The following is a 144,179-nucleotide window of genomic DNA, read 5'->3' on the forward strand; positions in this document are numbered from 1 at the left end:
TTTTACTCACAGCCACATTTCTCAAAAGAATTATTAGCTTTCACTATCTTCAGTCCCTCATTTCACATTCTTTCTTCAGCCTGCTGCTTCTATCCCAACTACTGAAATTATTCTCACTAAAGTTTACATTGTTTTCCTAATCACTTGAGACTATCTCATCTTTGAAATCCTCTATTTGCTTGGGTTTCTTGACTCTCTTCGAGTTTTTGTCTTATATATCTGAGTATTCCTTGTTTAGATCTCTATGTATCTCTTAAATATTAGTTGTTCCCAGAGCTCCATCCATGCCTGCTCTCCTTTGTACACTCCTCCTTTCTAAAACAGCCTCTCTATTGCCATTATTTCTCTCAATATACAATGACTGCTCAGTTGATACACATCAACCCCACAGCACTCTTCCAAGTTTCAAACAAGATTTTTCCTTTGCCCCACAAATATCTCCACTTCAATGTGCTGCAGATACATCAATATCAACCTACTATTTCTCCATTTATTTATGTAGTATGTTATACCACACAAGCAAGAAACAGGTGAGGCTGCTAGACTAAACATCACAGGACTTAAAGCTGTCTTTTCCATTTCTATGGCTACTTATTCAGACATTTCTCATATGAATTATTATAATTACCATCTAGATTGCATAGCAAATACCCTTTAAATCTTTATATTTTATACCCATACCTCTTTTCCTTCTGATTATTCAAAATACATGATACACAATAAAACTTCTTTTAAATCTAAAAAACAAACAAATCTGAAAACAAATACTGATACCACCTAATATAAAATCTAAGAAGACAGTATCTCCTTTTAACTGAGAATGAATTTCAGTACTGCTCTTATTGGCTAATAAAAAAAATCACATTTATGCGTTCACTTCAGCCGCACATATACAAAAATCGGAACGATAGAGAGATTGGTAAGGCCCTTCGGCAAGAATGACATACAAAGTCATGAAACATTCCATTTTTTTATTTAAAACACACACACACATTTATGTTTGTGACAGGAGTCTCCTTATGTTATTCTAGTCTAAAAAGAAACCATTTCAGAAAATTTTATTAGAATATCATTTTAGAAATGACTAGAACATTAGTATAGTTTTTTAAAAAAACCAAACTCAAATATGTCATAATATTGCTCCAACTAACCAAACTGGAATCCTAACAATAAAAAAAAAAGCATTTCCAGAATAATGGTGAAAGCTATGATAAGTGAGTAGATGGTTTATGCAGGACATCTCCCATTTTCTCCTTCACAGCCATTGTCCATTCTTCTCTCTGTTCCTTGAGAGACTGTTTGGCCAAAAGGAAGGAAAGAGAAAAGAAGTTGAACTACTTCTCCAATCCCTCTAATGTGATGGTTAATTTTATGTGTCAACTTTTCTGGGCCACAGTGCTCAGGTATGTGATTAAACATTATTCTGGATATTTCTGTGAGATGATTTTTAATTTTTGTACAGATATTATTTAGTTATTTGAAAGAGAGAGTACATGCACATGAGTGGAGGGGAGAGGGGCAGAGGGAGAGGGAGAAGCAGATTCACCACTGAGCAGGGAGCCTGATGGGGGGGCTTGATCCCAGCACCCTGGAATCGTGACCTGAGCCAAAGGCAGATGCTTAACCAACTGAGCCACCCAGGCACCCTGAGATAATTTTTACATGAGATTAACATTTAAATTGGTGGACTTCAAGTAAAACAGACTGTTCTCCATAATGTCAATAACTGAAGGCCTGAGTAGAGCAAAACACTGCCCTCCCCCCAAATAAAAGGTAGTTTTGCCAGCGGACAGCCTTCAGACTTGAAATGCAGCAGAGGCTTTATCTGGGTCTCCAGCCTGCAGACCCATCCTGCAGAATTTGGACTTGCTGGTCTCCATAATCACATGAACTGATCCCTTAAAATAAACCTCTTTCTGTATATATTTATATACAGCAAGAAAAAGAAATATGTTTGTGTATGTATACACCCTTCTCTAGCACTGTGTCTGAAAGTAGCTGAAGCCCTGGTTAAATGATCCCTTTTCCACGTGTCCAGCTCTCACTAGGTCTCACTATTGTCTCCTTTGTTCCTTGGCCATAAGTGTGGTAAAATTTCCCCTGTTACTGGTATCTGATATCTTACCATCCTTTATTTCTTAGCACTGCCCACACTTCTGAAAGCAGTCCTTTCATTAAGGCAGTGGTTGTCAACTCAGGCTGCATCTTAAAATCAGCTTTGGGAAGCTCTGAAAAATCCCAATGGCCAGGCCACAAACCAGACCAACTAAAACAGAACCTCTAAGGACAGGATACAGGCATCAGTATTTTTTAAAGCTCCCCAAGTGTTTCCAATGTACAGCCAAGGTTAAGAACTATTGCATCAATGTCTCTTTATCTGAATCATTTGAGTTGAATTTGGTTTCCAGTCACAACCCCAACCAATATGCTGTCATCATCTAATATCCCCTTCAATGAATTCCTCTCAAAGCTTAAAGGAAAAAAAAATACATTTCTTGAAATCCTAAGAGCATTTATTACCTGTATTTTTCATAATTATTTCCTATGCTGCCAAGGGTTATTTCACTTTTAAGAGTATTTTATTTCTCTCCAGATGTGCGGGTTCTTTCATTTGTGTCTACTCAAAAACTTGTCTCCCAGCTACCATTCTCAGCCTTTTCTTAAACCCCTTCCCCCAACTTCTGGCAGAAAAATCTTTCCAAAATGTGTCTGATCATGTTGCCTCATGATGCAAATTTAAAATTCTATCAATAAAAGTCCATGGACTATATAAGTTGAAACGTCTTGGTTAGACATCAAAACCTGTTTACACCCATCACAATCTGGCATTCTTTTTTTTTTTTAAGTTTTTATTTAAATTCTAGTTAGTTAACATATACTGTAATATTGGCTTCAGGAGTAAAATTTAGTGATTCATCACTTACATATAACACCCAGTGCTCCTCACAAGTGCCCTCCTTAATACCCATCGCCCATTTATAAGCTGGTATTCTTAATTCTCAACAACCTCGCCGCACTCTCTGCCCCACCATCCTACATTTTACCAAACTATCGCTTGCATCTTTGACTCCCCTTGTCCCTTTACGTCTCCTTTTCATATTAACTGAGATCATTTCTCCTGTCTGAAACATCCTTCTATTCTTCATCAGCCTGACCTTTCAGTCCCTCAGCACTCAACTTGGATGTTACCTTCTCAATGAAGACATCTCCAGTCCCTCTATAATGCTCAATAATGAGTAGCTATCATTAACTCTCTTGAAATGAGTAGCTATTATTATTATTAGCTCTCTTGAGGGCTTGAAGAGATTTCCCAAAAGAAAGGAACTGTATACTGGGACTAAAAAAAAGAATGAAGGGGCAAGTGACAGGGAGATGGGGAAGAAAGGTTCAGATGGCTTACACAAAACCCAAAGATGAGACAGCATCCATAGTACACATGTGATGAACTGCAAATATGTCTGTGTGGATAAACAAAGGAGACTGATGAATGATAAATCTTGTAAGGTGGTTTTGTTTTCATCTTAACAGCAATGAAATATGTAACTTTATAAACATCCTTCACAGAGTCACAGAGATTAAATTAGAGGAGAGAAATATTAGAGACGGAGAGACCACGAAGACACTGTAACAGAAGCCCAGAAGCACCTCACTTGAGCTAGTCAGTGGCAGTGAAAAAGAAAGCACATGCTTTCTAGATTAACTTTATTTTTAATTATCTTTTTTTTAATTATGATATGTTAGTCACCATACAGTACATCATTAGTTTTTGATGTAGTGTTCCATGATTCATTGTTTGCGTATCACCCAAGGCTCCATGCACTACGTGCCCTCCTTAACACCCATAATTGGTCTAGCCCATCCCCCACCCTCCTCCTCTCTAAAACCCTCAGTTTGTTTCCCAGAGTCCATAGTCTCTCGTGGTTCATTTCCCCCTCTGTTTACCCCCCCTTCATTTTTCCCTTCCTTCTGCTACCTGTCTCCCTGTTATTCCTTATGTTCCACCAATGAGTGAAACCATACGATAATTGTCTTTCTCTGCTTGACTTATTTCACTTAGCATAATCTCCTCCAGTCCCATCCATGTTGATGCAAATGTTGGGTGATCATTCTTTCTGATGGCTGAGTAATATTCCATTGTATATATGGACCACATCTTCTTTATCCATAAAGAACTTCTCAAACTCAATACCCAAGAAACAAATAATCAAATTTAAAAATGGGCAGAAGATATGAATAGACACTTTTCCAATGAAGACATACAAATGGCTAACGGACACATGAAAAAGTGTTCAACATCATAAGCCATCAGGGAAATCCGAATCAAAACCACATTGAGATACCACCTTACACCAGTTAGAATGGCAAAAATTGACAAGGCAAGAAACAACAAATGTTGGAGAGGATGTGGAGAAAGGGGAACCCTCTTACAGTGTTGGTGGGAATGCAAGTTGCTACAGCCACTTTGGAAAATGGTGGGAGCTCCCTCAAAAAGTTAAAAATAGAGCTACCCTATGACCCAGCAATTACACTACTGGGCATTTACCCCAAAGATACAGACGTAGTGAAGAGAAGGGCCATATGCACCCCAAGGTTCATAGCAGCATTGTCCACAATAGCCAAACTGTGGAAGGAGCCAAGATGCCCATCAACAGATGAACGGATATGTATAATTTTCTATATTGCCTATTTTCTATATTATCTTTATGTATAAAAATTGTGTCTGCTACAAGGATCTGTTAAAATTCAGAGTAGAATCCAACACTTCTCACATTCTTTTGATTGATTTAAATATTATATGAAAATGCACATTCCTTTAAAAATTATTCAAATATCTTCAATGACATATACATAAACAAGTAAAATACAATTGGCTATGGCATTGAAAGTCAATCATTCCTTTCTTTCTTCCAAAAATCACCCTTTGCAACAGCTTTTTCTCATTCCACTATTTTTTTCCTTTCCATTTGATCACCTTGTTGGTCATTTGAATATCTCTGTCTTTACAGGTATATATGTAAGTCTTAAAAAAGTCTTTTGTCAGTGTATAAAAGACTTTTCATGAATACAGCAAAGAATAAACATTATTAAAGTGTTGGTAACTAGGAACAATGGAGGGATGTCCATTACTAGCTCTGCTTGTTGTCATGTAGGAGAGTATAATTTCACCAATATCGTAACTTGGAGTTAGAACTCCATTAGAGAACTTTGCTTTCTATATGGAAAATATATTTACTAAAAAAATTAAGAACTTCGTATTTCTATTTAAAAATAATTTGAGTAAGGATATTACATCAGAGAGTGTCATACATACAGTAACATAAACCATAATACCTTATGTATTGATTGGTAAAATGTCACGTGATCATGTATAAAGCAACTGTCACTAGAGATTCTCACACAGAGACCTAAATGACTCTCATCTAAACCATTCGATGCTCCAAATTCTCCCTGTAATAGTTATTATTATCCTATTAGGGCCTACTTTTTTACTTTTCTGCTATCTACAAAAACTCACGAGCATTCTGTGAGTCTACTAACTTCAGTAGTTCATGAGAAAAATAATGTTCTTCATAGGACAGCTTTATTCCATCTTCTGTTGCCTCTACTTTGTTCCTATTCTCATCCCTCCTATCTCTTAATTCTGCCCTCTACTCTATTGTATAGAATCTTATCTTTACATCACACATGATTTATGAACCCCTCTTGATATTAAGGCCAGTACCACACCTGCAAAAACTCACCTCATCTAAGAACTTATAAAGAACTTTCCAAAGCAGTTAAAGCAGCTGAAAGGTGCTCTATCTTATCACGTGTGTAATACATATGAATGCAGAAGACAATCTTACCTAACAGGGTCTGATATTTTACCCATATCATAATCTGTTTAGTATTTGCCATTATCCGTCATTTTCTATTACTACCTATCACTCATCTTAGATTTTAACACATTACCATCTTCCATCAAGAAATGGATGACATTAAGAAGAAAAACACTTTCTCCCTTTCCAAGGAAGAAAAGGGGGATAAAATAGGGAACTTGGGGTGAAAAAAACCCACCTATATGCCAGGTGACATCTGAGGCATTTTACAAATATTACCACATTCAACAAACTTTTTAATTGATTCTTCATGATAAATAAGTAAAGAAGTTATTATAATTCCTCTTTTTCCAGATGAGAATCCTGAAGCTGAAAGAGACCAAATAACTTTCTGAAGGTCTCAATAGCTATTAAGTAGGATAGTTGAAGTCCACATTTATTCTGCTAAAATGCTTTGTTAAAGATTAGAATAAATGTGTAAGTTTTCTTTAACATCCTTTTTGTTATAGCTACGACATCACTCTTCAACTTAAATCTTATCCTATTGACCAAAATTGACCAAAGATTAAGCAAAGAGGATGTGCCTTAGTAAGAATTTAGGTTCATTACAACCCCATGGAAGAGAATTTCAGAAACACAGGCTTAGGATATCACCTGTTTCTACTAGAGATAGTTACAGGAGAAAGAGTTAAATTTTTACCTACTAATCCATCATTCCTTCATTGCTTTATCTGAATAACATTGTTACCTGATATCAAAGTCAAGATGAAATTCAAAACTAAACTTGGATCCTGTACTCTAACAAATGTCTGAGACCTTAACATATTTACCCAGACTTTTACCACTCATAGTCATGCCCCAGACAGAGGAAATGACTCATCTGTTTTAAAAACTGGAAGTGTTAAAGTTAACATAAAGTATTCCAAGACAAATTTTTTAAATATATGTTATAGGAAGTAAGCATTTGTGTTTTTATAAGTCTAATCATTTGCAGGCCTTTAATTCTTGGGTACTTATGTAAAAATCAGTAAAAGGAAGCCTATAATGGAAAAATAGATTGTCAGGAGAAATTAAACTATTGGGTTTAATTATACCTGTAAGTTACATAGGAAATTTTAAAACTGTACTTATTTAAAAATGTGCATGTATTACTGTATCTCCAAATATAACAAAATTTTCCAAAAATGTTGAAAAATCATGAGAAACCATGAAGTATTTTATATGATTACAAATAATGTCCAATGAATTGAAAATCTGATGGTGCTAATTTTTCACTTAAATACTTAAGTCTATCCTAACACTCAATTGGAAAGAGTCTATTGATTTAAAGGCAGACTACCCTCACCATGGGCATTCAGTAGGGACAAGCCATCAAGGATGTGTACTATGTACCTAGTACATAGTATATATTTTTGATATGATAAAACACAGCATCTCAGAAGATAAAGAGAATAGCTTCAGATGCATGCCTCAAAGAGAAACTCAAAAGGAAAAGAAATCCATTTCAAAAGGAAGAAAAAAAAGCTTGAGGTCTTGCTCCAAAAGAGAGATTTTGCCCTAAACTACTCCAAAAAAGGAAAATAGTACATGTGTGATATCCAAAGATGAAGAAAACTTTGGCATTCTAGACCTTGGATACCTTAATGCACGACACAGCTGTATCACAGAGTCCCAATTCTAAGCCCCCACGCAAGAGGGAGGGATCATCCTGTGAGGGAGATGGTACATATATAAGACAACCTTTTACTGGGAGAGTGCTGATGCCAGAATCTAAGACAAGCTTGGATGGATATAGTATTCCAGAGGTGCTCAGAGGTGAAAACAGTAAAATAAAGACCAAAGAAAATCTTGATGTTAAGGCCAAGACCAAAGTATAGCAGGAACCAAAAGATATAACCTCGAGTTAATGCCTGGCAGAAGAAAAAGTAATCTGAGCACATTGTAGGTGAAACAAAGCAGTGAGAAGGCAGGCTTTACAAATACAGCTGTTTTTAAGGCTCATTTTTATTGGCTGTATACTAGAGAATGTGAAGGTGTGTTGGATATGACCTTAAAGTAATGGGATACTGGAAGAGAACAGGTCTAAATAAACTTTGTTGGACATTCAGTAATAATAGGCGAGGCACTTACTCTCAGTTTTTATTTTCCTTTGCTTTGCTCTGGCTATTTTCCTGCAACTCCTATTTCCATTAACAACACCACCACTCCCCTCTTGAGTAACCCAAAAGCAAGGGATTCATCTTGATTCTTCCTACTGCTGCTATGTTTAATATTTGTCTCTACATAGACTTAGCATTCTTGGGGCATCTGGGTGGCTCAGTTAGTTAAGAATCTGACTCTTGGTTTCGGCTCAGGTCATATTCTCAGGGTCATGAGATCCAGCTCTGTGGCAGGCTCCATGCTCAGCACAGTGTGCTCGAGATTTTCTCTCTCTCCCTCCCCTTCTACCCCCCCCCACTAATGCTCTATCTCTCAAATCAATTAAATCTTTAAAATAAATAAATAGCATTCTTTTAACTTAAATGTGTTTAAAAGGAAATCACATCATTCATTAAAAACTGCTAGTTACTAAAAGCTACTAAAACCACCAGATACTAAAAAAGAAATATATTTTTGAAAATTAAATGAAAATCCTAAAATGTCATTGAATTTTAGCATAAATCTACTCCTTCTTTGTTAAAAGGACTTCTGTGTTAAAATTTAACACACAGATTAGTATCACCCTAAGACATTCTCCTTAAAGTTAATTAGAGGGATTAAAAAATAATTGAAAAGAAAGTTATTTTTTCATTGTGTGGTGATTTAATTATGATTTAATGCTGCATCCTTGTACAAACAAAGGGTCACCCCACACTTTGGGAAGCACTGGACTATGGAATAAAATCCAAACTCAATAGCCTGGTATGACGTCATTCCTGAATACCTTTCAACCTCACTTTCTGGCACCACACAAGCCACATACTCTCACTATATTTGGCTCCATGAATTTCCCCATTGTGTCTTCTGGGAATACTCTTATGCCTCCTTCAAGAGTTTCAGATGTCAAGTCTTGAGAGACGTCCCAGGCACATTTCTCCTTAGCATTGACAAGGATTCTTCCTTGACCAAACTCTAGTCAGGTTCCTCTGAGTCCTCTTCTTAACTATGTTTCACCCAATAAAGACTTAAGTAAGTACAATACAGTTTCTAACAGCTCAAGGCTGCATCCCAGGATGACCCCAGCCCCCTTAGAGTACCTGTCTAAGAAAACTCATAGCAGCCAAAATAACTCACTGTTTGTTCCAGCCAACACGTGAAGATAGGGTGCCTGTCTCCTAGTCTCTTTGGGAGAGTAGGAGCCTAACTTTGATAAGCGCCAGTTAGCAAACTCAGATGGATTTCACATGTACCAAATGCTTCCTTCCCACTCTTTGTAATTTCCTTTTTACTTCCCTGAAAATTTCTAGTGAGCCCTTGCTGGCTCCTTTCCCTACTGCCTCATTCCCCCCCTTTTTAAAAATTTTTTTAAATTTTTTTAAATTTTTAAAAGATTTTTATTTATTTATTTGACAGAGATAGAGACAGCCAGCGAGAGAGGGAACACAAGCAGGGGGAGTGGGAGAGGAAGAAGCAGGCTCCTAGCGGAGGAGTCTGATGTGGGGCTCGATCCCATAACACCGGGATCACGCCCTGAGCCGAAGGCAGACGCTTAACCGCTATGCCACCCAGGCGCCCCCTAATTCCCCCTTTAAAACACCCCATCACCCGAGTAGAAATTGGAGTTGAGTTCAACACACACTGGACTCTTTTCCCGACTGCAACAGTTATAACTGATTAAAAATCTGTCTTCACCCCTTTAACTAGTGTCTGCCTTTGTTTATCTTCGACAGCACTCCATCTCTGCTTCTGCTTCTGATTCTCTATGTTCTAAATACAGAACCATCCCTCTTACCTTCCATGTTAGGCTTGTTTTTGTACTCCAAGTGCCCAAATCAGTACTGTACAGCGTCTCCTGTATTCAACATAGCAAACTTTTTTTACACAAGGTTAATAAAATAAAATGATTAAACAATGTTTTGTCTGATTGCTGCACTGGTATTACATATGAAATAACTAAACAATACCTTGTCACATAGATACCCAACCACCACTGTGGTGGTATTTTTGTGAGAGCAATCTTTAAATTTAAATAACTGTGTACACAGAAAAAGGGAACCAAGTTATCTGACTAGTGTGAACAGCGCCACGTGGAGAAGATCTAACATTTTGCTTTAGTTTTTGTCTCAACTTATAAACCCTAAGAGGGACATCAACATTGCACATTTTACAGTTTAAAAATAATTTAAAAATCTTTATTAGTTTATTTTCCTTCTTTCTTAGCTTTGTCAGTATCATTTTTGATTCCATTGTTTCCTTTAACCTCACATCTTCCTCTTTTGGATGTCTACTTCCTTTTAAAGTAACAATTGCCTATTACTTCTCATATCTTTTGTTTTAGAGTAGTAATAGCACTTCTATAACTACAGCATGGGGAATTTACATGCAGGCTGTAGGAGACACTGGGTTTTTACTTCAAAATTAGTTTTGTTATCTGCTTCTTAAAGGTGAAAATGCTACTTTCCATAGAAGCCTATTTTATTCCATAAAATTAAATGAACCAGAACCCCAAAGTGCAACGAGACACACACAGCATGGCCACATTATTTCAGACGGCTGAGGGTTGCCAGTCCATTGATCTGAGACTTCATGAACCACAATGCAGCTCAAACTGATTCCCTGCAGTAGCTTTGAGCTTCTGCCAAACAGCCGCTGCAGAATTCCGAAAATCACAAGGTAAGGAGATGGCATCCAGGCACTTTTTTTAAATACTGTTAACTCTTTTACTGAAGTTCATTTTGTTACTGTATTAAAGGGGTTTGGGGTCACATCAGACATTTTTCTTGCTTAAAGGTAACATGCAGTATTTGCTGGGATAACATATTACTGAAAACATAAAACTAAATGAGGGGCCTGTGTGAGCATCCTTCTTTTGCTGATGAATTACAAATGCCTCTTCCTTCATACAGTTGTACTGACATTAAACAGTAAGTGTAGAATTCCTATTGTGGGTTGATTTTTGGCATATCAAGTTTCTTTTTTGTTTTCAATTGCTACCTGTATCAGCATCAGCCAGTTGCCTAAAACCATTCAGTCAATTCTCTACCCAGGCTTGGAGTCAATTCTAATGCAGCCAAGCAACATATTAAGAGCTCTATCCACAATCATTAACTGGAACCTGAATTTAACCATGCATTCCTGGGCCCAGAATCCAGAAAGGAGTGTTCTATGCATTCACATACCCAGCAAACTGCAGCCACTCTCCCCCCCAACAATTCTGTTGCCCAGTCTTCACTGCTGGATGCCTGTCCTTAAAGACATCCTCCACTCCTGGGGTTGTAACTGGTGTCCTAAGCTAAACAACCACTGGTTTAACAGGGGCCCTTCCCCCTGACTAGAATCTGGGCCGGCCCCTCACACCCTGTTCCCAGAACAGGCTGGAGCTCTGCTTCCAACTGAATGAGGTCTTTCCTTCCCTTACCTGGAGCAAAAACAGTAGCACTGCCAGGAATTCCTATTGCCATATCCTCCCCTAACCCTATTCCAACCCCTTGTAAATCACTCCTGGCTCAGGGGCGCCCACCCCTTACTTTCAGATACTGTAACTGGAAATACTGGTAACTCACTCACTTTAGAAGCTTGATCCCAGCTCCCTTTTTCTTTCTTCCTTCTCTTGCCTTGACCTGAGGCCCAGCACACCACACAGTAGGTGTAGTATATGGGATAAGACAATGTCAGTGTATAAACAGCACTCATTGCATAAAGGAAATATTGAAGGCATCTTTTTTATTCAATGCAAATAACCACCAGAATTAATCTTTTTGGTGGTTTCTCTTTTTTAATGAAATGTAAACCTTTACATTTTTCCTAATGAGAAAACAGTATAGTTTCCTTATGTTTTATTGTTCCAACATCTGATAAACCACATGATCAAGTTGTTAGTTTTGAATGTCGTAATATGTTAGGTGTTAGAGAGCCCAGACAGTACTTGCATTAAGTAGTTAACTTCGTATTATGAGCTTGATTTTTTTCTATGAAGCTTTCTGTACTATCTATATTTTGTACTACCCGGTTTCCATGGCAACATGTTTGTTCCCATGGAGAAACAAAAGCGAACACCTTAACAGAGTTGAACTTGAAGATATAAAATCTCAGTCTATGGATAGTTTGCTCTGAGGCTATTCAAGAATAAAAACAAAAAGAAAGAAAAGCAGAAAATATATCTAGGTTTCAAATTCCAGCTCAAAACTAAGAAACTACGTCTTCTGATTTCTTTTGACCTGCCAAGTAACAAATCATTCTTGGTGTGTCCTTAATAGCAACTTTAAACTGACTGCTTTTCCCCAAAAGCAATTTTTACAACTGTCTACTTAGACAAAGAGCCTTTTAAATGGTGATTTGATGGTTTGTTTTATTTTTAGCAATTTGATCCTCATAGTTGCAATTAACATTTGCATATTTCAAGAATATTTGAATTTTCATGAAACTGCCTAACTTTGGCCAACCTGATTTGAAAAACAAAACACTATACATTAAAGCAATGAGAACGTGAGCAAATGAGCATATGGTTACTTTTTAATGAAAACAAATTATTTTTAAGTCCAAAATTTTCCTAGCCTACCTATCATTCAGTTCAGTATGTATCATTTGAATAAAGCCTGCAAACTGCAAATGGATGGAAATTTGGCTGCTTTGGTTGAATATAAAGGGAAGTTGGTAGGCTTAGTTAGGTTCATACTACTATGCCAAATTCCTGACACTATTACAACAGGACTTTGAATGATACCAGTAAAATAATTCACACCCATTTGCAAGCTCCATTCAAGTGGCATAAACTCTACTTGTAAAAGACAAAGAAAAATCACTTGGCTCCAGTGGCTCTTTGCTCTGAGACCTACCTACCTCCTGCCCGCCTAACCCCCTTAATAATCTAGACACTGCTTCCTTCCCATTTGTATCCTACTTCGTTTGCTGTCCTCCAGACCTTTGTGTGCTTTTTTTTTTTTTCTAATTTTTAAGCATTGACCTCCTTTTTCCCATCCTATTCTGCTATTTCTACTCTACAGTGTCATTACTTTTTTTCTGGCTTCACTCTTGTTTCTTAGTCCCCCCCCCTTCAATATTGAGTTTTTTTGGTATTATGCTTATTTTTAGTCTTCTTCCGTGCCTTTAGTTCATTTTTTGTTCTTGCTACCTTTTCTTACTCTCTCTGTACTCCCTCTTCTAGAAGTTTGTGTATTTTGCTCTTTTTAAATTTTACGTATTGTTCCTTGATGAATTCTTTTCTCTCTCTTTCCAAGTATTATTTTTTTCCTGGTTGTTTTAATCCCAGTTCCACTGACTTAATGCAAAACATTACAATTGAAGCAATTTAAAGTATTTCTTTAATAAATAAAAGTGAGAAGAAAAATTAGCCCTAGAAAATAGCATCATAAACAGATTGCTTTTTTTTCTCTCTCTTTGTCCTCTCCTTAAGTTCACAGTGAATAGAATCAATGAGATTTGTCATCTGCTATGTTTGTCTAGATCTGGCGTTATTCACTCTAATCACGTAGTGAGGAGCGGGACTCTGAAACCAGCGAGTCCAGCACACTGAGTTGTTGCCACTTAAGATAATAACTTTTGTACATTATGTGGTCGACTGACAAGGTGAAGAATAAAGATGTGGCTCAGGATTAACTGTACGTTTTGAAGCAATAGTTACAAGAAACAAGACACAAAGATTTTTTTCTCTTATTTTTGTATGGTGCTGGGGGTAAAGGCATTTGGGCACTTCCGTCACTTTATATTGTTTATTCCATATAGCAGATAGAATAATAAAAAATTTTTTTAAAGATTTTATTTATTTATTCGACAGAGATAGAGACAGCCAGCGAGAGAGGCAACACAAGCAGGGGGAGTGGGAGAGGAAGAAGCAGGCTCATAGCGGAGGAGCCTGATGTGGGGCTCGATCCCATAATGCTGGGATCACACCCTGAGCCGAAGGCAGACGCTTAACCGCTGTGCCACCCAGGCGCCCCAGAATAATAAAAATTTCTTGAATACCGACCTGTCTTTTGCTCCCCTATCATCAAAAGGGCATATACTTTGAGTTACTTTTTTATTTATTTTGGGAATTGGATGTTTCTCTTTCTTTTAGAGGCTCTCACCTAATTTTCAAAAGTATGCAAGAGTGGATTGCACGTAAAAAGAAATGGTCCATTCAGGTTTAAATGCATTGCTTTGAACTAAGGAGATATGTATCTTAATATGTAAATTATTTATGACAACATAGTTATATAAATTGTATGAGATATACACACATAATTAAATCTACCAGCATAGTGGCAGATTCTTTATTTATGCTTTCACATACTTGTAATTAAAACTTAATGAGGATTGCATTTTCTAAACACCTAAAAAGTCACATTCATCCACTGATAATTTTCAGTCTTTTAAATCCATAAGAATATATCGATGCTCCATAATGCCTACTGGTTTTATAGTCCTCAACGTTTTGGTGATTCATTTTTACTCACCATAGTTAGGACATCTGCCTTTTCTGTTTTCCTCTGTTTTTACTACTATTGCATTTACCAGTTTCTATATTGCTTAAAGACACCTTGCTTCAAGGTTCTGAAAAAAAGATCATGACTTGGAAACTAAATCACTATTACAGAAAATTTTTAGTACAGAGGAATTTTCCGTATCTTCTTTTCTTTCTATGGATATAATTATAGCACCAGCACATAGTCATGCATACTGAGCACTGCACAATGCTAGAGGGCCATTCTTGACCTACGTGTGGGGTCCTGTATACAGATGGATTCATTCTGCAATTCTCACTGAAATCATGTCATGCTTTTATCTGTCAGATGAGCAAAATTTTCTATGTTGATCATGCTGGATTATGTTGGATTTTACTCTCTGAAATTCCTGAAATGTACATGTACAGACCATCCACTTCTCTTTCATGTTACAGAGAAGGAAGATGCTTTCAGAGAAGAGATGTATCCTCACTATAATTTTATCACCATATATATCATCAGAGTCAGGTTAGAGCCAGATCTCCTAATTCCTATCCTCAGGAATATCATTTTGAAGATATTCATGGTGACAAGGAAAATATTATATTTCTACCATATAAATCCCATAGGTACAACTTTCTAGGCTTTTAGCCTAACTTTACTCCTAGACAATTTTACATTGTAAAGTAAGGGGTGAAATAATTTCTAGGTAATTCTCCTTGTGCAGCTTGCTACATAATCCAACAACATACTAAATTTCTTTTTTTAAGATTTTTTATTTATTTGACAGAGATAGAGACAGCCAGCTAGAGAGGGAACACAAGCAGGGGGAGTGGGAGAGGGAGAAGCAGGCTCATAGCAGAAGAGCCTGATGTGGGGCTTGATCCCAGAATGCCGGGATCACGCCCTGAGCCGAAGGCAGACGCTTAACCACTGTGCCACCCAGGCGCCCCACTAAATGGTTTTTTGAGAGGGGCTGTCACATCGCCATTGACTAACATAGTGGAAAATATTTGGAAAAGGAACTATTCAATGCTGCTACGTCTATATTATCACAGTACAATTTTGGAATATTGACATTAAGTAACTGAAATAAGGTTTCTTAGGAATTAAAATGTTTACTTTCCCAATAATGCACTGGGAAACCACCAGTTTACTTATCTTCCCTATAGAGCTTTTCTTTATTAATATCAACCCACACTTTTCCTTCTCTTCTTTTTTATTACTCAAAAATAATGTGTGGTTTTTGCTAGAGTACTGTAATTTGTTTCTGTTCTCTTGTTGCATCTCAAAAGTCTGTCAATTCCCTATGTACTAAGTTTGTCTTTTACTTGTTTTCCCTCATCCGTGATCTTGAGTATGCATATAGTTGATGCTAAAGATGCACTATTTCAGTGGATAAGAAGTTGGGATTAATTGGAAGCAAATAATCAAAGTTAGTCTATATTGCCAAAAATGTTGTCAAAAATGTACATCATGAAACTAACTGCTAACAGAATTAATCATTAATAACTTTTAAATGAAAATTTCTACAAAGCAATTTCTTATAGTGATGCTTAAAATTATTTCCTCTAGTAGATTAAGGCATATTGATGAAAAAAGAACAAGCAGGGAGGAAAAACTAGTGCATACTATCATAAAATCATAATGCTTTTGAAAATATTTTTTATTTCCCCCCCTTTTTTTTTCTAGAATTGAAAGAGGTATATGACAGATTTGATCCAACTTTCGTTTGAGAGAGTAATGCACGAGAAAAAGAACACAGTCCTGCAAGAAGCCACAGCTTCTGGCAGATGTTGCAAGAATAAGTTAGATCATTGACCTTTTTTTCTGGGGCATTGTGTCAATTTCGAGTGGAGTTTCCAATTGCACAATGAGCATCTGGACAGTTTTGACATCTTAATTACACTCTCTGAGTTCTTAAAATGCTACCATTTTGTTTTAAAGATGATTTCTTTCAAAATTGGAACAGTTATTTAACAGTTATTTAACAGTTTTCAAGAGTAATCCCATGACTGAATGCTGGTAAAATTATCTTCCCAGATCTGGTTTCCCTACTAATATTCATAATCAGAATACCCGTTGTTTAATCAAAATTAAGATTTGATTAATGATATTAACATTCAAATCCATTTCTTTGCAGGCCTAATTTTGTTTCTTGTATTTGCTTTGCACTGAATTACTGTGGTTTAAATAGCTTGTTTAACATGACCACTTTCAAACAAGATCATAAATTCTCATAAAAGCAGACTAAGGAATTCATAATCATAGCTCTTGGCCGCCACCTAAAGGTTTCTTTCTTGTTTTATTTTACATAAGACCTACTGTGCATGCCTTTTATAATAAAATTATTGCCTGTATCATCACATGTTTCTACTAAGTATAAGGTTAAGAGATTTATTTCAGTATGGTTTTTCATTTTTGTGTATTTGCATTAGCAGCCTATATAATTATATCCACTTCTCAATCTATTTGATACACAAAAGTAAAACTAGGTCCCCTAAATGGTCTGAAAATTTTCCACTCCTTCAAAAAATATTTTTATTTCTGTTTTTATAATATACTACCCCCATTCCTAAGCCCATCTTGGAAATAGAAAAATACTTCTCTGGTTTCAAGAAGCATGCACCAGTCACCAATGCAAAAAACTGGCTTTTTGTCTTAATCTGTATTAAAATTATCATTAATTGGATGCCAAGGAGTAAATCTGGAAGCCTGAACAAAGAGAAATGTTTCTCATATCCAACTTTTCAAGGTAAATTCAATTAAAATCGTGTTTATTGAATCATTACTGAATGTAAGGTATAGGCTAAACTCTTCAAACTCCATAGAGAACATTAATAATAGGTGTAATCTCTTGACTATGCTTGAGAGTAAGTGGGATATCAGAATTAATAATTCCCTGCTGCCTCTCTCCATAGCCATAGTCTCACTTCTTTTATTCTCCTCTGAAGAAACACTTGCTTGAATCAGGGCAAATATCTCCAACACCCTACTTGGGTTCTGACAAAGTCATGTTTGGAGAATGGAATCAATGCAATCTATAATACCATACTGAAAAGTTATTTATAAACTCTACAAACTTCTTATTTCATAATCCATACTGATAGAGCATCTATGAATCACCCCCGTTTTTCTTAAATATGTAGAAAAGTTTTATTAACATGAACACTTGCCATTACAGATTCTGTGTATTTAGTTTTTTATTTACTTATAGACCACTATACATTTATTTATTAATTCAAAAATATTTATTAGAAACCTACTATGTGCCAGGCACTCAGCATTGTCAGTGTTCAATAAAACAGATTGGTCTTTCTCTTCATGGGGCTTGTGAGGGAAACAAAATAAATAAACAAACAAACAAACAAAATACATTTGATAGGAATTACAAAAGAACTTAACACACTGTACTGTAATGGAGAGTAATATTGAGGAGAGACAGACCTACATTAGGAAGGGTAATCAAGAAAGATCTCCTGGAGGAGACAAAATTCAAACTCACACCTGAAGAACAAGGAGCCAGCTCTGCCAAGAATATAGAGATGAGGCAGTGGGAATTATCTCTACCAAGGCCAAAACACTTAGTGAGGGCCAAAGGATCTAGGGCAGAGTGAGCAAAGGGGAGTTTCGTGAGATGCCGAGAAATAAAAAGAAACTCAATCATTCGGAGTCTTGAAGGAGAGGATGAGGACTTTGGGTTTTATATGGAATAGAATGGAAAGTCATAGTAACAGATTACAGAAGGAAGTAACTTGATCTGATGGCTCCTTGGAAAAGGGATTGGAGGCAGGCAAGAGAGATGGGAGACAGAAGTCTACTGAAGGAATACAGATGGGAGAGATTATGGTGATATGGACAAGGCTGGTGGCTGTGGAGGCAGAGAAGTGAACGTATCTGAGGGGAATTTGGGAGCCAAATTCAACAGGACTCAGTGGTAGGTTAGATGACCCCCTTGGCTCTACCATTCCTTCCCAGCTTATTAGCATTTGCTGATATGAAGATAACTCTGAAATGCTGATATGGTTTTCTATAATAGATTCAGGTTGCTGTATTAGATTTTATGTCACATTTAAGCCTTTAATTTAGTAAAAAAAATTAAGAAAATATCTTAATAGGATGACTTACTTGCATGTCAATAAGGAAACGTTATCTAGCATCTTCTGCAAACGAGGCAATCAAAAAAAAATTTTATATATAATGGAAGTTTGTCTACTAAAAGCACTAAAGCTTATTTAATGTTAACCACTTAGAAGAAATTTTTTTCTAAAATTGTTAAATATTTTCCTGACCTATTAAACAGAATATATTTAATATTAGTTAAGCTTTTCAGAAACTCAGGCTCATTATGATGAGAAATAATTGCTATACCTCTGTACTATAGTGATACCCCTAAAAATAGTGAGATATGAGTGGTTTTCCCGTACTCAGAAAACTTGAAATAATTAAATTTTGTTGTTGCCTCAGTTGTTCCTAGTTCTCATTGTGCCAGATTGAGGTCATTCACTTCTAAACCATTCTAACATGATGTTTTTCCTTTGCTGTAAAGTAGGAACCCTATCAGACTTTCATGCACATTAATAATGTGTAGACTCCAAGTAAAGTATGAACTTTTGTATTCTATTTTGATTGCAAAGAGGCTTTTTTTTCATGCTGTTTTCTCAAGTATATTTTAGGTCATTGAAGTTGCTTGATCAGCAAAGTTCAAGCCAGGGAAATGTCCCTATACTAGCATTTTATTTCCTGCATTTTTCATGAGGTTCCTTCAAAATGAAATTCCCATTACCATATACATTATCATGTTAAGTTTCTACAAAGAATCATTCCTTATGACACAACTTCAGCTACATCATTACAAATATTGCTTTTTCATTTTATGCCTAAAGTATAGTTTTCAAATGTTATATAAAAGCATATAAAATTTGACCACAAAACTAGACTAAAAAAAAAAACAAACCCAAATTTCTTGACCGTGACTATAATGTAATCTTTTTTTTTTTATTTTGACATTCGTGGAAACTCAAATAAATCAATGTCCACAAGCCCTCAATCAGCAACATTACTTTGAAAGTGTCTTTTGACAAGTAACATATGCATATTACAAACCCAAACACATGTTTGAAGTGCTTCTTCCGGAGACCTACATTCCTCAAAGCTCCGCCTGTATCACTACCTTGTTTCATGGAAGAAACTGTGTAAATGTGTAATGGAAATGTGTAAATGATTAAAGCATCTGTATAAACAAAGAACATTCTTAACACACATAAGAAAAATTTTGAGGACTTCTTGAAAAACCAGACACCAGATGTCTAAAGCTGATCTGCCAAATGAGAATCCTTGAGAGAAAGGTCCAAACACTGGCATTGGAAACAAATATTCCCCAGCTTATTGATATATGTGGTCCTTGGAAAAATCCTTAGATAACGCTGTCATAGACTCCAGATAACCAATCCTAAATGATCTGCCATTTCAAGTTTGTGGCAGCTTGTAGTTTCCAAAGATGACTATAGCAATGCATACCATCTTATGCGCTCTTCCTATAAAGTGACATTGACAACTCTTCACCAAAAAATGGGGCTTATGTTCCTTTTTTTTGAATCCAGGCAGATTTTTGACCACAGTGGAAGAGACGTTATGTGACTTCCAAGAACAATTCATAAAATGCAAAACAGCTTCTGCCTTGTTCTCTTGAGACACTTGTCCTTGGAATCCAGCCACCATGCTATGAGAAAGCCACATGAAAAGGCCACGTGTAGGTCTTTCAGCCATAGCTCCTGCTGAAGCCCCTGTCGACAGCCAGCCATTAACCACCAGACATGTGAGTGAGCTTTCAGATGATTCTAGCCCCCAGCTTCTGGGCCACCCCAGGAGAGCGAAAACTACCTCTCTCACTTAGCCATGGCCAAATTGAAGATTTGTGAATAAAATTAATGTTGTCACTGTTCTAAGTCACTAAATTTTACAGCGGTTTTTTTATGCAGCAGTAGATAACCAGAACAAATTCCAAATAGTTCTGTGGCTTCTTTGGATGAAATGTAAAGCCCTGGATAAATCTTCATGCATTCCAGTTTGCATTTAAAGATTTCTAATTCTATCCAGCCAGATCCACTCCAGACTCACTTGCTAAGTCCTGCTTTAGTTTATTGCCTAGATCTGTGGTTCTCAACGAGAAGTGATTTTGTCCCCTAAAGGACACTTGGCAATGTCTGGAGACATTTGATGGTTGCTGCAACTGGACGAAATGCAACTGGCATCTAGGGGGTAGAAGCTAGGGATGATGGTCAACAGTCTACAATGTACAGCACAGTCCCATCTTCCAACAACAAAGGATTATCAAACCTAAATAGTGTAAAGGTAGAGAAACTCAGACATGATCTGGTCCAGCAATGGGGTACTCCATTCTTACCCATGTTTCTCTTCATCATCATGTAGGTCTAGTGTTCTCAACCAGGAGTTGAGAAAATGGTGTGTGTGTTGGGGATGAGGGGTGGGAGGGAGAGCTTGCAGTAAGTTAGAATATCAGGATTATTTGTGAGGATTTTTCAACCGTATATATAGGTGAGCCTATGATGTTCAACCCTGGCAACAAATTAGAATAATTTGTTAAAAAATTTTTTTGTTTTGAAATACTGATTCAATTTAAATGCCAGCTTAATCTCCAACTCTAGAGATTCTGGTTCAAAAAATACTGGATGCCAATAGTTAAACTCCTGGTTAAAAGCACCTTAGTTGATTATAATGTTCAGCTAAGCAAGAGAACCAGAGACACTGGCCATTTTACCTGGAGATTGTTACTCCTAACTTGGGCAAAAATGTTGATAGTCTAAAGAGTAAAACTGGAAAATCCCAATAGGTAATTCTGTTGGCAACCCTCTGCCCCTTCCTCCACTGAAAACCTTTGGCCTACATGCCTGCCTGCACTCTGCCTGCCAGGTTCTGGCAAGAAAAAAGACCTATGCGGGACTCTCATTTCATTCTTCTGCGCTTATCTGGGATGGAAGCAAACTCTAAGGCTTAGTTAATTCTTGTTAAGTCAGTAAGGAGCACCACTTAGTAAATGCTGAACAGCCAACTCAGGTATAATGGTCTCCGTGTGTTATGCACCTCTCCCCCAATAAAATCAGCTCTACTGGATCTTCCATTAATTGCCTAAATGAATATAAAAACATCAGTCAATATTCTTAGAATTTTACCACTGGAGTGTCCAGCTGATTTGCATAGTTCAAGATGATAACTAAAGTTGTTGATAGGATGTGAACTTGCATTGCCACCTCCCCCCCCCCAAATAAAACAACCAGTTAGGCAAATTGCCATCTGACTCAGATGCTAAGCAGATGAAAGTCTACTTATTAAAAAAAAAAATGACTTGGGTGGAGAAGGGAAAAATGTGAAATAACCTATTATTATAATAATTACCTTGGCAAAAATGTGTTATTTCATCATTACAATATGCTTTTCTGAACATGTTATTATTACATTACATTTGTGGTAAAAAGAAAAAATCAAAACTATGTTTTACTTTTCAAAATTTATTTGTCGAAGGAAAATACCAATTTAATATATTAAATTTCTCAATTATCGCATTGTAACTTTTCTGTTTTTAACTCTTTCCCATTAAAGTCCCAAACCAAAAAGAATCTTTTATGTTGTACATATGATCCCTATCTATAAAAGAGAAAGCTGAATGTCTCTAACAGTTTCAGGTTATACTTATACAGTGTATGTGCCTATATCCGGTAGAAGATGGTCATGAGTTAGAGCAGTTAACTCTTGAGTCAGATTGACTAGGTTTAAATGCTAACTCCACCATTTACAAAGTGATCTTGGGCATATTATTTTATCTCTTGTGATTCAGTTTCCTCTTCTGCAAAATGTAGTAATAATAGTACTGAGGTCATAATTGTCTTTGAAGATTAAAAGATAAAATGAATAGAAAGTGCTTAGCACAGTCCCTGACATATAAGATGTACTTAATGAATGAGAATCAAATTTAACTGTTAAATATCATTAATGCTGGTTTCTGTCACTAATTCATTGAGCAACTCTGATTAAATCACTTTACCCTTTGACTATCCAACTTTTCATTTGTATTATGAAATGCTTAATTCCTAAAACTCAATTCAATAATTATCCATTGTGCCGGGTTCCTTCTACCTTTTTATTTCTTAGAATCTGGCCTCTGAAGCACATCTTTACTTATTTTCCTATATCAGAGTGTCCAATTTACACGAATATAACATATGTTTTAGTCTATTATTTTAACTATTGTACTGTAAAGTCAGTTTCCAAAGCTTTCATTTCTTCTAACATCAAGTTAAGTATACCTTGAAACACAAAGGTATTTGAATTTCCCTGTCAAGTGTTATACGTATTACGTATATACATATTTCCTTTTAGATTGAAATCTGAAATGTCAATTCCTACCCCCAGGAAACTGACAACAGATAAGCTGTCCTATAGACATAGTTTATGTTGTGATACCAAGTAAATGTTTCCATACTGATTTTATAAAAAATAATAATATGGCAGCATATATAAAATTCTTTGAGAAATGTAGAAGTTTCTCTCAGGTTATTCTGACCTTTTTTATCCTCCCCTCATGTCAGCATCTCTAAAGATGTCTCCGACTTGCTCAGGTCGTGCAGTCTGGCTTCTAACGCACCTTCCTTCACAGAGGATGCTTCCCCTAACAACAACAGTGATCTTTTCGGTTCCAATCTAACAGGGCATTTGAAGCCCTTATAAGAATTGACTTTTCTGTAGCATTTGACCTTCTAATCATTCTTTCCTTTTAGATATGTTTCAGCTTTTCTTGTTTTCTATCAGTGAGTCTCCAGTACCCTTGTTGTTTTGCCTTATTGACCATCCTGTCTCAGCCTTCAATTGCTGTTTCACAGATTCCTCTTCTTGGCCATAATCTGCGATTCTTCTATAGATTCCCCAAAGAATACTCATGACTTTATACATCACCTAGCATATTCTTACTCTCAGATCTATAATAACAGTATATACTTCCCTTTCAAGCTTCAGACCTATATTCCCAGCTGTCTTCTGGATATCTCCATCCGAAATTCCTTCAGGCCACTTCTAAATTATCTTCCCCAGGATATCTTAGTTTTCCTCTTATATTCCTTGACTAATCACTAAATATACCCTAAATATCTTTCTTAAAAATCTCCTAAATATAAATATCTCTCAAATCTATCACCTCCTCTCCATCACCAAATACCACTTTCTTGGCCCAGGTCTTTGCACATCTCACTTAATCCTGCTCCAGCCTCACCTCTCACTTCCACTCTCCACACTAACGTCAAAGTGATAGAACCAAAACGCCAAGATAGCCAAATTATCTGCCTGCTTAGAACTTCACAATGACTCCTCCCTATGTGCAGGAGGAAGTTTAAGCTCCTTGGCCAACAGGGTCTTCCGTGGTCTATTTCTACACACCTCTCTAGCCTCATTATTGGCTACTATCTTCCACAGTCAAGCTGGAACCCACTACAAGACTTAATAGCTCTGGGCTCTTGCATATTCTGTTCCATTCATTTCATTACCCCAGTATCCATTCCTCATTCTTCAAAACCCTGCACACGTTTCTCTTATGTAAAGTCTTTCCTGATTCCCAGATGAAGTAAATTTTTCACTTCCCTATACTACCTCACATGTTCCAAACATATCACTAATATTGCTTACATAAACAATATACAATTATATTGTAGTTATTTTTAAAATGACTATCCTCCTCAGTGTACCATGACGTCCTAGGACATAGAGACTCTGTCATTAATTATTGTATCCTAGCATTTAGGAGAAAGATAGGATAGATAGAAAGATAGGAGAGAGATATACACCAAAGCTCTATATATGTTTCTTAAATTAGTAATAGAATAAAGATATAAATTGGTTCAGTAACAATTTACTCAGCATAAAATGTATAAGGATAAAAACCTAAGGTAAGTACTGCATTTAGTTAAAAAAATCTTACTTTTTAAAAAATTTTAGTTTCACTGAGGTATAATTGGCATATAAAATGATAATATACTTAAAGGTACATCATGGTGATTTGATATAGGTATACACTGTGAAAGAATTCCCCCCATTCAGGGGGGAATCACTTCACATATTTATCTTCTTTTATGAGAACATGTTTCTACCCCCATAGCAGTTTTCAACTATACAATACAGTGCTACCAACTATAGTTACCATGTTTCACATTAGATTCTCAGACCTTATTCATCTTCCTAAAACTCTCACTTTTCATTTCAGTCCATAAAACTTCTCACTCATGCCTGGATTTTGCCCTTTTCTTCACCTCACCCACACTCAGGTACCACCTCTAATCCTCCTGATCCTGTTCACGCAGCTGATCCAGGTTCTTCTAGGTCTCAGGATGACTGGCCCTTGACTGAACTTCTCAGTTTATGCTTAAAGGGCTTTAATCACTTACTTACTCTAAGATGTCCTACCAAGAACTTTATCTCTTTAAATCCTGCTTAGTCTTAACAACCTGGTTTCCTGTCAGCAAAAATTATTTTTCACCTTCCTCAAAACATGAATGTACATGTATTCGAATATGCCCTGAATCTTCTGCCTTAGGGTCTAAAACAGGTAAGAGAAAACAGAGACGGAGTAAGGTTTATGGACTGATTTTTCAAGCTCTGTTGTTCTTCTCAAGTAAGGTCATGTGGTAACTATGCCTCCAGTTGTTACTTCTCTCCTTTCTCTAGAGACATATTGTTTGCTATCTGGGTAAAATATTTAAAACGAACCTTTAAGTTCTTTAAACTCTTGTTGTCTTTTAACCTTTCTAATATTCTAAGGAGTGTTGACAAAGAGTTTCTTAAAGGTGCTAGGCCAGTGTCTTATTGAACACTTACGCAAGTAACAAAACCTGAGGTTGCCCAGTTGTACATGTATCTCTGCTTGAGCAGCTCTCTAATACCACCTTCAATAGAGGGCCGTTTTATTATTTAGTCTCAGGACTAAATAGAGGGCCATTTTATTATTTAGTCTCAGGACCTAAAACCATCTGGGAAGTGTCTAGTTTCATAAAAAGAAATCTGTTTTAATGGGAGAAAAGCTTTTTTAATTCCAAACCACTTCCTGCAGGTCAAATCAAATCAGAGGGAAGAGGCATCCTGGGAAGTGGTGAGGGCCAGGACACAGGACAGGTAACAGACAATCACTATTTGGTAAAAGGAATTGTGAAAAGATTGTCAGTAGTTTTACTTATACCACCCCCCAATGTTCAGAATGTAGCTGCCTCATCGACATTCAATGTTCAGTTGATCCTAAGAAAATAAAGAATCGGAGGCCTCCTCTGCCTATGAGCCACTCGTGCAGGGACCACAAACTTAAATGTCTACAGGACGTGGGCATGTAACATATATGAGCAAAACCAGCCTCGTTATATGAAAAGCAGCAGCATGATCGCACTGGAAACTAGTAACTGATGATCAAAAATACAACAGGGAGTGGTGAAGACTGGCAAAATGAAGAGCCTGGGCTCCTTCTTAGGTAGCAGCAGGTATGCAGCTCCGATTCAATGCCTTGCAGAAATGAAGGCCCAGTTGTGTCCAGTAATATGACTGTTCAAAAGAAGCTAAAAGTTGGATTTTATGATATCTCCTGATTTTAAAGCATTTGGCAAAAAAAAAATTTTTTTTTTAAGTTAAACCACTCTATGGGCAGATAGAATGAGGGCCAAACAAAACATGTGTTTATATTTGATTCTGAAATGTGTGTTTCATAGTCGGTCAAGAAGATCCAGGAAATTCAAGCAGTTAGGGGTATATTTGAGAGGGAATGACATTTGCTCACAGCAATAAAAACACTTATTAATTAGGCAAAAATGTGAAATTTAGAGTAAGGGAAAATTTTCATGTTTCTTTTGCTAATCTTGCCAAGGTAGATTATGGATATCTTAATAAAGCCAATCTCCTTTTTCTTGGCTATTTGATCTCCTTTGAAGCTAAATAGGTTGGATATTTTCTATTTCCACATCCAGTTCCCTTCTCTACCCTCTTTGTATCCCAGGAAACTAGCCAGCATAGATTGCCTTGAAGGGTTACTTTATCTCTGGCTTTCATTGGGTTAGACCCATCTTAGGCACTGGCAGGAGTTTGGAGAGTAGGAAGAAATTGATATCAAGATCTTTATTTGCCTTGTTTTTCCCCTTCTGGCTCACCAATGGGTTCCTTTCTTCCCGTCTGGAAGCTTTTTTTATACAGCTCCTCCATACCTTCTGTGTGTGTGTGTTCCTTGAAATACTGCCTCTTCTTGATCCTTCAAGACTAGGGTGCTAAAAGTTCCTACTGCTATAAGCCCCAGAAGACTACACTATCACTTGTTCCCTTCCATAAAATTTACCCTTTAGGCTTCAATTATACAGCTTAACTCTGCTGTCCATTTCCTGCTGGGAGCCTGCCTTAAAATGTTATTTCCAAAGACACAATGATTTCCCATGGCTGGGCTCTTCACTGGGCAAAACTTCTCAACATGTCCTTTTATTCTTGTTTTTCTGGGTCCTTTGGAAAAGCAGAGCTATTTGGCAGGAAGTATCAAGAGCCCTGAGAATATATCTAACCTTTGACCCAGTTACTTCACCTTGAAAATTTTTCCTAAGGAGAAAGCCTTAAATATTTAAGAATTTTAAAAAAGATTTGTGTAAATATGTTTGTTATTAAGAAGGTCAAAAACCATAAACGACCCCCATCCCATCCTAAGGGATGCCGGGTATCTTTTGTTTGCTCCACTAGCTTTCCATTCCACTACACTCTCTGCCTTGAGGGGCCTACCCTCTTGGTTAGGGATAGGCTTCGTGCATGGTATGTCTTAACAGGACATCAGAGAAGGGGGGAAAAGAACGAAGTAGGGCAGTTATTCTTCCTGTCCCTTCTACGCAAATGACTTCAGGCTGGCTGTGACTCTTGAACAAAGGTGACAGAACTTGCCAGGTGATATCCACACACTCAATACCTCTGGGGTTTAGTAATGCACCCTTCTCTTACTCTTTGAAGCCGGAAGATAGTGATGCATCTCTCCAGGGTTTTTTGAACTCAAGAATACAGCATTATCACTGACACTCTACCCCCATGTTTATAAATAGCCTCTTTATTAACAAATTCTCCTCAAATTAGCCAGTTTGAGTAAGCTATCTGTTTCACTGCCAAGAATCTGGTGGAATCAAGGAGCATATTTAAGTAAACTGAATAACAAACTCACTAGGGAATAATATATAACATAGAAAGATGTTCATGAAGAATGCATATTAAAAACAAAAATGGTAGATCCAGTATGAACAAAACTACATAAAAATAAGGCAAATGAAATTCACCATAAAAAAGTAATATAGTCCTCAAATTTTCTATAATAAAAAGATATTACTTTTTTAATGAAAAATTTTTATTTAAAGATTACTTAAAAGTGGAAGATATTGTAGATTATGCCAAGAGAAATTCTGAAAGACTTGGTAAAAACGACATTAAAAATTATTCTTAACAATAAAGTGGGACAAAAGGAAAGGAAAAAGTGGTGGGGGAAACATGGCCAGCTGATGTTAAAGCCTATGAAAAGGCAAGTGAAAGTGCTTATAGAAAATCAGGATTCTGTTCTGTAGAGCATAGGGTAGTCAAGAGAGATGTAATACAAAATGGCACTGGGAATTGTGATTTGGGGCCAGAATATCCAAGGTTTCATAGCTGATGCGAACTAAAGTTCTCTTTCATGGCTTAGAGAAAGCTGGAGAATAGCATAAGATGAACCACAGAAAGATTTAAGAAAAGAATAACAAGTTTAGATTTGTGTTTCAGAAGGAAAGCTCTCGGGCACCTGGGTGGCTCAGCTGGTTAAGTGTCTGCCTTCAGCTCAGGTCATGATCCCAGGACCCTGGGATCGAGTCCTGCATTGGGCTCCCTCTCCTGCTCAACAGAGTGTCTGCTTCTCCCTCTCTCTCTGTTGCTTCCCCTACTTGTGCTCTTTCTCTCTCTCAAATAAATTAAATCTTTACCAAAAAAAAAAAAAACCCCAAAACAAAAAACCTTTGATAATCTTCTCTGCTGCTTTAGCTTGAAAAGGGTTCAAAAGACCAAAAATATCATTGCATTTTTTTGTTGTTATTTTATATCATACTGAAATGTGCATCTTTATAAACAATTTTCTTATATTTCTGAATCTTTAGAGGACTAACTTCCCAGACATGAAATTAGGGTTGCACATTAATCTACTGTACAGAATCTATTAATCCATTGTAGTTTTCTTATTGATTTGTATGAACACAGTCTATGGTATTATTTATACCCTTTTCTGAAGTATGTATAAACACCTAAGTTTTAAAGAAGTCACCATCAGATTTGTTGATTTGTTCTTTTGAAATTGGATAAATAATCTTTACATTTTAGAAAGAAATTTAATGCCAGTATCAGAAAAAAATAGAAAAGATTTGTAGTTTTACACATAAGCCCTTCAATCCATCATGAATGTATTTGGATATACAGTAAGTTTCTAAATTAATATTGTTTTTTTCCAAATAGCTAACAATTATCCCAATACCATTTGTTGAATTATTTATTTCCTCTCCATCAATTTTCAAGGCATAGTTTGTGTTATATTAAATTATTATTGATGTTAGAGTCTATTTCTGACCTGTTCTATTTACCAACTCAGTCATCTTTTGTTATTACATATTATTTCCAAATCAGATTAAATATCTTTGAGAAAAGGACTGGATTTTACTGATGCTTATATTTTCCATAGGCTCTATCACTTTACACATAGCAAATGTTCAATAAATATTTACATATTTGTTAAATGAATGTTGAAATTGAATATCCTGTGCCTAATTTACAAAGAATTTCCTCACTATGCTAAAAGGTCACATTCTTCAAGGTGAAACATGAAGTAATTTTGAAATTGGAGAAGGGGGCTGAGAATGGAAGCATTCCAAGTATAAAAATGCCATGTGAATCTGATTAGAATAATTTAAATTTTGTAGTGACTTCATTCTCCAGAGGCTATGTGATCATGAGAAAATGCTGAGAAGGAAAATTTTAGTGGTGGCTCACTCTGAGTTATTGAAGTTCAGAAAGGCCTTTAGCTGTGTAATGATGTGCAAATCAGTCCACATACCATCCTGGCTCAACAGATGAACTATGTCAATGGTGAAATGTTGTCTTTTTAATATCTGCTGATACCTTTATTTGGGAAAACCAGCTGTGGGTCCTTAACATTGCTATCCATTTAGAGCAATGAGCAATAAAGCAATAACATTTAAAATACACTACATATTCATATAGCCCTCCCAACTGTATATAAGTTTAAACATGTTGGATTTTAAATAAAAGGCAGTTAAGTATATTGTCCCTGTCAAGTACAAATAAGTGAGGTTTTCATACAGTTTTATGTCAAACCGTACACGGAGGACTTCAGGCTGAAAAGATTGCAGAACAATTTTGTTTAAGAAGACATAAAACTAGACCATCATAAAAAACGCTAGGATTACAGGCATCTATATTAAGTCATGCTCACTACATCTACTAATGTGGGTAAAGAACTGTATAGTTACCAGAAAAAGAAAGTTATGTATTCTTCAAAACCAAAGATATTTGATGGTATTTTTATGACAAATTGCAAGTCTTGAAAAAAGTATGTATTTTCAGTGTTGTTTATATTGTGAAATTTAAATAATCTAAATTGCCATCGCAAAAACTGTTTGTAGAATATATGGTGAATTCTAACATGTTTCATACATGATCTCTCCTTTGATTCTCACAATAATCTTATTCGGCAGTTTTGTGTGTGTACGTTCTATAAAATGTACTTTTATTTTTTAAAATATTTATTTATTGGAGAGACAGAAAGAAAAAGAAAGAATGGAGGGAGGGGCAGAGGGAGAAGCAGACTCCCTGTTGAGTGTGGAGCTCGCCGCAGGGCTGGATCGCAGGACCCTCAGATCATGACCTGAGCTGAAATTAAGAATCTGGCACTTAACCAGTTAGGCCCCCCAGGCACCCCTAAACTTTACTTTTTAGAGAAGTTTTAGGTTCATAGCAAAATTGACTGGAAAGTACAGAGGGTTCCCATACTCTCTTAGCACCCTGATACACATAACATTCCCCACTGTCAATATCCCATATCATAGCAGTACACTTGAAACAATGACTGAAGTTATACTGACACATCATTATCACCCAAAGTCCATAGTTTACATTAGGGTTCACTCTTGATATTTTACAGTCTATGTGTTTTGACGAATGTACAATGATGTGTATCCACCATTGTAGTATTATATGGAGTTGGTTAACCGCCCTAAAAATTCGCTGTGCTCCGTCGATTTATCATTTCCTTTCCCCTTACCCTAGCAACCATCTTTTTACTATTTCCACACTTCTGCCTTTCCAGAATGTCATATCGTTGGAATCGTACATCATGTAGACTTTTCACATTGGCTTATTATATTTAGCAATATACATTTAAGGTTCCCTCATATCTTTTCATGGCTTGATAGCTCATTTCTTTTTAGCACTGAATAATATTCCATTGTCTGGATATACCACAGTTTATTTATCCCTTCACCTATGAAAGAACATTTTGATTGCTTGCAAGTGTTGGCAATTACGAATAAAACTGCTGTATACATCCACGTGCAGGTTTTTGCGTAGACATACATTTTCAGCTTTTTTGGGTAAATACCAAGGAGTGCAATTGCTGGATTATATGGTAAGAGTGTGTTTAGTTCTGTAAGAATCCATGAAACTCTCCCAAAGTGGTTGTACCTCTTGCATTCCATGCCAGCAATGAATGAGGGTTCCTACTGCTCCGTATCCTCACCAGTTGTCAGTGTTTGGATTTTGACCATTCCAATAGAAGTATACTTATATCTCATTGTTTTAATTTGCAATTTTGGTAGCTATTTTAATTTTGTTGTGCATAAGTGAATAAACTGAGGCTCAGAGAAGGTAAATAATTTGCCTATGGTTCTACAGCTACTAAGTAATAGATTCAAACAGTTTTTTTTCAGGCTCCAAAGCTCCTGTACTTTTTATTCTGTGGGTTGCCTAATAGCTAGACAAGAATAAAATTCAAATTCACACGTGGAGGACTCTGGAGAGTGGTTTCCAGGCTCATGTATTATTTGTCTTAGTTAGGTTCCTCCAGAAGAAGAGCCTGAGACAAGAAAATGCTAGGGAAGAGTGGGGAAACGAGGGAGGAAAAGGCAGCCAATGAAGAATACATCTGAATAAAGTTATCATCACTGTGGGCAACTGCAGCTTATAGAAAAATAACAGAAAGCTAGGATTAGACTGTGCACATAGAAAATGTTTCATTCAAAAGTACCCATGAAGATAACTAACACTACTAGCCAAAGTATCAGTTAGTAGGCAGGGTAGTTAAGTTAAAACTTCTTTGTGACCCCAAATCCAACTGTAATGCAAAGCAATAGCCAGTGGAAGTCAGGATATCTGAGTGATGAGCATTTGTCACTTTACAGAGCTCCCTTCAACACCCTATGCAATTTTGTGCCATCTCATTGGGAAAGAGTATTATATTTTCCACTGAGGAAGCCAAAGGCAAGAGCTCCTCCTCCTCTCCCTCTACCCCTCAAAAGGCCAGGGGACTCATGTGACTGAAGTTCTGAAAATTCGACATTTCCAGCCAGGATCCTGAATCTTGAGCAAGTGGTACAAACATGAAGGGATGATTTGAAAAGCATTCTTATTTGCTGGGTGCTTACTGCCCCTGCTTATGCCTCCCTTGGTTTTTGAATTTGTTCAATCCTGGTCTCTCAGCCTCCTCTGTGAGCTCCCAATTTCCTTCCAATAATTTCCCTTTTCACTTAGGGCAGTCACAGTCTGACTCTGTTACTTGAAACCAAAAGTCATCACTGATATGAGGTAGTGGACAAGACTCAGAGCTCTAATTTATGTCTACTCAGTAATTCTCTTGAAGAAGTAAGGTCAGTCTTCTCACCAACCTTATTTTTAGTTTCTACTTTCATAAAATAGGATTCATTTAGTAGTGTGCTTTATAGAAATTAGTCTGTGAAATGTTCTCTGGAAAAGGGTTCTTCCTTTGGAGAATCCAGTTGCATGTAGCCTGTATAAGTTTCTAGAAAATCCTCCAGTAAAGGATTTTACTTAACTTTAACCCAGCATTTCCCAAACTTAGTCATGGAAATCTGTTTCTGAAAACATCTCACAGAGTTAATCATTCATAGAATATCTTGGGAAGAGACATTGGCTCCAGCAATTCATTTTTCTTTGACTTTGCATCTGATACTGGAGTTTGTCAATAAGCACCCAAGAGGCCTTTAAGGAGTTTCTGTATTAATCTGTTATGGGAGGGGTTCTTAAACCTCAGTACTTAAGGAACCATTTGAGGATCTTATAGTAATAAATATTTCTGGATACCACACCAGATCTATGAATTCAGAAACTCCTGGAATAGAGCTAAGGAATCACTCAACAGATGATTATATTGTAATCGGTCTTCAGTCCACAGTATGAGGAACACTACCTAATATAATATTTCAGTGAAAACTACCTCCCAGTGGCTTATGTTCTTTATCACTGGAAGAAGCTAGGAGTCATAGTCACAATAATACATCCTACTTACTGGGTCAATCATTATCTCCTTAGAGCTGTAGATGAAACAAGATTATAGATAACTTGTGAACATCTGCATACAGCCTACTGAATATCTGATCCTAACTTCAGAAAGATATAATATTAAAATGTACATATGTTTTTTTTTTTTTAAGATTTTATTTATTTATGTGACAGAGAGACAGCCAGCGAGAGAGGGAACACAGCAGGGGAGTGGGAGAGGAAGAAGCAGGCTCCCAGCAGAGGAGCCCGATGTGGGACTCAATCCCGGAACGCCGGGATCACGCCCTGAGCCGAAGGCAGACGCTTAACGACTGCGCTACCCAGGCGCCCCTAAAATGCACATATGGTTTTAACTGTATCCATGAGGTCAATAATTTGGACAAAATCTAGTTAAAGGCTGAATACACACTGAAAGAAGCAGTCTCTCATATGTCTCTCTCACTGCTGCTATCCATCTATACCCTATTCATTTCTCACCTATAAACTGAGTTAGCAGGAAATCAAGGTTAAGGAGAAATCAAAGGAACAGGGAAGAAACTTAATTCATCTAAATTTTATGACTTATTAACAACTAAAAAAATCTGATGATAGGGAAGATTGGAATGAATAGCTAAAATGTTATTTTTAGACTATTCGTGAATTTCATTTGCTCTCATTACCACAAATGATGAAAAATTAGCTGTCAGACATTTCAAAGCAAGAAAGCAGAACATCATAGAAACAGGAATTAATCAACTAACCATCTTTTGGAACATTTTTTTTCTCTGCTAGAATTCTTCAGGTACTATGATGAAGATAACAATACCATATTTCTTCACGGTATCTTATATATTTTCTTATAGAAAAAAGGATGAGTTGTGGTGACCAATGACACTTACTGAAAAAAGCAAACTTTTGTTCCTGGGCCCTAATTTTATTTACTGAAAGAAAACCCTATGGGTGATTCGCAGGGCTCAGGAGAATTCACTTTTATCTTTACAGCCCAAAATGTACAGATAACTTGTTTGTAAATAACTTGCCAGGATCACAGTCTCAGCTGGGATACTGTCTTAGTTTATTTTGATAACCAGAATTATAACCTCTTTACAACTGGGATAAATGGTGCTGTAATTATTCTTCAACAACTCCATAAAACTGGCATCCTGCTACGCATTTGCATGGGTTTCATATAACAAAACATGGAAGTCTTTCATTTTAAAGGGCTCCAAAATTTCCTGCAACAGATTTACAAACTGTTTTATTCCTCTTATTACACAGTTGTTTTTGCCTAGTATGTAGTATAGAATATATAAACATCTAAAAATACAGGCAGTCCCTGACTAAATGACAGTTTGACTTACCATTTTCTAACTTCACAATGGTGCAAAAGTGGTATGAATTCAGTAGAAACTGCATTCAAATGTTAATCTTTTCCCAGGCTAGTGATGTGTGGTGGGATACCTACGTCTCATGCTGGGCAAAACCAGCTAGCCACTGTTTCCATTCAGCCATGCTACCACAAGGGTACACAGCCAACACACCTACAACCATTCTGTACACATACAAATATTCTGTTTTTCACTTCCAATACAGTAGTCAATAGATTTCATGCAAATAGTCAATACTTCATTATAAAGTAGACTTTGTGTTAGATGATACTGCCCAACTGCAGGCTAATGTGAGTGTTCTGAGTGTGTTTAAGGTAGGCTAGGCCAAGCTACAATGTTCAGTATGTTAGGTGTATCACATGCATTTCCAACTTACAGTATTTTCAACTTATGATGGATTTATAAAGACATAACCCCATCGTAAGTCAAAGAAGATATGTATAGAATTAAAAATTAATGCATACCTAGTCAATGTCACAAAACTACATGCATTATTATTTACATAAATTTACATTTTATTTACTACCAAAATTGCTATTTACACTTCTAACATAGAGAGTTAGATTTTTAAATATGTCGTGAAACTCTGATATGTTAGTCACTTTACAGTGTAGAGTGCACTTATACACACGTCCTTAAAGGGACTATGAATTGACGTTTTTTCTTCATTGTAACACTACACTGTCTCAACAATCGCTGTATTACTTAAGGCTGTAAAATAATCGCTGGAAAATACACATTCTTCACCATTGAAGAGGGACTAATGAGAGCTTGAATATGCTCCTTTTGTGTTCAAATTTAAAGTCTTCATCCCCATCCCAGCCAGTTTCTAGGCCTTCCCTTTTGGACCACCGAAAGCAAAACTGGAGCTGTTTAAACTTGGAACCAAAGAAAGAAATTAAATTAATAAGCTGAGCTAGATTTAATTATCTCTTCAGAGTACACTGCCTATAGTGAATTGTGTTTAAGAATATCAGTCTTTTTGGGTTTGAAACATTTGTTTGGTCTCTCAAAAGGACCTGCTTTGTAGATCTAAGGCACTTGTAATTTTCCAGCTGGGTTCTTGGTTTGCTTAGCTAATTCTGTGGGTCCCAATGTGCAGTCCACACCTGAAAAGGGGGAGTTTTCAATGTTGTAGTTTATTAACCAGGTACTTTCCATTCACTCAGTTAACAATTAGAAAACAGAAAAAAGAGAGAGAGAAAGAGACAGACAAAACCTCCTACTTGTTTTTTTACTCCAAATATGGAGATGGAAACTATTAAACAAATAAGAAGGAGGGGAAACTCCCGCATATTTCACCTTGACCTGGCTGGACTGGTCTGATGCCTGTAAGAGGAGGGTGCCCTATGAAAGACGTGGGGCAGGCAGCTAGTGGAAAAATGAGAGGTCAGACTTTACCACAGGGAACCACTCCTGCCCCTAGAGGAAAAAGAAAACCATCACTGTGTCTCAGATTGCAAACAGTGCCTTGTTTTCAATCCGGGGGACTGGGTTCCCTCCCTCGGCCTAGAGTGGTAGTGACAGGATCCCAGGAGGCGTGCGGCTTCTCCGATAGTTGCCCAGCTTAATACCCGCTCCGTTTTTGAACTTAAATTTCTGAGCTGCAAGCGGGCAGAAACGCCCTCTCTCCTCCTCTCCTTAGCTTCTCTCTCCTGCTTCGCCGCACTTTGTAACTTCTTTGTTCCGTTTATTGGAAAGGTGACGCTTAAGGTCAAAAGACCCACTGTTACTAGCAAAACCCAGAGCCACCACCAGACCTTGGGAAGAACAAGGCTGTCCAGCCCAGGGCTCAGACTCGGAGAGGAGAAGGAGGCGCGAGAAATTTCAGCTAGCAGCTCCGGGTATGGCCTCTGCGGACTGGACCAATTCTCCAAGTGTTGGAGAGATGCCGGACGGTCTTGGGGCGGGGTAAAGGGTGAGCTCCTATATCTACAAGCAAAGTTGGCAGCGCGCACCCGCGGAACAGAGGGTGTTGGGGGCGAGGAGAGGCCCCCATGTTCTACTTTGTATGCTGCGGCTGCCGGGCAGTATCTCGGAACAAAGGAGCGCAGAGTGCCCGGGTGAGAGGCTGGGGTTTGTGCGCAGCTGCCATTACTACTGAGCGAGTCTCCATACCGGCCAGGGGAGCGTAGGGGTGTAGGGATTCGGTGGGGACGGAAAACGGGAATAGGGGGAGCGATTCTTGTTGCGCAGCTACACATCAGGAGCTCTTGTTAACGGTGGGCATGACAACTATCAGAGCCAAGGGGGAGAAAAAGAGCTGGAGTGAGCAAAACAAAGAGCGAGTGTGGGCCGCGGTGACTTCATGCCTCACCAATGTCCCGCCCACGCTGCTCCGAGCTGTTGCTGCTGCTGCTGCTGCCGCCGGAGCCGCCGCTGCGCCTGCAGGCGGCCGGGGCGAGGCGCTGGGTAGCGTGGGGCGGTTTCCTAGCAACTCGCGGCCCCGAGCTCGCCCTGCTATCAGCACTTCGCAAGCCCCCCCACCCGGGGGCCGGAGCAGGACCACGGCTCCCCCGCCCCTAGCCAGCCTCGCTTCCCTCACCTCCTCGCGGGGTGTACCCCAGAGTGCGCCAGCTGCCCGGGTTCTGGACGGCGGGACGCCTTGAGCCGCACACTGGGGCCAGAAGGACGAGGGCACGAAGCTCCCGCCCCGCAAGGCCGGGCTACTGCACCGTTGCGGAACCTCCCCTCCTGTGCTAGCAGCCTTGCGCTCCACTCCCGGCCAAGCGGGGAGCTGCTATGCCTCGCTGTGTGTCCGCGGGCGCCGGCGGGGGCTTCTAGGTGCTGCCGGAGCCGTTTCCCCCAGCTGCTGGCACCCCGCGCTTCCTCCCTCGGCAGCCAGGACATTGCCGCTTTGACTTTGCCCGCTGCTCAGCTGACGAGGCTGCAAAGCTGTAACTAAGTGGAATTGGTCTCCCTGCCCACCTGTGGAAGAAGCTCGAGCTGATTGATGCGCCATCGACTTTTTTCCCCTTCGGCCTCGCTGGCGTCCCCTCCCACAGATGCAGCATCACCCAGTGATAGTACTTTAGGCTGGTTTTTCCCCCAGGCTTCGGGCTTTGTTTGGGTTTGATTCTGTTTGGCTGTTCACTAAGCTGATTTATGCAGCAGAAGCCCCATCGGCTGGAGAGAAACAAAAGCTCTTTTCTTTGTCCCAGAGCGGGCTGCTGAGCCTCCGCTCGCGTCGCCGCCCCGGGCCATTGACCGTCAGAGGAGGTGCTTCTTGCGGAGATCGCACGACCCGCCGAACCAATTGGCAGGGCCTTGGGGGCCCTGAAATGCCAAGCGGTGTCCGGGCCAGCGTACCTGTACCGCTTGCTGCGAGCCGCAGCGTCCGCCTGCTCGGCCTGCGGGAAACGTCCTAGCGACACTTGGCCCGCGGGCCCCGAGGTGCGCCCGGGAGTCGCCAGCGCGCATCCGGATAGCAGCCAGGCGGCGGGCGCGGTGCGGGCTGCTTTGCATTATGTGCCGCTCCGCCCTGGCTTTTTTTACTGCCTCATTTGTCTGCCTGCAAAACTGCCGGCCAGCTCCTGCCCCATTCCTTCGGGCGGCCTGGGTGTTTTTAGTTGTTCTTGGACTGGGCCAGAGTGGTAAGTTGTTTTGTTTTCTTTTGTTTTCTTCTCTTCCCCCAAAGGTCTTGGACTGTGACGAAGAACATCCTGGCCAGGTAAGTGGCCCAATGTCAGCTTCCATCTGCCCTGAGAACTTCAGAAGGTCGGGTGTGTGGCAGCGTCCTCCATTCAGGAGGCCAGAGGGAGGCCAGGTGTCAAGTATTTCCGCCCCGGAATGACAGCAATAACTAATTGTACTAGGAGACTCTGTGTGTTGCTCCGGGGTTTGGGAGGAAGCAGTAATAGAATGGAAGTTTGGAAGAGTGGAAGGTCATATTTACATAAGCAAATTTAGGGGTTCTGCTCCATCCTTAAAGGCATCCTCCTTGAAGGCATCTTTGAGGATGTCCCCCATCTTTCTGCCTGTGGATCCACTGATCACTAGCATTTGATTCAAGGCTCAGGGTACATTGGTAAAAATGGAGTGAGTTTTCTGGTTTTGAGTCCATGAAAGAAGAGGATGGCTGCATTCAAGTTTCTTCTATCATAGTGCTCAGCCCGAATGAATTAAACACACTTGCAAAATATTCTTTAAGCTTTAAAAAAACAAAAAACAAAACAAAACAAAAAACCTAGCTAATTAATCCCTCAGATCAGCCCCTGAGACTGAGACCCTGAGACAGAAACCTAGACCAGGACTGACAGCTTTCAATTCAGGCAAGCCACTTCTATCAGAATTGCCTTGATTTGGAAAGGATACTTCTTTATAATGTATATAGTTCTTATTTTACAAATGAGGAGAGTATCTCCCATCCTAAATCACAAGAAAAGCTCAGGTCAAATAGTGTATGAAAACCTGTGTTGGCACTTCTGAATTACAAGCAAATTTAAGGTGGCTGTACTGGATTGTTAGCAAACAGTAAAACATACAGTAAATAATAGTAGTAATCATCAATTTGGGATGAGTTCTTCTTGGTTCTAAATATAGGCCAAACATTTATTTCTGCTAATGCAATGAGTATTGCCAATTAAAAACAATTTTGCTTTATCTGTGTTTGGTCATCAAGCCCTTAATTTCTTTTAGCACCTTTATCTGACCTCTCCTGTTGAAGTAGAGTTGTAATTGTTTTGTAGACTAAAATTTTCCCTTATGCTTTGAATTGATGTGCCATGTTTCTGCCTGAAGCTAATAAAAGTGATCAAGTCATAATCTTACAGAGTTTAACATGGAAACATCCAGCTAGTTTCACTCATTTGTTGCACATGTAGTAGTCTAATGTTTGTTTCAAAGGGAGATTTACCCATTTATGTGAAATGAGAGCAATTAGAGTAAATTTTTATCTTGTGGTTATTTTTTGGCTTATATGTTTATATCAAAATAAGGGAAATTTGAAGGCAAAGGAAATAGTAACATTCATTATCAATTATCTCTTCAGTGGAACTATCCATTGATTGCAGATTTTCCACTAAGTATAATTCCATCTTGTGTTAATATGTGACAAAGTATTTTTCTACATTTAGTAAACACGCACACATATAACACAAGAGTAAAATGATCAAGACTGTGTCAGCAAAGTATATTTTGTCCCCAGTACATAGACAAAAAAGTGCTACTTGCCTCTAGAATTTACTACTAATAACAGTACTTTAAAAATATTCATCGTGCTTATAAAGATCAGTCAAGTTCTCATGTAATAGCATTGTATTTCCATCCAGTGACTATAAGTCTTTTGAAGCAAATACTATGAATGGGCTCCCTTGCACCTGCAGTTGTGAAAAGAGAATGCTTATCTGAAATCAGAACAAGGCATCCTTTTCCCAGTCGCTGTCAATATACAAAGGTTTCTGATGTATACTGGTTTGCGTTGCAGTTAAAATCATGCAAAAAATTTAAATTATAGCCAGTACAACTCAGAAAATTAGAGATCAGCGTAAACTGTTGTACTTTCATGATATAGCTACAAGTCTCAAATTATATGTCTTCACAGTGCAAATTAGATGCTTAAAGCAGAATAGAAACTTAGGTATCAGTTACAAAAGAAATCTTGTTCCCTTGCTCAGTAGTTTACACCAAGGAAATGTTGAGGGCAATAAAGCCATACACAAGGAACCATAAACTGCACAACATAACTTCGGGTTTAAGTTTTGAAGTAGGACTTATAGGTCCCAAATACAGAGTGGACTTCTAATAATGAATATATGGTGAGCAAGGGGGATGTTGTTAATAAATCTGACCATTTTTCTGATCTAGAAAAATGTTTTTCAACTTTCCCTGGTGGAAATCACCGACAACTAGAGAAACAATAACAGTATAAAATGGTTAATGAGTAACTGGAAAACACTAAAGAATACTTAGTGGTTAATATTTGAAGAGTTAATGTAGCAACACTATTATTTCTACATTTGCTCACTTTGACAGGTTAAAAATCTTTTTTTACCTACATTTTTATATAGCAATTTAAGAGTGACAAATTTCAGAAATTACCATTTATTTTTTAAGATGTGTTAACTATTAGGGCAATGAAATTTCACCTTCAGCGCATAATCAACTATTTATTCTGTTAAGTAACAATCAGCTAGATGAGCATTGTTTTGTAACTGTAATATTATTTTACCTCAGAACATATTTCATATCACAAGTGTTCTTGGATTTCTTTATACTTACCTAAAGTAAGAGGATTTTTAAGAGAATCAAGGCTTCATTTCTAGAAGTCCAGTCTTCCAAAATATTTGTACAATAAGCATCCAAATTAATTCTATATTAAAGCAACTGAGACACTTTCTGATAAAAAAAAAGTTTGTGCTGTATATAAAAAGTCTTTGTGCTGTATATGAAAGCAAAAGAACTGATTATGATTTGGAAAAATTCCCGTGCCCCCAAATAGCTCCTTCATCTGTTAACAAATTATCAGAAATTTTGCCATGTAATGGATTTCTTTGTATTAAGTACGGTATTGACAGTAGGTTTCTTTTAATTTTTAACTTTGTATTTGGAAATTTTCAAACACATACAGAAGCAGAGAAAATGGTATAAGGAATCACCGTACACCCATCACCATGCTTCATCAACTATCAACTCAGGGTCAACTTTTTCATCTCTTCCCCTACTCATTTCATTTCCTTCCCCCAAAAAGATTATTTTGAAGCAAATTTCATATCATTTCATCCTAAAATATTTCAGTAAATCGAAGTACTACTGGAGGAGAAACACACTATCATTTGTCTCACAGCATGAATTTTTGAGCTGAAATTTAGGGCTACAGGAATGTTTACTATGTTTAAAGGAAGAAATGCAGAAGTGAGGGAGGAAGCAAAGACAAAGATAGTTTCAACCATTTACTTTTCAATGATATTATTATGGCTGCATTGAAAATATTTCTCTTAAAACTATGCATATATAACAGCTTTTTGGTATGCATGAATATGAAAAAGAAAAAAATAGCATGACTAAATCTACTTCCCCAGACAAATGGCAGTTATTTTATCCCAGTGGAATCACAGGTATAACTTGTTTTGGTTTTCAGTTTTAAGGATTGCTCCCCCTATCTCTGGAATCATCAGTTTTTCTCCACTCTACAGGACCATTTGTAGCACATGCATATCCATACATGTTGTAATATCTCTCATCTACTTCTCACTCTCCTTTTTAGCAAAATCCTTGAAAGAGTTGTCCATTCTTGCTGTCTCCAATTCTCCTCACCTTCTCTTGAATCCATTGCAGTCAGGCTTGTGTTAGTAACCTCTGCAGTTGTACCATCATGTTCAGATCCCAGTGCCCTCCCTGTTGTCACAGCTGATAGCCCGTTTATAGTTTTCACCCTGCTAGCCTATCACCTGTCAGTGGGTTGACACTGTTGACCACTCCCTCCTTCAAAACACTTCTTTCCTTGACTTCCTGAACCCACATTCTCTTGGTTTAAGCTCCTTCTTGTTCTCTGATGTTGGTTCTTCCTCCTGTCCCAGCTCTAAATGTCAAAGTGGCTGAGGACTCAGTTCTCAAACTTTCTTTTCTAGGTATATACTGAGACTTCAGATGGACTAATGCAGTCTTGGGTCTTAAATACCGCTTGTATGCCGACAATTCCAGTCCTGACCCTTCTCTGATCTCCAGAGGGCGTAGCAAGCTGCCTATTGGGCATCTCCCCCATATGTCTAAAGGCAAAACCCTAATGTAGTCAAAACCAAACATCCAGTTTTCTCCCCCAAGCTTGCTTCTTTCATACTCTTCCTCATCTCACTAAGTGTTCAGCCACACTTCCAGTAATTCAGAGTAACACTTTGGTGGCATCCTTGATTTCTGTTTCTCTCACATTCTATAGCCCTTTTACCACTTCCACTGCCACCACCCTGGTCCATGCATTTTTTGCTTGAACTCTTGAATGACTACCTAACTGGCTTCTCTGCTTCACAGCACAGCCAGACTTACCTTTTAAAAATGTGCCCTGGGTTCTATCACTCTTCTCCTCAGAACTCTACATGGTTTCTCATTTATCTCAAATTGAAGGCCAAGTCTTTATATGGTTTCCATGATCCTAATGACTTCCTGACCTCACCTCCTTATCTTCTTTTCCTCTCTCACTCTGTTCCAACAACACTGGTCCTCGCTATACCTTGGATGTACCATGCATGATACTACCTCCAATCTTGAACTCACTGTTCCTCTGCCTGGAATCTGTTTCCATGAGATATATTTCTGATTCCCTCTCCCTTAGTTCTTCCAGATGTCTATTCAAATATCTTATCAAAGAGGCCCTCTCTGTCCTCCTTATCAACACTGTCTAGTGCCTTACCTTGCATCTTTTTTTCTTTTATATATTGTAGCATCCCTGATATATTATGTATTTGTTTACTTTCTTTCTCTCTTGCTCCCAACCCAGCAACTACAATTATAGCTGATAAGGGAAGGTACTTTGCTCCCATTCTAGTTATGGAAATGCCAGTTATGTAAAAGATGCTCAATACATATTTGTTGAATGAATGAAAAATGAATAAGTAAATTTCTTCTCAGTTTTGTCACCACATTGATTCTCTGTTCATTCTAAGACAGGGCTTCTTTTATTTTCTATCATCCTCTCTAATCTTTGTAACAAACAGATGAACTGAAGAATCAAGTTCCACTATATTTATTAGATAATAACAGAATCTTCTACCAGAAGAAAAATAAAGGTATTTCTACATTTTGTATAAACATGAAAAAATTGCCTAATAAGCCAATTTTGCTTTGATTTTTTTTGTCCATTCACATTTGATAAAAGTTGAATTAATCTTGTAAACTCTTTTTTTTCTTTTTTAATATACCATATCTTCAAGTGGTGGAACCATATATACAGGACTCTAAAAAGTAGGACTGACCAGGGGCACCTGGGTGGCTCACTCAGTTGAGCGTCCAGATCTTGGTTTCAGCTCAGGTATATACTGAGACTTCAGATGGACTAATGCAGTCTTGGGTCTTAAATACCGCTTGTATGCCGACAATTCCAGTTCTGACCCTTCTCTGATCTCCAGAGGGCGTAGCAAGCTGCCTATTGGGAATCTCCACCATATGTCTAAAGGCAAAAACAACCCTAATGTAGTCAAAACCAACCATCCAATTTTCTCAGGGTCCTGGGATCTCAGGGTCCTGGGATCAAGCCCCCTGTCGGGCTCTGTGCTCAGCAGGGAGTCTGCTTGAGGATTCTCTCCCTCTCCCTCTGCCCCTCCCCCCCACTTGCACACACACACTCTCTCTCAAATAAACAAATAAATATTTTTAAAGAAATAGGACTGAACAGATATAAAAGAATTATCTCCGAATAATTTTAACAGCTGGTAATTTTTCCAATCTATGTTTAAGTTTTAAAGATAAATGATTTATTCATGAACATATACAACTGGTAAGCTAATTAAGCCTTGATTAGACCAAAAACAAAATTAGTTAGTAATTTTAATGAACAAAGGGGAGTTGGGAGGTATTATTTAGGACAGTAAAGGTCATCTTTGAATAGGTTTTAATATAGGCAATAACAAGATAGGTACGGTAATCAGTTTTCATTCCAATTTTTTTTGTGAGGCATGAGAAATACCATGATATAGCAACACTATATTGCCTTTCACTTTTCCTATTCCCCATTTTGAATGAACCTTCCTTAAAACAAATAAAGTATTTCAGGTAATGTGGTCTTTGTTGCTCAACAGTTTAGAGCCTTTTCTGTCACATCTGTTAAATTTGACCTATCCAGGTATAAACAGTGGGGTGTTAAATTCCTCACTTTGTTTACCAGCACCACCACCCCCACAGTCATTTTATTGTTCACTAGTTGGGTGTCAGAGGGTATCTAAGTTTCTTTAGATTCTAAAAAACAGGAGCCAGTCTTCTGCAGGGACCATCAGTTTTCTTGAAAAGTAATAAACTATTTGCCTTGTTATGTAGTCTTTCTCTTGTTTGTACTTAATAAGCTCAGATGCTCAAAGTATCCCCCTTGAAAATGCCTGTTGTATAGCACTCTGTCATTTAAAAGATGTCCTTTTGCTGGTTTGGTGAGTCTCACTGAGTAAGTGGTATAAAAATGGTGTTATTTGTGATATTATTGAATCTTACCTTACCAAACTGACATAAGGAAATAGTCTTTTTATATGTTCATCAAATAACCTAGCAACATTCATAACCAGCCCTGTACAGTATATGCTTAAGTCCTTCTTGGTCCTCAAAACTAGTCCCTGTTGCAGCCCAAGACCATACATTTAGAGTTTTGCCAGCATGAGAATGCTGAGCCCTATGTATCTTCTCCAATTATGTATGAAATGCATTCTGTAAGCTCTATGTTGATTATAAAATAAAAACAGCCATAGAAAAAAATAGCATTTTATGATGGTTCATATTGCATTTTCTTAAATAGAAAAATTAAATTACTAAGCTTAAGTAGGTGACCTAATTATTAATCTCTAAAAATGTCACTTTCCCAATATATCCTAAAGAAGTCATGTAAATGTGATTTCTACATGTAGTGGAAAGAAAGTATAATGCTCACATCATGTAACAAACACTTGGGTAGCTCTCACTCTATACCATTCACTGATCTAACTGATTCACCTTATTAATTTTATTTTCATACTAATACTATAAGAGAGGTGGAATTATCATCTTTGTTTTAGAGGTGATGAAACTGAAGCACAGAGGACATAATTTGCTCAAAGTCACCTAGCTAGTAAGTAGAAGAGATGAAATTTGAACTCTGTTATGTTGCCTCCTACCTTCTTCAAAAAATTTCTGGATGTTGCTCTAAGTTATACATTCACTGTGACTGTCAGATGATAGAGGACCTTCACACACTCCTGTGAAGTCCTACACTCTAACAATGTTACCGGCACAGAATAATTACAGATGGGAATATACTGATTTGTAAATCGAGGGCGTAATCAAAGCGTACCTCTTGTGGGAGCTCCCAAATGCTCTCAACTCATCTTAAATACATCTCACTATGGTTAGTTTCCTGTCATAGTGACAATGGAAAGAAGACGTGTGGCTTTACGGGAGTAACCTGGAATGTAACTGTGCCTCACACAGGATTTCCAGCGTGTTACAGATGTGTATGACTTGTGGTTATGAGAGAGAAAGAAAAAGAGACTGATCTACTAAGTATTTGGTAACCCATTCAGTCAAAAGTGTCCAAAGGGACAAAATCATGGTGTATGAGTCAGACTGCTGATCATCATAGGACTTGTGACATTCCCAGCTGCTTGGAGCTACTCTATTATAGCTTGATACTTTATATTGTTTAATATAGTCACATTGTTTTGTCTCCATGATTTTTTACTAAAGTAGGTAATTCTTTGGCTATTAAATATTTGCAGTGATTAGCCATGTTTAGCAGTATTGGTTATTTAGAGCATGTCCAGTATATTTATTCAAGGAATAAACTGTTATGCTTTCTTCAGACATAAGTTTTTGCTGTTGTTGGGTTTTTTTTTTTTTTTTGCAGTTTTATAATTTTATTTAACAGTCGGTAGTTAGTTTGCATCCACATGGACTATCTACAGAGTTTTGAAAGCTGTGACAGGTACATGCGTAACCAGCAATATAGAGCTTATTTAGTGAACCTTCATCCTTATGTGTTCTGGACGACCAAATACACATTTAGCATAGGACATTCCTTACTCCTTTGACCCAGACAGCTCTGTTGAGCCTGGTGGCAATGCACACATCTGGAGTTACCTTTTCCTTCATGGAAAATTTCCAGGCACTCTTTGAGTGCCTGAGGGGCATGGTTCTTAAAGTCTACTCCATGGATGCACTTGTGAATGCCCTTAGTGTACTTCCTGGTCACCGTCTCATTAAGGGCAGAACAGCCCTTCTTATCCTTGTCACTCTTCTTTGAGGGAGCCATCCAAGGAACACAGGGATTATGTCCCTTCAGGCAGAAGTTTGCTGCTGAGCCATCAAAGGCTCTACCTAAGCACTAGGAATACAGTAGAGAGCAAAAAAAAATCCCTGCTGTCATCATGCTTACATTCTAATTGAAGAGGACAAATATATGCATTATGCATGTGCTTATATGTATATATAAACATATGTATGATAAAATATGTTATATATATTTTATTATATATGATATGTATATGTCATATATATACACATACGGTAAAAAGAAGGAAAAACAGAGAAGAGTGGGAAATCGTCCTGAGAGAGACTGAGACAGGCTGCTATTATATATGAGAGTCAGAGCAGGCTATTTTAATAAGAAGATATAAAACTTCTTAAACTTTTTCTTTCTACAGTCCACTTACGGCATTTCACAATCTTTCCTATGGTTCAGCTCCTCTAAAAAGGAGGGGAAAGATATGTTAGGATTTTCAACTTGATAACAGTAATAGGAATTTTCTTCTCCTTTGCTATTAAAGGTGATCAAATTCTCACTTATGGCTAGGAAGAGAAGAGATGTAAGGTACTGAAGGGGTGACAAGATGATAAATAAGTGGCTGAGACTAGGTAAGATGTTTAAAGGAAAATGGAGATTTTTGTTTTTTTTAACATCACCTCTTCATCCATAATCGTTTCTCAAGTTTATCTCCTCTTTTTAATGCTGCTAAAGTAGAGAAAGCCTGAAGTATCCTTCATTTTATGAGCTTCCTAACCGATCTCAATAATTTCAAATCTTTGTCCACACTTTTCTTTTCTACTCAGAACTTTCTATGGCTCCTAGTGTCTTCAGGCTGTTCCACATGGCAGACAAATTCCTTCCAGAGCATCTCATGACTAACCCTCTGAATTCTTGTTCATGTCCCATTTCCACACCCACCTGTGACCTACTTAAGAAAGAAACTGTGGGGCACCAGAGTGGTGCAGTTGGTTGAGCAACTGACTCTTGGTTTCACCTCCTGTCGCGATCTCAGGGCCCTGATCTCAGGGTCTTGAGATCCAGCCCCACATTGGGCTCCACACTCAACATGGAGTCTGCTTAAGACTCTCTCTTACTCTTTCTCTCCCCTCTTCCTTGCTTTCTTTCTCTTAGATAAATAAATAAATCTTTAAAAAAGAGAGAGAGAAACTGCCTTTTAGCTCTGTGTCTCCAATGCCTGGCACACAGTAGGTCCTAATAAACTATTTGAAATAAATGACTCATGAGTGAGGTGGGGCTAATAGTGATTAGCTTAAAATTGGGTATCTAAGCAAATAAGTCTCTTTAGCTCTAATCCTCATTAGAATTTGAACTTTAAGAAATACAGTTTTCTTTTAAAAGTGAGTTCTACTATAAAAGTTTTAATGCCATAAAATACACTTGTTTCTGCTTTCTCAGTCCACTCCAGAAAGCAGGTTCTTGGTTTTATAGGCAAATCTTTATCAGAGGTCAAAATAGAAACTTCATATTTTTTAATCTACTTTTTATGAAATTGTTTTCCTTTTGAATTTCTGTGATAATTGTTATTGTTGATAAGTATAAAAAATAATCCAGATCCTTTACCCTCAATCTGTATTTTAAAATTGATTTCTATTTAGATTATACAAACTGGAATTTATCATCATTTAACCAAGTACTAAAAATGGTATTGAAGACAGACTATTCTAATCCATTTAATCATTACTCATTCAGATTTTCTTAAAACATCTATAGCTTTATGTCAGGCACGGTTCTGGTTTCTGGAGTTAAAAGAATAACAATAGTTAACACTTGTGAAGTATTTTCTGTATGCCAGGTACCTTTCTGTACATATGGTGTAAAAATATACCTTTAATGCCCACAACCCTCTGAGGTATGTGCTCTGATAATTCCCATTTTATAGTCAGGCAGACTACTTAAAGAGATATCGAATAACTTCTTTAAGATCTCTTAGCTAATAAGTAATGTGACTCTACACCCTCAATCATCATTACAGACTGTCTTCCAGGGGTAAGAAGAGTCCGTGCTCTGGCCCTCCCCACAGGCAAGTTATCCATGCTGTCTGACTATTCAGAGTCTTCAGTCCCCTTCTAGATCATCTCCAGAATTCTTTGCCCAAAGAGCCCCAAATTACTTTCAGGGCCATCTTGTGGGTAGACTGTAACACCTGTATGCCAAACTCCAAGAGAGGAGAAGTAAACAGCTTGGAAATGCAGCTGGAGTGTCCATGCTGGTAAGTGACGGGCTAATTACAGAATAAAACTAGAAGAAAGAGAAGAGGAGCAGATCAGGGGCTAGAGGGGCAACACTTTACACACTGCCAAGCTGCCAAACAGAAGTCTACAGAGTCTGAAATTCTAAATTCAACCTAGCCTTCTAGCGTATTATCAATGTATATTTATCAAGATAAGAAAATACAATTTATTTTATTTAATGATTTCTTAGTCTGGGTTGTATCTATTAAATATTTAGTCGCATTAGGCCCTCCACCATTTTTACTTTGCTTTGGGCCCTAAAAAAGTTAAGGACAGACTTGTCTAGTAATTTATGTATTACTTTACAGAGAGTAACAAACAGTGAAAACACCAGTGCTTATTGCATAAGAAAAACCACCTCATGCCAAGGTGCTTTTATTTGTTAGTAACTAAATGCCTTTTGGTAAACTCTAAGATGTGAACAGATTACACTGAATTCTATTTTCTAGCAAAGAGTGTTACAGTAAAAGTCTAGTGTATGCATATTTTTAATTTAGTTTTTCCTTTTTATTTCCTCTTATTAATTTAAAATATGTCACAGAAAGGAACATTTTACCGACATGAATTAGCCAAACTTGGTTTAATTATTCAGCTGTCATATATTTAATATCTGTAAGTGAATGAATAGGTAAAATAAACATTTCCATACTGCTTTCATGGATTAAAGGCCTATTTTTCATTTTGAAAATCAATCTTGGTGTGACATCCTTTCTGTTTTCAGAGTAAGTAAGTTAGTATGATTTACATATCAAAGAATAATGGAAGTCAAAATGGTTTCCCCTGGGGTTTTATAATTTAATTAAAATAGTCCTACCTTTCAACAAAAGTACTGGGATCGATTCATGCTAGGAAACAACTAATATTAAACAGATTTCTTAAAATTACCTTCCCAAGATGCCTGGGTGGCTCAGTCGGTTAAGCCTCTGCCTTCAACTCAGGTCTTGATCCCAGGGCCCTGGGATCGAGTCCCCTGTGTCCCACAAGTCCCACATCAGGCTTCTTGCTCAGCAGGGAGCCTGCTTCTGCTTTTCCCTCTGCCTGCTACTCCCTTATGTGCTCTCTCCCTTTCTCTCTCTCTCTGACAAATAAATAAATAAAGTCTTTAAAAATAAATAGGTAATTAAAATTACCTTCCCTTAGTTATTTTTTTAAAGTTCCCAACTAAAATTAGTTTAGGAAATAAGAATAAGATCATTAAATTATAATTGCAATGTTAAATTATAGCAGTCTTATTGTATATATACTCAAGATGATTTTTAAAAACGCTTTTGAGTGCTTGTTATTCAAAGTACTAAATGTTCATATTTTAAAACAACATATAAGGTTTTAAAAAGTGGTCTTTCATGATAACCTTATCAATGAGCCAACCATCATTACTATAGTGGTTTTGGAGATGTGTTATCTCTCTTTCCCAGGTGTTTTTATTATTTTGTTTTACTTTGTTTTGTTTTAATCAACAAATACTGTTACATTTATCAAAGACAGAGTCTGTTGACATTACAGGTCCGTACTGGTGCAGTTTGATTTAGAAAACTGCCTCTCAAAATCACAGTCCCTGGGTTGTATGGAGAAAGGAAAAGTACCTAGCCAAGGGCTAGTTCAAACCAAAGTCCATGGGAGAGACCAAGTTTAGAAGTAGAGGGAAAGTCTGGTAATGAAGGCAGGAAGATGAAAGACAAGGAATGTCAGCTCTGAAGAAATAAATGTACCAAATATGTCTTATTAGGGATGTGAAGTGGGCAGTGGCTTTTGGCCAAGGATGTTTTGATGTTTTGCAAGGTTTGGGACCCAACTTGCTTTTATGATAGAAAAAGTTGTTATTTCAAGATATACCATGGTAAAGTGCAGCCACAGTTGAGGTACTGTTTGTTCCACATATACATATGGTACCAGGGTCCTATCGTCTGAATTGAACCACAAACATATTCCCAGCTACAAACATTTTTCCTGATTTCAGTAGTGAGCATTATATTTAGTATAATTCCCTAGTGACTGTGACAGATACTGCGTAGAGAGAGGAGCTGGGTGGAAAGCTTCTTCCTTATGTAATGTGGGATTACCACTTGCTCCTAAGCAGATTTAGAGTATTATGAGGTTGAACAAAGAAAATAACTAAAAGAAAAATTCAAAATTCTACAAGATTAGGCTGACAGTGGCTGCCTTAAGGAATGCGAAACTAGGAAATGTCTTTCCTTATTGCCAGCTTGCAAGGAAGCTGGACCGGCTGCGCCTAGTGGTGTAAGGTATTCATGAACAGCAGTAGAACAAAGAATGCAAGAAAGTTTTGGGGTGTGTAGGAATTGCTGCAGAGCTGGCTGTTCTAGCTGGAAACAAAGAACTCACTGTAGAACTGTATTATTGGCAGAAAAAAATTACCTAGCTGGTCTCTTTTTTAGTACAAGGCATACCTCCCAAGGTGTTGCTCTATTGTCTTTGTGTGCATTTGGTCTGGACTTCTATTGAATTTATTGAATTGAAGATGAGAAGAACATAATTTGCAAAAGAAAACCCTCTAGAAATGAGAGATGGGAAGTTCCAAGGGAATTCATTTGGGAGATAGTAACACTGAAAAAAAACCCTCAGGAAGAGAGTAAGTTTCAGGCATTCTGAATTTTGGTTAAAAAGGTCCCTTTTGATGAGTGTTTCAACCATAACTATCTAGAAGTAGAGTCTTAAAGTGAGGGCCAAAGTAATATAATCACGGTGCCTAACCTCTGAAGTTGGTAACGGATACAAGGACTAAATGTTAGTAGTACCAGTGTCTAGTTCAAAGGATGTAGCATGTTTGATGCCTCTTGAAGAATCCAAAGCCACATAATGCTTGGTGACATTTCATGGGACAGTGATGGGACGGGGGAGGAGACTGGGTTCCTGAGCATGTTCTGAGCCCTGCTGAAGGCAGCACAGCACAGCTGGAGAATGAGGCCAGGGCTCCCTGTGAGGGTGCACACGGTCTTGATATACATGTCCAGGACTAACCCTTGACTACTCGGCGGTCAGCATAGCATTGATGCCACAGGTCAATGCTCTCTGAGAACAGGGTCACAGACTAGATTATCTGGTGATAGACTTGTTAGGGGCAGAAACTGATTTATAGGACTTATGAAAAGTCAGATAACAGGGGCACCTAGGTGGCTCAGTTGGTTAAGCATCTGCCTTCAGCTCAGGTCATGATCCCAGGGTCCTGGGATTAATCCCTGCTTCTGGCTCCCTGCTCAGTGGAGACTGCTTCTCCCCCCACCCCAACCCTCTCCCTCGATCTCTCTCTCTCTCTTTCTCAAATAAATAAATAAAATCTTAAAAAGAAAAAGAAAAGTCAAATATCATTTTCATCGTTTCATGATCCAGTGGCCCCTCATGAGAATATACCTTGTGAGAATTCCCTGCCACAGTCCCTGGCCCCAAAGATTGCTAATGGCTCTGTCCCAGGTGGAGGCAATGAGATGTGTGGCTGATCTGGATGATTACATGGAATCAGATGAGGCCAAAAACCATGAGCAAGGGGATGAATACATTACAAAATTTAGGAAAGTGTCTGGTAATAACAAAGATGGGGAGAGTCATATTAAATAAGATCTTAAGACTTTGAAAGTATAGAGGTTGATACTTTTGGGGGATGGGGAGGTAGGGTGTTAGGGAGAGCCTTATGAGCAGCCAGTGAGAATAAAGAAAAGACTAAAGCATTGGTTGAAGATTTACCCAAAGAAAGATAAACTCTGATAAAGCTGAGTTTTGTTGAAGGAGAAGTAGTAGCTGGACCATGTGGGGCCATACGGAGAATATGGAACAAGAATTTCATAGGACAAAACAGACTATAGATTAGTTCATTATGTAGTATCACTATTAAATGTCCTGAATGCACCAATTCTGTGGTGGTTTTGTAAGAGAATATCCTTGTTCTTAGGAAGCACACACTAAAGATGATGAGGTAAAACATTGTCAACTGATACATATGTATGAAGAAGTACCTAGTCAAATTCCACACAACGAAATTAAAATGGGCAATTATTATTTGAAATAGTTTAAGGTAATTAAAGTATTATAGAAGATTAAATTTCTATCCTATAAGGCAGGTGAAAATCTTTTCATTATAATTCAGAATTTTCTTCTTCTGAACCCAAAAGTAAAATGAATTTTATAAAAGACACGTAAGTATTTATGCTCATCTTTGGCACTGAAGATAGAAGAAACTTTACTACAGAGAATAGAATATAAAATATATTATTAATGTGTACTTTAAACTCTATTAGTAGTATTAGCAATAGTATTAATTACTAAGATACTTAATCTTACATTTGGTATTACTACACACTCCTTTCAATTTTTCATATGGCTGAAGGCTTGCAAGAAGTTCTTGATAGAAAATAGAAAATAATTTTTGAATTTGAAAAAATAATTTTATCATCCAGCAGCTGAGCTAAATCTATTTGAAAAGCATTAAAATAATTTACCCCTTGATTTGAATGGAAGTCATGTAAATCAGATAAGTACAGTGTAGGGATAAATGACTTTAGTTACCCACTCACAAATCTGTAAAATTCTATAAGTCAAAAAATTTATGTGATGTGCCATTGGCTTACCTACTAAAAACCACATAAAGTAATTTAATATTGTTATACATACTATCAGGAAAGAAATATATTTCCTCATTGTGCACTCATTGTCCTTCAGGTAACAAAAAATACTCCATCTAAGTTAATTTACAAAGCTAATTTTAAGTAAAATGTATTGACATAATTTACATTAACTGCATCTCTTTAAAGTGTCAATCAGTGGGTTTTGACAGATATATAGGCCTGTGGTACTATTGCTATAGTCAGCATGAAGAACATTTCTATCCTTCAAAAAGCTTGCTTGTGCCTCTAAGCTGACACTGTTAAAACAAAACAGTGAATGATTCTGCATTACCGGGCAACTGGTGGGCAACTGGATGTACATAACATACAGGGTTTTGAGGGGTCTTTTAAAATAAATCTTCCATATTATAAATTGTATCTTAAGATAGTCCCATAAATTAACAAAACTGTGCATGCTATAAAGCAAATGTTCTCCACCAATCGTATCCTTTTAACTCAGACTCTATATTTTAAAGTGTTTTTAGAGCACATAAAAAGGAGGAGCATTTTTCTCTGCTTCATCAGCCAGGAAGCAAAACCCCAGCAAATTTAAATTATCAAGCCAAGGTCAGAGAATAGGCAGCTATGGACAAGAACAAGTTGCCTGCTTCCCTGTTCCAGATTTGGCTTCCTGGACAGAACTGGAAATTCACAAATGGAAATAGCAACTGCAAACACCATTTCAAGTGCTTCTGCCTAATTAGCATGCAGCCCAGAGCTGTCCCCTGGCAAGAGGCTGGGGAAACACAGTTGTAAAAGGATAAGTTCTCCCTTATGCTGAAAAAGTGCCAACCAATCTAATTTAGGCACTCAGCACTCAGTGAGATGTTCAGGCTGCAGCTTCGGTGTTATAACTCAAAGTTTCCTTGTAAATGGAAATAAAATGAATTTTCAAAAGGGCACTGTAGTATTTAGGGAGGTCTTTGGCACTGAGGACAGAAAATAATCTTGTTGAGGCAATCTAACATCCTCATCTCGAGAGTGGGACTGATAATAGGAAAAGTAATGACATACCACTTCTATGAAAGAATTATCTTGAGGTACATGGGAATTATTATTGAGTCATTACTCAAGGACTAATAATAGTTTAATTAGCAAAAGCTTTAAATCATACTTTGGCATAATTGTCTTTATGTTATTCTCTATTCCATATTGGACATTATTCAAGAAAAAAGGCTCTGTAGTCAGAAGTGGGTTCCAAGTTCGTCTCTGTACTCACTTGCTGTGTGACTTTAGGATGAGACTTTCCCTAAGCTATAGTTCCTTATTTTTATAGATGAGCATGCTTTCCTCATAGGATTTTTCTAACCTTTTAATGAAATAATACATGTAAAGTGCTTGGTAGAGGATCCAAAACAGAGTAATCACTTAATAGATATTTATTCTTTTTTATTTTCCTGAATCTATCCTATTGTATATATAGGTTTGCTTTTTCAAGTGGCAGAGTAAAATATAAATACTTTTATGGTCTTTGAAATCTAATTGCAGGAGAGCCAAATGCTAAATGAACTAAAATTCACTTTGGGTCCTAATTTATATTTTTACTTAGAACAAAATTCTTTACAATATTTCTTTGTTTTTCTAATCAAGTACATACCTGCAATGTGACTTCAGGTTTAAAAAACATAGTGTAGAAAATGCATTCCTACTATCCTGGGGCATTTCTTTTACATCCTTAACTATGGCATTTGAGGTTCTGACGTGAATAGCAGTGTGATTTTTTTTTTTTTTAAGTGGGAGAAAGGAAATTCATACCTGCCAAGAGTTGGAGAGGAAAATAGGAAGAGCCCCTGGAACTCTAATATGTTAGATTAAAAACATTATTTAGAGGAACAGAGTGGGAAACCGGTGAATATTTTGGCTTTTATAAAAAGGGAGTGTGCCTCATAAACAGGACAGTTGGAATGTATGGAAAAGTTCCAGTTAAAACAAGACAAAAAGCACATGACTAATATTGCTTTTCCAAGTTAGACAAATGCAGCTTTAACCAGAATTTGCCTCAGAGGGGCCTCTGGAGCCCTCCCTGAATCTTGAGATTTTGATTCTTGTTGAAGTTCCAAGTCTAAAGAAGGAAAGCTATACTGGGAGATGCTGTGCTTTGACCCCACCTTTCTTCCTGAGTTTCTCCCACATCCTTACAAGTTTCCCCCAGATGAGTAAGTGTCAGAAGACAGACTGATGTGCTCAGGTAAGGGAGCAACTGCAAAACTGAATTTGATGGTCTTCAGGAGCAATTCTTGCTGTATGTTGAGAACCTGCTTGGCCCACCAAGAGAAACTTCACTGTGTAGAAAATAATATGAACAGCAAAGTCATTTTCGAATGCAAACAACAAGTATTCTTTGCACTCTTTCATCTCCTTCCCATACCTAAGAATATATGTTAAAATACAGAAAATAGAAAATATACATATACATATATACATGTTCATATATAATATCTAAAAAAAAATCACAAATTTCAACCAGATTTCTGCACTGTACCTGTCCTTCAAAACCTGTCAGGCCCTCCTTCATGTGAAGAGATTCCTTCATCACTAACTCAGGGCATTCCCTTTCTCCTGACATTTCTTATCTATCACCTTAGCATGGATTGCCTTGTTTAATGTTTTCATTTCTTGTTCTACACCACCAAACTAATGTGCATTTAGGGTGACCTTAGACCTCAGCTCACCTGAGAAGTTCGAATTTCTACCATTGCACCGGTGTACTTAATAGTGTCCTCTTTCAAATTAAAAAGTGTTTTGATGGTAGAGCATACTTTATATAAGCATCCTTTGTATGCTGCAATCAGATTTTTTTCAAAGCTAAATTGACTAAAGTGTGTGTAAATGAATCATAATGTAGGGTTGTGATATGACCTCACCAGACCAGCCTTCTTGCGATGGCCCATTTCAACACAAGTGGCTTCACAATGGCTCTTCTTGTACATTCCATCATGAACTAGAGTTTTGCTTTATGCCATCCCAGCCCACTTTAAATTCTGACTCATGTTGGGATTGCCCCAAACAGGGCAGGGCAGACAGACGGAATGTGTAGCATTGCCCTAACATTTCTTAACCTGCCCAGCATTGAAAGTAGCTTTTGATTTTGTTTTCCAAAATCTTTATGATAGCATAAAACCCTATTAAACTCACGTGAATTTTTTCTATGTAACAAGGGGGGGTGAAATTTTTCCCTGAAACATAAAGATTACACATAATAAAAACCTAATGAGAAAAGATTGGTGCTATTTCATAACATCAGTATTATAAGGAAGTTGTGCTCAGTAAAAACTACTCAACCTTATAGGAGCAAAGAATATTTGCTGAATTGAAATTTGATTTAGATCTGGGCAATGAGAAAAAAACTAGTGAATTTGGTGGTTTTGCATCTGATAACGGTAGCATTAAAAAGTACTATTTCAATTCAGTATCATTCCCCTCACATATTCAGGGTTCTTTAGATAGAAATTACCCTTGATTTAAAATAAATCAGCAGAATTGTACACTATCAGAAGACCAAAGGTAAAGAAATTTGTCACTTTATGTTGGTTTTTTTTTCACATTTGAAAACATCGAGATGAGTTCATCTAGATATGAACTCATCCAGATATGAGTTCATCCAGTAAGCATAATTATATTTATTGCCTTTTACAATAAATGGATTTTGGAAATTAAGATTTTTTTTTTTAATGTAGATAATCAAGAGCTATAAAAACCTAAGAAATTAGACTGCCAGGTCAACTTCAACTTAGAATATCATGTATTCATCACACATTTACTGAGTGTGTACCAGATGCTAGACTTGGATACTGGGGATAGAAAGAAAATATATGTAAGCCCCTGCCCTCCAGGAACTGACAGATTCTTAGTCTTATTTTTCCAAGGAAAAACAAAACGTGCCTCTTCAGAGTGGATGGTCTATGTCATGTAAAGTAATGTTATGCTTAACATTTCTAAAAGAGCATTTACATTAATCCTGCTCAAGTCTTTATTATCTTTCAAAACTCAGGTAAATTTTCCTCTTATATCAGGAACAGTTCTGAGTGGGGCACCTGGATGGCTCAGTATGTAGCGCAAACAACTCCTGATCTCAGGCTTGTAAGTTCGAGCCCCACATTGGGTATAGAGATGACTTTTTAAAAGAGAAAAAGAAAAAAGGAAACAGTTTTGAGAGACAACTCAGAATGGGGGCTGCAACTCCATGGTGCTGTGAGGGGCGAGGACGTCTTTACCTTTGTCATTCTTAGCATTGGCTTCCATGCTTAGCCCTTCCATTCAGGGCTCAAGGTGGCTGCTACTAAACCAGACATCTCTTTATAGGGCTGGTGTGCCATTCCCTGTTGCTCTGAGTTCTAGCCATTAATGGCTCACAGCTGCTACATTCTCAGGAAAATGGCCTCCATCAAAGGGAGCCACATGGCTCAGCAATGTGTAAAGTTTAACCCACCCCAACCCCCAGCCCTCTCTGTGCTAACCCTCAGTCAATGACTGACCGATGGGAGAGTATAAAAGCCAGACTTCCACTTTGCCTCAAAGTGGGAAAACTTTGTGATATCATTTGTGCTCCCAGCTCTGGGTAGAATCAGACAGGTTAAGACCAGAATTTGACTGCAAGAGTATCTTTGCGCCTTTTCTCTCCTGACCTTACCTCACTTCTCTTCTCAATAGATTGCTTGTGAAGAATCTTTACCTTAGGTTTTTCCTTTGGGGAGCTAAGACAATTTTTTTTTCTTATAATGTCTTCATTTCCTCACCTTTTCTTCTGAGTCTCTATGTAAGTATTGAACACTATCATACCACTGCCTTTTCCTCCAAATACACTGTAAGACTATCAAACCTAATCACTGGAACAGATAATAGAGAAGACAAGAAAGAAAGGAATCCAAGCAGTTTTTGGCCAAACATAAATATGGGTGTATGTTTTTTCAAGTGCAAGTAGAGTCAAAATTATTCAGACAAAATTTTTTTTCCCATAGACATACTCATTTTCATTTCCATGGCCTGAATGCTTATTTGCTACAAGTTTGAAACAAACAATATGGTAAAGAAAAAGGAGAGAAAAGTACTCTTGGTTGGGTGTTGCTGTTACAGAGTAGTATTTTCTGAATGTATAATTTAGTAGTAAACTACAAATATTAAAGTGAATTTTTCAACTAATTCTATAAGAGCACAGTTGAAATACGCATTTGTTGCATAAAAATTATTTTAGTAAGCTGAAGCTTTGGCCCAGATGCATTATTTTAATTCTTTTAATAATATCTGCTTCTTTGTCCATTTCAACAGTAAAATTGTGTTTCATAGGCTAAATGCTAAGTAAAAGAGCAAATGCAAAATGTTAATAATAAAAAAAATGTATTTTGTTTATATGAAGCCCAAGGGGGAAAAAAACAGAAGAAAAAGAAAAATACAAATAGTTGTACCATTATTTCCTTGCTTCCTCTGTTTTTGCAATATTCCCTCAGTCACTAGCTTCCTCTTGATACATCTCTAGCTCTTCAGAGCCTCCCTACTCAGATCTTTTCCAAAGAGCTTCCCATGTTTCTATCTTTTCTCCCATGCCCCTTTACCTAATCTCCCTTAAAATTTAACTGACTTTGGTTTTGTTTACTGTGCCTGATTTTCAAAGTAGTCCTAACCACCTCTACCCTCTCTATATATTTGTAGGAGCCTTTAGAGAACAGCTCCTCAATCAAAACTTGGAATAACTAGGTAATAGCAAGTGATTAGAACACTAATCTATTGCTTCATTTTTATTTTTACATCAAATGACAGTATGCTAAATTTCAGTGCAAACGAGAGCTTTCAGTAATCAGGTGATGTATTTTGAAGATATCTGTAACAATTACATGGCCACAATATACATCTAGAACAAGGAAACTCCAAAGTTATACTCCAAAACTTATTCTGTGTGTGCTCAATTTGCCTGGTTTTGACTGCTATCAAAGTAGAGTATGTATTCATTCTAACAGTGTTTACTTTTATCTTTTTGTTAAGGAAGTGGCTTTATATAATTATCCAAGTTTAATTTAATTTGTATAGTAAATGCAATTAAGGAAAGGATTCTCTGGGGGAAAAAAAAAAAGCATTTCCCCATTCTTCACAAATCATTCTGTCTAGTCCTAACAGGAGAATCTAGAACGATTGATTCTGAATATCAAGGACTACAATCTTTATCAGTTCTAATTGTTCCTTCTTCCAGATAACTTTGGGCATCCTTTAAATTTTGTTGAAATTTTGTGGTGTAGACTTCAGAGCAGAAAAGCATTAGAAATATTTCCAAAACTTTCACTTTCTCTGATCACTTAACTTACGGAATGACCCCAATCTAAACGTTGAAGCTTATGGGCTTTTTTAGTTACTTTTTGGGGGGTCCATTTTCTTTCTCTTCTTACTTCTATAGATTAAACATTCTCAAAATAATATGAACAAATGCATCATCTAAAACAAAGAATATCTAAGTGACAGTCACAAATAATGTAGTTTCCTGATTTTTGTGTACTTTATCCTGTTGATGATAGATGTTTATTATACTTTATGACAGACTGTTATAAAGGTCATTTTACATGCGTCAGAAACATCTAATTCTGGGAAATAATTAGAAAAATATTCAGACTAAGTCAAGGTACACTTTGAAAAATGTGAACAGAATGAAGGTGTTGTAAGAGATTTTCAGTAATCAATTATAGTCATGCTAAAATTGTACTTGTAACAGATTGGACTGATGTGTGTATATTTGAATAAATTGGCTTTTAAGAGTAATTTTTAAATAACCAAAATAAAAGTAGTAGCTTTTTATTTAATAGTTATTTTTACATATTAGGTATATTTTTAAAACTTTGTGTTTATGATCCAAGGGACTTTCATTTTTAATACAACTAATTATATTTACAACAAATTTAAAGACACATAACACCTCCCCTTTTTTTGAAGCTAGATCTATATACAATGTGTGTATATACATGTGTGTATATATACACATATAAGTTATTATATTAATTATAAATAAGTTACAACAGTCCCTTTGCTGAGTGTCTGCTATACCCTAAGTACTATGCTTGGCATGCTTATGCTTGCTCATTTCATCTTTTATCAGTATTTTGATACAGGTATAGTTAGCCCTATGTTACAGGGGAAGAAATGGAACCTCAGAGAATTTAGGTAGCTAGCCTAAGAACACATTGCTATTAAGTAACAGTGCTGTGGAAATTTGGAACTTTATTTCCAGTAACTATTCAGCAATGCTACCTCACTGTTACTTCAGTTGTAACAGGAGCAAAAGTAAGAATCTCAGCCCATGCTCATAGATGAAGGAATAGAATTTTTCAGAATGTACACACTTATATGATGTTAAATCCTTTGCTAATTTCTGTCTTCATAGCACATTTTTTAAATGGCATGGGATTTGTGAGGAAGTGAGGACTAAAGCAAATGAGAACAAGAGAGGGTTCTGAAGATACATGGTTTAAAATATGATTCTGCTTCCATTGTCTTTCCTAATTTCCATTAAGATCCACAAAAAAGTATCCTTAATATAAACACAATGCTAGAACACAAAGAATATAGAGCTAAGCCATATCACTGAACAAATCGCTGGACAAGTAACTACCACTCTCATAGAGTGGTAAGAATCACTCAGGCACCCCCTCTAATGAGGTGTCAGTGCTGAAGGCTGCTAGGAACACACCGCACCACTGGAAAGCAGCCTCGTATGATGTTGCATCAGGGATCGGGCAGCCAATGAATGGAGTCGACCTAGAGGCTGATGAAAAACCGCCTGTGTCTGTAAACAGCACTCATGCATTGATTGATGTGTGTTCAATGTAAAGATTTCTATTTACACAGAAGGATCTGACAGACAGACAGAAAGACACATGCACACACCCGCACACACACACATCCCCTTAGCACATACTAATAACCTCCATAGTAGCATCACCATTCAGTGTAAAGAAATGTTCTAATTGGTGTGATATTTGCATGTTAGGTATTTACTTGATGTGTGTTTAAAATTAAAAAGAAAAACCCTGAGGATTCTGCTTACCAAAGTGTATCTGGTTTGTCTTCTGTAAAGTCTAACCATGACACTCTCCAGCAGTCACATTTGACACTATTCCCATGGAGTTCAATTTATGGCCTTCCTCCAGTTCTGCAGAATCGTAAGGTCTGCCTCCTCCATATCCATTTATGGGATCATTTTTCCTATAATTTTGTAGACTGAGAAATGTCAACCCTGGAACCTGGGACGTATTGACACGACTGAAGTTTCTATCCCTCTTGGTCATCATTCTTAGGTGTCTGAAGTCTGAGAACAGAAGTTGGCACTAGAACTTTTTAAAACAAATGGTCAGAAGGCAGACTATAAAGAAAGCAGATTTTTGCTTGTAAACTCGTTATTTACCACTTGTGTCTTGGAAGTAGGAGACTGACCTGACCTTGAATCTGGGTTAACTTAGGACACAGACAACTATTAGAAACAAAGACCACAGTCACAGAAGCGTCAGCCTCCCTTCCAAGACAGTGCAATCTTAACTGCCAGTGCCACCGTCCTACCTACGGAGTGAAAGAGTTAGTCAACTCTGAACTGAAATAGACTTACTTCCACGTTCCAGTCAGGTCAAGTTTAAGAGTTGGTAAAGGCCAAATTAGGTCTGCAAATGTGCTTGATTTCTCTCTGAGAACAAAACTAAAAAGGTCACTCTCTCCTCTGAATACTTTAAAACTAGGCACCTTTTTTATAGTTTGGCAGGCTAAACCACATAGAAGGATTTTAAGCTATGGAACCTTCATAGTCAGGTGGCCACACTAGTAGTAAAGGCAGCCCAAAACAGTAGTTATTTTTAGTCCTTGGAAGTCTAGACCAGGTCTGGACAAATCAGTAAAGAAGTTTGGATCATGTTTATTAAAAGTTGACGTAAAGCCAAGGACAAAGGCTGCAAGGAGACACAGAGAGGAGATAATAGAACAGCCATTACGAGTTAAGGAGGGATGGTTTTAGCTTAACTTGTTGGTTGTCTGGGGAAATAGAGGGAAGGGTGCTCACTACCACCCCAATTAGTACCTTTCTGCTATACTTACTCTCCTGTAGTTCCTCTTTGTCTCTTCCCACTGCCAAAGCCCACCCCATGCCGCCTTCAGGTCACAGCTGTTTTAACTGTGTATTCTAGAATGTTGGAGCAAGTTGAGAGAGAAGAAAAAGAAAAACTGATTGGATGGGGACAGCTAGAGATTTTGTGGGCTTGATCCCCTTTCAAACTACCATGTCCCTGTGTGATTGTACACACACACAAGCACACATAGTCCTCTCTCATGCCTCTTTCATTACATTTTTTAAAAGATACACACAGATTAGAAGAAACAAAATGAAATGGCAAAGAGATATACTAGATATCACTGCCTCTAGGGATCATCCTTAAACACACCTTCTTCCCCCACCCCTACCCTTCCCTCTAAAGCAGAGTGAGAAGCCCCTCAGTGTGTTCCCATAGTGCCTTGGTGATATCTCTCTTATTGTGCTTATCATACTGTATGTTATTGTTTGCTTATATAGTTATCTCCTCACCTGGACTGTGAACTACTTATAGCTTGAATGCCTGTTATTTACCGTATGCCTGTGAGTGAGATGAATAGAATGCTGTGATTTCCAAGTGTCCTTGTGACATTTCATAGTAGAGAACGGACTGTAGGAAGTATGTGCTTATTCCACCAAAAACTCATGATAAAATAATTTATGACTCATTCTTTATTGTATTTTATGTGTTTAAGTTCATAATGATGAGTTTCTTCATAATGATATAAGTAGTTGGTGGCTAAGGATAAAGGTAATCAGTTTTCAGACACAGCTATGTTACTAAAATGTCACAGGTAAGTGTGGGAATCTATGGGAAAGTGAATTGGTCATGATCTTAAACTAAAACAATTCATCCATTTTAACTACGTTATGTCTAAAATGTTGAACCATGCTGTTATATTTGGTTCTGATACCCATCAAGCCAAAATAATCAATACTAAGACAATCAAAATTCCCAAGTTAATTACTCTATATGTCATCATTTCTCAAGAAATCAAGATCATTTTTCAGAAAGTTCATTCACTCTGACCCAATATGGATTGACATGTTCAGACTGAGGTCTGTATATGACTATTTTTACAGGAAAAATTCTAGATCCAAAAATGCTTTATTAGTTCAGATAATACAAAATATGGTGAAACTTCAGCACACTAAAAAATGTGGAGTGTCTTTGACTCTTGTAGTAGAATTCAAGCCAAACCCCAAACCTAACTAAAATCACATTTTCATCACCCCCCTTTTCCCCAGCCTTATAAAAACAAATAATAACTATCCAAGAAATGTTCTGTTAACTGTAATGTAGTTAACCTTACCTCTTCCCAAAGAAATTATGTATTTTTTAATGTTTACTTAAAACGATTGGTCAGCTTGTTTCAGTTTTTGAAATACATTTTGGTCTAGAATTGTGTATACTCCCCAATATGAGAGTAACACCTCATTTTATCCTCCATTACAGAAGACAATAGATGTACATCTTCGAATGCAGTGTCCTGCACCAAGTGCCTTGCCCTGGGTCCGGAATGTGGATGGTGTGCTCAAGAGGTGTGCCTTTTTCTTTCTTTCCTATTTTCCTCTTCCTTTCTTTTCTTTCTTTTCTTTCTTTCTTTCTTTCTTTCTTTCTTTCTTTCTTTCTTTCTTCTTTCTTTCCTTCCTTCCTTCCTTCCTTCCTTCCTTCCTTCCTTCCTTCCTTCCTTCCTTCTTTCCTTGTCTTCCCTTTCCTTTCCTTCCCTTTCCTTTCCTTCTCTTCTCTCTGTTCCTCATGGTTGACCTTCTCTCTAGGCATGATTTCATTGCCCTAGTATTTTATGCCTTGAAGGTGCATCAGGAAAAAGAAAGATATTGCTGAGCATCAGGAAAATTTTATTTGGTTTTATGCTTGGAAACAGCATATCTGGCTTAATATAAAGTATAACCTTTTCATTAGGAAAATTATGGTAATTTTGAAATGAAGTGCAAGCCATTTTATGTTTTCCATCTGTTCTATACAGAGAATTGGCAAACACAGAAAGTGATTTTGATAGGTCAGTAGGCTTTGTGTGAAATTCTTGCTGCAGCTTGGGGCAGTAGGTTATATATCCAAGTTGGATCATAGTCTTGTACTTGCTTATTAAAGAAAAGCAAGTTAGTTTATTGGTCTGTTTCATTTGTTTTTATTTGAAATACTTAGAGATAAGTTATTTACTCCATTTCATAACATTGTACATCAATTTGCTGGTTACTTATGAAAAATGGGATGCTTTTCCTTTGACATGTGACCCTATTCATGCAATACTGTGTACATTTAAATTCTGTGGAATGAAGAATAATTAAGAAATTGTTTACTGTTCAAAATTAGTGTTTTTATATTCTAACAAGAGAAATATACCCCAATAACTAACTTCTTAGTGAAAAAAAATTATAATGCATTCCTTCTTTCTTGGCTGTGAAGTTGTTTTGTGAATTTTTTCTTTTGCTGGTAATCTTAAATCAGAACTACCTTTTATAATAAGTTGTAATGAAGAAGCCATCTACTAATCTGGGGGTTCTCTTGTGAAATTATATAGGTAATTTTATATTTATTTATGTAGCTCTTGTGAATTGGAGCAAATAGATCTTTAATGGCCTTCTGCTTGACATGAAAAGAAATCTCTAGCTTTTGCCTCCTCTGATTTTGCTCAAAAACTTCACCTACCATCATCTTTCCAACTTCTCCTGTTACTGCTTGCCTTTATGCATCTGCCAGGAGGAAAAAGAAAGCTGAAAAGTAGCAAAGGATGGTGGACATTACTTTCTTCTAAAGCAAGTCAGGAAAGAGGCAGGGGAGGGGTTCAGAAAATAGTAGCCATGTCTGAAAGTAAGTGTCCCTCCTACTGATAACCCAAAGCCTTCTTGAATATACTCTAGGCTTTACCAGTGAGAAAATCAGATGTCACTCTAAACTAGGCAGTGCTTTACCAGAACCCATGGAATCAGGCAATGTCAGAGAGAGACAATTCCAGAGTTTCTAGTCCCATCACCTCTGATGAGCCAAATGACCAGACAGAATTCACTCTAGTCTCTGAGTCTCCCTTTCCTCATCTCTATAACCCTGAGTTTGGAGTTTACTTCTAGGTTTTCTCATCAAGAATATTTCATGGCTTGATTATTTCCTGACCCTAGGCCAATATTCCATTTTAGATTTTTACTAAGGAAGATCCTTAGAGCCATGAAGTTTACGTCCATTTGATATCTGCTGCCGAGAACTTCAGTCAGTATAGTTTAGAGGGACTTTCAAAAGATGGTTAAGAAACCCAGTTGTCAGCCAAATGTAACATCCCAGCTACACAGAACGGCCCCTTTATCTGATACTGCCACTGGCATAGAAAATCTGGAGAGGCACAGTTAGAGGCAGAGCAAATGTCAGTCCTGCCACCAGGGGCAGTATTTTGAGTATTCAGAGAAATTGGTGGCCAAATGGAAGGAGGTAATCCAAGGAGAAACGTCCCGTGGCTGCTGAAGCAGAGAGGAGGCAAACCCGTGTCTGCTGTTGGTCAAATGCTTCAGAAGAGTATCTCAGGAAACATTTGTCTGTTCATGTTGCAAAATATTCTTCTATGTAGTGCAGGGTCATCTAATTCATGTATTGAAAAAGCAGGCTCTGAAATGAGATCACCTTGGATTCAAATCCCAAGGCCATCAGTTTCTAACTGTATAAACTTGGACATGTTACTCTAACTACTCTGAACCTCAGTTTTTCTTCAGAAATAATAATTGTACCTATGATACACTGTAATGAAGATTAAATGAAGCAGTAGGTGAGAAACATTTGACCCAGGCATTGCTTAAGAAACGGGAGTTGTTACTTTAAGAACTTGAGTGAGACTCCAGAGCAACTCATTCAGGTTTAGGAAACCAAGAGGACTGTGTTAAGAACACCACCTAAGGGGAAGCAACCAGTGTTAGGACTCAGCCACTAGCCACATCATTAACAGAAGGAGCTGTCCACTCCCTGCAGGCTGACTGGATGTCATAGAGAGGAAGAATACAATGGTTAATTTTGAAAGATTACCCACTGTTAGGCACATATGCACTGATGCTTTTATTTCTTAACCAATGAGAGTCGAGGGACAGGGAAAGAATAGGCATTTTTTTCCTCTGTTTACAATTAGAATACATAAACAGTAACACATTAAGCCTGGTTTATACAATTTTCAAAGCTGGTCAAAAGTAAAACATCACTAGAAAATTTAGACAGCGTATATTCAATTTGCCTACATTCTTTTTTTATAGTATGTTAATCTGCTGTTCTATACGTTTTGCTTTCTCTTTCTCTCCATGCTACATAAAAATAATTGGACAATAATTAGGATTGAAAGGACCTAACCAATATTACCTAGTTTCAACCTCCTTTTTAACAAATGTTAAAATCTTGATGGGTTTTGAAGAATTCTCTTTCTCTCCTGCCTGCTATGCCAGACACAGATTGTGATTACATAATCAAAAGTTTAGAGGGCAGCCTTCGAACATAATTATCCTAAAAGACAACACAAAGGGCATCAAAAGGAAGATGATAGAGTTCTTTCATTTCTGTGCAGATTGCCATGTTTAGAAGTCAGAAAGACTCAGAAATGAGAAGAAAAACTTTTCTTATTTTTTCCCCAGATAATTATCTTGAATGGATAAAAGTAACAACTGATGAAAAGCCATCTAGGGTAACTTCAACCTGGGCTTTTCATTTACAAATAGGCTTGAGATGCAGACAGTTGGAGTATGATTTTCCTTGTGTATTTCTTGCAGAAAAAATAAAACATAAGAATTATAAGAAATTAAAATGACACAAAACACCACAAATTAAAAGGGTGTGGTTTCAAATTCTTTTCTTTTATACAAAGTGGAAAGTAGGCCACAGTGGGTAGAGGCAGCATTCCATTCTTTATTTTGATGTCACGGTCTTTTCTTCCCTTCTCAAACCTAATTGTCAAATTGGCAGTGTTTTTCTAACTCAGTTTTTATAGCGGAGTAAAAACAGCCATGCTGATTCAGACATTGCAAAAGAATTGAGACTATTTTTGCCTATTTCAGCAAAATGATTTGACATTTAAAGGTCAAATGGCATAGTGTGATGTATAGTTTCAGCGAATTAACCATATTCCTTCTTTTCCATTTCTGTATACACAAATAACAAAATCCCTACCTGAAAAAGGAAAATCGGAATTATTTGTACTTTATTTCCTTTCTTGATTTGAAGTCTTGGGGTTTTTTATGTCTGTAAAATGCATGTGGCCCTTTGTCTGTGGCCCATCATGTGAGGCATGAACAAGCATAGAGGTTCCAAGCCTCATGCATCCTTAATATTCCTCAGGACAGGAGGGATCCCCCCATCTAGCCTGGAGCTTTCTGAAGGAAAGTGATACATATGATAGCAGTCTATGCCACCTTTCTTTGAGGAACTCCAAACTGTTTATAAACTAAATCTTATACTGAGTACACCTCTGAGTTTTATCAATAGACAGATAAATTTGGATACAAGAAATTAAGCTTTGGACTTTTTAAACTTCACACTAAAAATCTAGGTGTCAATAGCAAAGCAAATTGAATTTTTTTGTTCCCATGAAGTCGTTTACCAAATGACAGCTGGTTATCTTAATTGAAAAGGATATATCCTCTTTTATCTTTTAATTATATTTATATTTTAAGTGTGTTTCACACTCTAATTCAGAATCAGTACTATAAGGGGCCACACAGTAAAAAATTTTAAGTTTCCTGGGCTACATACTGTCTCTCTTGCATGTTCTTCTTTTTTATTGTTTTACAGCATTTTTTAAATGTAGAAAGCATTTTTTGGCACTTAGTGAATACAAAACAGGCCATGGATTGTTGTATTTGTCCTACTGTCCCTAGTTTTCCAACCCCTATTCTATATTAAGAGAGGAATTAAATTAAAATCCTTGTATGAATGTTTTTATATTGCCTACCTCCAACCCATCTAATACTCACCAGTGCTATGGATATTCCTATTCATAATTAGTGATCTAATATTCAACTAATATTGAACTTGATATAATCTCCTTCTTCCATAACCCTGTGAAATTCTGTGCTTCCCCTAAATTTAATGCCCGTAATAATTACATTTACTTGCTGAAATGGCTGAATTCACCAATGGAATCTGTTGACTCTTTGATGACAGGGAGGGAGTCTGTCTTGTACCTTTCTGTAACCTCAGCACCTAACAGACTACTGGCCCTGAGTAAGTATTCAATCTGTATTCTTTGATTGAATGGTTCCAGGGAATGGAAACCCAATTCCCTGAATCAGTTGAGCTAAAGGAGGAATGACTGAATGCCACATCAGAATAGCCACTGCAGGAAGATCACTAAGCAAATATCCAGCTAATGTGTAAGCAAATATTCCAAATAATTCAGGCCAACAGTATATAATAAAACATATTTCTATACTCTTTGATACATTTCCTGTTCTTAGGGGAAAACCTGAATGGTTACATGAAAAATAAAAATATCAAATTGTTCTCAGTCACGATAAATTAAATTTTAGGCTTGCCCCACTAATTCCAAGTTTATTGTATGGCTATTGAATGACAACTAACCAAAGCTGAATGGTAATAAAAGTTCTAGATTCAGTTACAAAATCAGGAGCATTTTAGCTGCAATCTGGTATCTCCCAGCCTCATTATGAACATCTTCCTTGGTTTATTAAATTATTTACAGGCTATTGTATGTCTAAGAAGTTGAGGGATTTTATGGTCTAAGAAATATAGATTTCTAATTCATTTTTTAAAAATTTTTAGCACCTTATTAGGCATGTGACTCCTGAGGGCTCACTCTATATTCCAAATATAATGATATATAATAAACATACCAGCTGGGTTCTTTGAGAACTGAGACTTACATTTGGAATGACCGAATGGCCTATTTTGAATAAATTTTCTTTTGAAGCAGTCTCTCCAACATAAAATATTTAGAAAGAATTAAGTTGGTATAATTTTACAGTGATCAGTTAACAATATTTAAAGTCCTTGGTTTAAACTCCTCATTAATATTCATTTTCTTCTTTTTAAGTAAAATTTAGGAATTAAAGCTTTATTTAAGACAAATTTACTAGTTTTCTTGTTGGAAACACGCAGCTATTTTGAATAGTTGCATAATCTGTGCAATACTGGAAGATGGCTTCTTTGCAATATTTGCTATGTGGTTTTCTTTGATTATAACTGAGGTCATATGCACTAAAAATGTCAGTGATTTTCCTTCTTTTAAACAGGATTTCATTTCAGGTGGATCAAGGAGTGAACGTTGCGATATTATTTCCAATTTAATAAGCAAAGGGTGCTCGATTGATTCAATAGAATATCCATCTGTGCATGTAATACCAAGTGAAAATGAAATTAATACCCAGGTGACACCAGGAGAAGTGTTGATCCAGCTGCGTCCAGGTTTGGCGATTTCAAATAAATCTATAATTTATGATGATTCTGACTTGAAATTATATTTAGCTTTATTTGCTCATATTTAATATTTTGTTTTATTATAGTAGAAATAACAGTGGGCTCAGAATCAAGAAATCAGAATTTTGCTCTTTTTTGTGCCTATAGCTAGCTAGCTGTGTGGCCTCGGACACTCTCTGCAAACCTGACCACACTACATTATAATTACGTGTTTCCAGACTTGATCACATTGTAGTGTAATTGTGTTCCTATTCCATTGCCAGCTCTGGAAGAAAGAGAACATGTTTTATTCCACTGTTTCTCCAAAGCCTCACAGAGTGCTGGCTTGTAGTAAGCACTCCATAAGTATTTGTTGACTTGATTAGTTGATTAATTAATTAGTAAGGGATGTAAACTAAGCTAAGCCCTTAGAGCCTGTGTGATAAACTTTTAAACACAAAACTACAATTCATCATTATCATAATCAACTTGAGCTGCTTTGTGATGCCCTCAAGATTAACACATACTTCTCCTGTATGCTTCTCTTGTACTTGCCATTTTATCACATTGTATTCCACAGTTTGGCACATGTAGTAGGCCACTGGAAATTATTCATTTTCCTCTGGTGCTAGAGAATCCCAGTGTACAAACCACACAAGGCAAGATAATTTCAGGTACACAGGTATGCATCAGTCAATTAGATGCATTTAGTTTTAAACAGTGTGCAATTGCCTTCAAGTCTCCCATTATTTCATTCTGGGTGGTCTTGTCCTGTCATTAAATTTTTAAATAATCATTATTGACACATGACCACCCTATTCCAAAGCTGAGCTATTTCTTCCAGATTCTTAGATTACCAGAAAAACAAAGTCTATTTCTTTCTTGGCTCTAGACATATTCCCAGCTTCCAATTAAGACTATGCTCTTCACCATATAAAACAGCCCAATGTGGACATATATAAGCAACAGTTGGAAAGGGATACACAAAAATGTAGGATTAGATTGGTAAGATTATGCCATTCACTACCTTCTGTTGCTACGATAACAAAATACTGTACAATAAGTGGCTTAAACAACAGAAATTTATTTTCTCACAATCCTGGAGGCTAAAAAGTTCAAGATCAAGATACTGGCTGATTTAGTGCCTGGAGTGGGAGAGAGAGACAAACATGGAGAGAGGGAGACAGAGAAAGAGCTCTGTGGTATCTCTTCCCATAAGGGCACTAATCTCATCATGAGGGCTCCACCCTCCTGACCTCATCTAAACCTAATTATCCCCCAAAGGCCCCATCTTCAAACACCATCACATTATGGGTTAGGGCTTCAACAAATAAATTTGAAGGGAACACAATTTAGTCCATAGCACTTGATATAGAAAATAATATTTTCAAAGGCCATGGAATATTTTTAGATATTAATCATATTTTTTTAATTTTTTTTAAAGATTTTATTTATTTATTCAACAGAGATAGAGACAGCCAGAGAGAGAGGGAACACAAGCAGGGGGAGTGGGAGAGGAAGAAGCAGGCTCATAGCAGAAGAGCCCGATGCAGGGCTCGATCCCATAACGCCAGGATCACGCCATGAGCCGAAGGCAGACGCTCAACCGCTGTGCCACCCAGGCGCCCCATTAATCATATTTTAAACAAGAAAACTTAATTCCAAAAAGTGAAACTTTTTATAGGTCAATATCACTGTACACTATGCAATAACTTTTGAAATCAATACAAAAGGATAAACAAATATTAAGTAACAAACTAAGAAAAGCTTTTCCTAAATAAAGTCTATCTCCAAGAACAAATCAAAACTCTAGTCATGGACTATTTAATAATAACAATAACAGCAACACACATCAAAATATGTGGGACGTGATTAAAGATGATCCCAGGAAAATTAAAAGCTTTTATTATTAAAGAAGAATGAACAAAAATTAACTAGGCATCCAAATTAAGATATAGGAGCAACAAAAACAGAATAGCCATAAAGAAAATAAGAGGAAGGAATTCATAAGTTAAGAAAAAAAATTAAAGAAATGCAAAATAGATATAAAAAGGTAAAAGTAATGTATAATTCCAAGAGTTGGTTCTTTGCAAAGTCCAATAAAAATAGATATATTGTTGTCAAAGCTAATTAAGAAAAGAAGAAAAAAGTAAATAACCCAGTTATAACCAAAGAAACAAATATTAAAGAAAAAAAGACTATGAAAATATTAAACTTAAAAATCTATGGTAAAATGCATAAATATTGATAATATACAAAATTTTAAGGAAAATACATATGACTAATATTGCTCAAGAAGAGGCAGATCCCTAAGAAACCTAATAAAAATTAAAGAAATTAAGAGCATTATAAAAGAAAAACCCACATTGCGTACTTAATTTTTCTTGGGAAGAAATGATTTCATGTTCACCCTAACATTAAGAAATGCATTATCTCTATGCTTCATAAACTCTTCCATTGGTTTTAGAGAAGGCCTAGAAGCTACCCAATGTGTACAAGGTTAGCATAATCCTAGTATAAAATCCTTAACATTTTAGGAAACCACATTAAATCATATGTGATAAGAAAAACAAAGCCAAAAGGAAAAAATATATATTGTCATCTCAACAGATGCTGAAAAATCATACAGTAAAATTTAGTGGCCATTCTGCCAAAACCAAAATTGAGGAATAGTTCTTTAATATATATATATCAAAATCCTTCTGGCAGTTTTATGTAAAAACAGTTAGACAAAAAATGCAAATACGAGTTATAAGTATTTTGAAGAGATAAAGCAAAATTATCATATATGTCTCTGGTAAATCCAAGCAGATCAACTAAAATTAACTTCTAAAATTAAAAATAAAAAACAGGGGCACCTGGCTGGCTCAGTCCATAAAGCACGAAACTCTTGATCTCAGGGTCATGAGTTTGAGCCCCACATCGGGCCTAGAGCTTACTTTAAAAAAAAATAAAAAATAAAAAAATAAATTCCTCAACCACTGTTATATAAATAAAGCATACATATTTTTAAAAATAAATAAATAAATAATAAATAAATGAATGAGGCAGGTTTTTAAAAAAAAATACTCAAATCAGTGAATCTCCTGTCATGTCAAATATAATGAAAAAAGGGATCAATTCATAGCAGCAACCTAAAAGATAAACTGTCTAAGGAAACTTTTTAAAAAAAGTCTAACATCATGCAACCTCAAAGAAGACATGAAAAAGTGCAGAAGAATTTTATGTTCCTGATTAGGAAGACAATATTATAACAGTGACAGTTTTCTATAAACATACTCTATAAATGTAACAAAATCCAAGTGAATAAATAAATATATAAGTCAACCCCAATCCAATTTGAATGAAGTTTTTTAAAACCTTCAATGATACTTGTTATGCATGTATCTTTGTATAAAATAGCATATTCATTTAGGATACATTTTTTTTTAAGATTTTTTAATTTATTTATTTGACAGAGACAGCCAGTGAGAGAGGGAACACAAGCAGGGAGAGTGGGAGAGGAAGAAGCAGGCTCCCAGAGGGGGAGCCCGATGTGGGACTCGATCCCGCAACGCCGGGATCACGCCCTGAGCCGAAGGCAGACGCCTAACGACTGCGCTACCCAGGCGCCCCACATTTAGGATACATTCTTATAAATAGATTTACTAGGTCAAATATATACAAATTTATTTAGGTTTTAATGTATATTATAAATATATGTATATTTATATATACTTTATATATATTTATATATAAATATATATAAATATAATGTATATTTAATGTATATAATGTATATTATCAGGTTATTCACAAGAAAAATGGATGTCCAGTTAAGGCTTTCATGAGTCAACCTTGCCTTCTCATTCTTTTTAATCTCTTCAGTTTTTCAAGTGTAACTACTCTGTTACCTGTTTCTTTCGCCTCTTTCCTAGTACTAGAAAGCTTCCTAAGCTTATTAATCATCTTAGTTCTCTTTTCTGTGTGTGATATGCCTCTCCATACAAATTTTACTATTTTTCTAACTAAACATTACTTTTCTTTTCTTTTCTTTTTTTAAGATTTTATTTATTTATTTGACAGAGAGAGGGAGAGAGCACAAGCAGGGGGAGTAGCAGGTAGAGGGAGAGGGAGAAGCAGGCTTCTGCAGAGGACCCCCCGCTGGGCTCAGTCTCATGACCCTGGGATCATGACCTGAGCTAAAAGCAGCCGATTAACTGAATGAGCCACCCAGGCACCCCTAAACATTACTTTTCAGTAGCTTGCTTATACGTGAAGCTTATCGTATATTATTTGCCTCTAATAAATGTAACTATATCCTTTCAAAATGTCTTGTTTTTTTTTAAACACTTGGGATTTGAAACTTACAAGGGTCCATTTTTTTACTGGTGTGTTAAATTTAAATTTAAGGTAATGAATTTAGTTTGTTCATTTTTGTAGATATAATGGTGGTTGAATCCTCCTGAGACTAAAAATTAACCGTTCAAAAGTTGGGTAGCTGTGTCAGTGCTATAGATAAGCAATGACAGTAACGGTAATGAGGCAGGAGAAAAGTGGACAGACATGAGGGATAACAGGATGTAGCATCCCCAGGGGTTGGTGATTGATGAGCACAGAGACACTTGGGCTGTGGCTCAAGCAACAAGGTGAGAGGGGTGGCTGCCCTTTGAGGAAGACATGGTACTGAGTTCAAACTGAGACATCTTTAATTGAGGTGGTGACTTATTTATTATATATGAGGCTGCAGTTCAGCAGGAGATACAGGCTGGATAAAGATGTGGGAGACTTCAACATGAGGTGGGAAATGATGATAAGTGAAGGCAGTATGGGGAGTGGGAAAGTGAAAAGAGAAATGCTTAATATTTATGTCAATCATTTTGGGGCTTGATTTTATTCCGTTTCTCACTACTATTTGAATTTCTATATGCAAATTAGTGTAATTGTCTAATGCGTTTAAGTCATCTTTCCAACGTAGCTATGACAACTGTATTTTATAATATGCATATATAACAAATGCTTATTAAATTATATTTAATAAGTTCATCTAAAAACTATATGTGGCATCAAAGATGTGCCAGCTTTGAGGCATAATATATAAAGCTCCATTGTACCAACTCCAGATATACATATGGAACCATCACTCCTCATAATATAAAAGTCCTTTCTACCTTGACACATACAATGCATACCTAAGTATAAAATGCATTCATTCTCTAATATTGATTTTGACTTGATTTATTCATAATCATTTATTCTTATCTTATAAAAATTCATTACCTTCAATGTAGCATCTATTAAGAATTTAAAAATTTTTTCATGGATACTGACAACTTTTTAAAGACTGTTAGTAGGACTCTATTATATATTTTATATATTTAAAATGAGATTTAAAAACGATATTTTCTTTCACTTTTTACTTCTTAAACTATACTTTTTTTTCTTATTTTTACCTATCAATCTTATGGAAAAAGAAAGAAGCTACTGATCCTACTTGATATTCCCTAAGAACACTGAAATGAAATCTTTAGGAAGATAGGAGAGAGAAAGGAATTCTCTAATTCTGCTTCAGAAGTAATACAATGTAAATGGATAAGGATTAGTGTAATCTGTACCTTGCTAATTTAAGAAAATCTTTCAAACTCAGTTCATTTTAATATTGTAACAAAAGAATGCCCTTTAATTTAGTGTAGTTTAACTTAAAATGTAAGATTTTTCAGGTTTTCTTCCTAAATTCAAGAAGTTTTTAAAAACCAGAAAAATACAGAAATCATGCATTCTTCCCCTCCACCCCTGGCACATATCCCTCATTTATCCCCCGTAGAAATTCAGAAACATGCTGGAGTCTGTGCCTTGATGTTTCAAACCCATCTTATTTTTGGGCCTTCTCCTTTCCCAACCCAAGTATAATGGACAGAATTTGGCTGTTTTTCTTCCTGCTAGTTTTCCACATTTTCTTACGGTTTTTCAATTTCGTGTTATGCAGAACATTTTTAGTTATCTTTTCTTACTGTCCAGTCATGGTTGTTGTAGCCAAGTCTTCAGAGATGTTCACACCATTATTTGAGTGATTTTAAACTCATCCTAACTGCTTTCAATTCTTTGGGCTATTCAAACAAATACTGGCAAAAGCTCTAAGTAGGTCTCAGCTTTCCTCTAAGTCCTCTTTCTTATTCTATGTCACAGACCCACTTTTCCCTTTGAAGTTGATTGATGCAACAAAGGATCTGAGCCTTTAAAATAACAAAAGGTATATGAATGAACCTTTCTGGAGATAACATAAATAGTGGCATAAACATTTTGGGGCCAGATAATATTCTTTCCTCTCAAACAGAGAAACTGTTTAAGTTTTTCCTACCCTGTAGGAAAGAAGTCATAGATAATTAGCTTCTCACTAATGTTAAAATATGGGGACCTTTTGAAATGATATATCAAAATGTGCTTCAAATGTAGTTTAGTTAAGCACATTTATGAGTGTCTGTGCTTGTACCAAACCCAGAAGCTTCAGAGATAAATGAATAGTTTTGAGGCTAATGCTAATGAGGCTTAGTAATACTAATAGTGATAATTACTAACATATATATTTACTGTGTACCAAATACTGGGGTAAATATTTTAAATAGACACTAAAAGAATCCGCTCTCAAAGTAGCATTTACGACATTGCTGCCTACATTGATCACCTCACAGATATTAAGTCTTATTTTCACATGTGTTTCTTTCTCATCCAATATATCAAAATCTTGTTAATGTCATCTGCCTTTTGAGTCTTGTGTTGGTGGCAGGCACCCCAGTATGAACTGAATGGAAATTTAATCTGGGGACACAGTATCCATGTTCCCATAAAAATGTATTTCTACTGCCTCTGAGAAGGTTTCTTCCTCATATATAATGAAACCATCAAGAGTCAGCTTGAAAGCATATGTGGAATATCTCAAGCTCATGGGCAAAACACGGTAATCCAAGCTTGGCCACTTCAGCTTCCTCCTTAACAAGCAAAGTGGGGTTCGGGATCAGCCTATCTATGGCTGCCTACATTGAGGTGATGACTTAAAGTTAGACCTTTATGGGAACCTCAAATGCCTTGCAGTTTATTATTTTTTAAAAGACTTATTCATTTATTTTAAGGGGGGAGGGGCCGTGGGAGAAGGGAGAGAGAATCTCAAGCAGACTCCTGCTGAGCGTGGAGCTGGACTAGGCTCGATCTCAAGACCCTGAGGTCACTATCTGAGCCAAAATCAAGAGTTGGATGCTCAAGCAACTTCGCCACCTAGGCGCCTCAAATGCCTTGCATTTTAGAAGCGGTAATTATCATTTTCTCCAGCAATGACTAAAAGTCCTGTGTATGGAAAGAGTCTCTTTTCCCCTTTATTAAAATTTTGTCTTACTGAGGCCTCAGCCCATGCTGAGGTCTTCAAGTGACCCAGGTACATATCTGAGACCAGCATCTATATAACTCAGAATCAAGCTACAGCAGCCTAACCCTTCAACCCCGATGTTGGCTAAGATAACCAACTTTATAACAACCTGCATATAATACACTATGTATTGTGTTTTTCAATAACTCCATGAAAACACACAGCCATTCATTCTTAGACAGAGCCACCATAAACTATAATGATCAAGATGAAAACACTATGTGCCTTAGGTCTTCAGCCTTATACCCAAGTCAACAGTTAAAAAACAACTACACAATTTGTAAAAAATAAAGAAGAAGAAGCTGATCCACACATTAAACCACATGAACCACACTCCCCAGTTATACCCATTTCTATTTTTGATCAATCTGGTTCTGTCTAGATTTTGACATTCTCCTGAATTGAACTTCTCCACCCAAACTTCAAGACACTTCCACAGGGACAGGCCTTTTTACCAGAAACTGGAAAAGTAGAGCCAAATATATGCTCTTTGGAGGCAGTCCAGCTCATAAAGGGAAGGAGTGAAAGAGTGGGCTGGGTGGTCTTCACATCTCCCAATTTCTCCTCCCAAACTCTTGGGCCAAAAATCTAAGAGTGTTGCAATAAAGAGGTTTCCAGCACACACAGGCAAATTAGGAATGAGTAATTTCTCCTATAATTATTATTACATACCAGAAAAACCTTATTTTGAATACATTTTGTAACTGGTTTAAAAACATCTGATTTGTAAAATAATTTAAAAGAAAATACTGCTACTCTCAAGCATATTAAGACTGAAAATTTGATTTGATAAATTAGAGGATTCTTCTGATAAGTAGATCAGGCTATCAATTGTATATACAAATTGGTGTTCATTAAAAAAAATTGTTCTACCCAAACGTCTCTCCACTGACAAATAACGACTTACAAAGCACTTACTTTTTGTTTAAAAAATAAAATTCACAAATTGCATGTATTTAAAGAGATGACTTTTTACCATATACTTACAGGCTTCCAATTATGGAATGAATAAGTCATGGGAATAAAAGGCACAGCAGAAGGAATACAGTCAATGATACTGTAGCTATGTAACTGGACAGAGGTAGTTATACTTGTGGTTACACAGCATAATGTAAAAACTTGACAAACCACTAAATTTTACACCTGAAACTAATGTAACATTGTATATCAACTATACTCAAATAAAATCAATCAATAAATTAAACGAAATTTTAAAAAGTTAAATACAGAACTACCATCTCCTCAGAGGGCCATATCCTTGTATATACAGTGATACAGGTCCTTGTATCAAATGATAATGGACAGAGAACTAAATATAATGGTATTTTACACAGTTGTTGGGAAGTTCCCACATCTCTCCTCATGGTGACCCTCTCTTCTTGTCTACTTCCTTAGCTTGCATGATCCCTCTTCAACATATGTTTATCAAGCATCCACTATGTGTTAGACAAATGCTGTTCCCTACATTGCCCAGGTCCCCGGTGTGGCAGTGCTGGGTACAATTCTTTAGACTGCTGTCTCATTCCTTCTCGGGACTAACTGTTGGGAAGGATCTCATCATCTAATTCATTATGAGGTACTACTTATTTTGGATAGGTTAACCTACTACTCAGTACCAGAGTTTTCACATCACATATGTAAACATGCCTTAACCCAAAAGGATGAATTTGTACCTTCATCCAATAAGAGGTAACTTATTCTTAAGATGCCTTTCTACTTTTCTTCAAACCCAAAGCCTCTTTCAAACCAAGACAGCCACCTACTCTTGAGATAGAATGCTGCTTGCTGTATTGTGCTGTGCTTTCCTAGATACTAAGGGAATTACGGATTCATATGATGATAAATATATTTTCTACTACATTTATATTGAGCTGGTCCATTTGTTACTATCCCTATCTGCACCACAGAATTGTGAGAAATGCATTGCAGAAGTTGGAAACTAATAAACTGATACGGTTTTCAAATTGCCTTAAAATTATTCCAGGATATTCCTAACTTCATTCATTATGCACAAATTTGTGCTAGTTGTTCTGTATGTAAAACCTGACTGATTTATTGAGAGCTTATCCTGGGATGTTTAAAATGAATACTACATGATGTCTGTCTTTCTTTGAACCAGAAGCTGAAGCTAATTTTATGCTGAAAATTCATCCTCTGAAGAAATACCCTGTGGATCTTTATTACCTGGTTGATGTCTCAGCATCAATGCATAATAATATTGAAAAATTAAATTCCGTTGGAAATGATTTATCTAGAAAAATGGCATATTTTTCCCGTGATTTCCGCCTTGGATTTGGCTCCTATGTTGATAAAACAGTTTCACCATACATTAGCATCCACCCAGAAAGGATTCATAATCAATGCAGGTATCTAGTGGTTGATGTGGACTTTATGATGCCAAATTGAATTTTTTTCTTATAAAATCTCTCTTTGTTTTTACATAAAGGACTCACTAAATGTTATATTTTTGTTTTATTAAGTGAGAAATGAAAATATTTGGAGAGGAGGTATGTTTCTATCTGAAAACTTATGAGATTATGTGTAGCTTGGACTTCTTATTTTGTTTTTTCAAATATCACTCATTTCATCACAAAAAACCCACAAGTAATATTAGTAATTTTGGAAAACCACCAATATTCAGGCTACCATGCATATAAATACCTGTTTGAGAATTCTGTATGTGTCCTTTTTAATTGCTCCAAATTTGCTAAATTAAGGTTTGTCAAATTTAAAGTACTTATGTTGCCAGTACTGCAACTATCTTTCCATTACTGTGTTGAGGCTGTATTTATAATTATGTTGCCTAAGATGTGACTTCAAAGAAAGTTCTGCTAGGACATGGAAGGAAAAGAGGAGAATTTGTCTGTTTTCTGGAAAGAGCCCCTTTTTTTATAATTTTGAAATTGATTCTAAAGAGCATATGCTGCACTATGAAACAAGAACTAACCTTAAAAATACAAGTTTCTCAGACAGTATCTTAGCCAGTTGAGTTCTCAGAGAGAAATGTGTTCAGTTCTTCCTTAATATAACATTTCATTTTAACATCTTTTCCACTTCCATAAATTGCCCAGATCACCTTATAGTACACATTCTCATCTACCAAAACAGCTCTGCTAACTGTTGGAATGAATACATCTCCTCACGGAGCTTCATGTTCCTTCTCCCTAAATGTGCATGTGACTGAGGAATGATTCTCACTTCTTGGGACATCATGGGATTCTCAAAACAATTTTAATAAACTCTGATTGTTCATCAATAATTTCACACCAAGCAACGCTTTAAAAATTAGCACAATATTTTTAAATATCAAACAATAGTATAATATTTTCATTAAATTCCTAAAAACAGATCCCCAAAAGTGTTTTTCAGCTGTTCCCTGGTCAAATATGATAGGAAATCACTGCAAATGCTTATCTTCTCTTTAAAATTAACCATGTATATTAGCATAATAAAAGCTCTTTAGGTGTCCTATATTAAACATGCTTAATCTTTAGTTTTTGGACACCAAACTGTTATATTTCTTTTTCCTACTTGCAAAGAAAATCCACCAATACTATTGAAATTTTCTCCGATTTTATAAAGTACAGATTTTCTCTAATAAATTAACCTTGGCAAATACATATACACACACACATATACACACACACATATATAATATATAAATATTTAATATATAATATGTAAATATTTTATATATATTTGTGTGTGTATATATATATATATCTCTTTCTTACACCAAACCACACAATTTTACTGTGAATAGTATTTTGAATCTTTGAATGAACCAAGCAAAATGGAATTTGCATTTCTTCTTTTCCCATATAGTGACTACAATTTAGACTGTATGCCTCCTCATGGCTATATCCATGTGCTATCTTTGACGGAGAACATTACTGAGTTTGAAAAAGCGGTTCACAGACAAAAGATCTCTGGAAATATAGATACACCTGAAGGAGGTTTTGATGCCATGCTTCAGGCAGCTGTCTGTGAGGTAAGAAGTTTCACATTATTGAGTTTTTGCTCAGATGCAAAATTCTCCAAGAATTTAAGATTTTTATTTTCTCTTTGATTTATAGAGTGAAAACATAATATAGAAGAATCCATTCTTCTAACATTTATTCCTCACCAATGTTATTCATTTTGGTATATGTTCAGGACAGAGGGGTTAAATTGGGAGATAATTATAAATAGGAAAATATAAAAGGGAAAGAATAACTTATGCACTTGGAAAATCTTTTCACTCACCACTTTCCAAGGACGAGCCTGAAATAGCCTGTTTTCCTACTCACATTGCGTTGGGTGCTCTGCACTTCATAAACCTGGCTCGTTTTTCCTCTGGGGGAACACGAGAAATCTCTAGTTGGGAGTTGGTGCAGTCAAATGGCTGTGGTAAAATAGAGGATATACAAATAAAAGTCTACGCTATTTAGGAAACAGCATTGTATTTATGCACTTCATTCCAGCCTGACTTAATGTTTGTTAAACTCGAACTTAATGTTTCTTGAGATAAAGACCACAGTACAGATCTTTGTTATTGTACAAGATCTAATTACATGTTTATCTTAAGAGTCATATTGGATGGCGAAAAGAAGCTAAAAGATTGCTGCTGGTGATGACAGATCAGACATCTCATCTTGCTCTCGATAGCAAACTGGCAGGCATAGTGGTGCCAAATGACGGAAACTGCCATTTGAAAAACAACATCTACGTCAGATCAACAAGCATGGTAATGTAGCAAAAGCTTCTTAGTAGTTATGACTCTTTTGGCTAAAGCGTAAGTTTAAATTGGCAATTCAGCTGTTTTTATAAAAAGGAATTACCTAAACAAGCATGATACAGAGTCAAAATAAACCATGAGAGAGAAGTTACAGAATAACACAATCCATAAATGCTGATTGATATAACATAAGGTTAAAACATTTTAACAACATCTAGTAGCTAACTCTGATATGCTAAAAAGTACTGTATAATAGGTAAAAATAAAACTGGTACAAGAGCTTATATATATATGTATACACACACACTAGTTCTGCAGATTTGGTATCTAAAGGTGTATTAAGGATTGGTAAGAAAAGGATGTTTGTACTGAAGAATTCTCACAGTATAATAGGTAGAACTAAATAGAGACTAAGGGGAGAAAAAGACTAAAAACAAGGCCAGCTTTCAATATTCTGGACCTCACTGCTTCCCTCTGAAGCTTATCTATATTTAGGGGCTCTTTTTTTAAATCAGTGGATATCTGGATTGTTTCCTGAGGGTTAGCTTCAGCTCTGAATCATATACTTAATACAATTGCCTAGAACCATATCTTCCCCAGCATTAGCTATTACTCTGCATGTGGAAAATCAACTGTATAAAGCATCATTTATTTCTGATGGAAACTATTTATGCAGAATGTTAGGACAAAATCTTCCAAACTTTCTCAGATTCTGGTACCCTAGTATCTTGGTAATTTTCTTCTGTTAAAACAAAAGCTTCTAAACTTTCTCAGACCTTGGTACCTTCGTGTCTAAATAATTTTTCCTCTGGTTTTCATAGGCAAAAAAAAAAAAAAAAAAAAGCTGACAGTTCTGTTATTAAGTAGTTAATTCCAAATAACTTAACTATTAAGAACATAGTAACTGGTTAAAAAGAATATATATGAATCATCAAAAAATACATATATATGTATATTTATGTCATTGTTAGTAATGAACTTACTAGTAGGAACTTCCCAAGCATTAGAATCAGACTGGACATCACCACCCTCATTTCCTGTTCCACATTGATTTTCATGCAGCCCAGTTTTGCAAAGATATGATGTCATCTAAAGGAACAGAGCCAAATGTAATTTAAAACCGCAAACTGGGGCGCCTGGGTGGCTCAGTCGTTAAGCGGCTGCCTTCGGCTCAGGGCGTGATCCCAGGTCCTGGGATCGAGCCCCATATCAGGCTCCCTGCTCCACTGGGAGCCTGCTTCTTCCTCTCCCACTCCCCCTGCTCGTGTTCCCTCTCTCACTGGCTGTCTCTCTCTGTCAAATAAATAAATAAAATCTTAAAACAAAACAAAACAAAACCACAAACTACCTCCAGCTAGTAGTTCATGGCTACCTGATAGATGCCGAATTATCACTTTAAAAATTAATGATATATCAGGGCACTCTGGTGGGGGTACTGTAGTGCTCCAAGGCACCTCATGCAAAGTTTGGGAACTGCAATATTAGAAGCATATAAATTATGCTGAAATTTGTGTGGTTCCCAGGAGTCAAGTTTAAATAGTTTAAATTTACTTAATCTGGGACATTTTACCAGACTTACTGAAAATCTAGAGGAGCAAGTGTGTTACTGCATAGAACAAATTCAACCCTTGGTTGGTTTAGCCTCTTGATAGCAGCTTCAAATTTTAAAGATTTTAAAAGGTAACTAGTGCTTGAATTTTAAATTTTGGCATTTGGAATTATTCCAATAGTCTTTCCCTTTGCTAATTCTCTTCTATTCAGCCACATTTCACTTTGGTAGACCCACCCACTTTAATTTAGTCATTTCTTATCTTTCCTTCCTTTTATTTAACCTTTTTAAATCTGAGATAGAGTTCTAATTATTTACCAGAGAGTGGAGGAGGAGACAAGAGGAACTATTCTATTGTGAGACAAAGAGAAGCTTTTTTTTTAAAGAAAAAATAATAATCATATTATTCTCAAATTGCATTGCATTATCCTTTTGAATTTTTGCCAAGTCACTGAAGTCATGTCTTTATAACTGTTTAGAGGGTACTGTTGTACATTTAGGAAAGATTCCTTAAGGCAAAGAAATGCTCTCATAATTTTAGACATACACCATGCCGTATAACCTGATGGAAATAAATTATAATTCTGGTAGAATTTTACACAGTGTTTGGGCTCTTATGACATCAGGAATTTGGACAATCTGTCATGAACTTCATTTACTGTCTTTTTTTTTTTTTTTTAAAGATTTTCTTTATTTATGTGACAGAGACAGCCAGCGAGAGAGGGAACACAAGCAGGGGGAGTGGGAGAGGAAGAAGCAGGCTCTCAGCGGAGGAGCCCGATGTGGGGCTCGATCCCAGAACGCCGGGATCACGCCTTGAGCCGAAGGCAGCCGCCCCAGGCGCCCCTCATTTACTGTCTTGAACATTGTTCCACCCACTTGAAAGAATGAACCTTCTACACGTCACTGATGTTTATTGAGTAAACCAAGGAGCAGTGTATTTGTTAACACCTTAGGATACTTTTATCTCATTTATCCCAGGTCTTTGTTTTAAGGGATCCTCTTCCTAAGCATTCTCATTCCCTTCATTTCCAAGGACACTGCCCTAAAACAAAAGAAGTTGAAGCATTTTGATTGATCCCACGACTATGCATTTATATAAATCTGCAAGATGTGCTACTGCTCTGAAACTTCCTATATCCAAAGCTACCCCGAGCCTGACTCTAAGCACATTTACCTGCTTATTTTAAAACGGTCTCCATCCTCTCCTAATTGGCCGTTATAGAGGAATTTAAAAAGGTATAAGTTAGACAAGCAATCAAACACTTCTCTTCCTGGCTTTATCTCCAGCAGCCAACACCAGTAATGTTGAATGGTATCTGAGCTTTTTGGTCTAAGGCTCTGGTTGTTTCATTTATAAAAGGAAATAACTGATAAAAGACCTTTTATATTACTAAATTACATGGGCCAGAGTTCTACTTGTACACATAGCTATTTCATGAGGGTCAATGTGAATTCGACAATAATAACAACTACCATGTTTTGGGTATTTATTAACTGAAACCACGATAGTAAACACTGCATACACTATTGAATTTATCTTCACAGCAACTCTGTAGGGTAGTCATAATTATCCTTAAAAAAAAAAAAAAAAACAGAAAAGCTGAGGGTATTAGTAGTTAAGTAAGTTTACTAAGGACAGAGAGCTAAAAAGTTAATAAGTAGCAGAGCTGGAGCTCAATCCAGTTCAATCCTACATTAAAATCTTTGCCACAATGTCTCAAGGGAAAAGTACAAGAGATAGAGTGCTGAAGTCCTTGGCGTAATTTCTGCCCTAAATTCCTGGTTGCAGTCTCACTTATGGAAGACATAAAGCACATAATTTGGTTCACATGAATAAATAAGATATAATTTAAAATAGTTTCTGTTTACATATTATTATATATTAATATATGGCCATTGGAAAATAATTTTATACAATTGAATAAATTACATTTTCCACTGCTTTTTCTCCAAATTCCAGAATGAAAATTTGAGTACTAATATAGTTTTATAATTTATCCAGTAATAATAACAGCTTAAATATGGCATTCTTTCTAAAACAGCAGATATTAGTATAAAAATCATTAATAGTGTAGAGGAAGGTTATTAATACTGAGGGTCTGGAATTTCAACCTGTCTCCCCACCCAGCTCCTCCAGGGTGATTCTCAACCTCACTTACAGCCTTCCTGACAACATTCAACCCATCCTTGGAGGAGGCCAAGAATAATACAAAGGTCTCTAGTAATAGCAAAAGGGAGCCAAGGAGCAAATATTTGGAAGAGGCCCACTGGTCATGCAATGAACCCTTATTAATGGACTTTCAAAGGTTGCTGTGACTCTATGTTCTGGATACAGACATCCAAGGAGGCAAAATCCTACCATACTCCTAAACATATTTAGTAGCTTAGCTTTGGTGTTTCTTTCTCAACTCAGCCTTTTTTTGTGCCTCATCGTATTATGGTCAGGGAATCTTCACCCCTCCTATCATATAACTCCTCCTCAGAATTCCCTTCTTGCTGTACTCCTAGTTTACTCCCTCCCCTGCAGCTCATTTGGATATACTAACTGCTGAATTGTTCACCACCTTAGATGATGGAAGCTGAATTGCAGAAGGTGTATTAGGCATTACTAAAGAGTTTTGTTTCTTAATGGATAAAAACAGTCAATATTCTGCTTGTGATTTCTCATATAACTATGTTTAACATGTTATTCACTTATAGTAAGCCGTTTAGGAAGCCTTCTTTTTTTAAGGTTTTTTGTTTTTTAGACAGATCAAGCTAGTGAGCTCGGCAGCCCATGTGAGCCAGGGGAGGGGCAGAGGGAGAGGGAGAGAGAGAATCTTAAGAAGACTCCATGCTCGGGGCCAAGCACAAGGCAGGACTTTATCTCACAACCCTGAGATCATGACCTGAACCGAAATCAAGAGTCAGACATTCAACTGACTGAGCCACACAGGTTCCCCCTGGAAGCCTTCTTTTTTTTTTTTTCTTTTTCTTTACCATGTGTCTCAACTACTTGGAATTATATTCCGTTTTCCCAGAACTGCAGATGAAGAAAGGGAGCCTGACAAGATACTTGACTAATATAATCCATAACACTGCTGAGTTAACAAAAGTTAAAGTTATTATATTTATTTGTGTTCCTTTTTCTCTGAAAGGGTTATTTTCAGACAGCATTTCATGTGAGGAGATAATTTTAATCTTTTAGTAAAAAGACTTGCTAATCATTTTTGCTGCTCTCTAAGAAATAACTTAGAAATAACTTCAGAAAGTGTTAAGTGTTTCTCTTTTTCTGCTTCTCACCTTCTTTGTCTCAGACACACATTAACAAACATGTTAATTCACTGAGCACTTATTTTGCGTTAGCACAGTGCTGAGCATATTGTTAATGTTATCTCATTTAGTCTTTGCCACAACCCCTATCATAAATAAGGAACCTGAAACTTAGAGACCTCAGATGATTTACCCAAGGTCGCTGAGATACTACAAGTATCAGTCAAGATCCACACCTAAGTGGTCTAATACCAGAATCCATTGCTGTGCTTTAACCTGATGCTGTGCTGGCTGCTTCCATTTATTACTACGGTCCCTGAACTAGATCATCTGCTGGACCCTCCATATACCTTAGCTCATTAAATCTCCCTATCAACTTGATAGAGTTGGCATCATCATTCCCATCTAGGAGGGATGAAGTGGAGAGGGAAGGTAAACATCTTGCCCCGGATACTTGATTCTCAGAGCTCCAGCTTGCCCCCTACACCACAGTTTTCATACTGACTTGAGTACTGGCTGCTTTTCAGAAAACTAATGAATGCGAGTGATTTTGGTGACACTGAAAGAAAGCTAAATTAAGAGTCATTTAAAAAACTGCTTTAAGCATATTCAACTCTGAAGTCTTCCCAAAATAATTACTATTGTAAATGTTTTGAACACTTAAAAATGTCCTTCTTAAACCCAGGTTTATACAGTAGTCCTAATTTTGCATGATACTGAGTCCTGTATCTAATGAAAAAAAATCTAGAATAACTCCCCAAATCTATTACCTTTTGTCACAGACTAAGGTTTAACAGTACAATAGCTATTTAAAGTCTAATGGAGAGGCCATCTAAACCAAAACCATCCTTTTAAGGGAATTAGTATTTATTTAGTTTCATGGAAATTACTGATTTGTAATTATGAGAATAATAATAACAGTAATTTTAATATGGCTAACCTAAAGCACGTAATAATACTTTTCATCTTATTTTTTACTTTTTTTTCTCCGCTTAATACTACATGAAACTATAACTTCAAAAATTAAAGAGATAAGACCAGTTTAGAGAAATGTCTTTCACTAAGCACCTTTGGGTTTTATTAACATGCACAGTCAGGAAAGTAAAGGAAATGTCGCCTAGGCAGAATGCACCTAGAAAGTTTTAAATCATGTTTTAAGTCCAGGTGCAGCTGAGTTTTTAAAAATATTGTTACAACTTTAAAGACTAACAAAATGCCTGATTTCAGCTTATTGCTCTCCTGTTTTAAATTGTAAATGCCATAAGAATAGTAATGACTTCAATAATAACTTTAGAATAGACCTAAATTGAAGGTTTCTCATGATTAAAGAAAAATAGCCAGGGAATGATCTCTCCAAACAATATTTAGTTTATTATTCTCTTTTAAGTTGAAAGCAAAGGTTGCAGACAGAAACACCTAGGCTAGGCTTAGTGTGGCCTGGCACTGCTTTTATAATGACTCTGAAAATGAACTCTGAAAAAAATAATGGTTTGCCAAAGTGACATGGTAAAAACCAAACGTGATGAAAATATTTATATAGAATGTTGCCATTAAATGACATGTTTCAGTTCAATCATATTTAAGCAGAAAACTTTTTATAACCACTTTCATTGAAAAACTTACAAAAATTATTAGTCCATCCCCCTCCTTCAGCAACTGGGATATCATGATTACAGTGATGTGTTTGCAGGACCTACAAATTCAAACACTCGAGCGGCCAGGTACAAAGGCATAACAAATGAACCAAGTCAAACAAAGCATATCCAAGGAGAGCCCAACACCTAGCCCTTTAGTAATGGCCTCCAAATGTCTTTCACTAAGCAGTATTTTCTTGAAATCTTTTATTAAGTTCTGTGGTATTTGCCCATTACATTATATAACATCATGCAACATCACAGTGACCTATAATATTGCTACTACATCCATTTTATGAATGAGAAAACGGGGGTACTAAAGGGATCAGGAATTAGTCTGTGGTCACAGATCCCCACATAGTGGTGCCTATGGTAAATGCCAAGCAGTGTGACATCAGGACATGAGCCCCCACTATTAATCTGGATTTAACTACTACGAAATGATAAGTGAAAGCCTTTATACATATTAACTCATTCAATCCCCACCATAACTATGAGAGGTAGGTACTAGTATTTATACCTGTTTTATAGATAGTGGATCACAGAAAGATTACAATTATCCACTGTTACATAGCTAGTAACAGTGGTCTGTTTCCAGAGCCCCTGCTCTTGGTATTGTTCTCAGCTGGAATGATTTTTGCCCCCTCAGAGGAGATGTCAATCTCCAGAGACATTTTGGTTGTTACAACAACTGCGGAAGGCAGGATATACTGACATCTAGTAGGTAGAGGCCAGGGGTGTGGCTAAATAAATAACCTACAGTGCACCGAATAAGAACAGTGTGCCCACAACACGGAACGCTCGGCCCAAAATGTCACTAGTGCCACTGATGAGAAACCCTGGTCTATGTGATTACTACTGTGCAACTATGCAAATAGAAAATATGCTATTGCAGTAAGATGGGGACTGACAACACAGAATTCAAAGTCTTCATCTTTAAATAAATCTCTGCTAGCAGATTGCTTTCACGTCATTTTTCTTCTAAAAAGTGAATTGTAAAAAAAAATTATCCAGATAATTGAGTACTTTATTTAACAAGACATTGGGTTTTTTTTCATCTAACAATGATACTCAATAGTACAAATTCTCTATTAGCTTATAAAAATTTTTACTGTGAGGTTCAGTTTTATAAAGAGAATCTTAAACACTTCTTGTTTTGGTCACTATTTACGCACATTATTAAAATTCTCCCATACACCTCTGCACGATTATCTCTTTAACTGGAATATTCCCAGTGAATCTTTCTTCCCTTCTCTTCCCTTCTGACATTTAGAAGTTATTTCCCACAAGTCACCGCAAAGGTGTTGGTGAAGAAGAAAAATGTGAAAGGAATCCTTTTGCCCTTAAATACTTAGCAGCTGTCTTGGCAGTTGCTTTCCCTTCTCCCTTTTGCCCCTGAAATGCCTGTTATCTCTGTTAATTATTTTCAGGGTTTAGAGAAACAATATGTAATGGGTTAGACAGAGGGGGAGTTAGAGATGAGAAGCAGTGACGTCATCAGAATAGGACAGCTGGCCAAGAGGGAGTGTTCTGCTAGTGAAATACAAGACATAAAAGATAAAATATTTAAAAGATAATATACTTCATGGAGGAAAGGGGAAGGGGCTTCAAAAATGGTCATTAATCCACAGCTCTCCTGTCAACAGTGGTTCATTTAAACATCTGTTAAACATTTGTAATTTTAACAAACCTGCCTCGAAGTAGCTGGAATTTTCTCTTAATACAGATTTCTTTCTAGGGTTCAAAAAAATGTGTTCTTTTAAATTTAAAAATCCAATTGAACTTCTTAATGAATTTCTGACCAAACTAGAACTTTTTAAATTTAAATTTCATTTACTTTTCGTCAACGTGACTTCCTGTTTTTGAAAAGAGGAAGAGATTAAGAAGGCCCCAAAAGCTGTTTACATTTTGGACTGTTCTTTAAATATTGATTTTATGTGAGTTAAGTATAAACTAGTTAAAAACATATGGATTAAATTTTCCTTAAAATAGGAATGGTTTTTAAAATTAAGGGGGAATGCCTGGCAAACTGTAATTATTTTTTTTGTCGAAGCAAAAATATTTCAGAAGTAGTTGTTGCCATTAAAAAAAATATTCCCAATACAACTAGATTTACCCTTCCTTGCCTTGTTCTCTTTAATTTACTAGCATTATGGAAACTGTCATAAATCTATTTTTTAAAATTTTTTTATTATGTTATGCTAGTCACCATATAGTACATCATTAGTTTTTGATGTAAAGTTCCATGATTCATTGTTTGCGTATAACACCCAGTACTCCATACTATATGTGCCCTCCTTAATACCCATCACCGGCCTATCCCAATCCCCCACCTTCCTCCCCTCTGAAGCCCTCAGTTTGTTTCCCCGAGTCCATAGTAAATCTATTTTAATAGTATACATAGTATTAAGAGCAAGGCATGAGAATTTATCTGGCAGAATTTATACTTTGGGAATTGATTTTCTATTACTTTAAAATCATATTCTTAAGAATTGCTCTGGACAGAATTTTTTAATGCAAATCCAAGTGGTAATACTTCTTTAACCTCTTCATAAATTAGCTTCATATCACATTTAAATCAAGTTCATGAAAGTTTGATTTGTTTCTACCAGAACAATAATAGATTATATAGAAATAAAACATATTTGTTATGGTTATCATCTTAGTCCATTCAGGCTGCTGTAACAAAACTCCATAAACTGTGTGACTTATAAACAATAAAAATTTATTCCTCACAGTTCTAGAGGTTGCGAAGATCTCTAAGATCAAGGCCCTGGCAGATTCGGGATCTGGTGAGAGCCTCGTTTCTAGTTCATAGATGATATCTTCTAGCTGTAATGTTTCAACCACCTCACATGGTGGAGGGGGCAAGGTGGCTTCCTCCACTGGCCCTTTTTTGTAACAGCACTAATCCCATTCATGAGGACTCCACCTTCATGATCTAATCATCTCCCAAAGGCCCATTTCCTAACACCATCACCTTGGAGGTTAGGATTTCAACAAGTGATTTGAAGAGAAGGGCACGGATAATCAGATCCTAGCAGTTACTCATGTTAATGACAGTATTTTTAAAAACAAGGCTATCTCTTATATCTATGCATGTACATTTGATATGTGGGTCTCAGAGCTTAGGCTATAGGGGAAACTGTAGTTAAATTAGCTCTTTTACTAAGTTGACATAGTTTGCCCAAATACAGAAATGTTAACCAAGATGGTTTAGCAAAATTTCCCCTTAAAGAAAACACAATTAGCATTGGAGGGTGAAAGGAGGAGTAAAAACTACAGTTATTTGAACTTGAATCACATGACACTAATTAGGCTCAGTCACATGATCCTCATTTGCAACTTAGCTAATGCAACTAAGCAGCAGTGAACAGGTGAGGACCACTGCAGGTGAAATTTGACATCATCCCTCTGGGAAGTGTTTAGTAATGAAGTTGTTTTTGAGATCATCACTTTAATTTCTGGAAGAGCAATTATAAAAAGAAAAAATATCAAGTACAGTGTCTAACTATATAATTATAGATACTATTCCATAGTTGGCAGATTTCTCATATTTACTAAATTGTATACCCTTTCTCCTACTCTTCTCCAGCTTTCTCACTAACACAAAGAATGTCACAGTTGGCTGTGCGTAAGTTTTATTTATCAAAGTAAAACAGATTTATGATATATCACATGATCAAAAGGTTAAGTCTATTGAGAAGTTGAGAGATCTGTATACATCTTGTATAAGCTGTTGGAAATAAAAAAATCATGATAATTGCTATTTGGAGCCCCTACTGTATGTAAGAAGCTGCACTAAATAGATCACATACAGTCAGTATCGTTTTAATCTTGCTGGCAATCATGGAAGGCAGAAACCACTGACATGTTACAGAGGACGGACCTGAGATAGAATTTTTATCATAAAGTGACAACCTGGGATTTGAATACAAGGCTTTCTCCTTCTAAAGAAAGTTTATACTGTATCATGTTATATATTGAATATCTATGTATTTGTGTTTATACGTGCATATATTTGCATTTCAGCCCTTGTTACTAAATTTCAGAATATGATTGTTACTAATGTGTCTCTATTTCTGAATAGTATGTTATCTTTCAGTTATATCACTGTGAGTCCAAAGTTAATCTGAAGAGGTGCTGAACACACTTTGCACAACGTTGAATCAGACCTCTTCATTTTTCTGAGTTAAAGGTTATGATGGGGCTTTTGTCTAGAAAATACCCTTAAGATATTGATGTTGATCTTATTTTTTTAAAGAATTTAAGTGCCTCCAATAAAACCATAACCCTTCCAAACACAATACTTTTATGTCAGTCATATGGTTTTCCTCATAATGGATGTTTGGGTATGTGTGGGATTGAGCTACTATATTTCACTCCCTTCTTTTTTTTATTATCCTTTGCAGGAACATCCCTCACTAGGTCAACTTTCTGAAAAGTTAATAGACAACAACATTAATGTCATCTTTGCAGTTCAAGGAAAACAGTTTCATTGGTATAAGGTACGTTATTCCCAAAAAATAAAAATTAAAATGTTTGCATTTGTAGTTGAAATTAGAATACTTCTTAGATCCCCAGGTAAGGATTCTAGAGTTACTGTACTTTGTACAATCTGAATTTAATAATGTATCCCACACAGCATCTTAAATTAGCATTTACATATAAATTTTATTTATGTAACACCTAGAACCAAGTGTGGGGACTGATACTTAGTATGGTACTGGCTGTGACAATAACGGAGAAGACTTTTATCAGGTAAAAAATAGTTCACATTCCAACTATGCCTTTGATGTCTGGATTCCTGCTTCAATTCTGGTCCGTGGGCATATTCTTATGGGGTTGGGGAACATCAACTTAGTTTTCAGTACTAACAACATACCTAGATTTGGTCTAGGTCATCCAATAAAGGAACAAGAGGAGCCACCAAAGTGGCTGACCCAGTCAGAGTTTTCCTACGTAAGAATAAGACTGGTTTTGTCCACAATCCTTCAGGCCAGATGAGACCCACAAACAGAACAGATGTTTGGCAGCCATGGCACTCTGGCAGCATCGTGGGACCCACCTCCAACAAAAAACTGCTTCTGGGACCCCGTTGTTGTGTACTATTCACAGTCTTCTAGGTTCCTTTTTCCAAGAAACTCTCTTTTCTTCATTTTCATGATGTTGTGATACCCTAATTTTTATTGCACATGTCTGTTCACTGGATCTCCATCTCCTTTGTTGTCTCTGCTGCTTCTTTCCACTCTCACTGTCCTTTACTTATTTCTTTTAATACTTCAGAGAAACTACATTTTCTTTCATCTTCAACAAATGCTTGAATCTATTTGCATTAGCCACAAAGCTGGTGTTCCCTCCACCAATTTCCCCAATACCTGACAACTGTATATCCCATTTCTTGTGTATATGCCACTTCTTCCCTTAGAAATCTACAGTGAAACTTTAATCAATTCTCAAACTGGTATACCCTGGAACCCTTTTTAATTTAATAACCATTAATATTCACAGAAGCAGGGCTCTAGCCCAAATTAAATGCCCAAACTACTTAATTAACAAAATAACAGATTCCACTTATTGAATACTTACTATTATCAGGCACTGAGTTTCTTAATATTAACTCATGTAATCCTCATAACAATGAAGGAAGTATTACCAATTTAAAGCCCATTTTAAAGATAAGGAAACACCTTCAGAGATGTTATATACTTGCCCAAACATTCCTAACAGCTTAAGTCCTGTGCTCTTAACCTCTCAGCTTAATAGTTGAATTTCAGGAATGCAAACTGGTGCAGCCACTCTGGAAAACAGTATGGAGGTTCCTCAAAAAGTTAAAAATAGAACTACTCTGGGACCCAGCAATTGCAGTACTAGGTATTTACCCAAAGGATACAAAAATACAGATTCGAAGGGGTACATGTACCCCAGTGTTTACAGCAGCATTATCAACAATAGCCAAACTATGGAAAGATCCCCAATGTCCATTGACTGATAAATGGTTGAATAAGATGTGGTACACACACACACACACACACACACACACACACACACACACTAGAATATTACTCAGACATCAAAAAGAACAAAGTCTTGACATTTGCAGTGCTATGGATGGAGCTACGGTGTATTGAGATGAGTCAGTCAGAGAAAGACAAATACCATATGATTTCACTCATATGTGGAATTTAAGAAACAAAAAACTGATGATGACAAACACATGGGAGGGCAAAAAAAAAAAAAAAAAGAGAGAGAGGGAAACAAACCATAAGAGAGTCTTAAAGACAGAGAACAAACAGAGGGTTGATGGAGGGAGGTGGGTGATGGGTATTAGGAGGGCACTTGATATAATGAGCACTGCGTGTTGTGTGTAAGTGATGAATCACTGAATTCTACTCCTGAAACCTATATTGCACTGTATGATAACTAACTAGAATTTAAATAAAAATTTGAAAAGAAAAAGAATCAGACCATAATTAAAAAAAAAAAACTTTTCTATAGAGAGAAAAAAATAGTTGAATTTCAAATTATTGTGCAGCTTACTACTTTAGGCTCATCCTTCTCTGCTATGTATTATTTCTTTATGTTGTTATTGGCTTTAGCAGTTTCTCCTATTCCTTTAAAAAGATTTTCATTGACTAATAAAACCATAAACCAGGTTTATTATTAATTGAATTATGTGCAAAGTATGACTCAACAGGCTCAGAAAGCCTGACAAGTTTTGCCAAGAGTCCTGTGTATGTCTTTGCAGTCACCTACTTTGGTTGCCTAGAGATATTTTTATCAACCACCTTCATCTGGGTTATAACAGCCTCCTAACCTGTCTCCCATATTCATCCTCCACCTGGCTGCAGAATGATCTATTAAATCACAATTGTGACCAAACTTCTCCCTAGTGGTTCTCTGTGATTTAAAGGATCAAGTCTTTAAATGTGGCATATGAGACCATCTGGTCCCTGCTTGTCTCTTATCCTCCATTATTCTCTGCCTTACACTTGTCACTCTAGCCATGCTTTTAAGCTGCCTGTGCACACACACTCACCAGGCTCTTTCTTTCCTTTGTGCCTTTGTTCTTGCTACCTCTCCCCCTTGCCTGGAAGTTTCTTTCCCTCATCACTTGGCTCACTCTTAGTCAAGATACAGCTCATGTGTCACCTCCTCCAGGAAACAATCCCTAACAGTCTTCCCCAGCCCTCAAATGTGCTGGGCATCCCTCAGGGTCTGTGCATATCTCTGTTCTTCATGTGTACATTGTTTTTTGAAATTGTCATTTATATATCTGTGAGATCCTCAAAGATGGAAACTCCAAAGTGGTACATAATAGGTACTCAATAAAGGTTAGATAAATGGCTTTTAGAAATCTGTGAGTGATACATTTTCCCTATTACCTAAGATACCAAATTGTTAATGTCCAAGTAGTGGCTGGCATACAGCAGGAACTTAATGATACTTGTGAATGGTAAAATGAGTGTATAATTGGATTTTAAGACTTTCCATAATCTGATTCCTTAAAAATATTCAGCCTTCACTCCAGTCGGATTGATTTCTTCTTTTTTCTTACTTCATCTAGAACTCAGGTAAACCTTTAAGCCTTTGCTAATTCTCATTTTCTCATTAGGAATAGCTAGAGTTTTCTCCATAATTGTTAAGTGACATCCATCAAGAATACCCACCCCATGAAGCTTCATCTTGTGACAATGATTTGTTTTCTCTATTCTGGGCCAACATGTCCTAAACGTCACTCCATGGAACAGTAGTTCTGAAAAATACTTACATCTGTTACATGAGAAAGGGGTTTTGTAATTTAAAAATGTTGGAAATGCTGCAACAAATACTGCTACCTTACTTCCAAGACTTCTCTGAACCTTTACTTTGCAAGTGTGCATTTTGAGTACCTAAGTGGAAGAAACCATATGCAGAACTTCCCAAACTTATTTGCCCTCAGAACTCTTTTGGTAACTATGTCCCATGGAATATGGAAGATACTTTGGGAAATCCTGGTCTGTACTTTGATTGGGTTTTTAGGTCAACATGTAATTTGTGCACACATACATGCTCACGCACATACACATACACACACTCCCATTTCAGGTGTATGTGGTCTGGCGTCCTACTTGGTTGCTTAATATTTTTCTTGTATCTTATATTTCTTCATTCATGTAATGGCTCACCTTCCACTTATAACTATAAGAATTTTTAATATTTGTTGATTACTGAGCCACTGTATACTACTGTCATTAAGTAAATATTATTGGTATCTTTTCTAGGACCTTCTACCCCTCTTGCCCGGCACCATTGCTGGTGAAATAGAATCAAAGGCTGCAAACCTCAATAATTTGGTAGTAGAAGCCTATCAGGTATGTATATATTACACACAATTTTTTCATATAAACTTTTAACCGCAATTTCTACGGCAAGATACAAATTAGTGTCCTATCATCTTGAGAGGAATGGTGGACAGAAAATTAGGTTAAAAATTAGAAACCTGAATTTAGCCCCGGCTCTGCCATGTAACCTTGGGAAAGTCACTTCAGCTTTCTTTACCTCACTGTCTCATTGACAGTAAACTCAAGTTTGGCTAGAGGCCATCTAAATTTTCTTCTAAATTGAATGTTCAATAAGTCACCAAATCATGGCTATTGAACATACTTTATTACCAGAAATGTCACAATTTCCTATGTCATAAAAATAAAGAAATCCACACTACTTAAAGCAACAAACTGTCAGGGAAATCGAACTATCTGGGATATAGAGATTATTGAGAGGACTCTGTTGGGGTCTCCTAGATCAATCATTGGATTGTTTAATCAGTTATTTTATCAGTGTTATCAAACTAGTTTGATTAAAAGAGTCACCTTAAGAGGTATACTATTTTATTGAATTGGCAGTTGTACGCTGTCCCTAGTCTATGAAGACTGAGTGCCAAATGCAAAGATTTACAGAAACATCTGCTCTCTCAGTATAGGTCATTCCTGGATAGTATAATCACTGTTAAGATGTTGTAATAATTGTGATTGTTACTTTAATACCACTGAGAAACAGATACTTTCCATATCTGACCTCATTTAATCCACACAACCAATCCATAAGGGAGATGTTAGTATTCCCATTTTGTATTTATAGAACCTCAGAGAAGCTAAGCAAGCTACCCAAAGGTCAGGTGTTTCTTAACTCTAGGTCTCAGGTGCTTCCTTCTGTGTGATAACACCTGTTTTCTTTCTTTCTTTCTTTTTCTTTCTTTCTTTCTTTCTTTCTTTCTTCCTTCCTTCCTTCCTTTCTTTCTTTCTTTCTTTCTTTCTTTCTTTCTTTCTTTCTTTCTTTCTTTCTTTCTTTCCTTTCTTTCCTTTCTTTCTTCCTTTCTTATAAACTATCCAAAGATATGCTTTACTCTACCTTGAACTTATGAACTACTGATAAAGTCTCACTTCCCAAATTCTCTGATTCTCTTACTTATACAGTAGGGATGAATAGTGTACACAGTAGCCCAAGCATTGTGAGAAATCTCAGGCTTCTCTTCTCATTTTCTCCATCCAGCATCTGCCTTCTACTTGAGCACAAAAGGGGAAGTCAGGAAGTAGACATGGGATAGAAAATGAAGGACTTGTTTAAACTTTATTCTTTGAAAAGAAAAATAAATCTTGTGAGATTTTTTTTTTTTTTTTGCCAAGGAATTGTTCTATGTCTGAAATCTACGTTGGATGAAATAAGGAAGAACATATTTAATTATTTTTATTTCTCACTGTTACCAAAGAACATTAGGACTGGGGGGAGTTTCTTATCAAGGAAGATCAAACATGTACAGTTCATTCCCATCTGCAGTTTGTTCCCAGGAATAATCAAAATAAGGAGGGAATGTGTAGTGTTAGAAATCACCCTAGTTTTTATAGTATGAACCCATTTATCACTCCAAACAAGGAACATAAATTGACAAAATTGCCTGTGTGTCAGACTGTACCAATGGAAAGGGAACCAGCAACATTTGGTTTTATGTTCATTTGCCCAGGATAGGTATACAATGCCTTAGCTAACTGCAGTTCTGATTAACCTGAAACAATGGGAAAATACTAGCAAATCCAATAACACTTACTCTGGCTAATTTAATCTCCTTAAATTGAGATTTTGTTATTATTTTACATATGCATATATTTTCAAACTTCTTCTGAAATTTTGTCTTAACAGTCCAACAGAAATAATTCACAATTCATTGAAGAAAAAGAATAAAAAAAATTCATTCTTTTAATTTTTTTATTTCCTTTTAAAGAATTTTATAAAATTACATGCAAATTTAGTGCATGGTGAATGTGACTGCATTTTATTTTTTATCCTTCACATCAGTACTGCCACCAAAATTAAGTGTAATAAGAATCATGACTAGAATAACTTAAGTTGAAATTAAAATATGAAAAATAAATTATATTGAATACAAACAGAATTGTATATCAAAAAAATAAATTCTGCCTCTCTACTTGCTAGATATTAAAAAAGAAACTTAATATTGTGTTTGGAGCCTAATTTCTAAATCTCAAAACTGGGCAAAATTTTAGATATTTGTCTTCACACCCTGCTTAAGTGAAAAACATTTGTGTAACAAGGTTAACTTTTTAAGAGAAAAAACTTCGGAAGGGCAAACTGAGAACACTCATTGTATTAGGAATTTCCTTCTGACCTGTCACATCATCACCCTATCAGTACCATTTATATACCATTACAAATTTCTGTTGGTTTGCTGAGAATGTTCAATTAAGTGATTACCATGGATGAGCTCTCTGGGAGATTTAAAAATGTGGCTGGGGCACCTGGGTGGCACAGCAGTTAAGCGTCTGCCTTCAGCTCAGTGCGTGATCCCGGCGTTATGGGATCAAGCCCCACATCAGGCTCCTCTGCTATGAGCCTGCTTCTTCCTCTCCCACTCCCCCTGCTTGTGTTCCCTCTCTCACTGGCTGTCTCTCTCTCTCTGTCAAATAAATAAATAAAATCTTTAAAAAAAAAATGTGGCTAACACAGTCTTATCTAATCCAAATAAAATTTACTAATTTGAAAGAGTATCTTGTTCTAGATTTCCTACCATGATCAATTATCAGGCAGTAAGCACATATCCCTTTATCGATTATACAGTTGAAAATGAAAATTTACTCAAGTAAAAATTAGAAGCCATTAGAAAAAAATTTTTCTCCATATGCTGCTACTTGCTCTTTCCTTAGGTATACACTTAATCTTTTTTGCTTACAAATATAAGTTAAGGATTTTTGCATGTGGTAAACTGTTTTATGAGATGAAATAAACACAGATATTCAGTATATATTTAATGTAGCTAGAAATTTTGGAACCAGAGACTGTGCTGGAAAAATTTGTGTGTGCTTGATACATGACAAGCTTTACATAGCTATTTTTTGAATAACTGTAAAAATGAGTGAATAAATGAGTGAATGGTTTTCTGTCTGGTAAGCGGTCCCATTTCAGTATTAAGGATTAGAACAAATTTGACACAAGCAAGCCCCAGGGACTTGGCAAAAATTGTAGGCCATTCTTGGAGAATTTACAGGACCATATCAGGCAGGTAATTCTTATGCTTACAGTATAGAAATCCCCTCCCCAGGGGCGCCTGGGTGGCTCAGCAGTTAGGCATCAGCCTTTGGCTCAGGTCATGATCCCAGGGTCCTGGGATTGAGCCCTGCATTGGGCTCCCTGCTTGGCGGGAAGCCTGCTTCTCCCTCTCACACTCCCCTTGCTTGTGTTCCCTCTCTTGCTGTCTCTATCAAATAAATAAATAAAAATCTTTAAAAAAAATAAATTTAAAAAAAAGAAATGCCCTCCCCAAAATTTACCTTTCAATTCTGTATCAATAAGGTATTTTAGCTTTCATGATAACCTGAAGTGTTTGAAACAGAAATGTTTATTTAATAGCTGCAAATGTCAGAAATGCATTCCAGATTTTAAGCTGTTAAGATTTACTCTGTGACAATATAGGTGTTCTCAATGTTTTATTTAAATTTCATCACAAAGTATAAATATTTTTGGATTTAAAATGACTTTTTGTAACACAGGCTGAGTGAGAAATATCTTTAAAGTCAACAAAATGCATAGTCATGGAAATATATGAAAAAAAGAACAATTTAAACGCAGATGGTCTAATCCTTCAGTATTTCTTATGTATCTCAAATATAATTGGGTCATTGTGTGGAAACACTGCATTTATTTATCTTTTTCTAGAGATAGACTTTGATTTAGTTAAAAATTAAATCTAGAATGATTTAATAAGCTTGCCTCTGTGTAATTGCTTACATTTGAAACTTTTGTAATATACAATCAAAAAATGATGTCTCTGCAGAAACTCATTTCAGAAGTGAAAGTTCAGGTGGAAAACCAGGTAAAAGGCGTCTATTTTAATATTACTGCCATCTGTCCAGATGGGACCCGAAAACCAGGAACAGACGGATGTGGAAATGTGACAAGCAATGACGAAGTATGTGGGTGTACATTCTTCCCATTTAAAATAAACTAAGTTGTCTCACAGAAAAATCAAACCATTCTGGAAAACTTTATTTACTACTGACTCCAAGGATCTTATTTATACACTTCAAAGTAATTTTTATTGTCTCTTTCCAAAGTTTCTACTTGTTTTAACTCCACTGACTGTTCTCTCAAATTCTCGAGTTAAATAAATACATACTGTATTAAATACTTATTTAATAATAATAACTTTAAATTAGGGGTCACAGCCACAGTATATCAGTAAAGCGCATCTTTTCAAACAAGCAGTATCTATACTTATGATGATGATGATACCTTTTTGGTTTCAAATCTGAAAATTCTCAGAATAAATTTGAAATCAAAGGCAATAAGCCACAAAGAAGAATGGGAGTGATGGAGCAGTTGATAAAGGCTAAGAATTCCAAAATCTTTCACTGTGTTATTGTCCCAATACACTCATAATGATCTAGGAAGAGGTGGGGGGATTTATTAAGAACAATAAAAAAGAAGTGTCATTTAACTAAAAAGGGATAAAATGTGGAGAAAAAAGGGCCCAGATTATTGCCGTGTTAGGAAATAGGACCAGGAGAGATAGGGATTCTCCCAGTATTGGCACAATAGAGAGTAAACAACAAAAATATGTTTTAAAGGGAATTCTTATTAGATGCAGTGATTTTCAGTGAGCCATTTACCTCTTGAGGCATCAGTTGCCTCATTTTTAAATGATTGGTTCAGACTAGAAGATTTCTAATCCCTCTTCTTTTCATCTCTAAAGTTCTATGCTTTATTTTCCCCCCCTTGGAAAGTTGAGAACTGGGTAGTATAGTTGCTCCAACAAGCTGTCTATTTGAAATCAATTATTGCTAGTATCTAATTCTGTAGGTTCTTGTATAATTACTTCATGGATTTTGTTCCCAAGACATTATATACCAGTTTATGAAATATATATTTTTGATTTCTATTAAATATAAACTTTGTGCTAGGAAAAGTTTCTGAGAAAGGGTTAGCCTCTTAGTTCTTTTTTTCAAAATCAGTTTTGGCAGAATGATTTTCCTTACTTCTTACATTTTTTTTTCCTTTTCCTTTTCCTTTGTCTATAATCCCTTTCCCCCCTCACTTTCAACTAAGTAGTATAAACAGCTTGACTCTCAGGAAGAGTCATGTGACCTCTTCATTACATAAACCCCGAGTTTTGCTCTGTTAATACTGGCAATGACCACATTATCCTACACATCTGTTAATCCTTAACATTCTTAAAGACAAAACCATTTCAAGTACAATACCAACTGCATTAATTTTAATATTATGAAACTGATTCTAATTTCTGATGCATATATGTAATATATAAGCCTAAATTTAGATCTTTTGTATCTCGTGTGTGTGTGTGTACACACACGTGAATTTGTGCTAGGCTTTTTGGTCAGAGTGGAGATAGGTATATATATCCATCCCGACAAAAAAGGCTACCACAAATTATTTTTAAGTCTCAATAGATCTCAGTCTAACATGGAAAAAAACCTACAATCTTATTTGCCAAAGTACCTGAAGATCATAAGGTAGGTTAACAAATACAAAAGACACATTAAACCAATCATGTCCTGCAAAAAGAAAAAAAAAATAGAGAAAAAGAAAAAAAACTTGGCAGGATCTGTCATTTCACAAGGGAAAAAAAGTCCTGCTAACCCAGATCTTTAGATGTGGGCTCACATCTCCTGAGACAAATGTATGACCTTGTATTGAGATCTTAAGATCTGAGAGAGTCCTAAATCTTTTTCCCTTAAGTAACATCAGAGAAAGCCTCATGTTTTCCTTCATTAACACCATGTATAAACTAAAATTGAACCCTGAAACTTTACTTGGACCTCTAGGAAATAGGAACAAAAATAAAAATTGTTCATCTGAACATCCTATCTCATGGTTTTAAACCAGGAGAGCAGTAGTCCTTTATTTTAGTTTATTTGATCTATCGCTTGTGACAAATATTCAATAACCTCATGTTTTAAGGACTTAATTCAGAAAATGTTTTATTCTCTCTCAAGTTTGCTAAGAAATCAATGGAGGACATCATTTAATCCTTGGAAGTAGAGTAGGCATTACAAATAGGCTTGAATCCATGTGCATTTAATGGTATAACATAGACAAGTAGCAGTCATTGCTTCCTTTAACTCTCTAGTTTATTAATTAGGAAATAAACGAAATTAAAAAGGGATGTTACTTCTACCTATGAAAGAGTACATGTGTAATTTGCAAAGTATTACACATTTCTATAAGATGATACATTGTTGATTCAGAATATCATTAACAGATAACAATAGTGATGATAAAAATAATCAGGACATATAAATATATTTTCTTTCCCTCCCCCCATTTAGGTTCTTTTCAATGTAACAGTTACAATGAAAAAGTGTGATGTCACAGGAGGAAAGAGCTATGCAATAATCAAACCTATTGGTTTCAATGAAACCACTAAAATTCATATACACAGAAACTGCAGCTGTCAGTGTGATGACAGGAGAGGACCTAAACGAAAGTGTGTAGATGACGTTTTTCTAGATGCCAAGTGTTTTCAGTGTAATGAGAATAAATGTCATTTTGATGAAGATCAACTTCCTTCTGAGAGTTGCAAGTCACACAAGGATCAACCTGTTTGCAGTGGTCGAGGAGTTTGTGTTTGTGGAAAATGTTTATGTCACAAAATTAAGCTTGGAAAAGTATATGGAAAATACTGTGAAAAGGATGACTTCTCTTGTCCATATCACCATGGAAATCTGTGTGCTGGTAAGTAGAAATAAATATATACATGCAGTTTTTACCAGTTACTATTAAACTAGCATATATGTTAAAGTATCTTTAAATCACATCTTTATAATTACCAATCCTGAATCTGAATTTAATATTCAGAGGTCCAAAGTCTATGAAATTAGAGCATGGCAACAGATTTGTGGCACAGGATTCTGCTATTTATATTTTAAATTATTTTGTACAGGAAATACTTCAAAATAAGAACCAAAAATTAAGTGTTATTCTCACTTGATCTTGTAAAGATGGAAATTACTTCTGATGTCTGGCAGGTTTTCTATAATCAGAGTATTCTTCTAGAAAGACCTGATTCATTCTCATAAGTGGTCACTCCCTTCAGCTTGCTCAGAAGATAGTGAGCTATAAAAACATAGTTTCCATTCATTGGAAAATTCTTAATGCATTATTATAGATGATATTAAAAGTTTGTAATAATATAAACCTTTACAGTTTATTTTTAGAACAACACCAGCAACAAAATTATCAAAGGACAACATTCTCCAAGAAAATGCTGGCTTCATAAGTAATCTAGAAGATTAGTACCAGAGACCACACGCAGATGATGTTTAAAAATGAAATAATTTAAAACAAAAATATCGAAAGTACTTTTTGGCTAATTCAGTTTACTGCCACCTAGAGGTTAGAGTCTAGAAAATCTGTGCAACATTTGAAATGTAATACAAAATATGTTTTTAAATGAATTAATTTTTCTGTGACATTGTGATAAAGCCACTTATTGTTAAAACAGCTTTTTAATGTTTGCATTTTGGTGAGCAAATATTAATTAAATTACTGATGAACTGAAATATTTCACTGTCATAACCATATGGAAAATAACAAACCTATACAAATTTTCTATTCTTGTGTAAACTAGAAATTTGCCCTATATCACATAAAGATGCAATGGAAAAATTGCCTTTTTATTCTGTTATAGACACAAAACATTATATATGCCAAACATTTATTCTGCTGTATCATTGGTAGAATGGATTATAGATGATTTAAGAACAAACTAGCAATTATCTTCTAATTTTTAGGGCTAATCTTATTTGGAACAGGGAAGAAGAAGAATTCTGATATCCCACAGCTGTTAATCTCTCAAAGAAGCCTGAAATACATTGAGAATCCCAGTCTCCATTTATAGTTAAATATCAAAAATCAATGTACTAGCCCTTCTATATGACTATATTACTGGCCCACAGGCAGTTGAAAATCTGCTTTGAATTATTTGCATATAAATTATAAGTGCAAACTGTAGGCTGACAAACATTTTCTTCACTAGTCTCCTTTGAGAATAAAAACACATGTTCACAGGTCAGCTGGCTAGGATTAGGCGTGCAGCCTACATATAGGGAACAGGGTCTGGCAGGCATTTGTTTGGCCTGGACCTCATTAGTTTTACATTTAGCAATTGAGTTGATCCAACAGTAGATTTTATGGAACAGTTACCCTGTGAGGTGCTTCTCAGTAAAGGGAGGGAGGGAAGGAGAGAGGGTGGAAGCCAGGAAGCAAGAGAAGGAAGGAAGGAAAAGTCTGTGGCCACATAAGCTTGAGAACCCTGTAATATATATTCCTTCTTGAAGATTTCTAATTCACGTAAGCATGTTAAATTTTAAATGCTTCCTGCAGTCTAAAATCCATTTAAGTACATATAACCAGTGTTTCCCCTCAACTCACTTGTCTGCATGCATGCCCCCAACCCCAACACACACACACACACACACCCGACCTTGCTTTCTCTCATTTTTGACCTAATAACAGCTCACAGCATACTGCAGGACATGCCCTTCTAACCTGTTAAATAATGTCCTGAAGATGTGAAAGGATTAGTTCAACTTCCTCAGAGATCTTATCTTTAAAATGGTATTAGCAGAACTGAAGCACTAAAAGGGTTTGCCTCACAGACCAAAATTATCCCAGGCCCTTAGCAATAATGAGAGACTAAGAGAATAAATTATGGAAGCTATTAATCAAATACGCCTGTTTTTTAGATTTTAAAACAGACAATTAACATTACTTCAGCTTTTGTAGTTTTTTTGTATTTGTGTGTTTTTTATTTAAAACTGAACGGACGGTGACCTTCAAGTGGTCAGGTAGCCACTGCAGCAGAGCAGTTTCACAACTGTCAGCACAACGGATTAACATTGGTAGAGTATCTATGACGGAACAGCTTTGAAAATAGACACTCCTAAACCCTAGCATTGTTCTTGTCAGACCAATAGCAAATGATGCTGTTTCCATTCACTTGACTGTTGGCGTGTTTCCATGGAGATGGGAGGGGAATTCATGTTTGGAAACACTTCACAGAGTCAGCGACCCCAATGATTTAGGTCCTGGAGTGTCTGTTGCAGGGCATGGAGAGTGTGAAGCAGGCAGATGCCAGTGCTTCAGTGGCTGGGAAGGGGATCGGTGCCAGTGCCCGTCAGCATCAGCCCAGCACTGTGTCAATCCAAAGGGCCAAGTGTGTAGTGGAAGAGGTACATGTGTATGTGGCAGGTGTGAATGCACGGATCCCAGGAGCATCGGCCGCTTCTGTGAACACTGCCCCACGTGTCACACAGCCTGCAGTGAAAACTGGTATGTGTTCTCTAACTCCAAACATACATAAAGCAGTCCTTCATTATAGCTGTTTGTCCTTTTTTTTAATTTTACCTTTCTTAATCTTAGAAATTGCTGGATCTTCTCTACCAGGTAAGTTGTTATCATCATGCTAAAAAAGAACTGAATGGGGGAATTTAGGAATTAGGGAACTTAAAATTCAAACTTTTGGCCACTAGATAGCTGTGAAAGTATCAGCATTCATCTAAGCACTCACTCCCTTAGCTTTTTTGAAATAGGTTTGTTGTTTTAAAGAATAATATTTGGTGTACATTGTTCTTTCCCCAGCTTTATCGAGATATAACTGACATATAACCTTGTTTACACAAGGCTTAAGGTGTGCAACATGATGATTAAAAGCTGCCTACTTCCCAGCTTACTATCATTAGCTCTTTGACTTAGAGTACATTGTTGAAATCTCTATGCTTCACTTTCTTGACACTGGAAGAGAGGATAATAATAATAATAATAATAATAATAATAATATCTGCTATAGTTCTGTGACAGAATTAGGTTAGATGATTCGTATAAAACAAAAAAACCCAACCTTTGTACTTGGTGCATAATAATCCTAGAATAAATGTTAACTATTATTATTGGGTTTCTTTTATTTATATTGTGTTGGTTTAAAAAAATTATTTTAAAAATAAAGAATGATAGTGGCTGTGAAGCACCTCTGGAAATAAGTGATGGATGAGAAAAGCTGATACGTTAAATGAAGGTGGCATTGCTGTTTTGTGCCAGTAACTAATTTCCCAGGAACAGTCTAAGCCTGCTCAAAGATCACTACTCTAAACATTACTGTACCTTCTAATTTGTTTTATTCACATTTTTTAAGACCTTCACTTTCTCAGATTGGTAGCTCAAGTAAAAATTTTTAAAATTATGCATAGAAATTTATGTAACTATCTTGGAAATGCAGTACTTAAAAATAATGCTGGAGTTATTTCTAATGAACCCAACTGAAACTTGAACTGTGTATTCATTGCTAAACTTTTCTAGTAGTACAACATTTATCCTCTGAAATATTTTTGTGAGTTTTATTTGTGATGAAAGCATCTTATGCATTTCCTATTTTCTTCTCAATACAGAAAATTCATTATTTTGATTTTATACATTATTAAAATATTTTTAGTGGCTAGAATATAATTTTGTCATGCTATTAAATTCAGCCAGTATTACAAATAAATGTCATGGCTTTCTTCCCCAGTTTTAAAAGGCTGCTGTCCTAAAGCAGCACTACTCTATTTTGATATTTTATTTCTTGCAGAAAATTCTGTGGGCTAGAACCTTTTCAAGGTTAAATGTTTCATTTCTGTTCATTCTTACAGGAATTGCGTGCAATGCCTTCACCCTCACAACTTGTCTCAAGCTATACTTGATCGTTGTAAAACCTCATGTGCTCTCATGGAACAGCATTACATGGACCAAACATCAGGTAAACCAAAGCTTAATAAAGCACTAAAGAGTATCTTCAGAGAATCACATTTCCCCAAAAGGCTCATAATCAATCACCCTAAAGAAAGGACTAACTGCTTTAGTGTTTTCAGTCTTCCAGAGATGGTACTCTATAAAGCAGCTGAGTATATTTGCCACGGTTTGGCTGAATTGTTACATCTCCAATCCAGTTATCCAACTAAATTCTCATGCTGTGCCCCTCTGTGGAAGTACACCAAGCAGATTTACTATAGAGGCCTCAGTGAGCCAAGAGTGGAAATTTCCTACATAGAGTCCATTTCACCCTTACAGATAAACTATGGAACCATACTTATCTTTCATAATCCAAGCTTGCTTCCAGTTCCAACTTTCCTCATGTAAAGCCAAAATTCACTTTTATGTTTCAGGTGAAGCCAAAAATCCTAAGTAGCCATGAGCTGCTTTTGCAAAATATATAACTTATAAAGGGCCATTCTTTTCTGGTATTTTTCATTCTGTTGTAAATATAATTTAGAGATGAATGATTATAAAGGCAGCATATGGGAAAAGGCATGAAACTTTTAGTCTGAAGACCTTGGCTTAATGGATGTCCCTTGACACTAATAGATAAGAAATATCAGCCCTCTTACAAAATTTCCTTGAGCCTCAGTTTTCCCATCTGTAATAGAGAATAATATCAAATTCAAGGAGTTGTAGGAGATTAAATGAGCCAGTGAATATGAAAGAAATATGTGAATTAAAAGATGACATGCAAATGGGAGAAACATGTGAAAGCTGTGTTCAAAGACAATTTTAAGACAAAAATTCATTAGACGCTGAAAGCCAGTACCCCACTTTGCTCAGGCGGTAAGGTGTTAAAGTACACATGAATTAGAAATTAAGCTTGAAATTATGTCTTCTTTGAAAACATGTCTACTGCTACTATTATTTCTAGTCTCTCCTCCAACCTGTAAAGATAATTCCAGCTCTTAGAGAGACTGCACAGAATAAACTTTCTCCAGTTTTGTTTCCTTCTTCCCTTGCATCCACACTGATCTTAGCCCATAATGAATTTGGCTTTGAAAAGAGCCCATGTGCTGCCAGCTGGGGCTGCAGCAATCACTCCAGAAAGCCAAGTGCCTTTTCTAATAAATAGAGCCCCTACTGTCAACATGTCATTTATTATGTTAAGTAAACAAACCTACTCTGACCTAAGTGTGGTTACAAAAAGTATTCCCTTAAAGCTCTTTAGGAAAAGCCCTTGTTTGACCTAAACTAAGATGAGAGGCATGGCTAAAGCTAAATGTTTGTCTATCCAAAATGACATTCTAAAATGCATGCATATTTGAGCCTGAAAATGTCCTCTATCCTAACCCATTAGAAATATTTGTAAAATCTATTGGTAGCTAGGGGGCTCCCCTCCCCTTCACAACTATGGTGCAAGGAGAGGGAAAGAGCATTTGTTAGCCACCTCTATTATCTATCCACTCAATCACACTTAAAGGGTGGTGTTCCGGTCTTCTGGCTAAGCTCCTCCTAGGCAAGAAGCCAATAAGTGGGATCAAGCCACGTGTCCCCTTTAAGGATCTGCTTTAGCTGACTGACTAGTTCTAAGTCAGCCAAGGAAAATGACAGTCTGTCAAGATGAAAGGCATGCTTGTCACAAACTTGAAGGTGACTGTGGAAGACTCCAAGGACACCACCTTTGAATAGAGCATCTTGGATTCTCTCTGTGTGTGAGACCAGTAACAACAGGAGACTTGTGCTTGCTTTTGGTGTTTCTATTCCAATTAGATTGGAATAGAATAGTTTAGAATATTAGACTAGAATAGAATAGAATAGTCTCTCTTCCAATTAGCCTTTCTTTCAAGGAACCTTATCACTGACCAAAGAAAAGTGGGCTGTAAATGTTCCCACTTGGAGAGAAGCCCTTGCCTCATTTCTGAGTTCTTGGCTTATTCAAAAGCATACTTGGTCATCCCTACGAATTCAGACACAAATTACCCATGTTTGGGTGATTGCTCTTCTAAATCTTGGAAGGTCCCCTCCCAAAAGGCCCTCTCAGGGAGACCCTCAGGCATTTAGGTGAAGTCCCCAAAGTCTGGAGAATGGGCAGAAGACACATGCCTCTTTAAGCCAGGAAGTAATTTTGTGTATCTGGGGCAGCTGGTGAATTCTGTGGAATACTGGCATATTGTGCAATGTTCCTCTTAGATTAGGGTAATACTTCTGGCATCCACAGAGCCCGTAGACTTTCCAACTAGGGTTTGCCAAAGGTCTGGTCCTAAAACAGAGACCTAGTATGCTCCTCCTCTTAATGCAGCATTTTCCTTTTCCAGCTAGTGATTATTTGTTCTTAAAATAAAATACACAGTGGAATTTTTAGAAGCCAAATATGACAGATTTGGTTGACAAGTAAAAATTAAATTAATAAAAATTGAGGAAAGAGATTTGCATATTGTCCCGAGTTGGACACTCTTATTCCCTGGAGAGGCTACATGTAATATTAATGGAAATTTACACTACACTTTCAAGGGAAATACTTATTCATCTATTAGAATAGTACTGACTTTAGCTTCTGCATTTGTTTACTTTATTTTCCATTACTGATGTGCAATGAATGAAGAGCAAGCATAACAAGAGAAACATATGCTGATACATAGAGTTGTTAAATAATTTTGAAATCCTGTTTTCCACTTAGTGATCAACAGTGCACACCACAAAAACTGCCCCTCTTTGTCACAGATAAAATTTTATTTGGTTAAGGGATTTGGATACATTCCAGTTAATACAGTTAAAGAATCAAGCTGCAAAGAAATAATATTTTTGAATACTTTAATTGTGGCTGTTCTCCAAAACAGGGTTTTCTCTTGGAAATATTTTAATAATAAATGTGTTATAAAAATTACAGAGTTTACTTTTTGAATCAATAGTAATGATATTCTTCTGTTTTGAAAATGTAGATTTGCAAATATCTCTGGTCCTATTAGTTGAGATGGAGAACATTGTTTGCTTGTTTTAAAATCCTTTGATTTACTCATTCCAGTTTTTAATCCATTTATTTGTTTGCTTTTTTACAGAATGTTTCTCTAGCCCAAGCTATTTAAGAATATTTTTCATCATCTTCATAGTTACATTCTTGATTGGGTTACTTAAAGTCCTTATCGTTAGACAGGTGATACTACAATGGAATAGTAATAAAATTAAGTCCTCGGCAGATTACAGGGTGTCATCCTCAAAAAAGGTCAGTGAATTCTAAAAAAGAATTACTATCGGTATGTCATTGTCTACTTCTAATATTTAGACTGTTAATTAATAATATTTTTTCTCCATCAAGGACAAGTTGATTCTGCAAAGTGTTTGCACAAGAGCAGTAACCTACCGACGTGAGAAACCTGAAGAAATAAAAATGGATATCAGCAAATTAAATGCTCATGAAACTTTCAGGTGCAACTTCTAAAAAGCTAAAAAGTACTTTATGGGAAACTGGATTTTTAATAATTGCTCCTAAAAACATACAATTTTAAAAGTCACAGGAGGAGACAAACTGTTCTAGAACATGCTGGTTGCTGGTTGTCCACTTGAATGAAGACTGACAAGCATCCTCATCATCATGTGACTCACATCGCTGCTGAATTTTTCAGAGAAAAATGTGTCTTACTACTGTTTGAGACTAGTGTCATTGTAGCACTTTACTGTAATATATAACTTATTTAGATCAGCATAGAATGTAGATCATCTGAAGAGCACTGATTACACTTTACAGGTACCCGCCATTCCTATGCTTCCCGGAGAGAGACAATGCTGTGTCACTACAAGGGTACAGTAATCCCTGCACCAAACATGTGGATCAAAAAAATAAAAGGCAGTTATACTACTGTTGCCAAACACTTCAACAACTGGCAGTGAATAGACAAGAACATCTAGATGAATAAATGGTTAGTGTTTGACTTATTCAAGAGGTTAACAGATAAAACCTTAATTTTGAGGGATATTGCTTTTGAAACTGTGTAGTGTTATGCATGTGTTTATGTTTTCTGCTTCTTACAAGATACTAATTTCAACATTCTCTCTTTGCCTTTATATTTTTTCTTTCTTACAGGATAAGTTTATATATGTCACAGATGACTGGATTAAATAAGTGCTAAGTTACTACTGCCATAAAAACCTAATAGTACAATGTCACTTTATTAGAATACTGATTTTTAAAAGCTGAATGTTTAATAAGGGACACTGTAAAGTAACATCAAAATCAAACAGCTTCGTTGTGTGCAGACGTGGAGTCTTACATATCTTCTTACCTGATAAACTGGATGCTTCACCATTTCATTTGTCTAATCATCAGGTTGAAGATCACAAGGTGTTAGAAACTCTGCCTCAAGCAAAGTGCCACATTTTTTAGTGAGTTCTCTCAGATATTTACTCCAAGTAGATATTAGCATTTTTCTAATTAAAAGCTATATTAAGCTATATTATTTTCACCCTTCAGTGCAGCCTAAAGAGTTTTTTCCCTGAATCACCTCAACCGTACTCACCAGAATTTTAAAAGTATACAATTGGAGGAGGATAGACAATATCTTAGATATAAGCTAATTCATCCTTTTACTTAGGGAGCTGAGGCTCAGAAAGTTTAAATGATATCTTAAAAAACACCCAAGTGATTAAGTGGCAGCATCTGAAGAGAACCTCTGTCTTCTTATTGCCAGGCTAGTGTTCATTGCACAATATCATGCTACCTCTTGCATCTTAAAATATTTGATTGGAAGTATTTTTAAATGTGATTTACTGAAGTCTTGAATATGTGGACATTAGAAAATTTCAAAGCAAAGCAGAAAAGAATAACTCAAACTGAATTCTGTGACTGGCTTCCAGTCTTTCCTGCTAAATCAGCTTCTAAGAGAATGCAGCATGGCCTAACTACAGGGAAATCCATTCACACCACAGCCTGTGAGTTGTGCAGTGCTCAGCCTGAGAACTTGATATGGAGGCCATGAGGTTTTATCTACCCCAATGGAAACTTCTTCACAATTACCACATCCCTACAGACTTATTCATTCTGATTTTATTGGCTAGAAGTCCGGTAGTCCTGTGTGTAGTACAGAGCTTTGCCTATGAAAACGAAGGAATTTTTAAAAAATGTCTTCTTATAATTAACTTCCCAAACTTGTCTTCCAGCACTTGAAGAAAGGCCAGATATTTGCATTTTAATAAAGACTAACATGGGGTAACATATTTTCCCCCAAAGAGGATTTTAAAACATATAATAAATTGTTGTGGAGCAAACAAGCACAGCAGCTCCATTAACTGTCCCCTACAGCCGAGCAATTATGACGCTAATTTGAGCTGTATTTCCTTCTCCTAATGAGATTGGGGACACTGGCATAATTCAGTACTGTGACTCACTTGTGTAAGATACCTTTGATCACCAAGGATAACGTAAAAATCATATTTTGCAGGCTGCCTGTCACACACAGTATCGATTTTAAAAAGAACAATATGGATAACTGATAGCTCTCTAAAAGGAAAAAGTGGAAAACATCCATTCATTAAAATGCTGATAATTTAAAAAATGAACATTATAATGTTCATAAACTAATCTCCATGTGGAATGAATTATCCAAAGGAGCAAAATAAAATGAAACCCTTAAAAATCAAGGGTTTATATTTTTATACTCTCACTAGTTTGCACTAATATAATGGACCAAGGCTGGTATCATAGGAAAGACAAACTTCCTGATAGGCAGTTCCATGCTTGATGATGATTGTAGTTATGCTTGTGATGTCTTGTGCTTTCTTTTTTTACTTAAAGACCTAATTCTTAAAGATTTTAGAGCTTATGTTTTACTTGAATAATGGATATTTTCCCGTCAAATGGCTTATGAGAAGAGAATTAATATTTGACTAGTTAGAATTAATTAAAAGGTAAGGGAAAACAGGGTATTCTTATTCTTAGATTAAATAATTTATGTAAATAGAGCCTATTTTCAACTAATTTGACCGTAGAAGTCTTTTGAGATTCATCATATTAAACAAATAATGAAATTTTAAATAGTTAACAAAGAACTTGAACAACACTTTTGGTACGATAGCATTTTTGTGCTCTAAAGTATGTAATGATTTAGAAATGTGCCATATATACACTACAATATAACTGTATGCATTTTACTTCTCTGGGGACATCTTTATACCACAGTGTACATGGATTTATAACCATTTAATATCTTTTTTGGAAACTTATTAATATATATGAAGTCATACACATTCTCTTCAAGACTCAAAAAATCACTTAAAAATCTGATTATGTACTGAATGTTCAATATAGCTTTGGTTTATAAGGATAAAAGAATCTAAGGTTAACAGAGTAGATTTCTTTGGAGGCAAATTTTTCAAAACTTAAAATTAGTAGATGCATCAAATACAACACTTCACAAAAGGATAAATTCCAAATTTTTAAAAAACATACTTAATTCTTTAAAAATATTCTTATGTATGACAAGCATCCATGAGTCACTGAAATATGATTATGATGAACTACAAAAATTTTTCTCCATAGAATCACATTCCCTCTGATTACATGGTATAGTAAATTAGACTCAATGGCTTTCCCTTCCTTTCCTTATTCCTAGTTTTCCTACTCACTTTTCCTGAGATTGCCCTAAAACTCTAAGCTCAATAAGGCTTATTGTGAAAAATAACTCAATGTAATAGTATAATGAAGTTCTTCATTTCTAAACATCTTTTAATGGTTTCAAAATTCATCATGTAACTGAACCAAGATGTACACATCAAAAACTAAGAATTTAAAATTTTCACAACCATTTGAGCTTCTTTCAGGTCTAAAGGGTTTGAGATCTATATCTTTAATAAAAGTATTGAGTGAAATATAGCTATTTGGGAGTTCAATCATGTTCATATTGTACTCTGTTTTATATCTTCAATATTTAATTTACCACTATCCTTATTTATATTGACCTTAAGAACTCCTTTTCATGCAATGCAAACTAAGATATACTTTCAGAGACATATAAAACTAGCATTCTTTCAGATCATTTCCTTTTTCTTTTATAATTACTGTATGGCAAATTTATGGGTAACTGATTATACATATTCATATTTTACTGATTCTAAGATATCTACTTTTTAATTTAACATTTCTAAAATTGTGATATATCATGCAATCATTGGCATCTTAGATGCAGTGTTTGAAGTTGTACTTGAATAAATATTACACTAATTCACCTTTAAATGTTCATGGGGATAGGGACATTCCTTTTATAAATATTTGAGAACCAACCAATTTATGATAACATGTGAGGCCAATTTTCAGTACGGCTGAATCACATACAATTCATCATGGAGCCTGTCTGATTATGAGCTCAGATCCTGCAGACATTTAGGTTATGAAATCTCTTTCATCTTCCTATGTATACTTTATGCTGGCGGCTATGATTTCAGCAAACCTAACTTAACTGACAAGAATGGGTGGGTTTCTCCCAGTTTTGCTAACAAATTTTTAATCTTTCTATTCCTTTGTAAAGAATATCTCATGTGATCATCTCACTTTTAAACAGAATTAACTGGAAAAATATATGAAACCTTCGTAATTAGATTTTGTAGCATCTTGTATGTCTTATGTCAATGACAGAAGAAAAATATGATACAACCAATCAGTACTGTAGAAAAAAAACTTTCCCTTCAAGTCCTCTCATTTTTTTATTCTTCTTTCTCATTTCTGTTCTTTTGTTTGATTTTTTTCTTTGGCTTTGATAAATTTACCTTTAAGCCCATATAATGACTGTCATAAAACAGCATATTTAAGTTATTTGAATTATATGAAACAATTGTTCAGCTACCTGGGTAGCTGTTAATGAAATACCTGAGAGTAATAACACTACTCTTTTATCTACCTGGCATACTTTCCTTCATAAAATCTATCTTTGTAAGCTAACTCTTATTAATCTGATTTCCAACCTCTATGACCTATTTCAGTTAAAATTATTTAATCCAACAATATTAAAAAACAAAACAAAGAAAAAACAACTGCAGTTATCAAGGATGGAAAATGTGTGATTTGTGTAAAGAACATTCACTAACTTTACACTGTACTACAGATAAATGTGATTTTGATAAGAATTCCCCACAATGACAATTTATGGTACATAAATTTATGAATAATATTGAATATGAAATATTTTAATTCTAAATTATAAGAAAATATAAATTTGCACATAATATAGAAATTCATTTTTGTATATTTAACATAACTTTAAAACTATTTTACATTTACCAGCTACTTTATTAAAGGTTTTTAAACATCTGCAAAATAATTTAGAAATGTTTTTAAATTATCAGTAATATAACCTTATTTGTTTCATTTAACAAGTTCTGCCTGTGTAAAAAAAAATAATATAAAGTGTATTTTTAAATTAAAATATTTGAATTTAAAATAGCTCTTATGAAAGAAACAAATTCTCATTAAACATGTTTCTTATTATTTCTGGCTTTGAATTGACATAGTTAAATTGCCTTAAATGACACAGAAAATTGGGGAATAAGATAATTTTGGAAAATATACTATGAACCTGTTCATGTAATTTTGATTGACTACTAACTTCTGTTTTATGTATTTATTAAAGAGCTGACACTGTAGTTTGTTGTGAGATGTTTATTTTTCTAACAGAGCTTATAACAGTTATGACAAGGCATTTAATTAATGCATCATTCTGTCTAAAAGTAGGTATTAATCAATATGAAATTTTATGTTTTAAAATAAAAATGTAAAGATCTAAGAATGCACAGAACGCTTCTTTGTTTACATTGTGTGTTACGTGACCCTAGAGCTGCCAGACAACAGCGCATTTTCATACAAGGAAATGTAATGTCACCCATACATTGTCATTGGTGGAGGACATTACATAATTCCAAAAAGCTACTACTTCTGGAAAGTTGTAGAACCAATGATAAAGATGTGGGACCATCCAAATTTCTCTCTTCCCTTTCGATAGCTGCCCAAAAGTGGAAGCAGAAAGAACATCCAAATTACAGAGAACTGAAAAATTAGCTAAAAGATAAGTCAGGCTTTTTTTTTTTTTTACTAGTCAGAGACTTCTACCATCACCTTGATACAAATGTAACATTCATAAACTTCAATTGCCCATTCTTGAGAGCCATATTTAAACAACTGAAATTTATGGAATACCCTTGTGTTGATTGTCCTCTGTTTAACTGAGGGGCGAGAGTAAAGCAGATGAAGGACAAGTTAAAAGTCAAAAAAGACATGTGGACAGATTGCCTGTCATTAAGGAATTTTAATAGATTGAAGGAAAAGGTATGTGTAGCACATCTATAAGTAGAACAGTTGCACTGGAAAGATCAGATGGATTCTATCAGGAGGTCTCAGAAGGACTTTATTTTTGAGAGTTCATCCCAGTTGTGTTCAGACTACAGTCTTTCAGGCTCAGAATCACGATTTTGTTATGATTGCTGTTTGGCCCATACTTCCACCTTCAATAATAGGACTGGAGTTTCAGTAGAGCACACAGCTAAGACTTAACTACCCAGACTCCTTTGCAGCTAAATGTGATCAGAGGACTAAATGTTGCCAGTGAAATGGTAGAGGAGGGAGTATATATAACCCTGGATCTCACGTCCCTGTTCTCTCTTTTTGTTCTCTGCAACAACTGGAGCAGCTGTCTTGGCCAAGGAAGCCCTGTGCTGAAATTGTCAGAGCTTCCCCTTCAGCCATCAGCTGCTTATCTTAAGACTGATACCTGGTAGGGAAACAATCCCTTCAGCTAAACCACTGCATTTGATGTTACAGCAGACGATCTACACTCTAACAATGTATCCTTTATATAAAAGTCTCACTGAATGTTCAGCAATACTAACTACCATTTCCCTTGATCTTTCAAATCAGAAAAACAAGGCATGAATGTGTTAAGGATCTCGTATAAATAAACACAGCCAGCAAGCTGCCAAGGCAGAATTCATGCCAGGTCTGTTTTTCTCTCCATAAATGACTGATTGTACGTCTTGTGAGGATAGATTTTACTAGTTTAACCAGTTTTACTAGTCGAACTATGTCCCCAAGCACCCCCCCCAAAAAAGTGCAATAAATTAACTTGAAGAGTTAATGTATGTGCAGAAAGTATTACACAGGAAAGAGTGAATAAACCTTAAAAATGAAAAAAAAAATGCTAATGCATTCAGATGTTGGAGTTATACCAGAGTAGGTCCACAGAGGAGAGCATTTGCCTGGACATTGAAGGAAAGGTGAGTGTGGACATATAGAAAGGTGATGTCAGGGAGAGTTAGGGGAATGGTAAAGCAGACAAAAGTGAGAATTCCATGCAAGAACATTGATACCTTATTGAGATACAGCTCTGGATAAAAAAAAGGCAGTAACCTACAGGTCCTAAGTTATGAATTTGATTTCCAGGGTTAGAAATTTGAATTTTGGCTACTAGGAAAAAGCGAGACCTAAAGTTTTTACATAGAAAAGTGACATTATAAAGAATTATACATAGTTTGGCATATACTCACAAAAACCAAATATAATTTCTTAATTAAACATTAATTTCATACCCTCTAATGCTGTCAATACTTTTTAATACTATTAAAGTTGAATGACTATGTCATATACCTGAAACTAATATAACGTGTCAACTCTACTCAGTTAAAAATTTATTTTTAAATAGTATTAAGTATTTAATGCTATTAAATGCTTTTTATACCAAATTTAAATACTATTTAGTACTAACGTAAAAAAAATTGGAAGTATACAAAAGCAGAAAAAAATTCAAAATCCAACTTTCTAATATCAATTACTTTCACATCTAGGCATATTCTCATTTTATTTTCTATATACTTTACCATTTTTATTGTGCAGATAATGCATATTTATTATAAAACATCCAAAAATACTGAGGCACTATAATTCAAATAAATACTACTTCAGTCTGACCACCCAGCATTGACCGTTGCCATTATTTTCTAGAGACATATACCTGTTTGTATCTAAGAAATATGCTGTGAAGAGTCTAGTATAAAAAAAATTTTTTATTCAAAAACATTTCAAATTTTTCCATGTCAAGATTTAAACAATCTTTAATAGGTATATATTATCCCATTCATGAATGTGTCACTATCTCTTATATTTACTGAGTAAAGAATGAGCAGGATATGATACCAAACATAAAATACTGGTTAACAACTTCAGTATTCAACAAGAGGAGACTGGTTAAATAAGTTGCTTTAGAATGGAAAGGATTTGCATAGTTATAATGGCAAAGAAGAAGGAGCCAATGTAGACAGAAATGTTTATGTTGGGAAGGTTTGGATTGGTCTAAGGCAAAATAAGGAAGCATTTCAAATTGTGACAAAAAGGAGTCAGTGAAGTGAGCTTGAAGAATTTTTATGAAGAAGTAAAGATCTAGACCAAAGTACAAAGGGAGTGAATATGAGCTACTATTGCAAGGAAGATTTGAGAGAATTTGGGGACTGGCTAGATAATAGGTGATAAGGAAAGAAGTTAGTGGAAGAGAATTCCAATGCCAATTCTGAAAGTCACTATAGACTTCTATCCAAATTGGATAAAACTTCCAATCTTGTCTCACAAACCACATTGTTCTTGCCAATCCATGACTTTTAGACTAAATTCTAACTTCATCAAAATATTTGGCCAGACAAAACTAAAGCTGTGAATTTTTAAACCATGTCAATGATCATGCTTTCAAAATTATCAAAATAAGCCTAATTGCAAGGTAGGCAGTATCTCCTTTTAAGCAGTTATTTATATATGAATACTTTGGTCATAATTAGAATCAATGGTGGGCTGTCCAAGAAAAATAAATGATACCTTGGCTTTCAACTTGGCAATCCTTTAGCTCTTATTCGGACTGGTGCATTATTTAGCACTTAGGGCCTGGTACTGTTTAGACTCCTTCCAGTGAATTGCTTTAAGCTTTAAAAAAATCCTCAGACTATAGTGGTGAAAGAAAAACACTTTCTTTATTGGGCGTTGTCATACTCTGTGCTGTTTTTCCATTGTTATGACTATAAAATACATTCTAATCATCATTAAAGTCATGCGAGATAATCATCCACTTAAGAAAACCTTAATTTGACATTAACAACAATTTATTTTACATTTCCCCTATTAAATTATAATCTGTAAATCCATGGTTTTCCAAGGGCAGTCCCTAGACCTGCAGCATCGATGCCACATGAACACTTACTAGAAATGCAGATTTTTGGTTTCTACCCCAAATCTTCTGAATCAGAAACTGGGAATGGGGCTCACTGATCTGTGCTTAACATATTCTCTTAAGTAATTCTGATGCATACCAAAGTTTGAGAACAATCTCCATAAACAGTGAAAACTATCAACAGACCATAAGCTATGGGTTATGCTTACTGGTCAGTACCTGATACTCAATACTCAGTACAGGTACTCAATAAATAAGTGCTGAGTGAGTCAAAGATGTTCCATTTCCTCTGCTCCCCTAAGATATGTCCCTGAGAAAAGACTGTGCTCAAAATTTGCTTGTCATTTTTTAGAGTTAAAACCAAAGTAATAAAAGGATTGTCTGGCCTGTTGTTTTAAAAAATAAGGTTGACTTCAATTACTTTTTACAGCCAGCGAGAGAGGGAACACAGCAGGGGAGAGGGAGAGGAAGAAGCAGGCTCCTAGCCGAGGAGCCTGATGTGGGACTCGATCCCGGAACGGAACGCCGGGATCACGCCCTGAGCTGAAGGCGGTCGCTTTAACGACTGCGCCACCCAGGCGCCCCTAAATACTTTTATTATCTATAGCCAGTTCTCATTTTTATATCACTGAAACCCTCTCTGTTCTTTCCAAAAGCTAAATGCATCTATATTTGTGTGCATGCATGAAACATTGAAGGATCTCAACCACTACCTTAATTAACAGGAAAATTCCTAATATGGTCTATGGAATTCCATCTTGGTCAGAACACGAAATCTTCTCTTCACATTCTCATGCCCTCCAAAGTACACAACTTCTCTCCTCCCTCTTTGTTTAGTGACATGAGTGTCCAGGTCTATTTGTTTTCTTCAGGGAATACAAGGGGGACAGCCACACCAAGGACAGCCAGGCACAGTATCCTTTCCATTCCAGTCTCTGGTCACTGGAGTCGAAAATCTTTATGGTCCTTCTCATTTTTAGGAATCACATTTGTTTATTTTTCTTCTCTCGGGTCTAATTCACTTTTTTCTCCCTTGTCCCAGATCCAATTTTATCTTGTCTTGAGAAAAAAAAAAAAAAGATCTACAGACATGTACTAGTCCACTAAATTTTGCACTTGTGTTGGTAGTATTTCTGCTTTTGTGTGGGTTTGGAAAAGGGAAAATAACCCTTATATTGCCAATGAATAGCAAAAGGGAAAGAAATATACACGTATGTGTATGTAACAGACAGACCCAAAGAATAAAAAATGGTACTGAGAACAGGTTCTGGGACTATGGATCCCTTGGGCCATGGAGTAAATAAAGAGAGGGTAGAGGTGGTAGAGAAGAAAAGATTGTTTAAATTTTTTTTTGAAAGATCCCTGCTGTGAGTCTATTTTGCCTCTCTCCAGGGATAAGATATTCCTTCTAACTACCAGCCAGTGGGGCTTCCAGGGGCCCAATGGAAGCTTTGAAATGTACTCCTACATCTGGGAAATGAGAAGTCTGATGACATGCTCATGCCAGAAAAAAGAGGCTTCATCCCAGATTGGTGCTGATAACATATAAGGCTATAGTCTGGGTTCTATCTCTTCCTAGGAAAAGGGGATGAATGGCTAGTACTGCGTATATCTACCCTAATTCTAACTAAGTATCTATTTTTATTCTACAAGTTAGAATATAATTTGAAACAAGACATAAGTGCCATTTCCTTTCCTTTCAAATAGCAAAGCAATGTCAGATTCTTCTCAAGAATGATTTTGGATATAATTTATAACTCCCTCTCTCCTGACCAGAGAATCTGAAAACAACAAAAAACATGTACTGAAAATATTTTTAAAAGTACTGTTTATTATGTCTTTAAAAAGTATTTAGAGGAGGAAGTCCAAGATGGCAGCATAGAAATATCCTGAACTTACCTCCTGCCAGACACACCAAATCTACAGCTGTAAATGGATCAATTCCCTCTGAAAAAGATCTGAAAACTAGATGAACTCTTCTGTACAATAAAGAACAAAAGGACCATATTGACAGGGGTAGGAGAGGCAAACACACAGTTTCACAAGAAAACCTACACCTGGTACAGAGGCACACAATAAGAAGGGATCTCACCAGAGACATTTCTCCCAGAGAAACAAGGGGTTAGTGCCCCCACATTAGGGCCCCCTACTCCTGAGATCTGCACCAGAGAGACAACCCCCAGAATATCTGGCTTAGAAAACCAACAGGACTGATAATCTGGAAGTCCCAAAGTGCTATAGGAAACTGAATTTCCCCTCTTGGATAGCTCACATTCAGTCTTGCTCACTTTGAGACCAAGTGAAAAAATAGCAGTTTGAAAAGCACTTAGCCTACATGAGAAAGAGATTCACTTGCTGATCTGGGGGCATCAGCTGAAGGGGCTCAATCAGTTGAGAAACTCCCTAGAAGCAGAAACTCCGGTGGATGCCATTGCTGCACTTTCCACACAGCCTGCCAGCACAGGTGGGTGAGCTTGAATGGAGCACCCTCCTGCTGCTTTGCTGGGATGAGCAGGACAAGGGATCACAATACTTGCTGAGGCCAGAGAGTATGTGTAGTTGTAGCACTCCCCTACTCCCTACCTAGGGCAGGTCACACAGTTCTCCTGCTCCCCAGCTAAAGTCTGCAAGTACAGCCAATTGTAACACTCCTCACCCCCTCACGCCCCCTCCCACCCCAGAGCCTGGGACTGGGCAGTATGAGAGGTCAAAGCATTCTCTTTCTCTCAGCCTAAAAGTGGTGCATGTGCAGACAAGGCACTTCCCTGCTGCATTGCTGAAGCCCATGGAAGGGCACATACATTCAAAACATTTCCCCCTCTGCCTTTCAGAAGCCAGCAAGCAGGCTCCATCTGATACACTCTCCAGCTGGCTTGCTAAAGCCAGCAGGTACATACAATCCACATAGCGGACACTCCTTGATTGCCTGGCCCTGGTGGCCCAGGGGGCTGGCATTCCAGAGCTCCAAAGAACTGTAATAATTGGAAAGACAGCTCTTGGCAGGCCACCACACACAGCGCACTGCACAGACAGCAGTCTGAAACGAGCCCAGTCTTCCTGTGAAAAAGGTCTATTTACTTAGCCTGGAGCTTCAGCCTGAGGGATAGGCTTCAGGTTTCCCAAGTATCAAGAGATAAGGCGGCACTCCCAGGGAACTTAAGCAGGGAGATGCAAATCCTAGCACACTAACTGACCACACTACAGCTCAAGGAGACCTCCCAAAAGGTAACTTATACACTATTTTTTAAAGTCCCGATTTTTGCAAACGTCATGCAGAGGACACCTCCAAATCTAGTCTGCAAACCAGGAGAGATTACAATTGTGGTCACACAGAACTGCATATATGTGCAACTTTAAAAGATGCTACCTAGGAGTCTGGTTTCCAATCAGCATAAAAATAGATGCTAAATGAGATTTCTCCTTTTGGATCACTAACAGGTCTTGGCACACCCTCAACAATGGAGGCATATCAGGAGTAAATCAGGTAGTTCAGATAATCACAAAGGTTCCAAAGGCAACCAAGAGCTAGGGGAAGGTTAAAGAAGGATCATCACCCTATACAAGAACATTCCTTCAAGACTGAGAGAGGTAGCTGTTTTGTCTAATACACAGAAACAAACACAGAGAACCAAGCAAAATGAAGAAATGGAGAAATATGTTTCAAGTGAAAGAATAAGATAAAACCTCAGAAAAGGACCTTAATGATATGGAAATAAGTAAGCCACCTGATAAAGAATTCAAAGTCGTAGTCATAAAGATGCTTAACGAACTCAGGAGAAAAACGGATGAACACAGTGAGAACATCGGCACAGAGACAGAAAACATAAGGACTACATAGAAGTCACAAAGCTGAAGAATACAATAACTGAATGGAAAAATATATTAGAGAGAATCAACAGAGTGAAGTAAAAAAAAAAAATGGATCAGTGAGCTAGAAGATAAAGCATTGGAATTCACCCAGACAAAGCAGAAAACAAAAAGAATTTAAGTAGTTCTTTCATTTTTTTAAAGATAATTTAAGGGATCTCTAGGACATCAAGTTGAATAGCATTTACATTATTGGGGTCCCAGAAGGAGAAGAGAGAGAGAAAAGGGGCAGAAAACTTACTCAAAGAAATAATAGCTGAAAACTTCCCCAACCTAGGGGAAAAAAACAAATACCCAAATCCAGGAAGTCCACAGATTTTTAAATAAGATGAACCCAAAGAGAACCACATAAAGACACTTATAGTTAAAATGTCAGAAGTTATGTTCATCTGTTTTGTTTCTTAAAATCCACATATGAGTGAAATCATATGTTATTTGTCTTTCTCTGACTGACATTTCATTTAGCATAATAATCTCTAGTTCTACCCACATTGTTGCAAACTGTAAGATTTCATTCTTTTTTATGGCTGAGTAATATTTCATTACATATATACACACATGTACCACATTTTCTTAATCCATTCATCAGTCAGTGGACACTTGGGCTCTTTCCATAATTTGGCTGTTGTTGATAATGCTGCTATAAACCATTGGGATTCATGCATCCCTTCAAATCAGTATTTTTGCATCCTTTGGGTAAATACCTAGTACTGCAATTGCTGGGTCACAGATGAACATAGAGGGGGAAACTGAGAGGCAAACCAGAAAACAGACTCTTAACTATAGAGAACAAACCAAAGGTTACTGGAGGGGATGTAGGTGGGAGATGGGATAAGTGGGTGACGGGTATTAAGGAAGGCACTTGTGATGAGCGCTGGGTATTGTATGTGGGTGATGAGTTACTAAATTCTACACCTAAAACTAACATTACACTGTATGTTAACTAACTGGAATTTAAATAAAAACTTGAAAAAAATGTCGAGTTAAAGAGAGAATCTTAAAAGCAGCAAGAGAAAAACAAATTGTTGTGTACAAGGGAAATCCCATAAGGCTATCAGCAGATTTCTCAGCAGAAACTTGGCAGGCCAGAAAGTAGTGCCATGAGATAGTCAAAGTGCTAAAAAGAAAAAATTTCCAACCAAGAATACTCTACCTGGTAAGGTCATTATTCAGATTTGAGGGAGAGATAAAGAGTTTACCCGATAAGCAAAAGCTAAAGGTGTTCACCACTACTAAACTGGCCATACAAGAAATATTACAGGGACTTCTTTAACCTGAAAATAAATGACACTTTTAATAACAAGAACCTCTGGAAAAAGTAAACATATAGTAAAGACAGTGGATTAATCACTTACAAAGTGACTAAGAACACTAAAAGTCAAAAGTAGTGGGGCACCTGGGTGGCTCAGATGGTTAAGCATCTGACTCTCGATTCTGACTCAGCACAGAGTCTGCTTGAGATTCTCCCTCTCCCTCTGGCCCTCCCCCTGCATGTGCTAATGCTTGCACTCTCTAAATAAATAAATAAATGAATGAATAAAATCTTTAAAAAAAGTCAAAAGCAGTAAAACTAAAAATACAATAATTAGTTAAGGGATACATAAAATTTAAAAATGTAAAAACTGACATCAAAAACACAGAATGTGGTGGGGGGTGTAAAAATGTAGAGTCTTGGAATGTGTTCAAATTTAAGTTGCTATCAACTTAAAATATACTGGTATATCCATAGGATGATATATGTGAACTACATGATAACCACAAAGCAAAAAATACAGTAAATACACAAAAGAAAATTAGGAATCTAAACACAATACTAAAGAAAGTCATTAAAACAGAAGGAAAAAGAGAGAGGAAAAGAAGAAAGGAACAGAGAGGACCTACAAAAACAGTCAGAAAACAACAAAATAGAAATAAGTACTTATTTATCAAAACTTATTTTAAATGTCAATATACTAAATTCTCCAATCCAAAGACATAGTGACTAAATAGATTTAAAAACAAAAAACAAAAACAAGACCCATGTAAATTTTGACTACAAGAGACTTACTTCATAAGTAAGGACACATACACACTGAAAGTGAAGGGATAGAAAAAGATACTCCATGCAAATTGAAATGAAAAGAAAACTGGTGTATCTATACTCATATTAGACAAAATAGAATTTAAAAAAAGAATGTAATAAAAGACAAAGGGAACACTGCATAATGACAACATAGAAACACCAAAATATATAAAGCAAATTTATCTAAAGGGTGAAATTGACAGCAGTACAATAATAGTAGGGGATTTTAACCCTCCTCTTATATCAACAGATAGATCATCCAGGAAGAAAATCAATATGGAAACAATTGCCTTAAGCAACATATTAGGCCAAATAGACTAATAGATATATACAGAAGATTCTATCCAAAAGTAGCAAAATAAACATGTTTCTCAAGGGGCACATGGAATATTGTCCAGGATAGATCACATGTTAGGCCACAAAATAAGTTTCAATAAATTCAAGAAAACTGAAATCATATCAAACATCTTTTTCCAGTCACAATGTTTAAAAACTGGAAATCAATTACAAGAAGAAAACTAGAAAAACTACAAATATGTGGAAATTAAAGAGTATGTTACTGAAAAACTACTTGGTTATAAGAGAAAAAAAATCTAGAGACAAATGAAAACAGAAATATGGCATACCAAAATCTATGCGATAGAGCAAAAGCAGTTATAAGATGGAAGCTCATAGCAATATAGGCCTACCTCAAGAAATAAGAGAAATCTCAAATAAATAAACTTTATACATAAGGGACTAGAAAAAGAACAAACGAAACACAAAGTTAGCAGAAGGAAGAAAATAATAAAAGTAAAAGCAAAAATAAATGAAATAGAGACTAGAAAGATAATAGAAAAGATCTATGAAACTAAGAGCTGGTTCTTTGAAAAGATAAACAAAATTGACAAAACTTCAGCCAGACTCACCAAGGTGGGCAGGGGTGGGGGGAAGGGGCTCAAATAAATAAAATCAGAAATAAAAAAAGTACCAGTTACAACAGATACTATAGAAATATAAAGGATCAAACAAGACTACTATGAACAGTTATATTGCCAATAAATTGAACCACTAGAAGAAATGGGTAAATTCCTAGAAATTTACAATACTCTGACTGAATCATGAAGAAATAGAAAAACTGAATAAGGAGATCAAATCAGTTATCAAAAACCTCCCGGGGTGCCTGGGTAGTGTAGTCGTTAAGCGTCTGCCTTCGGCTCAGGGCGTGATCCCGGCATTTTGGGATGGAACCCCGCATCGGGCTCCTCTGCTGGGAGCCTGCTTCTTCCTCTCCCACTCCCCCTGCTGTGTTCCCTCTCTCGCTGGCTGTCTCTCTGACACATAAATAAATAAAAAATCTTAAAAAAACAACAACAACAACAAAAACCTCCCAACAAATGAAAGTCCAAGACCAGACAGCTTCACTGGTGTCCTTCCAAATATCCAAAGATTTAGTACCCATCCTTATCAAACTCTTCCAAAAAACTGAAGAAGAAAAAAAGCTTCCAAACTCACTTAATGAAGACAGCTTTGCCTTGATACTGAAATCAGACAAGGACATCACAAAAAAAGAAAATTAAAGGCCAATATTACTGATGAACATAGATGTAAAAATCCTCAACAAAATATTAGCAAATAGAATTCAAAACTACTTTAAGGGGATTATACACCATGATCAAATGGGATTTATTCTAGGGATCCAAGGATGGTTCAACATTTCTAAATGAATCAACATGACATACCATATATCGAAAATGAAGGATAAAAATGATATGGTCATCTTAAGAGATGCAAAAAAAGCATTTGATAAAATTCAACATCAATTTATGATAAATCCTCTCAATAAAGTGGATATAGAGAGAACATACCTCAAAGTAATAAAGGCCATATAAAACAACCCCACAGATAATCATACTCAACAGGGAAAACCTTTAAGCTTTACCTCTAAGATGAGGAACAAAACAAGGATGCCCACTATTCACAGTTTTATCCAACACAGTATTGGAAGGAAGTCTTAGCCACATCCATTAGGAAAGAAAAAGAAATAAAAGGCACACAAATTGAAAAGAAAGTAAAACTTGCTATGTACAGATGACATGATAAACCCTCAAGGCTCCACCAAGAAAAACAAAAACAAACCAAACCCCAAAAAACAAACCTGTTAGAATAAATGAATTCAGTAAAGTTACAGGATATAAAATTAATATACAGAAATTTGTGGTATTTCTACACATTAATAATGGACTATCAGAAAGATAAATCAAGAAAACAATCACATTTACATTCGCATACAAAAGAATAAAATACCTAGGAATAAATTTAACTAAGGACATGAAAGACCTATACACTGAAAACTGTGAGACACTGATGAATGAAATTGAAGAAGACACAAATAAACAGAAAGATATTCTGTGCTCATGGGTGGAAAAGCACATATTAATTTGTTTATACTACCCAAAGAAATCCAAAGATTCAATGCAATCCCTATCAACTCCAATGACATTTTTCACAGAACCAAAATAATTCTAAAATTTGTATGGAAACATATAAGACCCTAGAGAGCCAAAACAATCTTGAGAAAGAGGAACAAACCTAGAGGTAGCACACTTCCTGGTTTCCAACTATATTACAAAGCTATTATATGGTATCGACACAAAAACAGACACATAGATCAATGGAACACAACAGAGATCCCAGAAATCAGCCATGGATATATGGTCAATTAATTTACAGCAACAATGGAAAAAAACAGTTTTTCATTAAATGGTGTTGGGAAAACTGGACAGCTACCTGCTAAGAAACGAAACTGGATTGCTATCTTACACCCTACACAAAAATTACCTCAAAGTGTTCTAAAAACGGGAATGTAAGACCTGAACCATAAAACTCATAAAAGAAAACATAAGTGGTAAGCTCCGTGACATTGGACTTAACAATGTTTTTTGGATCTGACCCCAAAGAGAGACAAAAACAAAAACAAAACAGATGGGACTGCATCAATCTAAGAAGTTTCTGCACAGCAAAGGAAATCATCAACAAAAAACAAAGGTATCGTACTGAATGGGAGAAGGTATTAAGTAAGGGGTTAATATCCAAAATACATAAAGAACTCATACAACTCATTAACAAAAAGGCAAGCAATCTGATTTAAAAATGGGCAGAGAATCTAAATAGACATTTTTCCAACAAAGACAGCCAACAGACACATGAGAAGATGCTCAAACTCACAAATCATCAGGGAAATGCAAATTGAAATGACAATGAGATATCACCTTCTACCTGTCAGAATGGCTATTATCAAAAGACAAAAAAACAAAACAAAAACAAAAATAAATCTTGGTGAGGATGTGGAGAAAAGAGAACCCTCATGAACTGTTGATGGTAACAGAAGTTGGTGCAGTCACTATGGATAGTATGGAGGTTCCTCAAAATATTTAAAAAAGAGGTACCACATGATCCAGCAATTCCACTACTGGATATTGAACTGAAGAAAACAAAAGCACTAATTGTAAAAAATATATCCACCCCCATATTCATTTACTATAAGCAAGATATGGAAAAAACCCAAGCATCTCCTGATGAAGGCATGGATAAAAAGAAATGGCATACATATAATGAAATACTACTCAGTCATAAAAAAGAATGACATCTTGTCATTTACAACAACATGAGTGGACCTTGGCAGTATCATGCTAAATGAAATAAGTCACACGGATGAAGACAAATATCTCATGATGTCACTTATATCTAGAAACTATAGATCAAAACAAACAAAACAAAACAAAATGCAGACTCACAGATACAGAGAACAGATTGGTGATTGCCAGAAGGGAGAGAGATGCAAGAAAGGGGTGAAGGGGATTAAGAAGTACAAACTTCCAGGTGTAAAATACATAAGTCATGGGGTGGTAATATACAGCATGGGAATACAGTCAATATTTTATTAACTTTGTAAGGTGATGGATGGCGACCAGACTTACTGTGGTAACCATTTCATTATGTAAACAAATGTCAAATCATTGTTGTACACATGGAATTAATATAATAATTCATGTCAATTATATCTCATTAGTTTAAAAAATTAAAGTTTATATTTTAATGCATTTAAATTTATGAGATTACTTTGCATAAAAGTATTAACTTTAATCTGCAGATTGATTTTGCAAGTATTGATTACTCTTCACTAGGCAATTTCCTAGCTTCCTATTTTTTGATGACCATGGTGTTCTCCTTTGCCTTTGGATAAATTGTGGAAACACCAATTATTAAGCTTCAAGATTTCATTTCATTGTCTCCTGATGACATGGAGTCAATTTGGGTAAAAATATAAATAGGAGGCTTAGAGTCAAAATCGGATGACTAAAACAGTAACTATAATGGTAACTATATACGTATCTTTTAAATTTCCTCTATTAATAAAAGATAAACACGCAATTTAAGTTTCTTCCTAGCTCCTTAGTCATTCAATAAGAATACACGTACATCTTAACTCTCTATTCTGGTAATAGGTAGCTAATGGCCTGATTAGTCAGTAATCATTTGAAAACAAGAGCAGAATAGAAGAGGAAACCCACACACTTCCAAGGAATTGGGGATAAAATAAATGCATTCTAAAAAGTGATGATGAGTGAAGGTGTCAGCGAGTCTTTATGTTGGGTGTGGGTGGTTCAAAAATAAAGGAAAAGAAACAGGGAACAAAATGTTACAGCAAGAAAATCTTTATCACTTATCCACCAGCTCCCCCCTCCCAATGCACACACACTCTCATATACATATACACACTCAACATACACGTACTCTGTACAAGTATTAACAGTCATGACACAGCTGTCCAAGGCCCCTTTGGGATGTTTTTCTCCTATGTATAATTTACATATAATAGAAGGCATGGATCTTAAGTTTACAACTTGATGAATTTTCACAAATGTATATACCTATGTAACCACCAACCCAATTAAGAAAGAGAACATTTCTCAACTCAGAAAGTTCTTTATTCCCCTTTCTAGTCAATCATTCCCTCCTCTGATGGTTAATTTTATGTGTCAACTTGACTGGGACAAAGGGTCCAGATATTTGGCTAAACATTATTCTGGATATTTCTGTAAGGGTATTTTGGGGTGAGATTTACATTTAAATTAGTGGACTTCGAGTAAAGCAGATTGCCCACCCCCATAATATGAGTGTGCCTCATTCAATCAGTTGAAGATGAAGTTGAAACAGTTTGTTCTATCACTGAATAGAACAAAAAACTAACCTCCCTCAAGCAAGAGGGAATTCTCCAGCAGACTGCCTTTGGAACAACATCAATTCTTTGGACTTTATCTGCGAATCAGCTCCTCCTGGCTTTCCAGAAGACTGCAATTAGACTCAAACTGCAATTCTTCCCTGAGTCCCTAGCTTGTTGGCTTCCCCCAAAATCTTAGTAAGATTTTGGACTTACTAAACCTCCACAGTGACATGACACAATTCCAGTAGACAAACAAACAAATAAAATATAAACATATAAACCACATAAAATTTATATATATATATATATTTTTTTTCATTCTATTGGAGAGAGAAAGAGGTATTTCCATCCTATTGTTTCTGTTCCTCTGGAGAACCCAGTATACCTCCCCTTTCATGCAATCACTAATTTCTCTTACCATAACCCAACAACTTTCTCACTTGCAATGTCCCTCAGAATTAATACCCCCTTACCTGACACAAACACAATCTTCTCATAGCAATACTAAAGTACAGAAGCTAGCATAATATTTAAATACATTATATATATTTTTTAAAAGTCAGGTTTATTATAGTATAATTTCCCATAGAAAAATTCACTCTTTTCAGATGGATCTTGACAAGCACATGCATATAGTTACATAACCACTATCACAATCAAGATACAGAACGTTTCCATCATGCTTGAAAGTTTCCAATACTCCTTAATAGTCAATTCTTTCTTCCTATCACCAGGTCCTGGAAACCACTAATAGTCTCTGTTTTCCAGAAAGTCATACAAATGGAATTATGCCATAAAATAGACTTTTGTGTATTTTTTTTCACTTAGCATAATGCTTTTGAGATTCAATCTCACTGACATGTATAAGTAATTCCTTTTCACTGCTGAATTCCACCATACGGATGTACCACAACTTGACAATCCATTCATTGTTTAATGAGTATTTGGTCTATCAGTTTTTGGTGATTATGAGTAAAACTGCTGTATGCATTTTCATAAAGACCTTTGTGTAAATACATGTTTTTATTTCCCTTATTTAAATACCTAGATGTAGAATTTTTAGGTCAAATGGCAAATGTGTGGTTAACCTTATCAGAAACTACCAAACTATTTTGCAAATTGGATGTACCATTTTACATTCCCAGCTGAAATACACAAGTGTTCCAGTTGCTCTACATCCCTGTTGGGACTTTGCAGTGTCAGGTTTTAAAGAGCCATTCTAATAGGTGTGTACTGCTTTATCCTTGTGGTTTTAATTTGCACTTCCCTAATGACTGAAGATGTGAAGTTTCTTTTCATGTCCTTCTTTGCTATCTGTAGTAGCCAGCATCCAAGATAGCCCCCCAAATGATCCAGAGATACTGGTATTCACATCTCTATGTAGTACTCTCCTAAATTTAATAGGGCCGTGTAACAAGTAGTATACTCTGGAAATGATGGTGTGTACTTCTGATCATATTTTTCCTCTGTTTTAGTTTGTTGATATGGTAGATTTACATTTGTTGACTTTTTTCAATGCTGAACTAATTTAGCTGCTTTTAAACACCCTGCACAGTATAACCTCACTCTATATATTCCACCGTATTTTGCACAAAGTGCAATCACAAACTCTAAGCTTTGGTACCTCACTATCCGGCTCATCTTCTGGCCTTCAATGCTCTTTTCCCTTCATCTATCTGGATTCCTGTTCTATTCCAGTTTAATTCACCTCCTCCATGAACTCTTCTCCATTTATCTAAATCCTCTTTCCGTGGGCCAATCATTTGGTCATGAGCACTCTTCCACTCCATTTTTTATTAGCAAAAAGCCATGTCAAGAAGAGGGAGAAACTGCTGGGGATCAGGGAATAGAGATGACAGTCAGTGGGGGAGAGTAGTGCAGAGGCAGGGTGGCATGATATTTGAGTATTACAATTGGTATTTTTCTCCTAGTACAATAATACAGGGAATTTCTAGTTCTAGTTCTGGGGAGATTCCAGTAATGTTACGCTCATACATAATCCTCCGCCCACCCTTACTGCTCTTGGAACAATTCTGGAAGACTGTGCTCCTTTTTTTTTGATGGAACTGCAAAGATAAAAAGAACCTCCTGTTTCTCTGAAAATCCTTTGTAAAAATATGTATAAAAGAATAAGATAAAATGTTACATTTATTCACTTGGTAAATACTCAGCAGTACCATGTGAGAAACACTGTGCTAATTTTTGTAGGGGATGTAAAAATAAAACCTATTTGACATATATAAATTTAAATTACATATAATGTCCTGTACATACTTATTCTTTCTTATATTAAAATCTCTATTTCTTTGTAATCCCCCACCTCAGACACACACTCAGCTTTCTTCCACCCATGGAAAAGTGCTATTCAATAAAGAAATACTAAAATATATGATCACATAAATACTGTTAACATCAATTTAACACTATCTTGAATAGTTTTACACAACTCGTTTCATTATCAAACTACTGTGAAATATAATCCTTAATTTGTAAAAATCCTTTTGAATATTTTCTTGTAATCTTTGATTATAAAACCAAAACCCATTTAAAATGTAATCAAATGGTTTTCATTAAAAATGAAAAATGAAAAAAACCTTGGTTAAAGCTAGCATTTAGAATTAAAACTGCATGGGAGCTCAGAACAGTGCAACTTTTGGCCCAGTCAAGATTTCCTGTGATGAAACTGGCACCTGTTTTCATGGAAGTATTTAGCCACCTATGCATGTGGACATTTTCAGTTTGGGCCTTAACAATGGTCTCCGGATGATGATTAAATTGCCTGGGTAAGGAACTGCAAATTGTCAAATATTCCTTTCTAAAATTTATTTGTCTTAGTGTGACAGACATAGTACAGAGTAATTGCCTGGGAAAATAGAAACTGCCAAATACTGGACGAGTACTACCCCCACTCATATCAGAATCTTAAGAGACAACAGTAAAACTTTGGTGATTTCCATGATCCAAGATGAAAAACAAAGAAGAAAGTCTTATACTGTAAATGATAGTGGGGATTTTTCTCCCTTATATTAGAACTCAGCTAATTAAAATTCAGCTGGAATTTATAGTACTCAATAGTCAAAATCAAATGTATGCCTTGAACTACAAATACAAGTTGAACGCAGTAGGAATTATAGAGTAGGATACTTGATGATTCCTAATTTTAATCCCACGATCAAATTCTGTGTGCAAGTCTTAATTCTATCTTGAATAGTTTAGGAGCCATTTGCCTGAGAATGTCTGTGTATTCCCCGTTCTTCTATCCTCTGTTACTCTGATTTTTGGTATGTTTTTCTAGTTAAGCCTTATCAACCTAAAATAAACAATTTATTAGTTTTAGTAAAGATGTGATGGTAGAAGAATAAACAGTATAAGACAGTTTATAAAAGGAATGCTTTCAAATTATACAGCTATATGAAGAGTATCTTTCAGTGCCTGTTTATAAATCATCCATGAAAACCAGTACAGTAGTCTCCCCCACCCCCGCCTCACCCTCAGGTCACCAAGAACCCCAGTGGATGCCTGAGACAGGGGATAGTACTGAACCCTATATATACACTGTTTTCCCTACACATACATATCTATGATAAAGTAATAAATTCTGGCACAGTAAGAGATTAACAATAATAATTAATAATAAAATAGAATCATTGTAATAATATATTCTAATAAAAATTCTGTGAATGTGGTCTCTCTCCCTCTCTTTCTTAAAATCTCTTATTGTACTGCACTCATTCTTCTTCTAGTGTTGATGCCAGAGGATAAAACGCCTATGTGATGAGATGAAATGAAATGAATGAGGTAGGCATTGTGATGTAGCACTAGCTACTACTGACCTTCTGAGGATAAGTCAAAAGGAGGATCATCTGCTTCCGGACTGTGGTTGACCATGGGTAACTGAAACCACAGAAGGCAAAACCATAGATAAGGGGGGACTGCTATATAAACAGTCTAGAGTATTTCAGCTAAGAGAGAATGCAGGAAATACCCAGAAAGAAGAAGAATACCTTGTTCGCTTTTTGCCAGGTTCTATAGAGCCATCCATACCACACCATGAAACTATCTTCACAAACACACAGAACTCTTCCCTCTGTATAATACCTGATCCTTCTTTGTCCCTATTCACACCCTCCCCTTTGTAAGGTGTGTTTGCTACATTATTCAGATCTCCTATAGAAGACAGGAAAAGCAAATGGAATCACTAAAACTCATAAGAAACGTTAAATATAGATAGCAAGTATGAAAGTAGCTTGTGAGACACAAGAAAAACTCATAATGTGTTAAGCACAAATACTAAGTTAATAACATGTGAAATACGTTAGACATAATAAAGTAAAAAGACCACTAGTGCTAAACATAGGTGGAAATGGAAAGATAAAAGGGATCGAATATTAGTTTGGCACATGAGACAACAAATCTTAACATTCTACTAAATATTTATGAGGCAAAAGAGATACCAAATATTCATGAGTTTTTAATTACCCTCCATCCATTGGCAACACCCATTCTGACTCATGCGCCCTGTGCCCGAGACATGCAGATAAAATCTGCCACTGCTTAGTCAAAGCAATGGGCAGGCTATAGCTATGGCAAGGCAACCTTGCCCCTGTGTCTCTCCTATAGCACAAGAATTTGACTCCCGGCACCTTCTATCAGCTGAGTTCCTTGTTCACTTGCAATTCTGGTCCTTTTAATCACACTGACAGTGGGGATAGCTGATATGGCAGAGAGAAAGATAAGACATAGTAGCACTGTATAATATAGGAATCACATAATGTGGTCCTTCTGACTCTCTACCCTTTTCTAAGTGTAGGTAAATTAACCTACCCCATCTCTTTTCTCTTCCTTCTTACTCTTTGCTTTATGTTGATTCAGTAAACCATGAGCCCTAATAATTTTAGTTTAGTCTCTGAGTCTTTCTGCTCTGTGACCTCTGGGAAAGCTTCTCTGATTGGATACTTGTAGACTTCCATTATATCAAGATAATTTCCCATTTGACACCCCATTCCCACCACTTCCAATGTTGACTCTCAGCTTTGCTGTCCTGGCTGGTGAGAATAATGACAGGTCTTTAAGGATTCCAGAAGGCTCTCAATGTTGTTGAGCTCCCCAGACTTAAAACCTTTTGCTGTCATCTACACCTAAACAAAATGCCTCCCGATACTTGAGACTTGTATGAGTAGATGAATTTTCCTTACATAATTTCTCTTTTTTTTCCCTGACATTTAGGTTGTCAGCTTTTTATTTTATGAGTTTTATAATAAATCATTTTTCTACTCAAGACTATTACCTGAAATATTTTTTTTCCTCCCTCTCCTGTCCCAGTCACCCAGTTCCCTTCTCCACAACCACCAGATACTTTCAGCTTTTTGAGTAGGAGAAAGTAGATAAAATAGAATGACTCAAGTCAGTCAACCAAATTTAATTTTTACACTCTACCCATGTCTGGTGAGGACAAAAGGAAATAACCAATTGCCATTGAAAAATATTTAATATATTAATAATAATTATAAAAATAATTAAAAGTTTTTTGATACTCTGAATTAGGTAAAGGAATTTTCAAATTACATTTTTTTTATAATCACTGAAACTCCTTGAGAAATACATATAATACTAGATACATGACCACTGGCAAGTTCCTCAACCCCTCTGTGCCTCGGTTTCCTCATCTCATAAAAATGAAAATAACAATAGTGCCTATCTTATAGGGTTGTTGTATTACAATAACAAATACATGTAAAGTGTTTAGACTAAATACCTGGCACTTAATCATTTCAATCTCTTTATTTTGTAAATTGTTCATGTACTCTTTTTATTTCTCTCATGTTCATCTTTAAAAAGATATAAATAGCATTGTAACTATTCACTATTTATAAAAAAAATGTAGACCAATTTTAAAGACAATAATACTTAGAATTAGACTTCATCAAACTCTTACCATATTTCAGGCATTCCGCAAATACTATCTAGATAATCTCATTTGATACTCAAAACAACCTCATGAGTAGATATACTGTTATCTCCCTTTAGCAAATAAGAAAATAGGGACTGATCAGGATTAATTAGTTTGTCCAGGGTCACACAGCTAGGTAACAGAGCCAAATCTTAAACCAGTGAATTTACCCATTTCTGGCTCCCTAAAGTCCATAATGTTAGTATTGTGTTTTAGTACCTCTTGCCAAAACTTCTTAAAATATTTCCCCACTCTATAATTTGCCTCTTAGTTTCGTTTATATTAATTGGAACACAGAAATATTTCATTTTTATGTAGTAATATCTAACAATGCAGTTTCCTTCACTGTTTTTTGTTTTTTTTTGTTTTTTTTGGTTAGAAAGTCATTTCCCACCACAAGACAAGATATTCCACCGTACTTTCTAGTTGCTTAGTGTATTTTTTCTTTTATTTACATTTAATTTATTGATGAATTTGGTATTTATTTTTGTTTTTATTATGAGGCTAGGGATAACTTGAATTTCACCCCATACTGATTATACTGGCACCATTTATTGTATAATTCTTTCTTTTACTAATATGTGAATTCATTGCAATCACACAAACTGAAGATGCATTCTTGCTTATAAATTTAAATTATGGGAATTTGAAAACACACTCTACTATGATAATGTTAGTGAAGCATTATTTTGTGCAGAAACGTTAATACCTGCATTTTAAATTATAAATCTCTCAAGAATATAGTAATTCCAAAAATAAAAATAGCAAAAATAAAAAGCCATCCATGTGCCCATGTTGTGCAATATGATGGTAGCACCTATAATATAGCATTGTATATTCTAGAAAATTATACCCTTGGTCTATGCAGCCCTGGTCTGAGAAGCCCTATAACCAGCAACTGTAATCTTAGCTGGTGGGTTAATTTGGACTCCCCCAGAAGCTGCTGCCTCCACCTCCAAAGATTCAAATGAAAGGAATTTATCTGGGAGGTGATCTGAAAAATCACTGCTAGGGATGTGGGAAATACAAACAGAAATGGAAAATGACCAATAAAGAATGTTGATCATTGTGGGCAACTGGAATTTAAGCCTGAGTCAGTGTAGACCTCCTTCCTCTAAGGTGTCCACCCTAGGGAGCAGGGAACTGGAAATTTTATGTAGCAACCTCAGTCAGTCTATGTTTAAAAGCTACTAGCTGTTGGGGCGCCTGGGTGGCACAGCGGTTGAGTGTCTGCCTTCGGCTCAGGGCGTGATCCCGGCGTTATGGGATCAAGCCCCACATCAGGCTCCTCTGCTAGAAGCCTGCTTCTTCCTCTCCCACTCCTCCTGCGTGTGTTCCCTCTCTCGCTGGCTGTCGCTATCTCTGTCGAATAAATAAATAAAATCTTAAAAAAAAAAAAAAAGCTATTAGCTGTGGTGCTAACTCCAGAACTTCCAGAGGCCTCTAGAGGCAGACCTGGCTTTAGCAGCCAGGTGAGGGAGCATAGGTTTGGTGGGGGGGGAGGGGGTGGCAGTATGCTACAATAGGGAGGCCTAGGGGATTAGGATAGGGACTGATGGCTTCTGCTCCAGTTGGTAAACAGAAATGCCATTAGTCAGGATTCACCTTGAATAAGTTGCTGAATTAAGGGAAGTCTTCAGGCATGAGTCCCTTGTGATTGCTGTCAATGAACTGTGAATACTCACTAGGTTGTCTATCCATCTATTTATCTATTTTAGGCTGATTATCTATTCTGATCTATTACTCTGTCAATCTACTTTCACACTACTGCAATATTTTAATCACAGTAGTTCTGAATTTTTAGGCAAATCCCTCCTTTTTCTATTTTTCTTCAGAACATTTTTAGCTAATCTCATTTTTCCAAATCAAATTCAGAATTTGTATCAATTCCCACATCGACCCAAGAAAAGAATCCTATTAACAATTGTAATGCGATTTCAAAAAATAATTTAGTAAGAATTGACCTCCTTATAAAGGAGGTTCTTATATATAGGACTTTATAAAGAAGATGTGATATACATATACATATATATACACAATGGAATATTATTCAGCCTTTAAAAAGAATGAAATCTTGCCATTTGGGACAATATGGATGGACCTAGAGGGTATTATGTTAAGTGAAATAAGTCAGACAAAGAAAGCCAAACACCATATGATTAAAAACAAAACAAACAAATAAACAAAACAAAAACAGAAACTAACTAATAAATACAAGGAACAAACTGGTGGTTGCCAGAGGGGAGAGGGACATGAGGATAGGGAAACTAGGTGAAGCAGATTAAGGGGTACAAACTTCTGGTTATATAGTAAGTATTTAAGTCACAGGGACCATAAACATAGCATAGGGAATATAGTCAATAGGATTATAATAACTTTGTATGGTGACAAAAGGTAACTTTAATTCTTCTGGTGAGCATTTCATAATGCATATAATTGTTGAATCACTATGTTGTGCACCTGAAACTAATATAATCATATTTGTCAACCATTTAAATTAAAAATTAAAAAAAGAATTGACCTCTTTAGAAACAATAGCAGCATTCCTGTACAAAACTGCAAATTTAACTCTTCTTTTATACCTCTCAATACATTATAATAATTTCATTCATAAGCCACACAAATTTTTTGGAGGGTTATAAGGCTTTCTTTTTTGTTACTCAATAAAGAATATACCATCCCCTCTCTTCATTATATCTTTTAGACGGATGTAAATTGCATATAAAAAAATTACTGACTTTTGTAAATTTCTCTTACTATATTCAATCCATTTTTTTTTAATTCTAAGCATTTTTCATAATTTTCTTGTGTTGGTTAGGTTATAACCAAGTTATCTACAAAATATCATCACCTCTTCTGCCTTCATAAAATTCTGTCTTTAACCATTTGTTCCACTGAATCAAAGAATCATCTCTAAGGTGCAATATCCTTCTAAGAGAGTAAGAACATGCTTGTCTCTTAGCAGTTATTACTAACTTATTAGTGTGAATTCACTAATCAGATCCTCTATAGGAGGATACTTCATTGAGATAATGTATTAACAGGTAAAAAGAGAAAGTACTGGTAGAAAGAAAAGGCTAGGAATTGTTTCCAGGCCTGATGAAGTAGGATATAAATAAAGTTATTAATCCTGGCTGGGGAAATACCAAAGAAGACTGTTCTGTCTTCTGCAATGATGCTCAGGGAAGGCCTTGATCTCCAGTGGCCTTCCCACTTATCAACCTGGCCCTTTTCCAGATTTCCTTTTAGCTACTGCTTCCACTCTACTTGATGACAACAAAAACAGAGTGAGAAATGCTTTCACAATAAGTTTGGCTCAATGCCCACACATTTTCTGAAATGGCTACATGCTTGGGATATGAACAGAATATTCTGCATTTGATTATTACACAGATGGATTATGAAATATTTTGCTAAGTTTCTGGAAGTATGTCAGCACACACACACAAAAATACAGAGATTTATTACCTTTAATTCTAGGATCCTAAGACATTAAAAAGTACCATAATTTAACATTTCAAGGACATGTACTTTGGTAGAATATTAGAAACATTTTAAATATGCTTGAAGGAAGAAAGTCTCTATCTGCAAATTCAAAATTTCTCTCTCAACAAGCACCATATGAATGAAAATAAGGAAGAAAGGAAAGGAGGCAGGGAGAAAGGAAAAAAAAAAAAAAACAAGTAGAGGAAACTTTTATGCAGCTAGTAATTCAAGTGATTTGTCCAATGAAAGAATCAGATTGAATTGTCATTTCTGTATCTTATTTTTCTTTAATTAGTATACAAATCTTCTTACAAATCATCTTCTTGAATATTTTTGATGAAAAATTACTTGGGGGTTCTCCAAATGTAAGTACCTTTCTGAAAATCAGAAAAGCCTAAAAAAATTACCTTTAGAAAATATAAAACCTTTGGATGTGAAATGATTGAATTTCAAAACTTGTTTTCAGACCCAATGAGCTAAGAATTGCCAAAATAACAGATTTCATTATTATATTTTTGGTAAATAAAATAAGATCAACACAGTCCAATGTTTTGGAAATCATTAAGCAGAAAATGAAAAATCCTAAAATGTAAAGCTAGAAGCACATATTTGTGAATCATAGCCAAGTGAACACCATGTGTTATTTTCTTATCCAGCAAAGTCAACACTAAAAATCTCATATATTGTAGGATGGGTTGTTAGAAATAAAGAAAACAAGTTAACATTACACAAATATTTAATTATAAACATTTAAATAAAAAATTCAGTGAACAAATATCATTAAATCTTAATCATAAGCTGGAATATATTAGTTTTTGAGTAATTTTCAATGAACCATGGTTCTTACGCAAAATGTTGGTTAACACAAAATAAGTCAGAATTTTAATCTTGCTTTTATAAAGTCACGTTAGGGCACCTGGGTGGCTCAGTCAATTAAGCTTTTGACTCTATATTTTGGCTCAGATGATGATGCCAGGGATGTGAGATTGAGCCCCATGTCAGGCTTCACAACCAGCTTAAGAGACAGCTTACAATTCTCTGTCTCCCTCTCCCTCTGCTCCTCCCCTCCCCTCTATGTTCCTCTCTACAATAAATTAATAAATAAGTTGATTAGCTTACAAAATAAGGCATATTTTAAATCAAAATGAAAGATTTTTTTATATTTTACCAAAAAATTGCCATGTTCTCTTTAAAGTCATCTAACACCTTTAATATATTGTGCTGTCCTGGTAATTCCTGTCACTTTTTGCATAATGAAAATGGACTCTCAAAATTTAAAGAGTTCTTAAAAATGCATTTTGCTACCAGGCAGTGCAATAAATCCCTGGCAATACCTTCACCTTGTAGTTGAACTCATTAAGCACAAATAGCATTTGCACCACAGAATAAGTTATGTAATAGTAATTACACAAATAATGTAAAAATTCATCTTTATCTTCTTTTCTTTATAATGCCACTCTTCTACAATATTTTAGTTCCCTTTTGTTTAAGAATGAATTTGGCTGGCCTTTGTCCCTTGCTACTGAGAGGTATCCTCTAAACCCTTGGAATTTCCAGAGTGATAATAGTGTCTTTGCTATTCATGGTGGGCCTCTGGAACCACACCTGAGTTTATACTAACTTGGTGACTGAAATAAGATTAACACAATAATCCTTTTGATGATTTATGCTAAGGAGATAAATCGGGATGTGGGCTGGCCATGCCCAAAAGACCAACCATGTGATTCCAGGATTAAGGCTTTGAGCAAGATAATAACAGATCAGCTTCTGAGGAGAAGAGAAAGACTGGAGATTGAATTCAATTATGTGGAAAACTTTGGACACCAAAGCTGAGGTGAGCTCCCTGATTGGCAATATAGGCACTGTCATACACTGATGTGCTGGGAAGGTAAGCTGTCCTCACTCTACTGGAAGAGGACAATTGAAGCTTTGTGTTTGGAACCTTCCCAGACTTCACCCCTGCATCTCTCCCTTTGGTTGGATGTGATTTGTATCCTTTGCTATATTAAAACTATAATCATTAGTATAGCATTTTCCTGAGTTTTTTTAGTCATTCTAGCAAATTACATCACACCTGACAAGGTAGCAGGAACCTCTAAATTTGTAGCTAAATGGTCAGAAGTGAGGGTGGCCTAGGGTCTCCTTGCAGATGATTTCTGAAATGAGGGCAGTCTTATGGAGGCCTATGCTCCTAATCTGTGAAGTTGGGCCTAGTTAGGATAAGAATCCACTGCAGTCCTTTTTAAATTGAAGTCACATCACATTCTAATGACATTCTTCTAAGATCTTCTAATCTTTTCTTTTTTGCTTTCCATCCTCTATTACTGAGGCCACTTGGTGATTTTATAGCCATATTGTAAGATTGAGAGCGTGTTTTTTAAAAGTGTAATTACATTAAGGAGGTCACTTTTACTGTCACTTTTTCCTGTTATCTTCCTAGGGGGGTGGAATGATATTCTTACATCAGGATTCATTTCTCCAAGCCATGTTTCTGAACACCAACTTAACTTTGCTAAGTAACAGTCTTAATCTCCCCCAAATTTATTTATTTTTATAAAGACTTTACTTCTAAAAGGAGCCACATATTTCAGGATGATTATCAGAATAAACTGATTTGAAAAGCAGATGTTTCTTATGATTTAGCACTCTTTTGCTAACTTATTAGATCAGTTCTATTTTTTTTAAGATTTATCCATTTATTGTAGAGAGAGAGCATGTGCACGTGAGCAGAGGGAGGAGCAGAGGCAGAGAGAGACAGAGATTCTCAAGCAGACTCCATGCTGAGTGCAGAGCCCAATGCAGGGCTTGATCACAAGACCCCAGAGATCATGATCTGCACCAAAACCAAGAGTCTGAGGCTTAATCGACTGAGCCACTCAGGTGCCCTCTTAGATCTTCTATTTTAAAGAATTTATTTATGTATTTGTTAATTTATTTGAGAGGGAGAAAGAGAGCGAGCAAGACAGCACAAGTAGGCGGAGCAGCAGAGGGAGAGCGTGAAGCAGGCTCCCCGCTCAGCAGGGAGCCTGACGTAGAGCTCTACCTTAGGACCCTGGGATCATGACCTGAGCTGAAAGCAGACACTTAACTGACTGAGCCACCCAGGTGCCCCTCAGTTCTATTTTAGAGGAAGAATTCTTCTTTAACTGCCTGACAGTTTTTACCATATTTTTAATTGTATTTTCTATTATTTTTATAAGTAGATCTTAATTGGTATTCATAATATAGAGTAAACAGATTAGCAAATAGTCTAATAAGCCTCTAGAATCACTCCGTCTCTTTTCTCTGCTAGGACACTCAGATATTACCAAGGTTACCATTCAAGTTATAATAGTCTCTGAGGTCTACAATAAACATCACATACAGGCTCCTGACTGTATGAAGTAATTTGTCATTAATGGGAAATGCACTAGATTCAATGTTCCTCAAGTTATGTAAAGTGTTCCCTCATTAAGGGATGTAGGGTTCCTAAGGAAGACCTTAACTACAAGTGAAAAGGAGATCCTGGCATTTCCCCCAACATTATCAAGGAAGTTCATGTTTCTGATTTCATTTTTTGAGATAAATTTCAAATGAGGAAATAGGATTAGAAAACCTTACCATGAGGAAATAGGATCAGAAAATGTAAGTGTCTTTGACATGAGTACAAGGAGTAGTCTATCAGGAATGTTAGCAGAGCACATAGTTCACTTACCCAAGCCAAAATACAAGGTCAAATCTTTGCTCTCTACTCCCTAAAAATGACGAACCTATGAGATGCATGTAAATGAATTGAACGACTATATCAGGAAATGTTTCTGCTATTTAATTCTCATGCTATTTCTGTGTTTGGTAACTTTGGTTACAAGGGTTTGGAAAATGAGGAACTGAGAAGCAGAGTCATACCCACTTTATAGGAGAAATTTAACATTGCACGTTGTTTCATTTCCCAGGAGATAAATGGCGTGAAGTAGTACAGAATCAAGACATGAT

At 36.2% G+C, this 144,179-nt stretch overlaps 1 protein-coding gene and 1 non-coding gene across 4 annotated transcripts; both read left to right on the forward strand.

Annotated features, from left to right (window-relative positions):
- The first annotated feature begins 871 nt into the window (after positions 1-871).
- Positions 872-973, forward strand: LOC117795513. Its single transcript, XR_004619569.1, has one exon. It is a non-coding gene; the product is annotated as a U6 spliceosomal RNA (small nuclear RNA).
- Positions 974-36,599: 35,626 nt separating this feature from the next.
- Positions 36,600-115,712, forward strand: ITGB8 (integrin subunit beta 8). 3 transcript variants are annotated; one of them, XR_004628084.1, is made up of 15 exons: positions 36,600-37,967; positions 63,659-63,744; positions 69,436-69,607; positions 79,114-79,360; positions 80,820-80,985; positions 81,562-81,720; positions 92,562-92,657; positions 96,414-96,503; positions 100,475-100,609; positions 102,990-103,395; positions 105,768-105,993; positions 107,346-107,452; positions 110,511-110,674; positions 110,768-111,368; positions 111,533-115,712. XR_004628084.1 is itself a non-coding variant. In XM_002915366.4 (14 exons), exons 1-14 carry the CDS (start codon positions 37,841-37,843, stop codon positions 110,888-110,890), a joined length of 2,304 nt encoding a protein of 767 aa, XP_002915412.1. In that variant the 5' UTR covers positions 36,600-37,840; the 3' UTR covers positions 110,891-115,712. The 3 variants fall into 3 exon arrangements, 2 of the variants coding, with proteins under 2 accessions (XP_002915412.1, XP_034524888.1); XM_002915366.4 differs by having other exon boundaries at positions 110,768-115,712; XM_034668997.1 differs by lacking the exons at positions 36,600-37,967; positions 63,659-63,744; positions 69,436-69,607 and adding an exon at positions 78,551-78,570 and having other exon boundaries at positions 110,768-115,712.
- Positions 115,713-144,179: the final 28,467 nt, after the last annotated feature.

Source organism: Ailuropoda melanoleuca, chromosome 1 (assembly GCF_002007445.2).
Source record: "Ailuropoda melanoleuca isolate Jingjing chromosome 1, ASM200744v2, whole genome shotgun sequence".
Taxonomy (NCBI): Eukaryota; Metazoa; Chordata; class Mammalia; order Carnivora; family Ursidae; genus Ailuropoda; species Ailuropoda melanoleuca.

Bases quoted from the DNA above. Each gene is read 5' to 3' on its own strand.
- ITGB8 (XM_002915366.4), top strand. From the start codon at position 37,841: ATGTGCCGCTCCGCCCTGGCTTTTTTTACTGCCTCATTTGTCTGCCTG. The intron at 69,608-79,113 runs GTTTGGCGATTT...TCTTTGAACCAG, and splicing joins GTTGATCCAGCTGCGTCCAG to AAGCTGAAGCTAATTTTATG. The intron at 92,658-96,413 runs GTACGTTATTCC...TATCTTTTCTAG, and splicing joins AACAGTTTCATTGGTATAAG to GACCTTCTACCCCTCTTGCC.